This window comes from Gymnodraco acuticeps, unplaced genomic scaffold, assembly GCF_902827175.1.
Source record: "Gymnodraco acuticeps unplaced genomic scaffold, fGymAcu1.1, whole genome shotgun sequence".
NCBI lineage: Eukaryota > Metazoa > Chordata > Actinopteri > Perciformes > Bathydraconidae > Gymnodraco > Gymnodraco acuticeps.
In genome coordinates this window covers 378,967-504,572 of record NW_022990999.1, presented here as the reverse complement: position 1 = coordinate 504,572, position 125,606 = coordinate 378,967, and the positions used below count along the sequence as shown (strand labels likewise).

The 125,606-nt window shown below is 41.9% G+C and overlaps 3 protein-coding genes and 1 long non-coding RNA gene across 13 annotated transcripts; 3 read left to right on the top strand and 1 right to left on the bottom strand.

Annotated features, from left to right (window-relative positions):
- Nucleotides 1-19,490: 19,490 nt before the first annotated feature.
- On the top strand, nt 19,491-24,227 carry LOC117559268 (natriuretic peptides A-like). The gene is made up of 3 exons (XM_034235952.1): nt 19,491-19,605; nt 20,740-21,043; nt 23,945-24,227. Exons 1-3 carry the CDS (start codon nt 19,495-19,497, stop codon nt 23,947-23,949), a joined length of 420 nt encoding a protein of 139 aa, XP_034091843.1. The 5' UTR covers nt 19,491-19,494; the 3' UTR covers nt 23,950-24,227.
- Nucleotides 24,228-30,033: 5,806 nt separating this feature from the next.
- On the top strand, nt 30,034-30,485 carry LOC117559254. Its single transcript, XR_004570948.1, has 2 exons — nt 30,034-30,218; nt 30,422-30,485. It is a non-coding gene; the product is annotated as an uncharacterized LOC117559254 (long non-coding RNA).
- A 14,659-nt stretch (nt 30,486-45,144) lies between these two features.
- Nucleotides 45,145-121,127, top strand: LOC117559260 (rho guanine nucleotide exchange factor 10-like protein). Of its 10 annotated transcripts, none has more exons than XM_034235941.1 (26): nt 45,145-45,300; nt 45,391-45,421; nt 47,065-47,138; nt 48,545-48,728; nt 48,864-48,991; nt 57,987-58,095; nt 59,388-59,491; nt 65,977-66,054; nt 66,527-66,625; nt 73,772-73,888; nt 76,661-76,753; nt 77,537-77,707; nt 78,387-78,532; nt 79,529-79,677; nt 79,971-80,086; nt 90,711-90,838; nt 90,916-91,016; nt 91,190-91,311; nt 92,057-92,137; nt 92,322-92,384; nt 101,721-101,935; nt 106,534-106,691; nt 106,783-106,925; nt 118,700-118,871; nt 119,249-119,365; nt 119,850-121,127. In XM_034235941.1, the coding sequence occupies exons 4-26, from the start codon at nt 48,575-48,577 to the stop codon at nt 120,428-120,430; spliced, it is 3,345 nt and encodes a 1,114-aa protein (XP_034091832.1). In that variant the 5' UTR covers nt 45,145-45,300; nt 45,391-45,421; nt 47,065-47,138; nt 48,545-48,574; the 3' UTR covers nt 120,431-121,127. The 10 variants fall into 10 exon arrangements, with proteins under 10 accessions (XP_034091832.1, XP_034091833.1, XP_034091828.1 ...); XM_034235942.1 differs by lacking the exon at nt 66,527-66,625 and adding an exon at nt 66,446-66,499; XM_034235937.1 differs by having other exon boundaries at nt 66,446-66,625.
- LOC117559263 (zinc finger protein 862-like) lies at nt 96,826-98,786 on the bottom strand. The gene is made up of 2 exons (XM_034235947.1): nt 97,839-98,786; nt 96,826-97,286 (listed from the first exon to the last, which is right to left on the bottom strand). The coding sequence occupies exon 1, from the start codon at nt 98,581-98,583 to the stop codon at nt 97,840-97,842; it is 744 nt and encodes a 247-aa protein (XP_034091838.1). The 5' UTR covers nt 98,584-98,786; the 3' UTR covers nt 96,826-97,286; nt 97,839.
- Nucleotides 121,128-125,606: the final 4,479 nt, after the last annotated feature.

Here is a 125,606-nt window from a genome sequence, read left to right as displayed (position 1 = left end):
TAAAACAGCATTTAAACTAAAGGTATGTTTAATGGTACATTATGCTATCAAAACATTGATTTTAATTTCTAACACTATCTGGAAATGTCTCCTGGTACAGCTGCTTGGCCTTTGACTCATTGGCAGAGCTATAGGTTGTTGCAGTAGCAGTGAAGGGCTTGGGCTAATATGTGGACTGTATGAAGGCATCTGAAATGTTCTTTCTCTTTACTATTGTGCCAAATTCTGATGCAGTCAGCCTGCCCTCTCGCTCCTTGTGCCACAGTGGGCATGCAGCCTGTCCCGTGGTTTGCAGTTGTAGTATTCTTGCTTCCTCCAGATCAAAGCTCTGCTTGTGCTGTGGTGTTGGTATGGCTATGTCTGGAGAGAGGGGCATGGGGATGGTCTTGGTCAGAGATGGGGTCGTTACTAAAAAAAAGTAATATATTACACTACTTCGTTACTCTCTACATAAAGTAACGCGTTACTTTACTTGTTACTTTACTCGCAGGGCCGGCCCGCCCCTCCCTACAGGCAGATCACGCAGACTGCTGCGCACCTACAGTGTAAGCGCGCCACAGTTTTGCCTCTGCGAGACTCCACTTGCACCCCCAATTACTATTGCATTAAGGAAGACATAACACAAGTCTTTCTTTATGATACCAGCCTACCACAACAAGCTAACAGTCTGTGAAACGTCAAGACACTAATTAATGAAACCAGTTCAAGACGCATTATTCTTATCATTCTTTATGAGCGCAGTAACGGTAAGGTATCTAATTACTTATTTATTTAGTATTCCATAACTTAGTAACAGAGATGGTCAAACTAAAGTGGTAGAGACATGGCAGAATTCCTACAATGAAGCGGGACATTGAACTGTTCACCCGTGAGAGGGCGATCAACAAAAGAGAGCGAGCGGCCCCGTTGAGGGAGTTTACAGATGAAAAGACTCAGCCATGTTTATGCAGCACTGCACGTGGAGATGTGGTCTCGCAAGTCGCGCAGATTACATAGGCCTACATGTATATAAACCATAGACTGTAAACCTGCGGCGGAAACCCCTCTTGTCTGTCAGTGAGTGTGATTATTTTATAAAAGTAACGAAGTAACGCGTGGCGGGGCAATGTTAGTAACTGTAGTGTAATTACTAAATTATAAAAGTAACGCGTTACACCCAACTCTGGTCTTGGTACAGGAAGAGGATACAGGCAGGGATGTTGCTGGGTTGGTCTGTGGGAGCTGCAACAGTGGAAGCTGCAGCGAGAGAAAAAATTAGAAACATCAAGGAGTCATTTGTCTCTTCTTATCCCTCTCTCCTCTCATTCCTTTCTCCCCTCATTCACCTCTCCCTCTCTCCTCATTCACCTCTCCCCCTCATCCCTCTCCCCTTATCCATCACCACTCTCTCCTTATCCATCACCCCTCTCTCCTCCCCTCTTACTCCTCTCTCTTCTCTAAGAAGGTCAGGGTGTGGAGGAGCCTCCAGATGAGGAGCGCCGGCCTGTGGAGCAGCCTCCCCCAATGGAAGGTGGACAAGAGGAGCGAGATGAAAGATTGAGAAATCAACAAGCACAAATCGAATCACTGACGAGTATAAATACTGTTCTGAGACATAATCATGTACCAAATAGATGAACACCAGAGGTCTTGCAGCACAGCCGTGTACCAGCCTATTTCAAATATGCCACTGGATTCACTTATGATCAATTCAACAATCTATGTACTGTGTTTAGTATACCTAGCAATGAAACAGCACAGCAAACTTCAGTCCCATTGACATATAGCAGAACTGATTGGCAAATTAACACAATGCCCCTGCGTGTGCAGCTCTTGCTTGTTCTTATGAAACTGAGACAAAATCATGATTTAAAAGATTTGGCATTTAGATTTATGATTGATGAACATAGTGTTGGTACTTTGTTCAACGCATGGGTGGACTACATGTTCACAGTTCTAGGGGAACTACCCGCATGGCCTCATAGAGACATAATAATGGCACAAATGCCAGGAAAGTACAGAGAGGAATTTCCTACAACGATGGCAATATTAGACTGTACAGAGTTAAAAATTCAAACCCCAACTTCACTTGTATTGCAGAGCCAAAGCTACTCAACCTACAAGTCTGCAAACACATTGAAATCCCTCATAGCATGTGATCCACGAGGTTCTGTAATATTTTGTTCAACTCTTTTCACTGGATCTATGTCTGACAAAGAAATAGTTAGGCAGAGCAACTTTATTGAGCTAATGACAAATCTGCTTAAACATGGAAGGAAGGGGATGGGCTTATGGTAGATAAAGGATTTTTAATTGAAAATGACCTACACGAAATTGGAATTGAAATAAACATCCCACCCTTCGTCAGAGGAAAAAGGCAGATGCCCTCTACAGATGTCTGCCTGACAAAAAAGTGGCTGCACACAGGATACGTGTTGAACGTGCTATATCAAAGATAAAGACATTTAAAATTGTGTCAGAGAGGATCCCTAACATAAGGTTGAGAAACATCAACCAGATCTGGTATGTTGTGAGTATGCTGTCTAACTTCCAGCCTTGCATCCACAAGAATACCATTACCTGATAGCTCAAGCAACAACCAATGGGGTAGTCCTTTCCACCTACTGCTACCCATCCCAGTCTCACGGCATTTCGTGTTCACCAACACGATTTGTAATCTATTGATTCGTGTTCACCAACACGATTTGCCCCTTTTTTTCGTGTTGCACAGCACGATTTTAAAAGCAATGTATTTCTACTGCCTGCAGCACGTCTTTTTCTCCGGTCGGGTCGTGGAAGACCGGAAGCTGTGTGGTTCATAAAAACATGTTCTTACTCAATATCAAGCCACAATTATTGCTTTTATTTGAAATCGTATAATTTCGGACTTTTGTTGCCGTCTGTAAGGAAAATAAATGGGGCTCAGAGCCTCAGAATACGGAAATCTGTATTTTTAAATATTTGTTTCCTTCTAATTCGTTATTCTTTTCAAAATAACACACTGTTATTTACTCACCAATAACACACAATTATCCTTGCTTTTATTTATTGGTTTAATTCCATAATCTCGGGCTTTTTTGGCGTCCGTCAGGAACAGATTTTCAAAATAAAAATAACCGGAAACAGACGTAGGCCTATAAGGGACATTTCGAGCATCATTAGGCGCATTCACACTGCGGTACTTTTCCCACAAAGGTTCATGTGAACTTAGTTAATGTGAACTCTTTTATCGCGTTCACACCAAAAAGAGCCGGTACTAAAATTAGTTCATGTGAACCTTTTTACCCCCACGAAAGTCCCTGCTAGAGAGCAGGGACTTTCGTGCGGCTCTCTTGTGAGAAAAGAGCTATATGTCTGATTGGCTGGGCGGATTGCAAACCACGCCCCGTAAAACTCCCAAAAAGTTTTGTGAAGCCGCCATTTTATTATCCTCGCATTAGCATTATTAGCATTAGCATTAGCCCAGCGCAGAAACGCAGAGAGACTAACTTATGGCAACACAAAATAAAACATGGGAGCGGTGGAGATGAGGAGGTGTCGGCGTTCTGGCGATTTACTCGGAAGGCTTCAGTAGAAGCTGCTGGGAGTCCCAGCAGCTTCTACTGAAGCCAGTCCCCAACTCCGGGGACTTCCGGCCGGGGACTTTGGGCGGCAGTTTACGCCGTGAAGTGGTTTGCGGCCTGCCAGTAAACCCAAAGCAGAAGAAGAACAAGTGACGTCAGCGGCTTCATTTGCCTAAACCACCCCCAGGGACTTTTTCCAGTGTGAACGCGATCTGTACTTAGTTCATGCGAACTAAAGAGTTCACATGAACTAAGTTCACATGAACCTTTGTGGGAAAAGTACCGCAGTGTGAATGCGCCTATAGCGATTGTCAACATTTCTGAGTTTAGGATGGCCGAAGACACTACACTACCCATAATCCCCAGCTATCGTTTAGGACTACAGTCCCCGTAAGGTTACGCAGAGCGTCAAACAGCTGTGTGAAATGGAACGAAACCACGCCAGACTATCCAAAACTGGAATCGAACGCCCCCCCAGAACTACACATGCTGGCTATTGTGTTTCGCAAAATGTTCTATGGGACGTCTCTACTGAACGTTTTCGTTTTTCCCACAATTAGAAGTTGCCAGTATTAAACACATTGGTGTTATCAAATGTAAAACATATAATTAATAAATGGGTGAAAATCGCTTGTGTCCATAATGCGCAGCATTAATACCCACATGACAGCTCATTGTTACTTTGTAATTCTACTCCACTACAATTCAGAGGTTAACCTGGTATTTTTACTCCACTGCATTTATTTGAGTTACTTTGCAGATTCTGATTAATTATGTGAAATATAAACAACCCTTAAATCAGACTTTAGTTACACCTGAGTAAAATTCAGGTAAGGTGATTGTCAAGTGCCAACAATCAGGAGAGATATTTGATAGTTGGTGCTTGAGAAGACTAAACATGTATCTGCAATTGACATGAATGGAAACGAGTAATAAAGTATATTCATTACTCGTTATTCTCTACTAATAGTTAATTAAAGACTGTATATTATGGCTATTTTGCACATCCCTTTCAAGATTTTCAAAGGTTTATTGACATATCATATACACAACTACGGTGTAGTTATGCAATGAATGAAACACTTGGGTCACAGGTTCCTCAATAGTGCATTACAAGACATCTATCAATATGTGTGTACCTCCACCTTTAAACTGTCATATTCTGCACATTTCTTATTCTATCTACATACATAAGAGTATAATTCATGTATAATATCAGTTAAAATAAGTGCTTCAACATAGTTAACATTGCAGGAAAGCAATATATTAGACGTTAAGTACTTTGTCAGGCTTAATATTTATCTGTAGATAGATACCCCCAAAGTTTTTTTCTTATTTAAAAGAAGACCTTAATCTGTTATTTAATGTTTAAATAAAGGTTAATTCGTTTTTCTGTTTTGCACCTCCTCCTATTAATATCTTTGTACATTCTGCACTAAACTGTTTTATTGTAGAGATCACTTATAGTATCTTCTTGCTTTTTTATATTCTATATGTATACTTTCCCCCTATGAAAGTATGTACTCTTAATATTTTTTAATCAAATAAAACACAATAATTCAATAACGTGCTTTAACCACTAGGAGGTGCACACAAGGTACACACAGCCATAATAACTTTGTATTATTATGTTATGACCTGGCTCAAAAGGCCACAACAAAAAGGAGACACACCATGTCAACGGTTATCAAAATATGTTTATTTAAAGGAAACAATCCAAATTAGCCAAATTAAATGAAGTGCAACAATAAGTAAGGCATGAGGTGTGGACGTCAGTGGTATCAGTAGTGTAAATGCAGGGTGAGGGTTGCATGAATGTGTATGTGTGAGAGTGTTGAGGTGCACAAAGTAAAGCAACTAAAGTAACAACAACATATACTCAACAAAACCGGGGGCCTGTAGGGAAAAGTAGAGAGACCACAGAGAGGAGCAGAGAGGCTCTAAATAGCTGGGCAGGACACCAAACCCAGGTGCCCTGAGTTACTGTAATCAAGGTAATCACTGGAGCCATTGCAGCACAGACAGAACAGCCACACCCTATCTACTGATGCACCCACAGGGGCATCACAAGGACACTTATGTTTTCGTACAACATCTGAAGATGTGTAGTTTTATGCATGCTTTCACATAATTTTACAGCATATTGCTATACTATTTCAGACTCAGTATTTACATTCTTACATTCAAAGAAAATCAGTAATATCTTTAAAAACTACAGTCCTTTTATATCAGCTGTGCACCGTTATGGTGTAAATATAACCTATCTGTGAATTAGATCAAATGTAAAAGTCAGCCGAATTAGTGTTGATACTGCAAGGAGACGTATTGTGTGAAGAGAAATTGAAGATGTTGTTTAATTGTTGAATATATTTATGATCCACGTCAAGTATTCAGTTTCGGCGGCATTTTCTTAGTTTTTCCAAAGGTCTTCTCATCAGGGCTCTATAAATAAAGAACTACGGCAGATCTGTAATATACAATGCAGCCGAACCGTGTATTACAATGCCGTTATGTGATGACTTTCAAAGAGAAAAGCAAGAGCGCTCGGAATTAAGTATTATTTTATTTTTTTTAAATGTTTTCCGGATTTCATATCATATAAACACCAAATCCCAGCATGCATTGCGGCTAAAACATCCAATAAGCGAGCTTAAAACCATAGCTGAGGATCTTGGGTAATCGCTCGAAATGCCTACGTCAGTTTCCGGTTATTTTTATTTTGAAATTCAGTTCCTGACGGAAGCCAAAAAAGCCAGAGATTATGGAATTAAACCAATGAATAAAAGCAAGGATAATTGTGTGTTATTGGTGAGTAAATAACAGTGTGTTATTTTGAAAAGAATAACAAATTAGAAGGAAAAAAAGATTTAAAAAATACAGATTTCAGTATCCTGAGGCTCTGAGCCCCATTTATTTTCCTCACAGACGGCAACAAAAGTCCGAAATTATACGATTTCAAATAAAAGCAATAACTGTGGCTTGATATTGAGTAAGAACATGTTTTTATGAACCACACAGCTTCCGGTCTTCCACGACCCGACCGGAGAAAAATACGTGCTGCAGGCAGTAGAAATACATTGCTTTTAAAATCGTGCTGTGCAACACGAAAAAAAAGGGGCAAATCGTGTTGGTGAACACGAATCAATAGATTAAAAATCGTGTTGGTGAACACGAAATGCCGTGAGACTGGGTTGGCTACCTGTATAGGGGTCTGGTTAACGATGTAGCTTATAGGTGTGTGTTACGGACGACAGTCCTCTGCTCTGTTAACTGGGTGTGTGTGTATGCAAATGAGCTGCGAAGCTCCTTAGGTGACATTGGCTGTCCCGCCCCCGGACTGAAGAGCCGATTGGATTGACGTCCTCCAATCCCTCTTCAGCGTTCGGCGCACCTTCCGGAGGAGGACCTTAAAGTCAGCGGCCACACTTCATTCGGGAGGGTCTGCTGTGTAGAGCAGACGCCTCAACTGGGTAACCGTGACTTTGTAGCGCTACGAGCTAACTGTGTTCCTGACTGCTGTCAGGGTGTAGATTAGTGTGTTAGTTTAGTGTGTAGATTAGTGTTAGTTTAGTGTGTAGATTAGTGTGTTAGTTTAGTGTGTATATTCAGTGTGTTCTGTGTGTATTAGGTTGTACTCTGCTGAGCCCGCATATGCTCCGGAAGCTGTTTTTGGAACAGCTCCTCTTTAATTTGCGTTGTTGTAAAACTCCCCTTTTATACATAGTCAGGCTCCGGTTTGTTAGAGTCCTCCTTTTGTTTAGTCCTTTGTTGGACTTGCGCCGTTTTGGCTTTTGTTTATAGGTGGCCGTGTGCTCGCACCTCATATTGTTTACAGTGAAAATAAACCTCCTATAATTATTTACCAAATCCAACTGGTGTGTGCGTCGTTCCTCTCCTCCCCCTTGAGAGGGCGTAACATACGTGGGGTCTCGTCCGGGATATAATTATTAACGTTCTTGGGGTTACAGGTGGTTAAAAATAGCTGTAAGCATTTTGGTAGAGTGTGGGCAGTGTACCTAAGTATGGCACTTTTCGACTTGGAGTCATTTTTAGTCTGTCCGACACAGGAGCAGGTGGACCGGTGTCGTAAGGACGATTTAAGGGAAATAGCACAACATTTCAGTCTCACGGCCGGGCGGAATTTGTTAAAGAAAGAGTTGAAGGCTGTGGTAGTGGATGAGTTGGTGAGAAAGGGATTAGTGGTACTGGCTGTACCTGCTGAGCTTACTGTGTCCAATGTCCTAACTAAAGAGTTGTTAAACCCGAGGCATGAGACAGAGCTAACCTTTAAAAACGGAGAGAGGAGGAATGGCGAGGAGGGCAGGTCGTGTGAAGCACTGCTCACGTCTCCTCGTCCTAATCCACAGTCTCCTGACAGTCCAGACTCCCGGGAAGGGAGTAAGCTCAAAGTCCGTCTCGCACGACTTCGGTTGGAGGCAAAAGACAGGGAGCAGGATAAGCAGTATCAGTTTCAGTTGGAGGTAAAGAAAATTGAAGCCAATCAGGAAGTCAGAATCCGGATACGGGAGCTGGAGTTAGACTCCGAGCGGCGCGCATCTGGGGATTCTAGATTTTCAACCCCTTCTCATCCACCCGCCTTTAATGTAGGGAAACACATTTCATTGGTGCCGACCTTCCGAGAGACTGAAGTGGACGCTTATTTTGGTGCTTTCGAGCGCATTGCAGCGGCACTACAGTGGCCGGCTGAAGCCTGGGCTCTATTAGTCCAGTGCAAACTCCACGGGAGAGCTCAAGAGGCAGTAGCTGCCCTTACGTTAGAGGACAGTTTAGACTATGACTTGGTGAAGGCTGCCATACTTAGGGTGTACGAGTTAGTTCCTGAAGCTTACCGGAAAAGATTTAGGAGTCACCGGAAAGGGGCTACTCAGACACATGTTGATTTTGCTAGGGAGAAAGGAATGCTATTTACAAAGTGGATTGAATCATGTAAAGCGGGGGAATATTCTGCTCTGAAGGAGTTAATTCTCATAGAGGAGTTCAAAAGGGGATTGTCTGAACGTATTGTGGTGTATATCAATGAGCAAAAAGTACAATCACTTTCCGCTGCTGCTGTGCTGGCTGATGAGTACGTGTTAACGCATAAGTCAGTGTTTTCTCCGACAGTTGCTGAGAAACACCGCCGTATGAGCGATGCACCTGCTGGTCAGCCAGTGAAGGCAAGTACAATGAACAAGGAGGAAAGACAGTGCTACTATTGTCACCAGCCTGGACATGTTATTTCGAACTGTGTTGTGTTGAAACGTAAAGAGCAGTCACAAAACATGACCCGGCCAAAAGGTATTGGACTCATTAACACTGAGACACCCACTACCTCCGCCGCTAACAATGACGACGAGATAGATCCCTGTTTTGGGCCCTTTGTGTTTGAGGGGTTAATATCACTGACAGGTGAGACGAACGATCAGAGATCCATCCGCATTCTACGGGACACTGGAGGCTCACAGTCAGTGATTGTGGCATCTGCTTTGCCATTTTCCGATAAGTCAGCCTGTGGTTATGGTTTTACCCTGTGTGGCATTGAGATGGGTTGCGTGCCACGACCCGTACACATGGTGCATGTACAGTCCAAATTAATCACTGGATTTTTCCCTGTCGCTGTGTGCCCAGCGTTACCTATACGGGGTATAGTTTTCCTAATGGGAAACGACATCGCCGGTGGAAAGGTAACCCCTGCGTTAGAGATATTAGATTCCCCTCAGCCTTTATTGCCGGAAGTAGCCAGTGCTCACATTTTCCCCATTTGTGCGGTCACTCGCGCGCAAGCGCGTAAAAGTGACGGGAAGGTGACACTAACTGATACTGTGTTTGGGAAAATATTTTCAGAGGGAGAAGTACCGGAGGAGAAACCGAAAATTGTGGTTTCCACTTCCACTGACATGGCTGCTGAGCCAGCGCAACCTGCCAGCCCAGCTGTTGACAGTCCAACACTCCCGGTAACCCGAGAGCGTTTACTCGCTGCGCAGAGGGCGGATCCGACGCTTGTGAAGTGTTTCGAGCGGATGGTGAGTAATGACAAGGCAAGGATTGAAAAAGTAGCTTATGTACAGGATAACGAGATATTGGTGCGTAAATGGTCCCTCACTGGCACTGCTGAAACTGATTGGAGTGTAGTGCATCAGGTAGTTGTACCGACACCATACAGACAACATGTACTATCCGTAGCTCATGAAAGTAAATGGTCAGGACACCTAGGCGTGACAAAGATGTACCAACTCATCCTAAAACATTTCTTCTGGCCAGGTTTAAAGAAGGATGTGTCTACATTTTGCCGTTGCTGTCATGTGTGTCAGATTGTAGGGAAGCCAATCAGACCCGGCGGCAGACATACGTCTCTGGGCGGGCATTTGATTTACCTGGGCGGGCCCACCCCCCGACCACCAGGCCCCACCCCATTTTAACGTAACATATGTGCATATATAGTTGCAGACAGATTTAGGCGTTATGTTTGTGCACGCAATGAAACCTTTTGAGCATAGGAAATGTACACATGTGCTCAGGATAGAGGCACAAAAATAACGCTACTTCAGCACCATGGATGGATTACCTATGAGTAATTTAAAACATTGAATTACATTACAGAAAAAAGCTGTGAGAATGTTGCATAATGTACTAAGAAAAAACAATGTATTGAGTCAAGGCTGTTAACATTTAAAGATTTAATAGAATATCAGACGGCTTTAGTTATGCAGCAAAAAACAGAATACTGCCAGAAAATATACAAATATAATATGCAAATGTATTTTAATTTCAGAGGATGAGCATCAGGAGGAAATTACATGTTAAACATCAGTTTGCACGAACTACTTTAAAGCAGAGGTGTGTCTCTTGGCGTAAAGAAGTGGAATTAAACAAATAACAAATAACAAATATATTGGCAAACATACAGTGAAAAGAACACACTGAAAAATACCCAATATTTTGTTCACATTAAAGCTTGAAAACAACGGCTTAGTCTACATCGTGATATGATTGTTTGCTACTTACACGATGTACTCAGGGTGGGCCTAATAAAGCTGTAGCCGACGTTTCCCAGATGAATGGAACCTCCTCAGCAACATCTCTTTCCACTCATTCTTGCATTTTTTTGTCAGGTCCTTCTCGAAACCAAGTTGGATTAAATTTGCTTTCCGAGTGTGAGACATGCTCCTTCGGTGCTCACTGAAAACGTTTTTCAGTGTGGAAAAAGAGTTCTCACATAAAGCTGTCGAAGCTCCAAAGGTAAGTGAAACCTTAAATGCGGTGAGAACACTTGGCATTGCCTCAAGCGTCGTGTGGAGATGACCAAGTATGTTTTTCAATGTCCATTTCCCATCCTCTGGTGGTGTGATGCTGTCCACGTGTTTCAGAATCAGCTTTTTGGCCACAATGAACTCAGCATCAACGAGCGTGGTTCCAGTCAGTTTAAGCAAAGGTTCCACTTTTTCGGGCTCCAGGAAGAAGCTGCTTTCCGGGTTGAGTGAAGCAATAGCCTCCATGAATGCGCTGTTTCGCTCTCCAAAGCGGCGCGCAATTTCTCCCGTAACTGCATCAATGCAGCTGTAAAACAGCCGCCGTTTTCTGTCATCTGGTGGTTTTCTTGTGTTCCCACTCCCACTGTCTCTTCAACAACATAATCCTCCAAAGTTGTGTTAAGAGTTCGCTTTCTCTTGGTGGGACCGGGATGGATAGTATCATCCGCTCTCTCCTGTGCGCACTCACTCCACATCTCCGTGAACACCTTTTCGGTGCGCAGGGCCTCAACACACTCTTTGGCAGTGTTGACAAGCTGTACTGCCGTTTGAAGGTCCATTTCCTCTGACTGCATCATCCTGTTAGCTGGCTCAAGCAGGGACAATATCTTGCATATTATCTGGGTGTGGAATTTAAAGCTTGGCTTTAAAATTCTGCTCAGCAAGCCTGCTGCCTCCATCCTCAAGTCAGCTGGAAATGATGCAGAGTTTTCAACGTGTCGTAGTAGTTCCACTATATCCTGAAAATATTTCAGAATAATCTGAACAGTGGCCAGGTGCCCTGTCCAGCGCTGTTCGAGTAAACGCTTCAGCGTGTTTCCCTGGTAATGTGCAGCAATGGTGGGCTTTCGTGTGAACTTGTAGAGGACATTACAGATGTTGAATAAATCCTCAATGGCTCTCTCACCGGACATGGCGTGAACAACGACCAAGTGCAGCTGGTGGTTGAAGCAGTGCACATATGGGATTTCTCTGCCCAGTTCATCTTGAAGGAGTCTTTGAACCCCACCGTGTCTCCCCGACATAAGACTTGCTCCATCGTATACCTGGCTGAGAATTTTGTCTGTGCTCAGGCCAGCTTTGCGTATTTCATCAATGAGTGTCTGTGTGAGGGTTTTTGCATCACCTGCAACTGCTGTGGCGATTGTCAAGAGCCTCTCTTTTATGACATAGTTCTCATCAACAAAACGCAGTACAATTGAAATGTTTTCACAGCCTGTTGGGTCTCGGGTTCCATCCATTTTGACAGTGTAAAAGGAGTCGCCTATTTCCTCAACAATATGCTCCGTTACAACTTTGCTCATCAGGTCAATTATTTCGTTTTGTATATCATGGCTTATGTAGGTAGCATTTTTGGGAATGGTGGGGGCAATTTTCGCGAGTTCTGGGTCCTTTTCGATGGTATACTCAAACAATGACAAAAATAACCCACTGCCAGACTTGGACATACACTCTAAAGAGTCGTGGTCACCTCGGAAAGGAAGATTGCTGGTAGAGAGAAAAGTCACAATGTCAATAATGGAGCCCACGTAATATTTGTTACGAGCCAGCTGATCTTTGTTGACAAGAGTTGTGATTTCCTGACCAGTCTCGATGCGCATTTGTTTTTCTCTCCACAATTTCTCACAGACTAAATGTTCCTTGGAAGAGCTGTGTTTGCTAAGACCCGTGCCCTTTTGTAAGGCATGCTTCCAGTCTTTGAAGCCTTTTATGGTGAACGATGTGTCATGATGATGAGCCTTAAACTTTCTGCATGGGAAACAGTACGCAGCATCGCCTTTTACGGAGTATTCAAGCCAGGGTCGGTTTTGGTACCATGAGCTGGCAAAACTACGTTTTTTCCCGGAGAAGAGCCGAGAGGGGAAACTATCCAGGACTACCTGTTTTGGTGTATCCACGCCAAGGTCCTCTGGAACTAGAAAACTAAAATCTCCAAGATCACGAGCGTTTAGAATGGGAGCTGGGCCTGGGCTGCTAAAGGTTGAACTGCTGCTCCTGCCCGGCCCCGAAGAGGCTTCGTCTGACAACGTTGACTCGGGACCTGGTGGAGGAGAAGGAATAGGTGGCGGGAGACACGTCAAGTTGCCAGCATCTGGTGCTGAGTTGTCAGTGCCACAATCCTTTTGTGAGCTCTTATTGTTCGTGAACCACTTCCTAATATCCATTGTTGCCGATACATATAAAAAAGGATAATAGCCTAGCCAAACTAACCGCCACAGTAAACTGACAGGCTGCTGTGACGCGTCTCATTTAAAAAAAAAAACACACACAACTCAACCCCGCGAAAAACCAGTCTCGCGCACAGAGATTCATTCAGAATTTCATAGCAAAATAAAAAAATTATATTATACTAATGTTTCAACATAGTTTAATACAAAAATAAATGGTATGACAAAGCCCTACAAATAACAACAATAAACATAATAATACAAACATTTAAAAAATATTTTTATATAATTTTTTTTAATCAGCCCTGATTTCTCATGGGCGGGCCCAAATCCTGGATGGGCGGGCCCGGCCCCATGGGGCCCGCCCATGACGCCGGCCCTGAAGCCAAATCAGAAGATTCCTCGGGCTCCGTTACATCCTATACCGGCGATGGGTGAGCCGTTTGACAGGGTGTTGATAGACTGTGTGGGTCCTTTACCGCGTACAAAAAGTGGTCAAGAATATTTACTTACCATAATGTGTACAGCCACTCGTTTCCCCGAAGCTATTCCGCTACGCAGCATTACCTCCGCCGCCGTGGTTAAGGCTTTAACAAAGTTCTTTTCCACATTTGGAATTCCGCGTATAATCCAGAGTGATCAGGGGACAAACTTTACATCCAAGTTGTTCAAACAGGTACTGCAAACTCTGCAGGTGAAACATGTGATATCCAGTGTCTACCACCCGGAGTCACAGGGTGCGTTAGAACGGTGGCATCAAACCTTGAAAAGTATGCTGCGAAAGTATTGCCAGGAAACAGGGAAAAACTGGGATGAGGGAATCCCATTCGTCTTATTTGCAGCTCGTGAAGCTGTTCAGGAATCGTTAGGATTCAGTCCCGCGGAGCTTGTTTTCGGCCACACGCCCCGCGGTCCACTTAAAATTCTACATGACGAGTTCCTCTCAGTTGACTCTTCTCTAGAGAAGAATGTGTTAGACTATGTTGGTCAGTTCCGTGAGCGTTTGCACCGGGCAAACTCACTCGCCAGAGAGTCGCTCTCCGCTTCTCAAACAGTTATGAAGCGGAATTATGACCGTGCCGCTGTTCCGAGGCACTTCGAAATAGGTGAAAAGGTTCTCGCACTATTGCCTATTCCTGGCGCTGCGCTCTCTGCTAAATTCCTCGGTCCGTATGAAATTCACGACTGTCTCAGTGACACGGATTATGTCATACGTACTCCAGAAAGACGGCGTAAGACGCGCGTCTGCCATGTTAACATGTTAAAACGTTATCATTCTGCTGATAGTCAGATGACAGGGTTGACTAATCAAAGAGTCGCGGGTTCCGCGTTGATAGTAACAGATAGTTCTGGACCATCTGATGACGGTTTGGTGATGCGTTCACATCACCGGCCGAGTGCCGGATTATGCAACTCCGAGATGATAGAGGCGCTACCCACTACGTTAAGTCATCTGTCAGAGGGGCAACAGCAGGACATAATTCAGTTATAGGTGGCCGTGTGCTCGCACCTCATATTGTTTACAGTGAAAATAAACCTCCTATAATTATTTACCAAATCCAACTGGTGTGTGCGTCGTTCCTCTCCTCCCACTTGAGAGGGCGTAACAGTGTGCCTCTCATTCCTCTCAGTGTCTCATATATTTCCTCAGATTCCTGACTCCTAAAGGCAGAAAGATACATGTTACTGTTAACTGTGTTATGCATAGTATTAACTATTCACTGTAGAAATGTATCTGATGTTGTGCCTAGGCTATTATTCTTTCACATCAAACTGCATGACGGTGCAAACTTTTTTTTTCAATAAACTGAAGGAGCACCATTTTGCCTTTATTACCAAATGTATCTGTGTTTTTATTGTGCTTTGAAACTACCTGTCAGGAGTGTAGGTGGGGATCACTGGTCTCCGTTTGCGGTTCAGTTTGGCTTTTGCCACCACTGCAGAGGATATACGCTGGCCTGCTACCTTCTTCCCTCTGGGTTTATGCCACTGCTGTGGCCGACTTGTACAGGAGGCAGTGTCTTCATTTTGGGCACGAGAAATGTCTAAACTGTACATGAGCCCAATGATGTGCGAACAGTAACCTGGTGCCCTATGGTTTCAACAGCAATGAGAAAGGGAGAAAAGAAATAGGCTACTGTTTGAGAACACTGCTCGTATTAGCTGCTACTTGTATATAGCTCCCCAGTGCAGTGGGACTAGGCTACTCATTGAACCTGGTGCAACCGTATACTTTAATGTAGCCTGCCTGTCACTAACGTTTCAGCAATAGTAGTAATCATGGATTATCGTCATAGTTCTTGTAATCTTCAATCAAATCAACTGTAAGTAATGTTTGAGAGTAGCTAGCTAATGTTATCTATAGCTAATGCTTGCATCACCATGGAGGTCTAAGGTAATAATGTGTTAGAAATTACTTACCCTGCAATACACGAACAACACTGCTCCATGATGGTGTTGTCATCAGCAACATTGATACAGAGCCTGTGGGGTTTCTCACTTTTCAGTTGCGAGTGGTAGCATTTGGCCTCGATTCTAATGGTTTCTTTTCTGTAAATTTTCCCAAAAGCCATCATTGCTCTTAACACCTGAAATCATACCTCTTAATCATCATAAATGTGACTGTACATATATACATATATATCATTATTATTATTATTATTATTATAAATACATACTATTATTAGGCTATTATTATTATTTATTACATTACAGATTTTATTTGTATACTCCTGGAAATAACTACTGCACTTTATTCCTTATTCCTAAGTATGTATGCTGCATGTATTTGTTGTCTTATGTTGTGATGTTTTTTGTTTTGATGGCACCCTTGAAATGGAGAAGTATTTATTATCTCATTGTACATGTATAATGACATTAAACGATTCTATTCTATTCTTCACCTGCGAGTGACTTTTTTCTTTTCTTTGATTTGTATCCATGTTTTTTCATTCTTCCTGTCTGCGCGGCGTCTAATCCCTTCTCTTCGTGTGGCCGGTCTTTTTTCTTCTTCGTGTGTGATTATTTGACAGATAAGAACCACACAACTGCATTAGCGGCCGCTGTCGCTCTCTGTCGGCCATCAGCGCAACTTAAATTATGACGTTAAACAATTTGTTTTAAAGGGCCGGCCGTCAACGGCCCTTGACGACCGGCCGTTCTGTGGTTCTCCAGATTCTACAGATGGCCAGTCCGCCCATGATAGAGTCCAACCCCTATCCAGAAGTAAGGTTCCAGAGCCGACGCTGTGCGTAGAGGTGAGTCCAACCAGATCCAACTGGTAACGCTCCACTTCCCGCACAAGCTCCTTCCCCCCCAGAGAGGTGACGTTCCACGTCCCCAAAGCCAGCTTCTGCCGCCCGGGTCTGGTCCATCGAGACCCTCTGCTTTCACTGCCACCCTTCTGGCAGCGCACCCGACCCCATCGCTGTTTCCCGTAGGTGGTGGGCCCCGGGACGGAGAAGTGGAGGTGTTGCCCACGTTGCCTTTTCGGGCTGTGCCCGGCCGGGCTCCGTGGCAAGCCCGGCCACCAGATGCTCACCGACGAGTCCTCCTTCTGGGCCTGGCTCCAGAAGGGGACCCCTGGCTTCCTCCGGGCCGGGTATCCTCACTTCCTGTGTCGTCTTTCATGAGGTCTTTTGAACCAATCTTAGTCTGGCCCCTTGCCTGAGACCAATTTGCCATGGGAGACCCAACCAGGAACACAAGGTTCCAGACAACACAGCCCCCAGATTCATCAGGGCACACAAACCTCTCCACCACGGTAAGGTGCTGGTTCTTCAGAGATGAACTTCTGAAAAAACTACGGGTGATTGTATATATATTTTAACTGTCCTTTTTTCCAAAAGTCGTAAATAAAGCAAGTGAAGTTTATAAACCTGGTTAAAGAGTAACCTCCCTTATGGTATGCTCTAATAAGTAAAGTGAACGCGCCCGCAAGGAGAAAATACTTCACCTGGCCTCCTATTGGTTGAGGGATTTTGACAGGGTTGTTGCACAAAAAAATTCAAGAGCAGAAATCTGAGAGCAGACATTTGACGAGCGCACAGAAGCAGCCTGAGTGCGAGGAGAAGGTTTTAAACTGGAAAACAGGAAATCTGTGCAAGCAGCAATATATCTGAGTGCAAGCGTACAGTTTGAGCAGAAGCAGAGCAAATCTAAGTGCAAGCAGGCGCTATTTGAGTGCGAGGACAGGGTTTGAGGGAAAGAAATACAAAATATGAACGTGAAATCAATAAATGATGCTCTCAAATTGAAAGAACATGCTCTTGAATAAAGGTAGGGAATAATCTCCATGCACACGTAGACCGGGTATGCCGGGCCGAGCGGGCTACGAAATGAGACGGTCTAGCCTACGGAGCACTTCGTATTTACGTTACGTGATACACGCTGTTCTGTTGTGCTGCCCCATTAGCCTGCAAGCAAATTAGCTCACAAGCTAACTCAGCTGAAAAGGATCCAGAAACTTTACTTTAACCATTTTTTGGAGATCACCGTCGGCGATGAATTAAAGAGGACCATGGCCAGGTAAATAAGATTAAGCTGTTCCTTTAGCCCCCAGTAATGTCACATTAGTAAGTTAACAAGTGAATTATGTATAGCTCATGTCATTTAATCATATTATTTCATTTTTAAAATAAGTCTTAATTGTTCTGTACTAATAAAATAATATGTTTTTTTTAAATGAACAAAAGCATGTTGTATAGATTGATTCTTAACAATATTAGTTTTCTAATCTTAATATATAGCTGTGGTTTATAACATTTTATATTCTCCTTCTTCCCCTAAACCAGCCCAGATGATGTCCTACCTACACCAGGTCAGCACTTCCAGGTCCAGCACCACCGTGACCCCCTGCTCTGCTGAAATACACAATTAAAAGCAATGTAATAAGTATATGCAAAATGACAAGTACTATAAGGCACACAGCTGTGATTTGTTAATTTGAAGTAAAATTATGTAAGGCTAAAGCGACAGCAGTGATGATCTCTACAGTTCTACACTCATACGTCTGTAGGACGGCAGTAAGCAGAGGTTTGGGTGGATGATGTCCCTGACCGCCGTTTTGCTTTCTCCAGCACCTTGGGGTTTCCAGGTCGATGGAAGCTCTGTCCTGCTGATTTGTCGTGCACTTTTCAGATTAGGGGTCCTTCCCCAGCAGATCCATTTCTCTAGAATTGTCCTAATCACAGAGAAAAACAAAACAAAAGTGAATTAATCATATTAAACACAGGGTTGCAAAAGTATTATTGCAACATTTAACTCAAAGCATTTCATAAAAACAATCCCTAAAGGATTATTTAAAATGATGTAATGTTTTGGGTTTTATTTTTTAAAATAAAGAGAAGAAATGACAGTCAGACTTGCATCTCTTTGACAGCACTGCAAAACAAAAATACAGCAAAAGGCTGCTGTCCATTTTATATTGTGTTATGGGATTAGGATGAATTAAATAAACTTTAACCTAAATAAAAGATGATAAAATCTGGTGGAAATATTTCAAATAGGCTTTTTTTTTAGCCCTACCTCAAAGCAGCATGAGCTAAACAAAAAGGTTGTAATGTTGTCCCAAAGTTTAATAAACAGTAAAACATTGCAAAATGTCAGAGAAATACATAAAGCAAACGGCAGCTACACGTCAGGGTACCATTTTATAAATCGCACCATACTGTAGGATATACAGGTCTAAATGTTTTCACTTAGGTCTATTTATAGATGTAATATAAAGTATAACTTATCTATAACAGAGCAAAGACTGTATGCTATTTTAAAAACATCTAAACTATTCCAAACCCTACATAACAGACTGCTCAACAGACATGTCATCAGTTCATCGTATGATAAATAGTGTTAACTAATATCTTGAATTGATGGTGACATCTCTCCTTCCTCTCCTAATTTAACCTCCCTGCAACCCAGGAGCATCTGTTTTAACCTACTATGGTATTTTCAGGCTCAGGAGTGCAGACAGTGTTAAGTATTTGCATGGTGAATGCTGCATTCCCATCAATACACACCACGTCTGAGCTCAGAGCTCCATCATGGCACTTGATGTCATGCCACTGCATGCTGGTAAGCGTGATGATAGCCAGACACACACACACACACACACACACACACACACACACACACACACACACACACACACACACACACACACACACACACACACACAGCATCACCTACCACTGAGCGACACTTAAAGGGACATCTGACCAGCTGTCTTATCATGCAGAGGTGTCAGAATGCACTTGAGGCGATATTCAAAATGATGAGCCACTGACTGTCTGGTGCATGGTGTGTGTGTGTGTGTGTGTGTGTGTGTGTGTGTGTGTGTGTGTGTGTGTGTGTGTGTGTGTGTGTGTGTGTGTGTGTGTGTGTGTGTGTGTGTGTGTGTGTGTGTGTGTGTGTGTGTGTGTGTGTGTGTGTGTGTGTGTGTGTGTGTGTGTGTGTGTGTGTGTGTGTGTGTGTGTGTTGGCATGTATATAAGGGTTGCGGTGCAGGCTGTGTCAGTAGTCGCAGCAGCAGGATATCATGAGGACGGGGGTCCTGTGGGGCCTGCTAGCCCTGCTGTGTCAGCACACACTGGTCAGTGCTCATACACTGGGGAGGTCGTCTTCCAACAGTGACCTGGTTCAGCTCAAGGTAAGAACCCTCCCCACACCCATTAACTTATCACTAAAGACTGAGTGTGTCTGTTCTGTTCGATGCAACAAATAACACTACTGCCAATGTTAACAATAAATACATTACTATAATGGGAACGGTATCACGGCAAGACGTGAACATGTGACGATTTACCATGCTGGGAGACGTGAAGATGTCAAGATTTCGTCCCTTCAAACGTGACAGTTACACAGTATTGTTAACATGGCCCAAATACCTGGAAATGCCAAGCAAATGCTCTACCACGACGGTCGGTTGTTATTGTCAATATTAATATAATAATGATTTATTTTTTAATAGTCACACTCGATTACACCGATTTTCTTGTTGCCCCAGCTGGTCGACACCTCTTTGAGCAGAAACAAAGGCTACATTAATGTATTAAATCGATGTTAATCCATGTGTGCGGTTGTGGAATTAACGGACGTGACGTTGTGCGATTGCGTTGCCAGGCAACAACTTGGCTTCATGTTAATTTACAAACTCTTCAACTAGAACCGTAGTTATATTTAAAAACATTTTAGAAGGCCTCACGAAATACTTTAATGTAAATGTAAATTTAAATATGAAGGACTGTGTGTATAACAAAATACATCCGTCATAAACAATACCGGAAACAGACGTAGGCAAGATCCTCAGCTCGATGATTGGATGGTTTAGCCGCAATGCATGCTGGGATTTGGTGTTTATGCGATGTGAAATCCGAAAAATTTAAAAGAAATAAAATAATACTTTATTCCGAGTGTGCTTGCTTTTCTCTTTGAAAGTCATTACATAACGGCATTGTAATACACGGTTCGGCTGCATTAAATATTACATATCTGCCGAAGCCCTGATGAGAAGACTTCTAGACAAACATGAGGAACTGCCGCCAAAACTGAAAACGTGACGTGGATCATAAATATATCAGCAATTAAACAACATCTTACATTTATTTTCACACAATACGTTTCCTTGCAGTATCAACACTAATTCGGCTGACTTTTATATTTGATCCAATTGGTAGATAGGCTGTATTTACACCGTAACGGTGCACAGCTGATAGAAAGGGACACCTAGTGGTTAAAGCATGCATGTGTAACTTTAACATAAAGAGACTGTTCCACCCCCCAGTCTTTGCTGCAGCGCTTTGAGGAGACGCTGGCTGAAGCAGACCAGGCTGACTATGAAGACACCAACCAGCAGCCTGACAACAGCCAGGCCCCCCGGGGATGGAACCTGGACCAGGAGGGGCCCCAACAACCTTTGACATCAGAGAGATCCCAAGTGCCAGCGGAGGGCCCAAGCAGGGGCCAGAGTGAGCGGAGCCGTCTGCTGGACCTGCTGATCGGCTCCAGGAAGCGGTCCTCGAGCTGCTTCGGAGCCAGGATGGACCGGATAGGAAACGCCAGCGGTCTGGGCTGCAACAACGGAAGAGGTGAGGCTGCAGTGAGGAGAGGGAATTAAACATATAGAAGATATAGTGCATTGTAGCATGGGGGCTGCCTGACACTTGAGCTGGTTAGGGGGTCAGAGTTTGGAAGTCAGATTTGCATATGGCAATACATTATTTACCCTAAAATAATAATGTCATGGTTGGAATATTTTTCATCAGAGATAACATTGCAACATAAATATCAGAGGTGGGAGAAGTACTCAGATATTGTACTTGAGTAAAAGTAGAAGTACCAAAAGTCCTGCATTCAAAATGTTACTCAAGTAAAAGTTGAAAAGTATTAGCATCAAAATATAGTTAAAGTAGCAAAATTAAAAGTAGTCATTGTGGCGATCCATTCAGGTCCATTTCAGAATAATATATATGATGTGTTTTATAATGATTGATCATGAAAGTGTTCTCAAAGCTGGTGAAGGTGCAGCTAGTTTGAATGACTTTGTATACTGCAGGGTAGCTTGTGGATTTACTCCAGGTGTAACTAAAGTCTGATTTAAGAGTTTATTAAAGTTCACATCATTAATCAAAATATGCAAAGTAACTAAAGGTATTAAATAAATGTAGTTGAGTAAAAGTACACCATTTACCTCTGAATTGTAGTCGAGTAGAAAATACTAAAGTAAAGTACAAGGATCTCAAATGTGTACTTAAGTACAGTACAGAGTATAGAGTAAATGTACGTAGTTACCTACCACCTCTGATAAATATTGAGTTATGCAATTTATAGAAGTCTGGTTAATGATGGGCCGCAGAGGATGATTTCTGTTTTTTGTTCACATTTCTGATTAGCTTTAACCACGTCCTGACTCCATGTCTGAACACTGAACAATATCCATCTGAACATCTCAGCCTGTAGTCCTACACACACCAGAGGCCTGTACTACGAAGCAGGATTTTCGCTTAGCCGGCTAACTTCAGGGAAAACTCTGGGTTTCCGGTCCTACGACGCTGGTTCTCTTTTTAGCAGGCTAGATCTCCATGGTAACTTATGCTGAGCGGCTAACCTGCTCCGGAGCAGGTTAGGTTGCAGGCTAAGAGCTCAACTCAGTGAAAGCACTGCCTGCTGACCAATCAGAGCTCAGTGTGCGGAGTTTAAAGCGATCAAGTCATATTACAGGAGAAAGGAAATACAGAAAAGCTGCCGTCGCAGGAAAGACGGCCGGCAAAAATCACCGACTGTGTGAACGTGAACATTAATAGAATATCAGCTCCATCTTCAGAGCAATCTGACTATTATAACATTAGCGTTAAGAAAGCTTACTTAAATATCTGCCACAACATAAGTAACCGGATCAAAGTAACATTAAATACAGTCCGCTGCATATCACATCACAATGTATCATATATTTCCTTATCTGAGTCAACTTCTTGAGCCGTATCTGGCCGTGCAACACTCACAGTGTCACATAGGCCTACTGTGTGCAGAAGTATTATTTTAAACAACACATTAAGTTGACGAAACACTCAAGTCAAATGTAATTCAAGTCAGATCCACTCGTGTCTTAGACGGGGCAGTGATATCATAAACCTGTTACGCATTCAAACACTTTTTCTTTTACCAGCTGTATTCACCTTGCAGGTGCAGCTATGTGGGTGTTATCCAGACCCAGCGGGGGGGGGGGGGGGGGGGGGGGGGGGGGTTGTTAGACGCTCGAGATTTGTCAACGGGGGGGGTTTTTAGGTTGCCATAAGGCTGTTGACGGTCTTATTATTGGTTGGTTTTGTGGCGCATTTGTAACGCTGTGCCAACTTGGGCAAGCACACAGGCAAACTTGAGGAGCGCACACAGGGTGGAGAGGTGGAGTGAGGTTGAGAGATAGAGAGAAAGGGAGAGAGAGAGATTGAGCGAGGCAGAGAGCGTGTGCAGCGGTCTGCTTGCGCACAGAGCAGTTTGAGTCAATTTCTCTTCAAAATATAATTGATTGCCAGCCTCCCTTGTCCCTGGTTGGCTTGCTAGCTCGTTGGTAACGTAACTGATTTCTTCTAATGTGCCTGCATCTGGCGCTGAGTTGTCATATTCCTTTCGTGAACCACTTCCTGATATCCATTGTTGCAGATAAATATAAATGATAATAGCCAAACTAACCTAGCAAGAGTAAACTGACAGGCTGCTGTGCCGCATCTCACTCAAAAACCCACACGACTCAACCCAGCGAAAAACAAGTCCTCATTCAGAATTTCATAGCAAAATAAAAAAATGATATTAAACTAATCTTTCAACATAGTTTAAAACAAAAATAAATATTAGGACAAAGCCCTACAAATAACAACAATAAGCATAATAATAAAACAATTAAAATGTTGTATTCAGCCCTGATTAAAACAGCGGGCCCAAATCCTGGACGCCGGGTCTGCTTTTATCCTGGATAAAGTGTTTAAGTCATGGATGTTTAAAGTTTAACTTCTTCATATTTGTCTAATTATAGTTCACTTTTCATTCAGGAAGTATGACGCTGCGCTGTCAGTACGCTTCTCCATGTTTGTGATTGGTCGAATGCTCCAAATACCACCCCTTTCATGTGAACGCGTACCTAAATAGATACGGCTGGCTTGAGCGATCCACTTGATAACCAGCGTCGTAGTACAGTTTAGCGAGAGCGCGTATGTTTTGGATTAGGCCAACCGGCTAACTCAAACATATCCAGGTTAGGTTGAACCAGATTCGTAGTACAGGCCTCTGGACTCCTGCATCATACCAAATAATCAATTCTATAAACGATCAAGCATAACACCTCACTAAGTTGTGTGTAATGTGCATTTTGCGGGATGTAAAAAACTCTGAACCATCTTTAAGCGTCTTAAATTAAATAAATATGTATATGTGTATAATCTACACTGCCGTACAGTTATTTATAACAAATTATTTTCGTGTCATTTTCCATTCAGGCTAGTTTGACAGCCTCCTGGGACACATGTTGGATTATAGTTTGGTCTCCAGCCAAGGACATCTCCATAGAATGCATTTGTATGATTTTGCATTAGTCACAGTTCATCTTGTATGTATTTCTCTGTTTGAATGGCACAAGGGCAACTTGTCAATATGTAACAAACTGTTTACTGTTTATTAAATATTAGCTGCATAACAGTAAGGCCCTAAAGGAAACGATGATACTACTAAAGTGCAGGTGTGTTGCTAACAGATAAATAAAATCTTTTTTCATATGAAAAATGATGTTGTGTTTTCAGTCATGCAATAAAACCATAGACTGTATGTATATATAAATGGACGTAGTGTCCTTGACGTCACCCATAGGATTCTGCAGAGTTGCAGAGAAGCCTAAAGTAGGCGGTGTTGGCCACTAACGTCTTGACAGTGACGTCAGAGTCTAACTCCCGCCTGATCCAAATCAGGGCAAAGAGGTGGAGCCGAGGCGGGACCTGCTGACACCGAAGTTCCAGACCTAGCTGAGGCTACCAAGCTAAGCTAACATGCTCAGCAGGGCTGCTCTGTGATGCTAGCCGGCTAACCTACGTCTGTTGCTCCTGAGGTCCTTCTCAGGTCGATTATTTTCATTTCCTCGCTTCTCGGTTTCGGTATCACCGGAAGTTGATTTGTCTGCGCCATCTTGAGTACCGTCCCATGGCGCTTATTTCTGCCGGAGGACCGAGGATCGAGGAGCGATAATGGAGGAGCGATAATGGAGGAATCACCAGACCATCCTCTGATGAAATCCACGGATACTCGCACGCCCCCTTACTGTGTATCGCTCACTGATTGGACGATGCAGTGCATGCACTGATCTGATGCTTCTTGACATGAGAGCAGTTTCCCAGCGAAGTGAAGAAAATACATGAACCTCACGGGAGTCACTCCTCAGTCTATACCGTGTTTTGTTTCAATTTATGGATCATTTAGTTACAAATATGTGATATATCTGAACAACAAAGTGGTCAAAAAATGTTTTATTCATTTATTGGAAACATTTTCATGATCGCTTTTTTCGTTTATACATTTTAAGAATGGCGTTTATCTTTTTTGAGAATGAGTTCTTATTTTATTTAATGTATTTGGATCTACAACAGATGATACAAATGTTTGTGTCAGTAAATGTGTACTAACAGAGGCGGGGGTGTTTGTGAAAATAACGGGGACAGAGCTGGCTGCTGTCAGACGAACAGCTGTGCGGCGTCATCACAAACCGGAAAAAATGACATCCCATTGCTCTTAAAACTAATTTCCCTGCTTCTCGTGGTTTCCTTGCGTCTCTCCATGCTTCCCTGGTGGGAGGGACTAGTCGCAGGGAAACGACGTAAGTGAGGGACGCATTCAATTTAATCGACCTGAGAAGGACCCCTGGTCTGCACATTTTACGTTGCTTAAGGTAAGTGAACATGAAACTATTCAGCAAAACTTTCAATAATAATCTAAGGCAGGGGTTCCCAACCTTTTTTCCCAAGAGCCCCCCCAAAGGACTCCTGTTGGAAGTTGCGCAACAGCGGTAATTCAAGTTTAAAAGTCTCAAAAATGCTACAACTACTGTCACAAACTGGATGAATGTGAAGTATTTTGTTAAAGGAGGATGAAAGCGTAATTAAGGAGCACTATTGGAGTGACTTTGATGGTTATTGGACTCAGTATTAATTCATTTGGATTCCCGCTGTATGAAGAAATTAAAGGACGGAAAACAATGGAAGTGGAAACAATTCACGAAGGGATTAAACTGTTTAAAACACATGCTCAAAGTAAGCCGGATTTTGCCGATGTGTTTATGTGGATTCAAAAGTCGTAAATAATCTACAAAATGGAGGAGACCGATCTGATCGGAGCAACTGTGACAAATCATCCAACTGAAACCGGCATGGACAATGACAATTTTTTAAAAATGCGCTTATCCAGACAAGCCTGGTTTGGACACTTTATGGGCAGAAGAAACATTTCTATTAAAGAAATAATTATAAATGTCTTTCTTTTTATGCTTTTAATACTAACTTGAATTGTTATTAAAATTAATGAATCAATTTTTTATATTTTATTGTAATGTAGAGAAGAGGCTTTTAGTGACAATCATGTATTGCCTTACAATTATATGTAAGAAAAAGAAAAAAAAAGTCTAAATATGATATTTGGCCTCAAATCATCTGAGGCCCAGGTTGGGAACCACTGATCTAAGGTATTGAGTTTTTGGGATAATACTTGCATACAAATCTTAAAATGCCTTCAGGTTTCTAAAATATATATTTTGTGGTAAATTCAACAGTGAATCCAGCAAAGATTCAAATATTTGCATGATTTTAGTTATTGATTTTTTGCTGTTACTTGATTATACTTTTAATAAATTCAAGTCAAGCTTAGTTACATGTGATGGTAGCTAGTTAGTGCTCTTACCTGTGTGCCTCCTCCACAACCAGACTGTATTAAAACTCTTAAGTACCTGTTATATCTACTTTACTTTAAACAATTAAAAAGACAAAATCAACTAAATGTATTGAAATAACAACCTTCATTTTAGGTGCCTCTTCTTCTTTTAAATTAAAATTTAATTTAATTTCAGACTTGAGATATTGAAATATAGTAATAGTATTGTTTATTTAAAAAAACTGAGCCACTCCTTACTGTTAACTTCAGATTTCTTATTGTCTAAAGCATTTATTACACACATTTTCCCCTCTCATATTCACAGTGTGGATCAATTGAGACAACGTGGAGTCCAGAGAGCTGCAGAGACTTTGGGAGAAACCTCAGTGTGACGGATGTCCTGTCTGTGGGTTTGGCTGGAGAGGACTGAGGTGGAGCAGTCTTTCTCTGGGAGGAGGACCAGGCCTGATGAAGAAACCAACTAACTGCATCTATACTGCCTATACTGGGCACAGCTGTCACAAACTAATTATGATCCTGTTTGATTCAGTGTGCAGATATTTGTGTTCAAAATAAAAGTGTAGTTTCTTAGTGAATGTCCTGTATTGGTCTTTAATCTCATATCAGCTTTTCATTTTCTTCTTGCCCCTCGGAGAAAACGGTGAGGCAGTTGTGTCCTTCAGGTATGTCCTTTCCTAACAGAAATGACAAGAAACATGACATTATTGCAGAGTAAGTGTGTTATTTATGAAAGAGGTGCGTTAGAGGGCTGTAGAAATAAATACATAATTATTTGAATGTGTTTTTGAAATTCATCACTTTGTACTACAAAGATAATCAGATTATAAATGAACAGTCTGCAGTTAATCAACATTAAAATATATGTAATTATTAAAATAATATTCAACTGTTATCAGAACTTAGTGCAACTGTAGTGTCATGCTGTTCGGTTGTTTCACTGCAAGAACCACTTTTACCACGTTTTTACAGACAATATGTAGAGACAAAGTAAAATATGAATTGCCTTAAATACATTGACATGTGAAAGGTGACAAAAAAATCATGTTGCTTGGTAAAATCTAAATGTAACTTTTTGCAAGGAAGGAACACTCAATTTCCCTGATGTGTCAGTATTTAGTCATGTTTAATGGAATGTATATCAGTGTATTATAGTTGTTACATTATCTATTTAAACCAGAACGTTTCTCGATTCTAGTATTCTATATTTCGAGTATGAAAGGGGTCTTTGTACCTTTGAGTCAGTGGCGAGCCGTCAGGGCCCTCTAGGCCCTCTGTGATCTGTGTCTCTAAGATATTCTAAAAAATAATATTTGAAAACATTAAAATAAATAAAATGTTTTTTTTTTGTTAAATGTTTCATTAGTTTTACCTACATAACTTGATTTAATTGTATTTAAAATAACATTTCCAAAGAAATAAATACTTCGAATCTGCCTGTTCAGTTTCTGTTGGAATGTGAAGGGTTAAATGCCGTCTCTGCGAGTTACTGTGAAGACGGGAGAGCTTGTTGGTCCCTCTGTAGATTCACAGAGGGCCAGCTATAGGCTCTGTGCACAAGATGGCGTCTATCAACTTCTGGCGGCTGGGTGTGCGGCCGAGTACTTCCGGTTTGAGTACAGAGTTTTGACAGCTTGACAGTTTGACAGTTTGTTATCACCAAGAGCAAGAATGAGCGGATTTCGGGGTAAAGAAAAGCGATTGGCCTTCCAGCGTGTAAGAAAGTCGGCACTACATTACTCAGGGTTGCCAACTTTGGGTACCTGGCTGGTGTGAGATTTTGATATCATGGGTTTAATTACACATATGCACACTAAATGACTGCTATTGTGTCAGCAGCGGGACCTTAGCATATAGGATATATATACAATATATACAAATACACAATATTGGACACAGACTATAAAGGGCACAAAGTTTCATTCACTAATGAAAGTCAAACACATGTTTGTTTCCACTGTTTTATTGTGTGCCGGTCGCAATAAGCAATTAATTGACTTATCGTACGATAAATAAAAATGAACTCGATAAATTGCCATTTACATGAGGATGTGACTAGCAGTTTGAAAGGATGTACTTGAATTATTATTATATATTATCTAGGGCCGGGACTTTAACGCGTTAATTAAGATTAATTAATTACACAAAAATGAACGCGGTAAAAAAATTAACGCATTTTAATCGCACTTATTTTTGCACCGCGGAACGTTTCTCACTGGATGAGTTTCAGGTGTACCGATTATACTGGAGCACCAACTAACGTTGACTAACATGACTTCAGACAACAACAAACCACAGTGAACAATAGTCAAACATGAACGAAGAAGCTGATGAGACCGCTTTGGTTGGCCCCGTGGATGGGATATTTTGTTTTAAAAAACGGACGGATGGAAGCGTCGATAAGAGCACGGTTGTGTGCAAATTATGCTAAAAGGAATTTGCATATCACCGCAGCACATCAAGCCTCAAGTATCACCTCAATGCAAAACATATAGCAGCTAGCGTGGACGTTAGCCCGACTCTGAGTACAAAGACCCACACCCAACCCACACTCAACCAGATGACTGGTTTCAGGGCCAGGATAACTAAGTCCACGTCTGAAAAAATAACCAGCTCACTGGATTGCACTCGACTGTAGACCACTTGGAGTGGTAGAAGATAAGGGGCTGCAAAAGGTACTCCAGATTGCATCGTCTGACACAACATGAGCTGCCATGCAGAAAGACAGTGACAAAAAGAATCCAGCAACTTTATGACAATGAAAAGGAAGATAAAGAGAATTTATTGGAGAAAGCCGAATGTGTTGCCCTGACTGGGGATCATTGGACCTCGGTAAGCAATTCAAATGACCTCGGTGTGACGGCACACTTTATTGACATCAAGTGGCGTCTTCACTCATTTGCCTTGACCATCCAGAAGACCACCACTAGGCACTTTGCTGAAAACGTGGCAGAAGATTTTGAGTCTGTGGCAGAGGCCTGGGAAGTCACACAAAAAGTCACCACAATCGGAACAGACAGTGCCCGAACCATGACCACTGCAATGAGACTGCTCACATTCCAGCACATGCCGTGTGTTGCTCACGTGTTGCAAAGGACCACCACAGTTTGCCTTGCTGACAGCGGGTTCACAGGCACATTGGCAAGATGTCGTAAGATAGTGGGGCATTTTAAACACAGCCCCTCAAACACAGAGGAACTGCACAAGGAGCAAACAGAACTAGAACAAGACAAAGAGCCACTGATACAGGATGTTTCCACAAGGTGGAATTCAACACTGTTTATGATCTCTCGTCTGCTGAAGAACCAAGAGGCTGTGAAGGCTACTCTAGCCAAACAGAAGCACAAGCTCACCATGTTGACTACAGCAGAGTGGGACAGACTGCAGAGGTTCGAGACCCTCCTTAAACCATGCAGGTAAACACCCACCAACTGTTTTATTAATGGGATTCATTCATCATTGCTGTCCCTTGAAAAACGTTGTGAATTGACTGATAGTGCAGTATAAATTAAATTGCTTTTCCAAAATGTATTGTACTGAATATCAATATCACTATGACTATAGTATAAAGTTGCTACTGTTTTTAATCTACTATTAATTGGTACAATAATAAATCACTTTCCTAAACTATCCACTGCAGATATGTGACTGAGCTCCTTGGGGGTCTCGTGCTCTGTTGTGTTACCTGCTCTCCGCCACCTGACCCGCACCATGGAGGTCTCAGATGACGACCCAGCCTATGTGGTGAGGTTCAAGGCTGCCTTTAAAAAGGACCTGTCTCAACGCCAAGATGCACTCAACCATGGATGGCTCAGGGTGGCTACAGCACTCGACCCGCGCTTTAAGGTAACATGTGTAATGGTCTTCTTTGTTTTTCTCTTTTCTTGCTTTTTGACCTCCTTTTCCCTCCCCCCCCCCTCTTCTTCCCTCCCCCCTCTTTCTTTCTATGGAATAACAATATGATGAGAACCATGTACGAAAATGAATTTCACCCACCTTTTTACTCTGTAAATCTGTGATGTGACAATAAACCTGATTCTGATTCTAAGGACCTAAAGTGTCTACCAAGAGGAGAGCGAGGAGGGGTGTGGACCAGCGTTGAGGCACTGCTGCGAAAATAACCAGACAGAGCCACTCCAGAACCCACTGAGGAGCCAGCAAGGAAGAGGAGCCTCCTGCTGTTTAATTCAGACTCTGCATCAGAGGATGATGAGGGGCCCAACGGGGCTCTGGGCCACTACAGGGCAGAGCCCACCATCAGTGAGACAGACTGCCCATTGCAGTGGTGGTCCACTCATGAGGGGGCCCATCCACAGCTTTCTGCCCTGGCCCGCAAGTATCTGGGCAGCCCTGCCACTTCTGTCCCTTGCGAGAGACTTTTCTCACTGGCAGGTAACATAGTTCAAAAGAAGAGGGCAGCCTTGAGCTCTGAAAATGTGAACAGGCTAGTTTGTCTCAGCAACTGGCTGGAAGAAGCATAATAAGTAGTCTTAGAGGTATCCTGAGGCCAATGGGCTTGTTATTGAAATGTTGATCAAACAGTGGCCTATGCAACAGAGAGATTTTATTTTTCATCAGGATATTGGAAGAATAGGAGGGATTGAGGTCAATCACTGGCACTTTTTTTATTTTATTTTAAATGGTACACTTTATGTTGAACTATTTATTATGTTGTTGGTGCAACTGGCACTTTATGTTGAACTGTTTATTGTTTTGGCCAAGGTTATTGAGAGAGTTGGACTGAAATTGATTAGATTTTTTAAATCAACTGTTGGTAAATCAACAAAGTCTGTTTTGGCCTCTGAAGCAACAGAGAGATGTTTTCTAATAGTCAGGGTTTCCAATGTTCTGAATGTACTTGAAAGTATTGTGTTTTACTTAAAAAACAAAGTGTTATAGTTTACAGAAGGTCTACAGTACCTACCTATAGGCTACCTGAATCTCTGAAATGTACTATATTCCTAAATATGCTATTGCTACACTTTTTGGCAAAAATTGCACTTTTCTGTTGGTCTTGGTTAAGTACCACCTTGAAAAAAAAATAAACAATGTTTTGTTACTTAAGCTTATGTATTCAGTCATTATTCAATGGTATACTAAAATCCATGTGAAAAAAAAATTGCTTCTCACTGTTCTCAGGTCAAATATTTATATGTGATTAAAAATGCGATTAATTTCGATTAATTAATTACAAAGTCTCTAATTAATTAGATTAATTTTTTTAATCGAGTCCCGGCCCTAATATATATACTTATAATAATAAGTAATATTAACTTTATTTAATACAACATTTACGGTACAAGATTTAATCATACAGCCCATGTGGTATGATAATGAATTATAGCAAACATGTGCAATATATCCATTATTACAGCTCCGTGGGGTGGCAGTAAGGCGATATGGGTCCGTTCTTATTGTGCGTCCATGGGTAAAGATAAACGCAACTCACATTGGTTTCTCAAACAGCATCTCTGTAAACTACGTGTATTGTATTCACTGAATTTCACTCTCTGCCTTTAACGGCTCGTTGTAGCTCCAATAGCTCCAGCCCCCACCCTTCCTGTGAGCACAGTGTGCTCTGATTGGTCGGGACATGTAACATGAACGTGCCGGGCGGCGCGGTCCCGTGGGTTAGATGCGCGTTCATAATGCAGAGGGAAATAACTCTCAGAATAACGTTATTAGCACATTATTACAACTTGAGGAATGAATGTTTTTAATAAGGGCTATACAAGTGTTCATACTGGGTAGTTTATTTAGTTTAAAAAAAATTATTCAACGATTTACAGACCACTCTTTCCCCATGTAAGTCAATGGGAAAAAGTGTTTCCGGGCCTGGCAACCAAACGGATGTGTAGTACCGCCAACACGAATATTTTCATCTGAGTCCGGCGCACTTCCTGGGGGCTTGGTCCCAACACTGGTAAACACACACCTGATCACCTGAGAGCTGCTGTTTAAAAAAAAACAACGGTCTGATTTTAACAACTCAATGTGTGATTGTTATAGCAGTAATATTAGACACTAATAATACAGTAAACTATTAACACTGTACATATTATTGTTTGCCCGTGGGATTAGGATTATCGGTAGTGAGAGCCGTGCTGCATTTTCCTCCGGTCGGATGTGATATAAAAACAAAGCGATTATTTTTGTTGTTGTAAACTCACGTGGATTAAACTACATGTATTAGTGCATTCATTTCAATTTGCGAACATATGATACATTAAATGATCGTGAGGATGATGATTGAAAATCGTTTGTTTGAGCCGGGCTGCATTTCCTGATGAAAAAACATAGCGATGGTTTTGTACTTACACCTACGTGAATTAAACAACATTATTTTGTTAAATAAAAACATGGTGATGTTTTGTAAATGATTACATGTCTCTTATTTAGCACAGAATATGATCCTATCCGTGACATATGGATCTTAACCATACATCTTAACAAATATCCGATCAGATACCTGTAGATCTATCAGCTGTTTATTTCACATGAGTTCCAGTGTGGCAGCTTTTCACGGCTCCCCCTGGTGGATCCATGATCCATTGCAGCTGGTTTCATTAAAATTACATTTATTTATCAAGGGGGCGTATCAAGTCCTGCGGGGGCTTTTTCCTTTTCAGCAGGGGCCCACCCCGTGCAGATCACGGACCCGCACGGGTAGGCGTCTGAAATGAAGCGCTACATCTGTAGTTGGTGTGTGGTCCCAATAAATGTTTAGTCCCTTGTCCACTTCCATGTCGATGTCCTCAATATCCGACTCGTAACACGCCTCACGGAGAACCTTTAAGTTGTAATCGTGGTCGGTCATGCTAACAGGCACTTTATGTCAAAAGTGGTGGTAACTGGAGAATTAAAGTAAAATGTGACTATTTAAGCTTCTATAATAACTTAAAGTGTATCATGAATAAGCTATTGCTTTTCAGTTTTACAGTCAAGGACTAAAATCTAAACTTTTTCTACGAACCTGCAACGTTGTTACTTCTCACTCTGCCATCTTGCCCAGCCACGTCTCATGCAGTCGAGCCTCCAGAGCAAGTCGGACAAAATTACTAACCATAATGCAACACACTAGCAAGACGGCAGTGGCAATTGTGCAGGTCTACGTCAGTCTCGCTCATCTCAAACTAGCCTAATATGATTGGCGGCGATTTCATTTGAACGGGACGGCGTAAAACGAGAAGCATTCGGACCCAAGTAGATGGAAGGAATGAGGTATTTGCGGTCTACATGACAGAGAAGAGACTGTCAAGTTTTGCTGTACTCAGCATTTAATCAAAATGCACTAAAGCTTTGGATCTCAATCAGTTTGTGAGGCGTTTTGCTGAACAACATGGTAATCGCCTCATTCAGCTGTTATAGGCATGCCAACTTGATGCTCTGCTCACGGATGTTCATAAAAAACTGTTAAGATGATGACCTTGTATGTGTGTATATATATATTTCTTTGTGGGGTCTGCCCCCAAAAAACAGTTTTAAGTCCTGAGGAAGTCAAATAAGACGGTGTGTAAAACTACACTGCCCAGCCAAAAAAAAGTAACCACTTTGATTTAACTAGGCCAGTAGTTAAGGGCATTCCACTGGATAATTACTACAGTGATGTATATGCTTTAGCTGAATACACGTTGTTTAACCTTAACTGATGCACTTCGTTAATGTTTGTTCTTTCTGATGTAAAGTCAAGGTTGTAACTGTTTGCAATAAAGTTGTGGGGCGCTGAACTGTTCTTTTGATTCTTCTGCATTTTGATACATGATAGTCATTCAACTTTGAAGGACGGTGAGCAAGCATCTTCAGGAAAATTCATCATTAACTCCAAAAACTCCAAAAACTATAGTTTATTTAATAATAACACTGAATATGTGAATCCTAACAGTGATTGACAGCTGATAAGAATAATATGATTGTTAATAGTATCATATTAATTCAGACAAACATCGATGAGACAGTTAATTAATGTACTTATTGCAGCAGTACATTTGGTACCCCTGCCGGTCTTTTATTTGTTATTGTTCAGTTAAAATTCATTAAATTATGTCTGCCACCTTATATATTTCTATGTAAGGCTTTACTGATGTGCCACAAAAATGTCACCTATGTTATTGAGTTAAAATATCAAAAGTGTGGCTTTCCAAGTTAACATTGATTGATATGACTGCGATTAAATCAGCATATATTTCTGCCAGGGGATGCCACCCCTCAAAATCTCCTTCCACCCCATGAATATTTTTCTAGATCCGCCCCTGTGAAGGAGGTCAGCCAGATAGGTGAGGGCCAGGTTGTGGAGGGCTTTGTGAGTGAGCAGGAGGTGTTTGTATTCAATTTAGGATTGAACAGGGAGCCAAAGCAGTTGGATGAGGATGGGGGGATGTTGTCTGAGGACTTGGTGCGGGTGATGATCCTGGCAGCAGAGTTCTGAATGATATGGAGTTTATTGGGGAGTTTGATGGGAAGGCCAGAGAGGACAACATTACAGTAGTCGAGATGGGATGTGACGAAAGCGTGAACCAGAACTTCTGTACTAGATTGAGAAATGGATTGGCGGAGCCTGGAGATGGAGACTAATCAAAAGTAGGATGACATAAAAGGTCTTACCAGAAAATGTGGCAGATGTATTGGAGACAGAGGAGGTGGCAGCCGCCCCAATTTTTGATAGATAGATACAGTACTTAATTACATGATACATTGTTACAAAAAATAACTAATATATTTGATGTCAGTTTAACAACTTAAAGGTCTCCGATCATGCTATTTTTAGGCATATATTAGAGGTCTCAGATATATAAAAAACATGTCTCTGAAGTGTTTTGCTCAAAATACCAAACAGATCACCCATTCTAGCCATGCCTCATAGCCCTTTATTTCAGCCCTGTTACTAAAGTGCCAATTCTGGGTATTTAAAAGCTTTAAACAACTTTGTTTCTATAGGTAAATACAAATCTGAGTTGACAAATATGACATGTGGGGTTCCTCAAGGCTCCATCTTGGGGCCTCTTCTCTTTAACATCTACATACTACCACTGGCTCAGATAATGAAAAACAACAAAATAAGTTACCATATCTATGTTGATGACACACACATTTACATAACCATTTCGCCAGGAGACTATTCTCCAGTTAAAACACTGAGTAAGTGCATTGAACAAATCAATGACTGGATGTGTCAGAACTTTCTCCAATTAAACAAAGACAAAACTGAGGTAATGGTCTTTGGAGCCAAGGCAGAACATATAAAAGTTAGCGCTGAGCTTCAGCCTGCAATGTTCAAAACAACAGATAAAGCCAGAAATCTAGGTGTAGTCATGGACTCTGACCTGAGTTTCAACAGTCACATTAAAACAGTTACTAAATCAGCCTGCTATCACCTAAAGAACATATCTAGGATTAAAAGACTAATGTCACAGCAGGATTTGGAAAAACTTGTCCATGCTTTTATCTTCAGTAGACTGAACTACTGTAATGGTGTCTTCACAGGTCTCACTAAAAAATCTATTAGGAAGCTGCAGCTGATTCAGAACGCTGCTGCTCGAGTCCTCACTAACACTAAGAAAGTGGATCACATCACTCCAGTTCTGAAGTCTTTACACTGGCTTCCTGTGTGTCAAAGAATAGATTTCAAAATACTGCTGCTGGTTTATAAAGCACTGAATGGTTTAGGCCCAAAATACATTTCTGACCTCCTGCTAAATGATGAACCATCCAGATCTCTCAGGTCTTCAGGGACTGGTCAGCTTTCTGTCCCCAAAGTCAGAACTAAACATGATAAAGCAGCGTTTAGTTATTATGCTCCAAATATCTGGAACAAACTCCCAGAAACCTGCAGGTCCGCTGCAACTCTAACTACTTTTAAATCCAGGCTGAAGACTTTTCTTTTTGCCGCTGCTTTTAATTGAAACTGAGCTGTTGTGTTCATCAGTAAAGTGGAACTTTTGTGTGAACTATTCATATCTTAAACTGCACTGTAACTTTTTATTCATGTACTTTTTATTCATGTATTTTTTCTTTTAATGTTTCTTTTATTATCTTTTACTGTTTTTAAATGCCTTTGTCTGAATGTCTTTCATTTTTGTAAAGCACCTTGAATTGCCTTGTGTTGAAAGTTGCTATATAAATAAACTTGCCTTAAAAAAATAAATAAAGAAGAGGGGGCGGAGCTTATTCCTGCTCATGTGGGAAAATTCTACCCAGATACAGCTAATCGCTGCCTTGATTAAACACCATATCATGTTCAAAACCACATCACAGATTTTTTCTGAAACAGTATGGAGCTCAAATGCTTTTTATCTTGCTAGTTTATCACAAGGTGAGTTCCTTTTTATAACCTGCTTTTTTATACTTTCTCCAGTACAGGTTAGCAGTGTTAGGATGCTTGTAAATAAAGACCATATTACTTCCAAAACACGTCCTAAAGCTTCTAAAGCCAGCCCACATTTCCGATATTACGTCATTACGACAGCAAATCTAGATCAGCTCTGTTGCACCCCCGTTTTTTTAGATTTGGGTACGGAGGAAAAGAAAGAGGGTTTAGTTTTCTGTGAGTTCCCTGACACACCGGGGACACATTTAGGTATAAAAGACATCAAAAGGTGCATTTTGCATGATAGGAGACCTTTAAATACATTTTCCCTATCTTCAGTGTCAGTGTGCTATGACATAATCAGCATCACTTGGCTACAGTTAAGCAGCCAACGTCGACCTCTGCTGTTCGTTCTCAGTACTGAAACCGGCTTTACACTACTATACCTATAAATGCTGCTCTAATCCACAGCCTGCATGTTGGGCTGAGCTGGGAGAAGTACTCAGATCTTGTACTTGAGTAAAAGTAGAAGTACCAGAGTGTGGAATACTCTGTTACAGTAAAAGTCCTGCATTCAAATATTTTCTCAATTAAAAGTAGAAAAGTATTAGCATCAAAATATAGTTAAAGTATCGACAGTAAAAGTAGTCGTTGTGCAGATTGGTCCATTTCAGAATAATATATATGATATGTTTTATAATGATTGATCATGAAAGTGTTCTCAAAGCTGGTAAAGGAGCAGCTAGTTTGAATGACTTTGTATACTGCAGGGTAGCTTGTGGATTTACTCCAGGTGGAACTAAAGTCTGATTCAACACTTGATTAGATTTCACATCATTCATCCACATCTGTAAAGTAACTAAAGGTATTAAATACATGTAGTGGAGTATAAGTACACCATTTACCTCTGAACTGTAATGGAGTAGAAGTACACAGTAATATACAATACAAACATTTAAAAAGTACCTCAAAAGTGTACTTAAGTACAGTATTTGAGTAAATATACTTAGTTACTTCGAATCTCTGACTGAGGGGAATGCACAGACATAATTGTGTCTCTCAGAGGATAGTCTGCCAGTGGGTGGGGGGGATTCAGCAGGATGGTGGCCCCGCCCACACGGTGACGCTCACCGGCACCACTCCAGCAGAGAGAGCAGTGTTAGCGTGGGACAGAGAGGAAGAGGAGGAGGAGGAGGACGAAGAGGAGGAGGAGGGAAACAACAGGAACACCAGAGAAGAGTTCCTCGGGGAAGCCCGTGAGAAACCCCAGCCATGTTTGTGGAGCAGAGAGGGAGGACAGCTGAGGTGAGCATAACCTTCTACCTCTCAGCAACAACTCTGGTCAGTCTGAGAGCATTAATACGCTCGCTGATGGTGGACCCCTGACAGCAGGCAGTGACTGTCAGGAAGCTACATGGAGTCCATCTGCATGTGTAGGTGGGAGGAGTGTATAGAACTGTGAAGGACTCAGTGTTTGGTACAATCAGCAGTATTGTCATCAGATTGGAAGGGGACGATAACAAATAAGATAAATTGATTTCACAAGTAATGAAATAAAAGCAATGAGATGATTATGCAATAGAAATGTTCAAAGGTGTGTGAGTAGAACATGAGAATGAAAGCTGCTGAGCACCCAGGTTTATGGGAGCATGTGACAGTCAGGAGAGCACGGTAATGTCCAGGTGTGTCTGCAGCTCTGTCTGCTCTGAGATCAGCTGGACACCTGCAGGGCAATGTCCACTCAGCTGATAACACTTGACTGTTACTGTTTACTGCTTAACAATTGAACCTTGTGTAGCAGCTGTTAACATATGGCGTTAGCCTGACTGACTCACATTGTTTAACTTTGACCTGCTGCTGCAGCGCTCTCATCTGGTAGAACACAACTCATCAGTTTTCAGTGAGAGATTATGCAAGAATGTGCCTTCATGTTGTCTGTGTGTGCACTGACTCTGTCCTCTCAGTGGGAGACAGCAGATGTGGACAATCAGTGGCTGTTTCCTCATCCCCCTCTGGTACTGCCCACTCAACTGCCGGGCCGCGGTATCTTCTGCACAATTTATTCATTAGCCTGTTCCATTATTCATCTATTGTTGTCTTTATTCATCTTGCACAAGAGATTGTTCTTCGCATGGTCTTTCATTTGACACTAATACTGTAACTTCTAATACTGAAAGATCAGTGTTGATTTTGGCCAGAGGGTCCTGGCCTTAGTTAGGACAACTTTCTTTCTGTGTAAAACGTCGTTTTTATGTGTAGTCACCTAATTTTGAGAATAATAGAAGCCAAGGTGTGATGTTGATGTGGTTTGTAGTGGCATGTCATTGAGTAAGAGTCTGGTAAAGAACACGTATGGATTTGCTGTAAAGGAATGTAACAAGCTCAGGTTGCCTCTGGCAGAATGCAGCAAAATACAACTATAACCACATGATAAACACAGGCTCCTCCCCCGGCTCTTCATTAGACCTGTCACCACATCATAATGTGTGTGTGTCATCTGACTTTTCCACAAGGGTGCAGTGAGGCACTACAGGTACATCAGACTAAACATATCAACTAATAAATCAATTCATTTAATTTTTCAAATTGCACGTTTTCTAAAGTTAAAAACAAGACAGATAAAACAAACAAAAGCTCAAATTAATTATATAAATAAAATGTATATAAAATGAATAAATGAGAATTGTATCTGTGTTGTTGATCTGTAATATTACAGTGTTATGTTGATTTGTTTGTCCTTCTCGGACCATGCACCACACATTTCAGTGGTTTTGTGTTAGAAAAGAAAGCAACCAATCAGATCTTGTTCTGGGTCTCTGGGTAGAATATCCTTCAACCAAGGTATTCTACATCCTTGATAGAATGCCCTGGCCGTTGCACTGAATGAGAGCGTACGTTTGGATTGACAATGTCGGTTCGCCACTGGTGTTCAAATATGCAAATCAAATCAAGTTTTATTTATATAGCACATTTTTAAACGATTTTTGGTCGAGCCAAAGTGCTGTACATATAATAAAAATAGCCTACAGTAGAGACACTTTACAGCAAATACAACAGCACAGATTGTTCAGAATATCAGTATGAGAAAAAACGACACCCTCTGTCCTTAGATCGTACAAGGAAAAACTTCCAGAGAAAACCCACAGTTTAAAGGGGAACATGGGAGAAACCTCAGGGAGAGCAACAGAGGAGGGATTCCTCTCCCAGGACGGACAGACGTGCAACAGATGCCGTGTGTAAATCGAAGAGATAATACATTTTACAGCATATAGACCGAATGTTAGGAAATGCATGTGTCTGTAATAAGAAGATGAATCCACGAGGATGTCAGCTATAATCCTGAGGAAGCCATCAGGGAAGCAGCATGACGAGACCCAAGGCAGGACCGCAGAGACAGGTTCAGCCACGACCCGAAGTCCACGACTTAATCCAGAACTCAGGATAGAGGATCCAAGACACAGGACTACAGCAAGAGGATCAGCCTCGACTCCGGATCCCGGCGTAGATATAGATACAAAACAAGAAAAAAGATTTGGCTGGGTTAATCGGAACAAGAGAATACACAGACACAGACAGAGAGGGATACAAGTTATTCTTGATAACCCTCTAGAAAGATCTCATGAACTTCCCCACTCAATCTATCAAGACCCGAGCAGTTCTATTAGATATAGGATAAGAAACAGAGATAGGGAGCACAACAAATGAGGCATGATCTTGTAAGATGATATGTCCTAATGTGCATACATTTCAAGATAACAAATGTGGACAACCCAGGCTTTCTGTTAGAGTTAAAGGTTTTTGCTGATGGGGATTTTGGATAGCTCTTTGTATTACTGCATACATCTGAAAATACTGTCATATCTACATGTTCTTAGTAATAAAGTGTGTATAGCGCTACACCCCAGCCAGAGCTTTAAGGTCGGCTGACCAGCTGCTGCTGGTAGTGCCCAAGACCTGGCTCAAAACCCGAGGGCACCGAGCCTTCGCAGCAGCTGGCCCCAGGCTCTGGAACACTCTGCCCCTCCATGTCAGGTCGGCCCAGAGTCTAGGGGTTTTCAAATCTACACTAAAGATTCACTTTTTCTCCCTGGCCTTCTAGTCAGAGCGGAGCATGACTCCTGACAAGTGCTTTATAAATAAACTTTGATTTGATTTGATATAGATGAGGCTGTGAATGATGCGTGAACTGTTGTAAACACACTCACATGGATTGCATGTATCTTCAGGCTCAGAGCTGACTTCACTGTGTTGATGTGTGTGTTGACAGGAGCCAGTGTGACCTTTGAGGATGACTTCTCCACGTCCCTCTGGTGAGTAATTGAGCCCAGCACAGACAGTGTGTTTTGGTTAAATAATACAGATGACTTTTAAACATTTTTTACATCACAACATTTAACTTTTAAACATCACAACATTTAACCTTTGACAATAAAAGCCTTTGCAGCAGGTTTTGAACATATATTTATGGGAACATGAAGCACTGAGATGCTGTGATTCAAAGGGTTACCCCATATTATGTATTGAACTTTCTTTAAGTTTGAAGTAATTACTTTTAGTCCTTAGTACGGGTCAGGTTTTTAAAAAAAAAAAATGTGGGGTTTCCCAAGGGAAACTTTGAAAAGTGTCTGCTCTAAACTGAGCATGTGCAGCAGGTGAAGCCCCCCTCATTATCCCCTGCTGTCCTGGGGAGAGGGCCTCCTGGCCCACTGACCATCTGCTAGCTGCTGCAGGCCATAAGCTCTTGACACAGCCTTGTCTATAAACAAACTAACTTGACGGGAAAATGTGCAGTCCTCCACGCAAACTCTAACCCATGCGTACGCACTAAGCACAAAAACGGGAGAGACGAGAAACTGCGACACCGTTGGCAGAAGGAAGAATGGAGAGAAATATGTGGAAATAATACCATAAATAAAACGTTACCTCTCATTCATCATATATGAAGAATTCATTTTCAAACATTGATTAAAGCCAATCTTAAAATGATTAAACAAACGCCTGTTTGCGACTCCTCAGTGCACACAAAAACATAACTTAAAACCACCTCGAATATGTTGTGTTAATGTTATGAAATGTTTTCTCATAAATGATGCGGTAAGCAGGAGGACAGAATTACGTCTAAACTGACGCCGTTTTGCATTTCTATAGGTTGTAGATACGAGCATGGTTTTATATACCATCACGTTTAATCGTGTTTTATGCCGTTTGACAAGACTTGATAAGTCGCTCGTAAAACACAGGAGGTATGGAAACTAAGAACACCATAGGGTAAATTGTACAGCTAATATAACACAACACATTGGTTGTATTTCCTTTAACTGGTGCATTATGGATATATAGTTGCTGATCGACAGCTGGAACACAAACCACCAAATACGAAAACATAATTCAGATCCAGTCGTCATGACTCCACTCCGGGGGGATTCCCCGATCATTTCTTACAGTTTCTCATCAAGGTGGGGTCTCCTGTCCCCGGTACAAACACACTGCCTAAGGAAGGCTATGTGTATTGTTTTTGTCATGAACCTTTTTCGGACCACTTATTTATTTATTTTGGTGACGATCCGACCTCCATGCTGCTACTCTGGTTCAAACTGCATCCACCAAACAATATGATTTATCTCCACCTCCCCAAAAGAACCAGAATCTGACACGGTGTGAGATGTCTTTTTTAGCTGTTCTGTCGTCATTTCCTGCGATCTTCTTCACAAAGTCAGTCAAAATGAATGAATGGGCGTTTCTTTTACTATTTATAGGCAAATATGGGCGTTACGTGAAGCCCGCAAAAGCTGCACGCATTTCGAGTCGGTTGTGATTTATAAAGAGAAACCGGCGTAGGACGTGCTGTACGCACTTTCCTCGCCGGTACGCAATGTTTTGTGAATCGGAAAATGTCGGAACATTTCTGTACCTATTTTTTTGCTTTGTACTACGTAAGCAACCTTCCCACGTGAATCCTACGCACAGCGTTAGAAATGAGGCCCCTGAACAGGACATCGCACGCTCACTGCTTGATAACGCGCGAAGGTCCGTTTACGCCGGTTGTTAAACAACATCGTTATGGGGAAATGCAAGTTTGCGTCCAAATGGTTGGAAGATAAGGAGGAAGGACAATCAATACTGTACTGTATGTAGTCAATGTGAGGTAAAGTGTGTCGCCAATGTAACTAGTTAAAACTCAAAGTGGCGATGAGGTATTAAAATGTATGGAAAGGGTCTTAAAAAGGTCTTAAAAGGTCTTACATCTGACTTCAGGATTCCTGCATATACCCTGATCTATAGCACAGGCACATAGCATAAACACTCTGAAATGCTCTCTTTGAACTATTTAATGGAGATACTGTTTTTCAACTACATTTAAAAAGAATAACAATTACAGAATCCATTTGGTTGTATATTGGAATGTCACACTGTTCCCGAGCTGTGTAGGGAGCTGCAGCTCTTTTGACCCTGGCAGCTTTCTGCGGAGCTTTTGTTTTTGAGGCTGAGTGATGAAGCCCAAAGTGAAAAGTGGACAGAATGTACACATAAGAGGTTTCTCAATACTCAAATTTCCCCTCCTCGACTCCTATCCTCGACTCCCCTCCTCGAGACTTGGTGCCGCCCACAGGAGATGCGAGCGGAGGACTGAGGAGGGGAACCGAAGAGAGAGGAGTGGAAGCAGCAGGCGGTTAGAGAAATGAGAACTCCTCTCCTCTGAGCGGTCATTTTAAAGAGACGTCCATTAATGATGACAGGAGGCACAGTAGCCCTCTGTCTGATGGACAGATGTGTTCATGACGACTTATATATTTACTTTTAATTCATTCACAGTGCGGTATAATGAGACAATAACAGGCTACAGATGCGGACATATACACACATATATTTATATAAATATATACAATTTCAGAATCAAACAAGTATGAGAGCACTCTCATAATAACGTAACACAATCAGAGACTGGATATATCCCCCCCCCACCCCTCTCTCTGGTCGCTGAAATGGAGAATTGAAATTACGGGCCAAAAGTTGTACAAGTATTAAAAGTAAGCATAGGACACCAAACCAACTGAGACCTGTCTGTCCACCGCATCTACGCACTGTACAACACACACCTACAGTACACACTGTACCACACACACACCTACACACTGTACCACACACACACCTACACACTGTACCACACACACCTCTGCTCCTAAAGCATAATCAGGCTACAGCCGTTGTGTATTTTATTATGTGAAGCACTAAATGGTCTTAGAAAAATATCGACTCTTTGTTTGTAGATATCTACTAAACTACAGCATACAAATACAGAGAGTAATGTAGGCCTGTTATACTGAGTGATATATATTTTACACACTGCTCTGCTTTCTGCACGGACCTCACAGCTGTTCTCGCGTTGGATGAAAGCAGTTACTAATATAATATCCAAGGGATGCATGCAGAGCTGTCATTGGCTGAGATAAGTCCGGCCGTGCGTCACGCCTCCACCGTTCCCGGAAATGGAGCCGTGGAGGACCCATCAGTGTCTCCTCGGTTAGAGCTCCTCCAGAGAGCCTCCTCGATGCTCGGTCCTCGAAGTGCATTTAGAGAAATGAGATGTCCTTCAACATGGCGCGCTGAAATTCATTTCCGAGTCACTACCGGAGGACCGAGGAGTCGAGGAGGGGAAATTTGAGTATTGAGAAACCTCTATAGTGAACCTGAAGCAGTTGGGGTCCCAAGGGGCTTATTGCCCAGAGGCTTGTTGTTGCCTGGATGTGTTTGTCTAAGTGGTGGTGCAAAGGAGGAGTGACTGGTGAAGGGTTAGGACTTAAAAGCCATATGTCCAGAGTGTAATCCTGCGATTACTCCTATGTTTACGTGGCTCTGTATCAGCAGACCCCTGGCAGCATACTGTCCAACATGTTGCATCATGTTCAGAGACTCAGGGGACAGACTTCACAGGGGACCCAGGGGAATGCTTAAGGATCTAAAGGATTCCTAAACAATCAGTCCTACTGTGTTTGGGCTTCCATCTTTTAGTACGGGGACACCTGCACTCCACTGCTCCTCACAAAACATTAGCCAGGTTATATAAACCAACTGAACATCAAACAAGTCCCGCTCGGTCCGAAGTTACAAAATACACAAAGCCGCTGTATGGCTCAGTTGGTAGAGCTGGCAGCCCATGTACCGCAGGACCCGGGTCCGAATCTGGCCTGGGACCATCATGCTGCGTGTCATCGCCTCTTTCCCCTCCTTTAATAGCTGTCACTTGAAAAATCTTTTAAAAATAATAAATACATGAGGCCATTGTAGGTAAAAATGTTTAGAAATTCACAGAGGTTGATATTTAGAGATATACTCCAAGATTCGAGAAAAACCGGACAGGTTTATATAAAACAATTCGGAAAAACAAGCCAAAGGGCTGCCTCTGCTCTTGGCTTTAGGAGTGGACCCTTTCTGGACACACAAGCACTACATCACATTCTTCCTCCTCAGAGTCTGCAGCTGATGTGGCGCCAGGCAAAGAGGAAGATGATGATGAAGAGGAGCAGGGGGAGGAGTTTGAGTTTGATGACAGCGATGACAGGGGCCCTCCTGAGAGGCAGAGGGACTGGCCCTCAGGCCACAGCGCCTCACTGCTACACTGCTCAGGTACACAATAGATGTGGATATACTAGAATACAAGTCTTATGCTTGTAGATGCCATCATCATGTTCTTCTCTGTATGCATTTTCCCTGTAGGAGACATGGCGGTCAGGAAGTCACCAGAGGGGTGAGTTGCTGTACACCAGGCAACATCACAACAACCAATAATGAAACTGAATTTAAAATCACTGTAGTGTTTAATATAACAGGCCTAGAAAAACCATTTTGGCACATTCATTTAATGTCTAGTTTATATTTTTTAAAACTGTGTACTTTAAACTGTAAACCAAAATGAAAAAAGAAGGCTCGACCAATACCTTTGGTTTGTTTATTAATTCTGTAAAGATATTTAAGTTGGCAAACATTTACCAAACCTGTTGTAATAGCTATTTTAATGATGGTCATATTTTGGTTGAGGTTTCACCATTGTGTGTTCTGTGTGTGCCATGGAGTGTCACTCATCGATTCCCTATGGCACAGGTATTTAAGGTGTGTTTTGTCACAGGATTGGGTGTGTCTGACCCCGGAAGGGCAACAGGTTTTTGACCGCATTACCGCGAGTGTGAATACTGCAAAGGATGTTTGTTAAGGAAATAAATAGATTGCATTACCCCGCACCTGAATACAAGCCTACCTATTCATCATTGAACACAACAACACAAACGGTATCTATAAATACAGTAAACGAGTCAGTCAAGTCATCCCTGGGAGTTAAACCAACACATAGAAGCTTTAGTATTGGGCTAAAGCTCCTACACCTATCGTTAACAGAATAACACAAACCTGTGACTAACTCTGGAGTTAGGACCTGTGTCCACATAGCGCAATTTTTCTACGTCTTTTTTGAGTGGCTGCTCGGAGCACTTTGAGTTGAAAATATTTAAACTTTTCATAAGACGCCGGTGACGGCCGTGTTGTTCAGACAGAACAAAGACTGAGAAGCATGTTTGTTGGAGCAGATCGGCCGGGGAACACCAGGTGTTAGCTGCTAGTGAGTGAGGGTCTGTTATCCTCCTCCTCGCTCAACGCTTGTCAGACTGAGCAGTGAAGCTCATTCAGACAAAAGGTGAGAGCAAGATCCTTCTGTTAAAATGACACTTTTGTCTGTGCTCATAGTGAAAAAACAATGTCCTACAAACATGATGAAATTCATGCTAACCTGTCTTACAAAAGTTGTTGTTTAGATATCTTCATGGAAACAGTGACAAAGCGCTATGACCTTTTTCTGCTGAAAGGAATGGAGCAGCTTTCTGGCAGAAAAAGGCGCTATGTGGACAGAGGCCCATAAAGTGATCCACATTATTGACTTCATCTCACCCGGTACTTTTTTGTCATTTGGTAGGACTTATTACTACCATAAATGCCATGTTGTATGTGACAGAGGTTCATGGTTTCAGTCTGGGATTGATCTACCTGCCACTGGGCGATTCTCCCATTATTAACCCAAAGTTTAGCTGAGCATGAAAATCTGGATCCTTTGTTGTAGCTTTACAAACAACTACAAGATAGAAAAGAAAAATCAACTCACCACAAGATTCACTTATCAGAAGGGTTACTGTCTTGCTCAAATACATCGCCAGCTTTTTTCAAGTCTTAAAGTTCAATCTTTGGTCACGTTACCTCAATTTGACTTTTTTGGGCAAACAGGTTTTGGAATTATTTGTTAGGAAGTTTTGGAGTGCAATAAATCTCAAGAATACAAGAGAAATAACCGCAAAGATAAATGTGAAGAGCTCTTTAATGACGTTCAGACTAAAATGCTTGTTGCAGATGTTCCACCTCCTCGGATGTGGCAGCGACAGAAGAGCCGGAGAATTTCTGGAAAGCAAACAGTGTTTATGAAGGTGAGAATCAGAGGAACATCAGTATCTGAAGTCTAGTTCTCCAGATCTGTGTCTATGTGCCACCAAAGTGAGGATGTTTTGTGTTTGATTGCATCCAAACAGCACACGCATCACATCAAGCTACGGAGTGGCTCAGTGTGGTTTCAGAGCTCACAGTGCGATTAAACAAAGGTACAGAACCTTCCTCTAGTGTTAGCTTGCTTTGGTAGTAGCTAGCTCCTAGCAAAGGTAAGATATACAAATAGCATTAGCATTAGCTAGTTATCCCCTGCATCAGACCCCTGTAGTGTGTGCTTAAAGTGGCTCATTTGAACAGTAGTGAATATGGTAGTGAGGTTTTTGTTTGAGCAGATATTAGTATTGTGTTGACAGGTGTGTGTGTGTGTGTGTGTGTGTGTGTGTGTGTGTGTGTGTGTGTGTGTGTGTGTGTGTGTGTGTGTGTGTGTGTGTGTGTGTGTGTGTGTGTGTGTGTGTGTGTGTGTACGCTGAAAGGTTGACTTTACTTAAATGTATTATGTCAACACATTTCGCATTACTGTAATGAAAAATGAAGTTGAACCTAATATGTTTTATTTCAACTTTATATTATTGATTTCATTCAACCTAATACAGTTATGTGAAATCCGTTCATATAATACCTTTAATTAAAGTCAACATTTCAGTTTTTTCAGTGCTTAAATGATTTGTCAGATCATCAGCACATCAACTACAATGGCATTGCTTGCTGCCGATCAATCATTCAAATGGCACATGTTGAAACAAGCTACCCTTGATATGCTGTATGGCCTCTTTTGTTTAAGAGTTTAGAGTTTTTGTTTACTATTTTTCTTTGAATAAATGGACGGCAATGGATCACTAATGTGGATTTGCGTAGATTTTCTATTTGCTAATACAACATATCATTAAAAAGAAATGGGGATTTTAAAGAAATGTCAGCATACGACAGCCACTGTCCCGAGACCCTCGCAGCGAACAGGGCAGAACTGCAGCAGAGACCACAGGGACACAGAGGAGGGAGGCATCTGCCAGGGCGGGCAAAAGAATAAACTACATAGTAAAATTACAACAGAGACAATCCATATAACAATATGATTATTTGAACATACATGGAAAAGATGGATACTGAAAATGGATGTGAACATTTCTCTTATTTGTATTCTATAGGGGAATGTTCTAATAATATTGAAGAAAGTGCAGGTTTTACTGCGTTCTACTACAACTGGTACATCTGAAGTCATTTATGGGGTTACAACTTCCTTTTTTTTGTCACCCAATGATTTTTTTTTTTAAATGTCTGCATGAGAATTATAATAATTATTATTATTCTGCCAATGAAGTTATTGATAAGTCGACTAATGTTAGTAGCTCTGCTCCTTTAACACTGGCTCAATGGTTTTATGTTGTAGGAAAGTCTTCTATAATGACAGGAGGGGGTAATGAGGACGCTGCTGAGGAACAGGTGTTGTCTTCAGCCAATCTTCTCACTGAGCACCACACTGCAGGGGGGCCGCCCCCCCCACAGTGTGCTCAGACACCCACAGGCCATCTATGATGATGTGCCTGCTGAACATATACAGCACCCAGTGGGAGGTGAGTGTTGTTTTCACATCATTGACCACCACGCTTTATTCTACACTGTGGGCTGCACAGATTTATTTGACAGACTCAAACAGAATAGGCTACATGAGCAGCACATGTTTTTCATCTGTGGTTTTCTATGTGTAGATGTTGATGACATCTACGAGGACATCCAGAGAACGGATCAGTGCGGCTCCAGTGGCTGGAGCTCCAGTGAATTTGAGAGTTATGATGAGCTTTCAGACAGTGAGGCTGCTCCGGCACACAGCAGCAAGGTGCCTCCCTCATACACTTTATTTTACTGTCAATAAGATTAGCAAGTCCTCGTTATAGTTCTCTGGTCTCTGGTATGACATTCCTAGTCCACAGAAAGAATGCTTCTTTTCACTCATATTTCCATTTAGTACAGTTGCACTTGTGTAATTGTTCCCTGAAAGTTACCATTTACATCATATGTTAGTTGTGTATTATATAATTCATACAATGTATTATAGAGAACACTAAAACATGATGGCAAAATAACAGTTCAAAACGTATTTACGTGCAATACTTTTCTTGGACACTTGGGGTCAGCAGAACATGCTGACAACACATCAATGACATATCATCCCATTCTGTGTTAATAGTATGGCGGATTATGACCCGATTTGAGAAGGATGGGGACACGCCAGATAAAAGCACCAGATTGTTTCCATGTGTTCTACATCTCCATAGCTTTACATTTTTGGGGGGGAGCCACTTCATCAAGATGGCGGATGGTGGCCATCTTGGATTTCCAAGATGAGCCGCCATGCAAAAGCTATAAGTGCCAATATCTCGGCTTCCAAGCCACTTATGGCGCGTTTCCACTGCAGGCCTCGCTCGGCCTCACTCGGTTTGGTTAGGCCTTATTAGGCCTGGCTCACTTTAATGCTGCGCTTCCATTACAGTTTAGGAACTGGGGTAGTTACTATAGTAAGCAGTGTAGGCGGAGCCGTGACGTCATCTTCAATGAGAGCCCCAGAAAAACAACACCGCCGTTAGCTCTTAGCACTCAGCGCTCACAGCTCTTCATATCTGTTCAGAAACTAGACAAAAGTTAAACAAGTACAAACCACAGACTGCCTGTGTCATGGCGAATACAGTCGCTGGTTTATTTATGTCTGTATAGGCCGTTGTTGTGAGTGTGGACGGTTGGAGCATATATAACGTTAGCTTAGCCAAGCTCCATTTAGAAAACACGTCTGTCTGCAGACTTGTCAAAGCATTAATTCATGGTTTTTACTAACCGGTATCAGTATGTTGTTACTTCGGCATCATTTTGAAACGTGTATTACAATTAAATCACGGTCAAATATGTTCATCTTGTTGTAGTTGTAGCCCCCTTGCCAGCGATTCTCTCTCTAGTTTAGCATACTCAGCCCGACTCAGCCTGGTTGTTCCTGGCCCTAGAACCACGATTTAGTCGGGCCAGAAAAAAGGTGAAAAATTAGCCCCGGGCCAAAACTAGGCCAAGTGGAAACGCAACCAAAAACGGGCCCCGCACGGCTCGGCACGCTTAAAGCGAGCTACCCGCTGCAGTGGAAATGCGACATTAGAAGGTCAATCTTGGTGTCAAAGTATACATCTTCTAGGTCAAGCAATGCATTAAAGCTATTGAGAATATCACTAGATGATTATTTGTACCGAGATCAAATAAATATGGTAATACTGGCAATGTATTCACATAATGTTTTACTTGGTTCCTAAGCGGCTTGACTACAGGTCATATGTACATTAATATAAGTCATATACATGTACATTGATAAATGGACAATATGCACGAATTTAACTTTATTTGCTTCCTTTTTTAACATAAAGCATTTTTACATCCAGGCTATAATTACATTATTTGTCACATTTACAACTTCAAAGCTCTGTGCATTTCCAGTGTGCCTTCTTGCATGAGCACCTTGCACCACAGACACTTGCACTTTTACAACCACACTTGACCAGTTCAGTGCCGATGAGGATAACGACAACATCCGTATCCACAGTGCGTACCAAGTAGAAGAGCCATGCTCCAGGGCATCAAGCAGATGAATCATAATCCTGGTGTCAGCCTCTTCATGGTTACATGGCAGCATGAAGTGGCTGGTGTCTGTGCCAACTTGTTACGCTCTCCGAACGCTTACAGGAGTGAACCCACAATACTGAACACTTACGAGAGGAGACTGAAGTTATGTAGCAAAAGGGTTTAGTATCCAAAAACAGGCAGGGACAGAACTGAAGAGGGAATAGTGAATCCAAAAAAGGCCAGGGCCAGGGAATGTTTCCAGAGCTGGAGCGGAGGTCAGAAGCCAGGGATCTTGGGTGACGAGAGAGAGAGAGCAGACTGGACCAGGAGAGCGGTGAAGCATGGAGGAACACAGCTGGAGGGAAGGTAGCTGGACGCGGCAGGCAGAGGAGCAGGTAGATGGACTGGACAGAGAGAGTACAAGGTAAGGAAAACAAGAACACTAGAGATAAAGGTTTAGCAATAAGCTAAGAGACCAAGACGTATTACCACTGTGGTTAGACGACGAACTGGTGAATACTGGATGAGGGAAGCGGGTATATATGCAGGTGTAGGTGAGTAGTAGTAATCAGGGTGACGAGCAGCAGCTGAGGAGGTGAGTTGGCGGGAATCCAGAAGTGGGTCAGCCACGCCCAGCCAGGAAGACAGACACACAGACAGACAAAAACAAACACAGAAGGGAAAAATAAGGAGGCAGAACTGTGGATCCTCACACAACTACCCTGGCCGGCCAGGCAGTGGATGAAATTGTACTGGAGAGGAAGGTGAAGAGTTCCTGCTTTTCCTGGGATCACGCAAGAAATCTGGCCAGTTCCTTGGCAGCTTGTTCTGACCAGCAACATTTCATGCTTAAAGAAGGTGCTCATATCCCCCTCTCTGTGTTGCATGGCTATACATAATTGGGAAAAGAGTGTCACATCATCCCTCAACATTGAGATCTGCCCTGCCTGCTTGGTCTTTGTCCTGGGTGTTGGCCATCTAAAGAGAGGCAGTGAATTCTTTTTGATGGGCTCATGAATGGAGTGTGCGGTCCCTGATCACTCTCTTATGGTACTTGTTGTACTGATCTCTGCCCACTGATTCCACTGTGTTAACAAGAGACTCATCAATGATATTCCGTGTGTCGGGGTATCATCTAGGAACGGATTGCTCATCCCACTGATGGTGTGCACCTTTGAATGTCTTCTGTGTAGACATTCCTTCTTCGGTGGTGTTGTTTATTGCCTTTTTCTAAAATATACTCCTGCTCAAACTCTTTTAGGGGTCGTGCTTGTTCAGGCCCTGCGATCATCCACTTTTTGAAGGCTGAGGGATTCTCGGTGAGCAGCCCCAGAACCCTTCACCAGATCATTATTCTGCTCATGAGCCTGGTCTATCGGTATGCTTGAGAATCTGTTTCTGGGTTTGGGAACAACCCAATGACCGTGTTCTTCAAATTCCTTGTGAATGGACGTGGGAAAGCTTTTCATGTCCCGGATGTGGACAGGAATCCATTGTGCATAGTTCTGGTGATCAAGGGTGAATAACCATGGGACGAGGGCCTTCAGTGACTCCACATAGAGGGGGAAATCTTGTTCTCTGTGGGCCTGCACAAATATCAGACCCAGATTTTCCATGTTGAGGATGGTCAGAATCAGAACCAGAATACCTTTATTAGTCCCACAGAGGGGACATTTACGTAGATAGAGCAGAAAAAAAGCCATTCCAATGCCAGGCAAGATTAATAGTACCCGCCCACTAATCAGCTATGTGAGTTGTGTCAGTGGCAGTGGGTAGAGATGAAAAGGGAGTCGGAATTTAGAAAATATATTTGTTCAATCTCAGTAATTTATTCATTGAAATTGGGTCCTAATGAAGGGGTCTACAATAAGTCAAATTGAATTGATATCAGTGTTTCCGCCAGACCTGGGCTGAGAGGGCGTCCACCCCGAGAGCGGGGGGGGGGGGTGTTTTGAATTTTGACTTGAGCCGTCCCTTATAGATACTGTCTTTTACATTAGTGGGACGGATCATTTGACTCGGCTCTCTTAAAGCGCCGGCTGTTTCGGCTCCCAAACGGCTCTTCATGTTACCACAGTTTACCACGGAGCCTCAGTTTCGCCGCTGCGAGGCTCCGGCGCTCGCAGCTCACGCGCGTGCTCCACTAAAACCCCCCCGCTCATCGCGTCCAAATCGCGCACGTTCCGTGTTGTCCTGTAGCAGGCACCTTCGATGTCGGGGAAACTATCTTCAATACTCCGAAAAGAATCCCACCAGACTCCTTTGCCCCTCCAACAGAGGGATGTCCTTGTCCTTTTTCCCTTTCGTAATTTCAAGCGATAAAAACGCTCGATCTTCTCTCGAATTATTAATATTTTTGGACGCCCTCGGCTCGCGTTCAGGGCGTCCCGAGCTGAATAAGGGCGTCAAATGACGGCAAGACGCCCCCCTGGCGGAAACGCTGATTGATATATTGCCCGAATGGACCAAATAATTAAATATTGGCAAACAATAGTCACATTATGATATTCTCAATAGCTTTAATGCATTCTCTGACCCAGAAAATGTATATTTTGACACCAAGATTGACCTTCTAAGTGGCTTGGAAGCCGAGATATTGGCACTTATAGCTTTTGCATGGCGGGTCAGCTTGGAAATCCAACATGGCTGCCATCCGCCATCTTGATGAAGTGGCTCCCCCCCCAAATTTAAAGCTATGGTGATGTAGAACACATGGAAGAAATATGGTGCTTTTATCTGGCGTGTCCCCCCATAATTTTGCTAAACTGCCGCACTATAACATGACTGTGGTTAGTTACGGGGTGTGTGTGTTTGTGTCCACCTAACTAGTGTGAGAGCATTAGTCTCTCACCGTTAGCTCTAGTTTTGGTCTCCATATGTGTCTGTTTTGTTGTTTAATGTTCCACAATGTCTATGTACTCCTATGTTTCCCCCCTGACAACATGGTCCCAAACATTTTATAAGCAATAACACAGACGATCAAGACGTTAAAGATCAGTTGGGCACAGTTTAGCCCAGTCTTCTTTCAAATCAATGAACAGTGTAAACGAAACCTGAAAAGGGGAAGCAAATTATTTGTGTCAGTCCCTGGCCTCGCTCTGTCAGCACATGTGTGTTCTGCTTCTGTTAGTATGTGTGACTGCTCGGGTGGACTTTCCCCTCTCAGCTCATGTGTTGCTGTTTGAGAAGGACACAGTGCAACTCCAGAAAGCAGCAGAGTGTGTAGATGTTATCACATTCACAATAAGAAGTTGATCATCTGGCTTTAAACTCAGAGGATGTCTCTCTGTCTTGGATAAGACATCAGACTTTTGAAGGAGAAAACATGTTCTAAATGCAAGAGATTCATTGATACACAGTGTGAGGTATGTGTCCTGTTTTCTACGGCTTTAATCAAATATTACCAAGCATTGGACTGTCACCTGCCTGACAGTTGACAATATAGTGAGTGATGATCAGTTTCTTAATCTTGTTGACTTTTTTTTTTTTTTGACCGGATTTTAAATCTTACTTTCAAACGTTTATACTACATAGGAAGAGTCGTGAACTTTTGAACAGGCTATATCAGTTCCTAAAACACCTTTCAATTTTATAACTTATGTAAATTAAACAGTGTGTGGATATAATTGAATATGAGTTAGAACATCCAGTATGTTAGAGTTGCTGCTTCTTGAAACACAATAAACCTGTGTCGATGTTAGTCAGGTATGATGTCATATTTAGAGGGCTCACCTCAGATGTTAGTGTCAGCAGTAGCATTTTCTGCACATGTCAATAGCAGTTTCAACTATCTTTTTTTGGAAATTAAAATACTATATAAATATATACATAGGTACACATGTACTTGGCAAATGAATAATAATAATATATGCATAATTGCATATAAACATTGTGAACACTTATTTTCAAGTGACTTTTTTTACAATATGTTCACGCTGTGGTTTGGAACTGCTTTTGAATGTTATTAGGCATTTTGTTATGGAAACTGTTGTGCATAATCAGTACTGTTTTAAGCTGTACTATCTCAACACATTCACCGTAATACTTTTTTTTGGGATGTTATTACTTTTTGTAGATTTGTTGAGTACGTGTTTCCCCATATTTCGGAGCAGTAGTAAAGGTAAGGGAGAAATAGACTGTTATAAAGAGTATCTTTCTTCAAGAATGTTCTTAGTATGATACAAAATACCTATTGTTTTTGACAGTTTAGTCTGTACATAATTTATATGGTGCTTCCAATTGAGTTTTTCGTCAACAAGCAGTCCTAAAAATGTACATGCACCAACTTTTTCTATCTCTGTATTGAAAATCCATATAATGCAGTCATTTCTACTCTCAGACTTTGTATTGAATAACATGTCATTTGTTTTGGCCACATTAAGGGATAATTTATTAACTGGAAACCAGTTACATAGTATTTTTAATTCTGCATTCACAATTTTAACAAGATCGCCAAGATTATGATGGGAGCAGAGAATTCAAAGTTCAGGTTCAGCCTCAATATACACTGAACAAAAATATAAACGCAACACTTTTGCTCCCATTTTTCATGAGATTAACTCAAAGATCTAAAACATTTTCTACATACACAAAATAACCATTTCTCTCAAATATTGTTCACAAATCTGAAAAAATCTGTGATAGTGAGCACTTCTCCTTTGCCGAGATAATCCATCCCACCTCACAGGTGTGGCATATCAAGATGCTGATTAGACAGCATGATTATTGCACAGGTGTGCCTTAGGCTGGCCACAATAAAAGGCCACTCTAAAATGTTCAGTTTTATCACACAGCACAATGCCACAGATGTCGCAAGTTTTGAGGGAGCGTGCAATTGGCATGCTGACAGCAGGAATGTCCACCAGAGCTGTTGCCCGTGAATTGAATGTTCATTTCTCTACCATAAGCCGTCTCCAAAGGCGTTTCAGAGAATTTGGCAGTACAACCAACCGGCCTCACAACCGCAGACCACGTGTAACCACACCAGCCCAGGACCTCCACATCCAGCATGTTCACCTCCAAGATCGTCTGAGACCAGCCACTCGAATTTCTGCACAAACTTTCAGAAACCGTCTCATAGGGGTCTCGACCTGACTCCGGTTCGGCGTCGTAACCGACTTGAGTGGGTAAATGCTCACATTCGATGGCGTGTGGCACGTTGGAGAGGTGTTCTCTTCACGGATGAATCCCGGTTTTCACTGTTCAGGGCAGATGGCAGACAGCGTGTGTGGCGTCGTGTGGGTGAGCGGTTTTCTGATGTCAATGTTGTGAATCGAGTGGCCCATGGTGGTGGTGGGGTTATGGTATGGGCAGGCGTATGTTATGGACGACGAACACAGGTGCATTTTATTGATGGCATTGTGAATGCACAGAGATACTGTGACGAGATCCTGAGGCCCATTGTTGTGCCATTCATCCACGACCATCACCTCATGTTGCAGCATGATAATGCACGGCCCCATGTAGCAAGGATCTGTACACAATTCCTGGAGGCTGAAAACATCCCAGTTCTTGCATGGCCAGCATACTCACCGGACATGTCACCCATTGAGCATGTTTGGGATGCTCTGGATCGGCGTATACGACAGCGTGTTCCGGTTCCTGCCAATATCCAGCAACTTCGCACAGCCATTGAAGAGGAGTGGACCAACATTCCACCGGCCACAATCAACAACCTGATCAACTCTATGCGAAGGAGATTTGTTGCACTGCGTGAGGCAAATGGTGGTCATACTGACCCCGCCAGACCCCCCCAATAAAGCAAAACTGCACGTTTCAGAGTGGCCTTTTATTGTGGCCACCCTAAGGCACACCTGTGCAATATTCATGCTGTCTAATCAGCATCTTGATATGCCACACCTGTGAGGTGGGATGGATTATCCCGGCAAAGGAGAAGTGCTCACTATCACAGATTTTTTCAGATTTGTGAACAATATTTGAGATAAATGATTATTTTGTGTATAGAAAATGTTTTAGATCTTTGAGTTCATCTCATGAAAAATGGTAGCAAAAACAAAAGTGTTGCATTTATATTTTTGTTCAGTGTATTTGGGGAGAATTAAAATGAGCCGTCTTTATTTGTAGACAGCCAAGCCCCCTCCTGTGTTCGCAGTGGCGTTTTATATGTACAAAAGTGGTGGGGCACAAAAAACGTAGATGTCTATATATAAGCTTCTGCAGTGAGGTTCATGGCTGGTGAGGCACTGGCTCTGACTCTTCAGGTTTACAAATATTATATTTGGACCTAAATCAAAATATAATATTATTTTCAAAAGCTTTTTTTGTCTGATGCTTCGATTAATTTTAAACAGACAGTTCAACAAAAGGATACCCAAAAAATGTAATTTTATCATTTAAATATTGAATTGTTCTCTCTTAGTAAGATCCCATTTTCAATACAATTGCGGTCTTACCTTGACTTGAAGATTAAGTTAATTTGCCTATCCTTCTGGACAAAAATCTCTATTACTTTTTTGTAAAAGTTCTCCTTATCTTCTTGTAGTTTCAAAAGTCTATCATAAATCTAATCGATAGATTTATGATTAGAAAATTATAAAAGTAGGGTAGACATGTGGATATTATCCGGCTGAACAAAACGTGCATTTATCTAACAGGTTTGTTTCCCACAGATCTTATTTTGAGCTATTTTCTAAAATCCTATGGAGAAATCTCATTGCTTTTTTGTGGAGGGAAGCCATGCGCAGCTTACTTCCTGGTTTTAGGACGCGTCTCTCTCCTCCTCTTCACCTGCTCTTCACACACCACACTTTTCGCGGCACACGTACTTACAGCCAATCAGCTCTGAATTATGTGAGATGACGTATGGTGGGGATGGCAGCACTATGCCCCTATGGTCATTATTTTTTGCCACACACATTAAATAGGAAAATACTCTGAGCATGCGCAGTGTAGTTTTTACAGTCACCGTTCATTTAGACAGTGAGAGGGAGGGGCAGGATCGGGTTTTGTCCCACATGGCTCTAAACAGCTCAATAGGCACACACTGTAGACACTAATTAGAAGAACACAGACTAAAACAGCAATGTACAGACGAATCAGATGATTAAACATGATCTTAAAATATATTTTTTGCATTTTGTTGTAATCATTATTTTTATACTTTCTGCTGACACTAGGTGGGGCTGTGCCCCACCTGCCCCTAATGACCAGTCGCCACTGTTTGTTACATGTCTGTTTCAGATGTGTTCCATGTCTGTTTTTACATTGTGTTTCAGGTGCAGCAGCTGATGAAAGCAGCGAAAAATGGTACCATGGACGGGTTAGAGAAGACAAAGTTAGCCATGTTTCGTAAAGTGTCATTCCTGCAGAGAAAAGATTCCACAGGTGGGTCATTCTACAGAAAAGGTGGAAGTGCTGTCACTTACTTTTGCAGACACCAAAATACATGACGTTGACCTAATACTCACATTCATTATATATGTTGAATAAATAGAGATTGTCTTTGCAATGGTACTAAATAAAAAATAAATAAAAAATGGTTTTATACGTAAATTGCAATTTATTTAAAATGCCAAGTTCAAGGAACTGCTTTGTCACTTTGATCATACATGAAAGTGGAGCCTATAGTTTTAATTTAAAAGTTTTTTTTTCAATAAATACATCTAATTTATATTTACATAACATTACAAGCATTAAATATAACACTGAAATGGTAAAAAAAAACGCAAATTATTATTAATAATATCAAATAAATGTCAGTCACCCAAATGTACGTCATTGGTGTTATACTGCTACACAAAACGCTTTTATTTTTGAAGTAATGTACTGTCTCTGAAGTGCCTCCTGTAACAAGAGATCATTTGAGGCAGTGTAGTGGACAAAGACATAAGGAAAGTCAGATACTTCTTACTTTGTTTGTTAAAGGTGTAATTTTATCTTCAAATTTTATGCGTCTTTCAAGTCTGTCATTAATGTTACTCATTGCATAGCCCTAGGGGTGAACATTTGAATGGGAAAATGTATTTTATTGAAGAGTTAAACGATTTTGATATTGACTGAAGCCATATTTGGTCTGACACATTGCAGCCATTTTGTTAAAATGGTAGTGTTTTCTCCAAATTGTCACTGGTGTTACCGTCACTGGTGTTACTCTTCTTCCTGGTAACACGTAACACCAGTGACGTTCCTATACAAATAAGCTTTGTCTAAAGTATACCAATAATTTAAAAAAGTAAAAATACTTTAAGCTCTACTTGTTGTGGATTCATCAAGTTAAGAGTTAGTTATTGCTATTTAACAGGTTTTAGATGTTTTTAGAAGGAATATATTTCAGCAGATTTGTATCACCCAGATTCCACCTTTTCTGTAGAATGACCCAGGTACAGAAACTGGAACTGGGAGAAACACGTTCACCTCGTTCACGTTCACCTCACATGGGGGCAGTCACTTCACTATCAGGATCCTAGTGGCCTGAGGGTAGCACCAAGAAAACCAAATGTATCCATTTGATCTGGTGCATACATAACATCTCTGGAGTTAGACTTTGTAGGTGTGGATCATAATTACATGAATGGACACGCGAAATGGCAGTTATACATGTTTGTAACACGGGAACCAGAACAGATTCATGTGTTCTTTCCTCTGAGTGCATAAAGTAATTGTGTTTGAATTTGCAGGCGAGGGAAAGGATGATGCAGGTTACGTAGATGTGTCTGTGTGTGAGTTAAAGCACCCCCCACCAGAGCTGTCCCCCACACCAGAGGGACTCAGCAGTCAGCAGGTGTGTATGTAAACCAGTGTGTACTCGCACAAATGTAGGACAAAGACTATGATTACGTGGGACAATGTGGAACGTGTTACTAAGATGCTGAGAGGTACTTTAGACTTCAATATTATATCCATTTATCCCTAAAATGTAAACATTTATATTAAACATGTGTTTAAAGTCTTGCATGCAGTGTGTTGCTCTAGAATCTAGATCATATTCACCTCCATGTGCGATTGAAACAACTCTGATAAATGTCGCAAAAAACTCTGTGTGTGAATTGCCCTCCACTGGCTTCACACAGAGTAAATACTTTCCCGGGCTTTTTGTACCTGCAGCTCCTTTTCTTGGTCGCAGTTTCAGTTATATTCCGCCTAAGTGCATCTCGGTAGCTTGTGCTGTTTAGTGTGTGTGAATACAGCTTTTTCTCTATGCAGAGGCAGAGGGGTGTAAATCAATACAGTTTGGCCCGTCATTATACATTAGTGTGTAAAATACACAGCTCTCAGTCCATCAGAACAACCAACCCAGTCTCAAAAAAACGTGTAATAACTACGTTGGTCCACAACTTGGGACGTAGTATTTCTACAAAAACGCCTCTGAAATTGTGTGATCCCTACGTTTTTTTTCACCATTCATTTCCAATGGCTGGCGTATATGTCACGTGATCTTCAAATTTCTCCCTGCAGAAAAAAAAAAACATGGCCGACTTCTCGGTGTAAAATGCCTATTTTAAGGTTAGTTTGGCCATTAAAATGCGTTTTGATGTCATTTGATGCGAGAAATATGAGTTGTTATTTCAGAATATGTGTGCAGTGGATGTACATGATCTTTAGTTTGCTAGTTATTACGAAGATTACTTCAGGAAATTGTGTCTATACAACGTTTTCATTGTTACCAAGGTGGTTGCTAGGGACGCTGCTTTCGATATTATTTCTGTTATGTTGTGTAACTGTTTAATGGTGTTATCTTTATTGCTACCTCCTTCCCCGTCAATTTATAGTGTTGGCCCAAGGCGCAAACGTATTAGTTTAACAAAATACGCATCTAAAATTGTGGCATAGATACGTTATTTTCCCCTGTGCAATTCTCCATTTACTCAACAATAACACATAATTATCCTTGTGTTTATTTATTTGTTTGATTAATAAACACAAGTTGGAGTCCGTCAGGACCAAGGGTCGGAGCAGCTCATTTGCTTTAGAGAATATTACACCCGGAAGTATTCTCTCCGCTTCGCTTGACAAACCCCGTGATAGTCCTCAAGCTCTGTGATTGGAGAGTGTGCTCCGAGGGTTACGCCAAGCGTCGAACAGCACTTGAAATGGGATGGAACCACGGCAGACTGTCCAAAACTGGATTTGAACGGGTCCACCGCGTCCCTCCCTCCCCCACCCCGTCCCCAGAACTACACATGCTGGCTATTGTGTTTCGCAACATGTTCTCTATCTATGGCACGTCTCTACTGGGAGTTGTAGTTTTAAAAGACGTTTTCGTATTTCCCATAATAAGAAGTTGCCAGTATTAAACTGTGTACATCCCTGGAGGTTTAGGGGATAGGAAACACTCACATTTAAAACATATAATTAATAAATGGGTGAAAATTGCTTGTGCCCATAATGGGCAGCATTAATATATACCCACATGACAGCTAAGGTCTGAAGAGCTTTATTTAACAGCTGGTCTTATGTCTGTGACCCCTCCTGTTGTTAATTGATAAGCCTGAAACATGCACTTGTCAAGGTTCAGAGGCACATTTTGCAAATCATAAGATAAGATATACTTTATTGATCCCAAGTTGGAAACATTTGCGTTACATCAGCATGTGTAACAGTTGTAAATATGCAGTGGTGTTTATTTGTAAATCATTTAGTATAATCACACAAATTCTGTGTTTTATATTTAATAATTCTGTGTTCTTTATTTATTGATTGTTCAATACCTGACAAGGCCGGAGATGGAAAACTTTGGTCGCAGGTTCCTCAACAGTGCATTACAAGACATCTATCAATATGTTTGTGTACCACTGTCGTATTCTGCACATTTCTTATACTATCTACATACATCTTATATAAGAATATAATACATATATATAATATCAGTTAAAATAAGTGCTTCAACATAGGTAACATTGCTGGAGGTATGCACAAATATTGATAGAGGTCTTGTAATGCACTGTTGAGGAACCTGCGACCCAAGTTGTTCATTCATTGCATAACTACACCGTTTGTGAATATGATAAGTCAATAAACCTTTGAAAATCTTGAAATCTTGAAAGGGATGTGCAAACCCTAACCCTCTTTAAGGCACGACAGGCAAAAACATCGTTTTTCAAGTACTGGTCAATTTTGAGATTTTGTGCTATTTTGATTCCATAACATGTTTTCTTTCAGGCTTTTGGAACGAAAACGTACAAAATACACATTTAAGTGTTTATTTTACTATAGTTTGTCTATTTGCGTCTGTAGATTTCTCCTAAATTCACCAAAAGTTAGCATTCTAACGTAACATAAAGTACCGCGACCGCTGTGTGCACCATGTCAACAGAGGTATCGCTGGAAAGCTGTGTCTCTCCTGCACAATCTCATCGGATCCAAATATGGTAATTTCCTTTGTATCAGCAACCAATCGTGAAAGCACAAAGGGGTCTTAAACCAATAAACGAAATCTCATTGGCTGGTGTCAATTTCTGACAACGTGATTCGTTCAGATGCGTCACGTGGTGTGCTAAAACACTTCCTGGTTAGCTTTCAGCTAGAAATTGAAATCTCAAAATGCCAAAAGAACGGCGAAAAAAACGTTCACAGAGAAGACGACAACAATTGTCACTTGCACGAAGCAAGGTTATAAAAAAAAAAAATGACCCTGAACATGAAATACCTTCACGGAGTGCGTCGTTGCGCAAGCTATCATCCAAAGAACAGGAGGGTTTAGCTAGCGCCTCACTGCAATCTTTAAAGGTCGTTTTCTCAAATTGAGTTTTTTCTCCTACTCTGAGTTCGAAATTTCAATTTTAGTAGCACGTACATACACCAAACCTTCCAGTTATATTCCTATCAATATTATGAAGGCTTTTACAGAAGGGTTTGTTCATATATAATTCATAGCCTGAATTATACAACATTGTATACCTAAAAACATGGCGAAAATGGATATTTTAGGGCTGTTGACAGTATTTTCTGATTTATGGAGTGATAAAAAGATATATCCAATATCCCTTCTGTAAAAGCCTTAGATACTAATATGACTACAAAATGAAACAAGAATTTTGAATCTGGCTATATCCAAAGTTCAGATTTCGATTCCTGAAATGTGTTAAAATATGTGCATATTTAATGAGATAATGGATAATTTGCATGTTTAAACATGCTATTTCAGAAAACTTGTAATACAAAAGACAATTGCCTTATTGTAAGTAATTAACTGGAGAAATTTCTAGCTGATACCTTTAAGTTAAAAAAATTACCCTATTCACCTGGGGTGTCTCGCCTTAATTAACTATTAGTAGAGCATAAAGAGTAATGAATATACTTTAGGAATCCTATTAATATCTAATAATAAAAATAATAAAATTCAATAACATGCTTTAACCACTAGGCGTCCCTTTCTACCAGCTGTGCACCATTATGGTGTAAATACAGCCTATCTACCAATTGGATCAAATATAAAAGTCAGCCGAATTAGTGTTGATACTGCAAGGAGACGTATTGTGTGAAAAGAAATGTAAGATGTTGTTTAATTGCTGATATATTTATGATCCACGTCACGTTTTCAGTTCCTCATGTTTGTCTAGAAGTCTTCTCATCAGGGCTCTATAAATAAAGAACTACAGCAGATATGTAATATTTAATGCAGCCGAACCGTGTATTACAATGCCGTTATGTGATGACTTTCAAAGAGAAAAGCAAGCACACTCGGAATAAAGTATTATTTTATTATTAAAAAATGGTTTCGGTCTGTTTCCGGTATTTGTTTATAACGATGTGCTGTGAGATGTGAGACTGGGTTGGAGAATTGCACAGGGGAAAATAACGTATCTATGCCACAATTTTAGATAAGGATTTTGTTAAACTAATACGTTTGCGCTGTGGACCAACACTATACATTGACGGGGAAGGGGGTAGCAATAAAGATAACACCATTAAACAGTTACACAACATAACAGAAATATCGATATCGATAGCAGCGTCCCTAGCAACCACCTTGGTAACAATGAAAACGTTGAATGGACACAATTTCCTGAAGTAATCTTCGTAATAACTAGCAAACTGAAGATCATGTACATCCACTGCACACATAATCTGAAATGTGACCTGCTCTATCGAAATCAGTCGCATTGACCCGAAGACACATTTTGAGTTGTATACACTGTTGGAAAGAGGATATTCCTAGCTTTCTAATGATATCAGGATTGTTTTTGTACTCCAAATATTAAGCGAAATATATCCCATTATATAATGACTGTCACCGAGTCATCATTTAGAGAAAAAGGCCTTCAAAGTTTCCTCTTCTCTGGAATCCATCGATCTGATTGATTATTAGCGGAGCATCCATCCATCCATCTTCTTCCGCTTATCCGTGGTCGGGTCGCGGGGGTAGCAGTTCCAGCAGAGAGCCCCAAACTTTCTTTTCCCTGGCGACATCAACCAGCTCTGACTGGGGGATCCCAAGGCGCTCCCAGGCCAGCGAAGAGATATAATCCCTCCACCTGGTCCTAGGTCTACCCCTTGGTCTCTTCCCAGCTGGACGTGCCTGGAACACCTCCCTAGGGAGGCGCCCAGGTGGCATCCTAACTAGGTGCCCGAACCACCTCAACTGGCTCCTTTCGACGCGAAGGAGGAGCGGCTCAACTCCGAGTCCCTCCCTGATGACCGAACTTCTCACCTTATCCCTAAGGGAGACACCAGCCACCCTGCGGAGAAAACCCATCTCGGCCGCTTGTATCCGCGATCTCGTTCTTTCGGTCATGACCCATCCTTCATGACCATAGGTGAGGGTAGGAACGAAAATGGCCCGGTAGACAGAGAGCTTTGCCTTCTGGCTCAGCTCCCTTTTCGTCACAACGGTTATATTAGCGGAGCAAATGATCAAAATACTACGGAGGGAAGATATTTTCGTTTGGAGGGGAAGCTCGCAAGTGTGAGTGTATACGTGTGTGTGTGTGTGCGTGTGTGTGTGTGTGTGTGTGTGCGTGTGTGTGTGTGTGTGTGTTTGTGTAATTTTGCGTTTGTGTGTATTGTGTTTGTTTCCCGGGGAAAACACTCACGAGAAACACCGGCTGTTGTTATGCCTGCTGTGACGTTAAGTTACTCCGTTCTCCGCTTGTAATTATGCCGTCACAAGCTTCAACGTTGTATTTATCATCTGAATTTGCCGAAACAAGTTTAATATTCTGAAAGCCAAGACTTTGTTTAATTGAAATCAGATGAAAACAAACTGTAACGGACCCTGCCGTGTTATCTATGATTACTATACTCTTACATTCATAATTTCAGCCGGAGGGAGGGGGGGCGGCGCTGCGGAAGAGCAGATTGCGAGTGAGAGGTGCCTCTCTTCGTCCCTTTACAAGCTTCAAAAATGTATTTATCGTGTGATTTTGGAAATAAAAGTTTCATATTCTGAAAGCCAAGACTTTGTTTGTTTAAAATCAAACAAAACACCCGAACCCCGAATAAATAGTTTTTTACGTAATTCCACGTTTATGTTGAAATGAGCCGTTGCGACTTCCGACTGATTTCGAGCGGGACACAAATAACAACTCATATTTCTCGCATCAAATGACATCAAAACGCATTTTAATGGCCAAACTAACATTAAAATAGGCATTTTCCACAGAGAATAAAACGAATGTCGGCCATGTTTTTTTTTTCTGCAGGGAGACATTTGAAGATCACGTGACATAGACGCCAGCCATTGGAATGAATGGTGAAAAAAAACGTAGGGATCCTACAATTTCAGAGGCGTTTTTGTAGAAATACTACGTCCCAAGTTGTGGACACGTTACACGTTAACGTTACACGTTTTTTTGTGAGACTGGGTTGGAACAACAACACGTCATGTCATGCTCCAGCTTTCTCTTTGTCACTCTCATGCTGTTTTCATTCTCTAATTAATGGCTTCTTTATTTCTGTTTTCAACTGTCAGCAGAACTCAACACTTCCTGCAGATGTTTCAAAATAAAAGCCTTACTCCTTCCTTATAAATTAAATACTTTCTATAGAAAATTGTTCATTTCTAATATTAAGCTTAAAATAAAACAGAAGAAAGTTGAATGCATATGTGACTGAAAACAATTCAGTTTGTGTTGAAAAGTGAAAGTGAGAGCAGCAGAGTGATTCACGATGTGAGCCATTACAGGACATTTGACCAGGCCTTAATCAGTGACCCACTTTTATCACAACACTGCCATTTAATATCAGATTTGATTAGAACATTTACAGGATGTAATGTTATATAATGGTATAACTCAGAAATAGTACCTGCATTTCTCTCCTCCTCAGGTTGTCAGACGTCTCATCCTCAGCTCCATCGTCCAGAGTGAGTGCAGCTACCTGGACTCTCTGAAGAGAATTCTGCAGGTGAGTCTCATCTCTCACATGTAGCAGCCGGTCCGTGTGGAGAGCTTTGTGTCTTTGACAGACAGTAGGGATGGAATCGGGCTGCTATTTTTTTTAACTCACTCCAAAGGTGAGGTTCTTAAGCTCTTGTATGGAAAACCAAAAGAAAAACGGTAGTGATGATGGAGCTATACACAGTGGTTCCTTTTGATTCATGGTGATCATAATATTTTACCCACAAATTCTGACAATTGACATTTTTGGTCATTATTAATCTCTCAAGACATTAGAAACGTTTAAAAAAAGTCAATTTGCAAAGTACACAATTTGATCTCCAGAGATTCTTTGTATGCTAAAGGAAATGTAAGCACAGATCAACAGGATGTCCAACCGACCTTTCTCTGTGTATCAGGAGTACCAACAGCCTTTGTTGGAGCCACAGAACTTGGTCCTAAACCCCAAGAAGGTTCGTCAAATCTTTTACCGTCTGCAGGAGATCCATCAGTGCCACTCCATGTTCCAGATTGCCCTGGCATCCCGAGTGGCCGAGTGGGATCACAGCGAGAAGATCGGAGACCTGTTCGTGGCCTCGGTCAGTCCACGACCTTTCATCTACTCAGTCCTTTTCTGTCTGTCCTCCTGACCTACTATAGACAAAAGTATTGGGCCACCTACACATTACACCTACAGGAGCTTTTATGACATCCCATTCCTAATTCTTAGGCATTAATATGAAGTTGGTCCCCCCTTTGCAGCTATAACAGATTCCACTCTTCTGGGAAGGCTTTCTACAAGATGTTGGAGTGTGCCTGTGGGACGCCCATTCATCCAGAAGAGCATTTGTGAAGTCAGACACTGAGTTTGGACAGAGGGCCTGGCTCTCCATTGTAGTTCATCCCAAAGGTGTCCAATGGGGTTGAGGTCAGGGCTCTTTGCGGGCCAGTCAAGTTCTTCCACACCAAACTCATCCAACTAGGCCTTTATAGACCTTGCTTTGTGGGGCACAGTGATGCTGGAACAGAAAGGGCCTTCCCCAAACTGTTTCCACAAAGTTGGAAGCATAGAATTGTCCAAAATGACTTGTTCAGATGAAGCATTAAGAATCCACTTCACTGGAACAAAGGGGCCCAGGCCACCCCCAGAAAAGCAACCCATAGCATTATCCCTCCTCCACCAAACTGTACAGTTGGCACAATGCAGTCAGGCAGGTAACGTTCTCCTGGCATTCGCCAAACCCAGACTCGTCCATCAGACTGCCAGATAGAAGTGTGATTGGTCACTCCACAGAACACGTTTCCACTGCTCCAGATTCCAGTGGCTGAGTAGCCAATGGGGACGCACCTCTGAAAGTCCCGCCCACCTGGGACGTTTGTGTCAGAATCGGAAACAAAAAATGAGGGAGCGCAAACGAGAGAGCTGCAGCGAGAGCAAAAGTCTGATCATTGAGAAAGAAGCAACAAGAACTGCAAACAAAAACCTATGTTAAAATAAAGAAAAAATACTTAAAGTTTACATGATTACACAAATGATTTGTTTGCAACTCATAGTTTTATTTTTTTAATTAATTTTATTTTGCTTGACTCAGTTTTTTTTCTCTCTTAAACTCTTAGTTTTGCTTGATTCTGAGAAAGTGTTGCTTTATCTTTATGACACAAAACTAAACCCATACTTTACACCCCTCCACCTGGCGCTTGGCATTGTGCTTGGTGATGTAAGGCTTGATGCAGCTGCTCAGCCATGAAAACCCATGGAGCTTCCACAGTTTTGGTCTGATATTAATGCCACTTTTACGCAATATGCGCCTCAGCACTCCACGCCCCCCGCTCTGTAACTTTACATGGTCTGCCACTTCGTGGCTGAGTTGCTGTGGTTTCTAAACGTTTCCACTTTGCAATAATACCACTTACAGTACAGTTGATCGTGGAATATCTAGGAGAGAAGAAATGTCACCAACTGACATGGCTAGGTGCTTGATTCTATACATCTGTGGCAATGGGACTGAATGAAACACCTGAATTAAATGATTAAGAGGAGTGTCCCAATAATTTTGTCTATATAGTGTACATCAGCACATCACTCAGGTGTGTTTCAGTTCCACACCACCTGTTGGTCTCTGTAGTCACTAATCCTCTCTAGTCGTGTTTCCTCAGCATGGTACAGCCCCACCCGCCTCGCTGCATAGAATTACCTCCACCCCAGTGTAGAACGGGGACCAGCTGTTTGCCGTACGATGTGGCGGGAACTTCTGATTAAACATGAGACAAGTGGCGGCGCTAGGGGGTGGCTACTTGGGCTCAAGCACCGGATGCTTCACTTAAAACGTCTCGTGAGTAATGTGCAGTACCGGAGTCCAACAGAGAGGCAGCAGCTGCGGGACAGTAGCCTACGTACTGTGTAGCCTTCCCTGCCCTGAAGAAGAAGTGATCCTTCCTGATCAGTGCCTGACTAAAGTTAAAGCCAAAGTTATGGATATTAGAAAGTTATTTCCATCAAAGCAGGCACCACAAGCTGCTGCTGCAGCAGCAGCAGTATCAGCAGCTGAGAACAATGACATCACCAGCGGTGAAGAAATGGATGATGTTTCAGGTTTTTGTCCGCTTTAAGGTGGTGGTAGATTCTGATACGAAACTATGGTCACAAAAAGTTCCAAATGTGCCTTTTTGGCCAGAGGGAAGTCTCTCAGAACTTTCCGCTTTATTTAAACACTTGAAGAAAGAAGCGTCATCCAGCTGGGACTACACACAGTTCTCTCTCTGAAGCTTTCATCTGCACTTCCTCCATTCAAAGGCGAAGTTAAGGCATTAACATTCAGCCATTTGTTTTCAATCTGTGTTCAGTGAAAAAACTGGAATTGCAATTTATTGTTGCCGCGTTCCCTTTAATTAAATCAGATCCTGTAATAATTTGATTCAGTAATGCTGGGATTTGCATGCAGTAATGAGATCATGTGATTATGTGATCCTGTCTTGTATCTATCCTTAAGTAGTTAAATGGACAAAACATGTGTTGTTACTCTGTCTCCCACTGACTCAGTGTCAGCTTCCAGATTCTTTGTGGCTGCTCCATTCCATCAATCAATCAATCAATGTTTATTTATATAGCCCAATATCACAAATGTTACATTTGTCTCAGTGGACTTCACAGTTTGTACAGAGTATCAGTATGACAATACGACACCATCTGTCCTTGGACCCTCACATCGTAAAAGGAAAAACTTCCGAAGAAAACCCACAGTTTAAAGGGGCAAATGGGAGAAACCTCAGGGAGAGCAACAGAGGAGGGATCCCTCTCCCAGGACGGACAGACGTGCAATAGATGCCGTGTGTAAATTGAAAAGATAATACATTTGCAACATAGGTAGTCCAAATGTTTGGAAATGCATGTGTGTATAATAGGAAGATGAAACCACGAGGATATCCATCCAGGACCTATGATCCAGGATCACAGCCACGACTCAAGATCCAGGGCTCGCGATCCAGGACTCAGGACCACAGCAACAGGATCAGCCACGACTCAGGATCCCGGCGTATATAGACACCAAAAAGACATTTGGGGAAGTTGGGTTAATCGGAACATGAGAGTACACAGGTATAGACAGAGAGAAGGAAGAAGTAAGATGTCCCCCGACAAACTAAGCCTATATCAGCAAAACTAGGGGCTGAATCTAATCAGCCCTAACTATAAGCTTTATCAAACAGGAAGGTCTTAAGCGCACTCTTAAAAACGGATAGGATGTCTGCCGCCCGAACACAAACTGGAAGCTGATTCCACAAATGTGGAGCTTGATAAGAAAAGGCTCTGGCTCCCATTGTACTTTTAGAGACTCTAGGAACAACCAACAACCCTGCATTCTTGGAACGCAATGCCCTAGTAGGACAGTAGGGTATAATGAGTTCTTTAAGGTAAGATGGCGCCTGCCCATTAAGGGCTTTGTAGGCGAGAAGAAGAATTTTAAATTCTATCCTGTGTTCTATAGAGAGCCAGTGTAAGGCAGCCAGAACAGGAGTAATGTGGTCCATTTTCCTAACTCTGATTAGTACACAAGCTGCAGCATTTTTAATCAGCTGAAGCGACTTGACTGACTTCTTGGTACACCCTGATAATAAGGAGTTACAATAATCCAGCCTTGAAGTAACAAATGCTAGTTTCTCTGCATTGTTTTGAGGCAAGATATGCCTGATTTTTGCAATGTTACGTAGATGGAAGTGGGCGGTCCTTGAAATTGATTTTATGTGGGCGCTAAAGGATAAATCCTGATCAAATATAACACCAAGATTCCTTACAGTCTCACTGGAGGCCAAATTAATGCCATCCATAGTTAGTATATCTTTAGATAATTTGTTTCGTAGATTATTTGGGCCGAGTACAATAACTTCAGTTTTGGTTGTGTTTAACATCAAAAAGTTTAAGGTCATCCACGTTTTTAAGTCCTTGAGGCAGTCTTGAATTTTATTTAGATGATTAATTTCATCAGGCTTGATTGATAAATATAGTTGAGTATCATCCGCATAACAATGAAAGTTTACAGAATGATTCCTTATAATATTGCCTAGCGGAAGCATATATAATGTGAACAAAATAGGTCCAAGCAGTGAGCCCTGTGGCACTCCATGGCTAACTTTGGTTGCATGGAAGATTCATCGTTGACACACACAAACTGAGAGCGTTCCGATAGATAGGACCTAAACCAGCCTAAAGCAGTTCCCTTTATGCCAACTAAGTGCTCTAGTCTTTGCAATAAGATATCATGGTCGATAGTATCAAATGCAGCACTGAGATCGAGCAAGACAAGAATAGAGACAAGTCCCTTGTCTGAGGCTATTAGAATGTAATTTGTGACTTTAACCAGAGCTGTCTCTGTGCTATGATGTGTTCTAAAGCCAGACTGAAAATCTTCAAATAAATCATTGTTTTTTAAGTAATCACACAGCTGTTTTGCGACTGCTTTCTCAAGAATTTTTGAGAGGAACGGAAGATTAGAAATAGGTCTATAGTTGGCTAAAACCTCTGGATCGAGGTTGTGCTTTTTCACGAGCGGTTTTATCACTGCTACTTTGAATGATTGTGGAACATAGCCTGATAATAAAGACATATTCATAATATTTAATAAAGAAGTGTTCATTCATGGAAAAACTTCCTTCAACAGCTTAGTTGGAATCGGGTCTAAGATACACGTTGATGGTTTGGATTAGAAGAAAGAATCATTGAATTCAATTGTTCAAGGTTTATGGCTGAAAAGCATTCTAGTTTACTATCTAGTGTAATATTAGAACTTACGTTTCCGGGAGCTGTTGATAACACTATACTGGTCAAAGGCAAGAGGTCATTGATTTTGTTTCTAAGAGTAACAATTGTATCGTTAAAAAAGCACATAAAATCATTACTACTGAGTGCTATGGGAATAGAAGGCTCAATCGAGCTGTGGCTCTCTGTCAGCCTGGCTACAGTGCTGAAAAGAAATCTTGCATTATTCTTATGCTCATCTATTAATGAAGAGTAGTAGGCTGCTTTCGCTTTACGCAGTGCTTTCTTATATTCATTGAGAGTAATATGCCAAATTAAACGAGATTCTTCAAGTTTAGTGGAACGCCATATCCTTTCAAATTGTCTCGACTTTTGCTTTATTTTGCGGGTTTCGGCATTATGCCGATAAATAAAACAACAATCTATGTTGTTTTATTTTCTTCTTTTTCAAAGGAGCAACAGAGTCTAATTTTATTCGCAGCGCATCTGTAGCACTATCAACAACATGATCAATTTGGGGTGGTGTACATTTTGTATAAGTTTCCTCCCCTCCATGCAGACATGCTATCGAGTTAAGGATTGGTGGAATCTCTTCCTTAAATTTGGCTATAGCACTAACAGATAGGTTTCTGCTGCAGGAGCTTTTGACTAATGCTTTGTAGTCTCGTAACAGTACTTCAAAAGTTACTAAGAAATGGTCGGATAAAGCAGGATTATGCGGTTCGACTATTAGTTTCTCAATTTCAATACCATAAATCAGAACAAGGTAGAGAGTGTGATTATATTAGTGGGTTGGTTTATTTACACTCTGACAGAAACCAACATAATCTAATATAGAGTTAAATGCAACAGTAAGGCTATTTTTATCATCGTCAACATGAATATTAAAGTCACGTATGATAATTACTTTATCTGTTTTAAGCAGGGGCGGACTGGCCATCTGCAGAATCTGGAGAACCACAGAACAGCCAGTCGTCAAGGGCCGTTGACGGCCGGCCCTTTAAAAAAATAATAGTTTAAGCGCTGACGGCCGACAGAGGGCGACAGCGGCCACTAATGCAGTTGTGTGGTTCTTATCTGTCAAATAATAACACACGAAGAAGAAAAAAGACCGGCCACACGAAGAGAAGGGATTAGACGCCGCGGCAGACAGGGAGATGAAAAAACATGGATACAAATCAAAGAAAACGAAAAGAAAAAGGTGGGGCCGAGAAGGCAAGAGAAAAAAAGGTGAAGTCACTCGCATGTGAAGCATATAAATGTCGCAAATTAACAGACCTTTTTGGCAGCAGCGCTGCTACAAGCACTATCAGCAGCAGCTTAAAACAAGTGCAAGATGATGAAGAGAATGATGAGGGCGCGAGTTCAGATATACAGCCAGATCCTGCGTTCATGATGAGGGACAGAGTTGAGCTGGTGGAAGAACCAGCTCAACTGGCACATACAAGTGCAGGGCAAGAGTAAGAGGTGGCTGAGAATTATCCCTTGAACTCAGTGGCGTTTTCTCCTGGAGGCCAAGGGAAGCCAGGCTTCCCCTGTTTTTTTGGATTGTAGTTATAATATTAATAAATAAAAAAAACTTTGTTTAGTTTCAGTAATTATTCTGCCGGCCCATTTATAGTATTTTACAAAGAGTGAAACAGCGCCCCTCTAGATGTTATGGTGAAACAGTAGATTGCATTCTCTATTGCGAGAGGAGGCTTGCCGAAATTGGCTTCCCTTGGTGAAAAAAATGGAGGGATTGACCAATCAGATGAGGCTCACGTCATGCCTCACAATCCAATCAAATCGCATCAACTTCAGTTCGTACTGTAACTGTCATCACCGCCCTTAGAAAGTAGCAAGCAACTGAAGCAAGTGCAATTATGGAGGGTGGAGATTTGGAGTATTTCATCAAACATCATTTTACTAAACTTCCGCTACAGCAGCAACTAAAAATTAAATCTGATGACAGGCCAATGATCAAACTGGAGCTGTGTACAGAGAGGAAAAAAGGAGCGAATCGGACGTAAAACTTTAAATAATAAACAGCGGATTTCTAACATTTGACATTTCATGTGGCCGGACTGGGTCAGTTTCCAGGGCTGAATTTTAGTCCCAGTCCGCCCCTGGTTTTAAGAACCAAAGTTGATAAAAACTCAGAGAATTCTGATAAGAATTCTGAATAAGGACCTGGTGCACGGTACATTGTAACAAATAAGATTGGCTGCAAAGTTTTCCAGGTCGGATGCGTAAGACTAAAAACAAGACTTTCAAAGGAGGTATAATTTAATTTTGGTTTAGTATTGATGAGTACATTTGAGTCAAAGATGGCTGCAACTCCACAACTCGCAATTCCATCAGATCAAAATCTTCTAGATGTCTCATATTTCTGTCCGAGGCCTGTTAGTAATGTTTGGATCTAACAGTTCTTCCTTGTTACTTTAAAGTTGAAATGTAAACTGGCAGTGGATCATAGTGATCAAGTCCTGAGGTCACACTCTTTCCTCCACAGTTTTCCAAGTCCATGGTGCTGAACGTGTACAGTGAGTACATCAACAACTTAACCAACGCCATGGCTCTCATCAAGAAGGCCTGCATGTCTAAACCTGCTTTCCTGGACTTCCTGAAGGTGCTTACTTTTAATCATGTCTCTTGTGACTCATTGATTGGATGGGGAGGCTGGGGCTCAGGGGGTAGTGTTCATATTGAATGGTGAGTGGTTCGATCCCAAGCACTATAATGTTCTATAATGTTCATGTGTCCTTAGCAGTGGTGGAAGAAGTCCTCTGATTTGTTACTTAAGTTACTTACTAAAGGTCCTGCATTCAAACTCGTACTTTGTACATCAAAATATACTTAAAGTACCAAAAACAAAAGTACTCCTTGTGCGTAATGTCCCGTTTCAGAATTGTATATATATTGAGTTACTGGGTTACTGTTATGAACAGAGTTGGGTGTAACGCGTTACTGTAATAATATTACTTTTGTCGGTAACGGAGTAGTGTAACGCGCTACTTTTATAATTCAGTAATCACACTACAGTTACTAACATTGCCCCGACACACGTTACTTCGTTACTTACTAAAATCAGTCATAATCAAACCTCAACAAGCACCTGCAAAGAACACATGCTAAGGTGAAGCTAACGCACAGCTATTTGTTGTTTGTTGATATCACGCAGTCTGTTCTTCTGCTCTGTTTTCCGGTTGATGACGAATACACACTACCGCCGCCTGCTGGTAAGGAGAGTTATTGCCACTCACGCATGCGCAGTTCGTACGTGCTCGGCTGAAGTCTTTGCGGTGTCTGGTTCCAGTGCAACACATGGCCAACACTCAGGAGAACACGCCGACGCAACAGCGTGAGCAGAGATAGACTGCGCAAAATATACAGATAGCAGGAGACAGAGGACAGCCACGGTCAGATAGGAGAACATTCAGGAGCTATCTGGATCAGTCTTATGCGACAATGGAAACTGAACTAAAGAGAACATTTGAAACTTTAGCAGTCTGCGTGATCTGCCTGCAGGGAGGGGTGGGCCGGCCCTGCGAGTAAAGTAACGAGTTACTTTATGTAGAGAGTAACGAAGTAGTGTAATATATTAGTTTTTTTTAAAAGTAATATGTAATATATTACTTTTTTTTAGTAATGACCCCATCTCTGGTTATGAATATTGATATAGTGTTTTTATCACAGCTGGGTAATTAAGTGCTAATTTTAATAACTAACTATATAACTAACTATATAAATATATGTCAAAGTGTATTTAATAATTAATTTAGATTTTGTAGTAGCCTATAATCTAACCATAAAAGTAATTATTAACAAAAGTTGTCAAATAAATGTAGTGGGGTAAAAAGTACTATATTTGCTTCTGAAATGTAGTGGCGTAGAAGTATAAGCAGTGGCGAGCCGTGACTTTTATACCTAGGCCCTCTGAACCTCCCCCCTTCCCTCGAAAAAAAGAAGAGTTATTACGTCACAGCGTATGCTTCAGCGGGAATATCAAAACAGCGGCCCGGGGTGCAAAACGCATCAATGACAGCAACCCTCTACCACACAAAACAACACCATTTATATAAACACCTATCATGACAGGGCACCCACAGCCAAGTAACAATTAAACATGAATGAAGTCGGCACGGCGGCCCACATTGAAAATGACTCAGGCCTACCTGCATGCAGCTGATCCTTTGCCACTCCAAATTATCATTGTAACTCAATCTTGAAAATGACTCTGTTAATAATTTCGCAACAATCTCATCACTATCACTGACATGAGCCATCATTACATGACATTACATGTCACTTGTTAGACGCTTTTATCCAAAGTGACTAACATACTCAATACTGTGGGCAATCCCCACAGGAGCAATTTGGGGTGAAGTGTCTTGCCCAGGGACACAACGACATGCTGACTGCAGTGGGGTTTGAACCCTGACCCCCTGATCCCAACACCAAGGCTCTACCCACTGCGCCACACGCCTCCCACATGAACAAACTTATGCTAATTAGATACTTCCGCTAGCTTGACCCGTTGTTATAACACACATGCATAAACTTCACAGCGGGCGGAACTTGTCATAAAGGCCACGAAAATAAAGCCCACCCATTTAGAGGGAAGATATGATTGGTCAATTATTGTACTGTCATTTGACATTACTCTCTCGTTGAGTTACCCTAGCTGGCCCTTTGTGAATTTATAGCTGGACCACCGATCACCTCCTATCTTCAGAGTAACTCGCAGGGACGGCAAAAGGAGCTTCTTTCATTTAACCCTTCACATTCCAACAGAAACTGAACTGGCAGATTCAAAGGATTTATTTCTTTGGAAATGTTATTTTAAATACAATTAAATCAAGTTATTTTGGTAAAACTAATACAAAATATAACAAAATAAATATTTTTAAAAAAAAATATTTTTTATGTTTTCAAATATTATTATTTGTAATATCTTAGGCCTCAGAGAGGGGCTAGAGGGCCCTGACGGCTCGCCACTGAGTATAAGGTAGCATAAACTGAGAATACTCAGGTGAAGTACAAGTAACTCCAAATTGTACTTAAGTACAGTATTAAGTGCTTTGTTACTATCCATCACTGGTCCATGGAGATCTGTAATTGCTCCGGCTGTGTGTCAGTCTCCTGAGCAACTACACCTTGTATCTGTATGGATGTGTGTCAATGGCTGAAGGCTGACAGTTAACTTGGTTCTCTTCCGGATGGGACCGAACCATCTTTTAATGTTAAGACTTAACAGCAGCAGCACAGAGCGGTTCAAACCTTTCAACACCATACAGATTATACACACAGCTGATAAATACTGTTTAACTGCAGAATAACTATGCTAAAGAACCTTTTCTAGACAGAGACTGACACAGTGTCCTCTCCCTGTGACATTCAGAAGAAGCAGGCCTCCAGTCCAGACAGGATCACTCTGTACGGCCTGATGGTCCGACCCATCCAGCGCTTCCCTCAGTTCATCCTGCTGCTGCAGGTCAGCCACACACATCACACACATCACACACATCACACACATCATACACATCATACACACAGAGCCCGCAGTGTGGCCACACTGATGATATGCACGGTGAACAGTAGTTCTGACAGAAGAAGAGAGACCAAAACATGCTCTCTAGTCACTGTCATATGTATTCCTGTTCCAACACAGTTGATGGGTTTGTTGGGATGGTAGATTTTTTAGATATGTATGAAAATTAAGCATTTTCATGGATGTGTCATTGTCATTATGTCTTATAACCATCCACACCTAAATATACTGTACAGATAGTGGAGTTATGTTGCTCACCAGTAAATCACTAATGTTGGCAGGAAACAGGAAGTGTAAATCTCTCAAGTGGCAGCACGTGGTGTTTGGTATCTCTACAAGCTCAGAAACATTTGCACTGAGACTTTGTGTTGGGGTTTCGGACAAAAAGGAAGTGAAAGCCAGTCACTCCTGAGTTTGCTGAAGCGCATCGTAATCAATCCCCCCCAACACCTTCTCTTAACAAGTATTACTGCACGTGTTCGTGTTGTTCCCTTATTCTGACATCTTGAAACTGAAACTGTTAGGAAGATGAAGTTAAGATATTTATTGATGAACATCAAGCCCATAAACACCATGAATGCCAAACATCATCATAATTTGGCCCAAAAATATATTCAGATTGAATTCACTTAAGAACATTTTGTTGACGATTATTACATCACATGTGTGCGTTACTGTGTTCCCTGTGAGCTTCAGGGTGACTGTCGTGTGTTGTTGTGTGATCAGGACATGTTGAAGAACACCCCCCAGTGGCACGTGGACCGGCTACCACTGCAGCTGGCTCTCACCGAGCTGGAGACTCTGGCCGAGAAGCTGAACGAGCAGAAGCGCCTGTCTGAGCAGGAGGCGGAGCTCCAGCTGCTCGCTCACAGCGGGGGCGACCGCACCCTCAGCAAGGTGACATCATGAGGACACAATGAGCTGTTCAGCTGGTTTATGTTTTGTATGTGATGTTACATTCACTTTGATCTATTCAGTTGATGATGGTTTGGACCCATGGGCAGGATGGACCATAACAGAAAAATATGCAAGGTTCAAAAGATTTACTGCAAACAGCCCGGAACTCTCCCATATGTACAAATCAAATATCCAACAAACACCGACAGAAAAACAGAACTTAAATACATGCAAGACTAATCACGAGGACAAGACACAGCTGGGAAGGCAAAACACAAAGGTTATCAAACAGGAGGGAACACAGAGACATGAAGTAAAAACAGCCGTGAGACAGGGGGCGAACACTGTTCAAAATAAAACAGGAAACACAGACAAAGCGTGCAAATAGGTGAGAGAACGTGCAATCAAAACTGAATTCCATCCCATCCGGCCCGCAGTCACTAAAATACAGTACCTTAAGATGGACCCAAAGCCACGGAAAGTCAAGCTTTTGACATCCAAACCAAAGTCATCTCTATTCCTTTTGCAGCCTTTGTCTTGTCAACAAGTCATTTGTATTGCATGAGCTTCGGATTAGAACAATCCAAAAGAAACAACACAACAAATGAATTTCAGCAAAAAGCAGGCTGTAAATGTTAATATACTCATGTGTGTTTGTGGATGTGCTTTCTGCCTACAGCTGCTGCGGGCAGGGGGGAGGCAGCTGCTGCACTGTGAACTGCTCACTGAGAGGGTGTACGGAGACAAAGGGCAAGTCCTCAAGTCCAAAGAGAGGAAGCTGTTCCTGCTCAACGACATCCTGATCTGTGCCAACCTCAACCTGAAGTAAGGACATCTCCAGGACACTTTTTATTATCTTTTACATATTGCATTGTTTTTCTTTTGATAATTACAATATGAATGTGGAAATAAAACCTTGCAGTTGGCATTATATTTGTATGTGATACCACAGCCTTCTTTGGCAAATAAAGTTGCGATGTTCACTCTAACTGAAGAATGCATCTTCATGCTCCAGCATTAGAAGCGTCTGTTGACTAACACCACCAGAGTTTCAGCTGTGCGATGCTAACTAAATCCCAGGTGATGTCACAGGGGTGGGGGGCAGAAGTGGGAGAAGTATTCAGATCTTGTACTTCAGTAAAAGTAGAAGTACCAGATTGTAGGAATACTCTGTTACAGTAAAAGTCCTGCATTCAAAATGTTCCTCAAGTAATAGTATAAAAGTATTCTCATCAAAATATAGTGAAAGTAGCTAAGACAGTAAAAGTAGTCATTGTGCAGATTGGTCCATTTCAGAATAATATATATGATATGTTTTATAATGATTGATCATGAAAGTGTTCTCAAAGCTGGTAAAGGTGCAGCTAGTTTGAATGACTTTGTATACTGCAGGGTAGCTGGTGGATTTACTCCAGGTGGAACTACAGTCTGATTCAACACTTGGTTAGATTTCACATCATTCATCCACATCTGTAAAGTAACTAAAGGGATTAAATACATGTAGTGGAGTAGAAGTACACCATATTTTGTGGCGGGAGCAGCGCCACTTACAGGCCCGGCATATGTACTATAGTGTTTCCAGCGTGTCCAGCGGTCTCGTGTGAACGGACACGTTAATTGAGCCGAATGCGTGTGAACAAAGACTTTTTTGAAAACACATAGGTGCGTAAATGCAAACGTTCCCGTGTAAATGGGGTCTTAGCTCCTTAACACCATTGGTGGGGGGTGGGGACGGCCACTGTGATTCAGACGGAAGAGACCTCAGAGCGACAGACAGAGTGACTGCACTTTACTGAACGTTAAAATATGTCTGTCCACCAGGGGGCCCTCGGACATCAGCAGCCTGGTTCCTGTTGGTCCTAAATACACGGTGAAGTGGTGCTGTCCCCTGCAGCACACCCAGGTGGTGGAGGTGGGACAGGACAGTGTCCTCACAGCCAGACGCCCCAGCTCCGGCTCCAGCTACATGGGTACACATCAGATCTCTGGTGGCTAATTGGGTACCCTGAAAGAACTGAAACTTTGATTTTAATTAAATGTATTATTTCAAAAGATTTTACGTAACTGTATAGGTTAGTTGAAAGCAATAATATTGGGTTAAACCTAATATTGTTTTATTTAAACTGAATTGTATTTCTTTCAACTAGCCTAATACAGTTATGTGAAATCTGATGACATTATACATGTAATAAAAGTCAAGGTTTCAGTTTTTTCAGTGCAGTATGTGTTTAGATGAAGCTCAGTATGGCTCCCTGTGTTCCAGGGAAAGTGTTCCTGGGCCCCCCCCGACTGTACCATGAGCTGGAGCAACTGCAGCACGACCTGGCTGTGGTGGAGGAGGTGTCCCTGCTGGTGGCTACGCTCCATGGACCCTACCAGGTAACAAAGTGCTGAGTTCTCTGTTAACTCAATGTGTTCACCCTGCATCTCTGCCCCCTGACCACAGCAGGATTCACTGACTGAATCACCTGTGTCTTTAAGGGAAGCCTTTTCCATTATTCAGTCAACTGATAACCCTGAATAAGTGAGATATTTAATGTATATTCCTTATGCTATTATATGAATAACTGTACAGAATGACTGATAAACTGAATGGCTAACCCAAAAACAAGCCATTTGGATGATAAGCAGATTATTTTTCACAAACGATCAATCAGACTCTGGTCATCTCAGCATCCTCATCCTCACTGCAGCTTTTGACACCATCAACCACACCGTTCTCCTCTCCCGTCAAAACCTCCCTCAATTTCACTGGCACTGCACTCTCCTGGCTACAGTCATACCTCACAAACCAACAGCAATTCATCAATATCAACAACTGCACCTCCCCCCGCTCCCCTGCCCCAAGGCGTCCCCCAGGGTACGGTGCTTGGTGCTCTCCTCTTCATCCTCTACCTCCTCCCCCTTGGTGACATCATACAACGCCATGGCCTCCACTGCCATGCCGACGATGTGCAACTCTACTTTTTAACGAAATCCATCATCACCCTCTAACTCTCACCAACTGCCTCACTGAAATTAAATCCTGGATGCAAAACAACTTCCTCAAACTGAACTGTGATAATTCTGACATGGTCATCATCGGTCCAAAAACTGCTTTCTTCAACCTCAAAAATATATCCCTTCTCTGCCCATACTCTCCTTTTCTGCTGCAGAAACCCTCATCAATGCCTTCATCTCATCCAGACTAGACTACTGCAACAATCGATAAAGTACCTCTTATCTTATTAACAGCATCCTCTATGGCAGGGGTTTTCAAAGTGTGGGAAGGTGAGCCTCCCCCAGAGAACATAAGAACAGCCGCGCCGCCCCTCCCAATTATTATTGCTATTATTAGGGCCCGAGCACGAGAGTGCTAGGACCCAACGGCGTCCTAGCACGAAGTGCAAGGATACCTATTGTTATTCGTGGTATTATTATTATTATTCCATATTTCAATGCTTATTTTCAGGCCTTTAGGATGCTGACAAAGTTGTATAATTTTGCATGGACGCCAGGACCGGTGAAAAATTTGATATTCTGGAGTCAATGTGTTCAAATTGTCCAACATGCTCTCTAGCGCCACCTATGGCCATTTCCGTTTTTGGAAAGATGTACAAAGTCGCACCGTAACTCCAAATGACCTGACATTTTTCACACTTACTCGGGTGGACCTGCTCTACATATAATGTCCAAGTACCCTTAAGCTCCGCCTACTTTTTTTTTTTTTAAATTAGCATAATTTTAAAAACAGTTAAATATTCACTTAAATTTCAAATTTTGGTTTTTCAACACCAAACTCAGTATACAGTATCGCCGGACGGTCAGACACATTATCGTAGGAAATGAGCATGTTCAGTCGATAAATGTGGCCCTCATTACTAGGGTTGGGAACCGAAACTCGGTTCCAGATGAGAACCGATAAGAAAATGCCGGGTACCGGGTACCCATACAAAATACACAATTTCGGTTCTGCTTAACGGTTCCTAAACGCGGTAGACCCTGTATTCCAGCGGGTCCGTCTGCACCGCGGTGCTGCGGTGACCCGGTGGAATACAGGGCGGACCTGGAGAATCACAGAACGGCCGGTCGTCAGCGGGCCGTTGACGGCCGGCTCGGTACGCTGACGGCCGGCACCGCCCTTCATTTTTTTAAACAGCATCATATAAATTGCGCTGACAGGCGACAGAGGTCCACAGTTGCCCCGCAGCGATGCTCCCCCGCCCTCCCGTAGACATTTCACGAGCTCAGTCACTTCATAACACCAAAGATAGGTCGCGGTAAACTCTCTGAAGTGAGGCTCCACTACACTAAAAAAGAAAAAGAAAAGGCAAAGTGTAATGCCTGTTAATAGCTTGCCACAGGCATAGCTCAGTTAAAATAAAGCACAGCTATTGTGCAATACATTTGTATTGCATGTATATTTTTTAGTAACAATTTCAGTTAAAGCTTTTAAGAATAAATATATTTTTGTTATCTAAACGTTTGACCTCTTTATTTTACAATTTTGGAATCGAAACGGGGAATCGATAAGAACCGGAATCGATAAGCAGAACCGGAATCGAAATCGGAATCGATAAATTTCAAACGATACCCATCCCTACTCATTACTCTAAACGTGTTCGCAAAAAGGCGGGGCTTAGATAGAAATGAACATAACTCATCAACAATGTACAAAAAAAACACACATTTTGGTGGTAAGGTTCATTCTGTATTGGGGAATAGGCACAAAAAGTAATTTTCATTTTGGACTATAGGGGGCGCCAAAAACATGACAAATGTATAACTCATGAACTGATGGACGAAATCTTTTTATTTTATTTTAGACATACTCTGGTGATAAGTATGCACTTATATTGAAAGTGTCACAACGAATGACAAATGTGGGCGTGGCCTGTACTTTTTTTTTTATGACGATGTGCTAAAATGTGTTTCGGTACGCAAAACTTGGTACACACGTCACAGCCCACGACCTTTTCAAGAATGTAAAAAAAAACGTAATTTTTCAAAAAAACTGCTCACTAGCGCCCCCTATTGTGTGGTAGTCTCATAGTTTCTCAGAACTTCACGAATTTTGGCACAGACATTCCTCATGGAATTGAAGACATATTTGTACATACATTCCATTAGCCCCGCCCCCCAAAAAGTCGACCATTTTGAAATATGTGCGTTTTTTATGCATTTTAAGCACATTCTTGCGCACTCCTCCTAGGGGAATGATCGGAAAAATTCCAATGCAGGACACTTTTAGCCCCTATCCAATATGATACTTAATTGAGGAGCACATTTTTGAAAAATTACTCGTGGAGGTCGTAAGCTAACAGCGAATATACCATTTTTGACGATTTACATGTCGCAAATTACTCCAAACTACTCGGATATAGTTATTCCGATATTCACGAAACGCTGTATACATATTGCTATTATGATTGCACACATATTTCACATTGCCTTCCATTAGCCCCGCCCCCCAAAAAGTCGGCCATTTTGAAATATGTGCGTTTTTCAGCCATTTTAAGCACGTTCTTGCACACTCCTCCTAGGGGAATGATCGGAAAAATTCCAATGCAGGACAGGTTTAGCCCCTATCCAATATGATACTTAATTGAGGAGCACATTTTTGAAAAATTACTCGTGGAGGTCGTAAGCTAACAGCGAATACACCATTTTTGACGATTTACATGTCGCTAATTACTCCAAACTGCTCGGATATAGTTATTCACGAAACGCTGTATACATATTGCTATTATGATTGCACACATATTTCAAATTGCCTTCCATTAGCCCCGCCCACCAGAAAGTCGGCCATTTTGAAAAATGGCCGTTTTTCATGCATTTTAAGGACATTTCTCCAAACTCCTCATAGGGGAATGATCGGAACAATTCCAATCCAGGACAACTTCAGCGCATATCCAATGTCATGCTACTTTGAGAAGGAATAGTCCTTCGCTCAAACGGGGAGCTCGTAGGCTAACGGAGAATGTACCATTTTTGACCAATTATATGTCAGATAAGCTACTGAGGCCTGCCTGTTTGCCTGGCACATCAACACACACACACACACACACACACACACACACACACACACACACACACACACACACACACACACACACACACACACACACACACACACACACACACACACACACACACACACACACACACACACACACACACACACACACACACACACACACACACACACACACACACCTACTGTTAGTCCAACAACACCCTTTGCTGGCGGCATATTCATTACAACAGACACCTATACACTCGCTAACCCTAACCCTAATGTTTATTTGTAGATATCTCCTAAAGCCTACAAATAAAGTGTGACATGTAGGCCTGTTACATTTGTTATTGAGCCATATATATTATACACACTGTTCTGCTTTCTGCACTGACCTCAGCAGCTGTTCTCACTGTAACATCACCTAACATCCAGGGGACATGTGATTAGTGAGTAAACAAACGGTAAAGGGCAGAAAGTCTGATGCACATTTGATCATCTCAAATAACTTATAATCACAACGGGAACAGTTTGCAGAGCTGTGCTTCGTTGACAGAAGTCCAGCCATGCATCACGCCTCTTTTAAACATCACTGTTGGCTGAAATCGTCTCAGGAGAATACTTCAGTGTACCCTCGGTTATAGCTCCTCCAGAGACACTCCTCTCTCCTCTAAATCAGTGTATCCTCGGTTACGGCTCCTCCAGACAGCCTCCTCGATAATCGATCCTCGACGAGCCTTTAGAGAAATTTGTTTTCCTTCGAGACGGCGCGCCGAAATCCGTTTCCGGGTCGCTGCCGGAGGACCTGGGAGTCTGGGACGCGAAAATTATAGAAATGAGAAACGGCTCATTTCCCAGGACTCGCGCGCGTCTGCTTGACGCCGGGACGACCTGCCGCCCTCCCCGACAGGCGCACGGACGCGAGGGCCCGCTCATCACTGCGCGCACAAGTGCGACCGCAGTTTTAATTATTATTGTTGCTATAATGCAGGGGTATTATTATCCAGTGGAAAGTCCTTACCTACTGGCCTAGTTAAATCAAAGTGGTTACTTTCTTTTGGCTGGGCAGTGTAGTTTTACACACCGTCTTATTTGACTTTCTCAGAACCTTAAAAACAGTTTTTTGGGGGCAGACCCCCACAAAGAAAAAAATATATTTACACAGGTAAGGTCATCATCTTAACAGTTTTTTATGCTCATCGAGTCATCCGTGAGCAGGGGCCTCATTTATAACGCCGTGCATAGGATTCACGTGGGAAGGTTGCTTACGTAGTAGAAATCCAAAAAATAGGTACAGAAATTTTCCGACATTTTCCGATTCACCAAACATTGCGTTTCCCTTTATAAATCACAACCGACTCGAAATGCGGTGCAGCTTTTGCGGGCTTCACGTAACGCCCATATTTGCCTATAAATAGTCAAAGAAACGCCCATTCATTCATTCTGACTGACTTTATGAAGAAGATCGCAGGAAATGACGACAGAACAGCTAAAAAAGACATCTCACATCGTGTCAGATTTGGGTTATTTTGGGGAGGTTGAGATAAATCATATTGTTTGGTGGATGCCGTTTGAACCAGAGTAGCAGCATGGAGGTCGGATCGTCACCAAAATAAATAAATAAGTGGTCTGAAAAAGGTTCATGGCAAAAACAATACACATAGCCTTCCTCAGGCAGTGTGTTTGTACCGGGGACAGGAGACCCCCCTTGATGAGAGACTGTAAGAAATGAACGGGGAATCCCCCCGGAGTGGAGTCATGACGACTGGATCTGAATTATGTTTTCGTATTTGGTGGTTTGTGTCCCAGCTGTCGATCAGCTGTGCGCAGCGTCTCTGCTGCAGCAACTCTATATCCACCAGTTAAAGGAAATACAACTAATGTGTTGTGTTATATTAGCTGTACAATTTACCACATATGGTTTTCTTAGTTTCCATACCTCCTGTGTTTTATGAGCGACTTATCAAGTCTTAGCAAACGGCATAAAACGTGTTTAAACATGCTCGTACAACCTAGAAATGCAAAACCGCATCATTTGAGGAAACATTTCATAACATTAACACAACATATTCGAGGTGGTTTTAAATAACATATCCGTATTTATTTATTTCTCCAAGTTATGTTTTTGTGTGCACTGAGGAGTCTCAAACAGGCGTTTGTTTCATCATTTTAAGATCAGCTTTAATCAATGTTTGAAAATGAATTCTTCATATAATAAATGAGGTAACATTTTGTTTATGGTTTTATTTCCACATATTTCTCTCCATTCTTCCTTCTGCCAACGGTGTCACAGTTTCTCGTCTCTCCCGTTTTTGTGCTTAGTGCGTACGCATGGGTTAGAGTTTGCGTGGAGGACCGCACGTTTTCCCGTCAAGTTAGTATTTTATAAATCGCAAACATTGCGTAGAAACTGGCGTACGCCATTTTTTGAGCGTATATCCCTTTATAAATGAGGCCCCAGAGCATCAAGTTGGCATGCCTATAACAGCTGAATGCGGCGATTACCATCTTGTTCAGCAAAACGCCTCACAAACTTATTAAGATCAACAGCTTTAGTGCGTTTTGATTATAGCCAAACTTGACAGTCTCTTCTCTGCAGTGGCGGTTCTAGAACATTTTACATGGGGTGGCAAAGGGGGGGCAAGAGGTCATGCCAGGGTGGCATGGGAGGGCGGACAGTACGTGGTATTTTACACTATAACCTATTTATTGTTAATTCATGCCCTAACACAAGTGTTCTTAATGCACAAGAGAAACAAGGTGTTCAGACAAACAATCGGGTGCCCTTTGAGTCCCCCAAGCTTACCTCAACCATTTTAAATGAAAGGAAAACTACAAAATGTATTTTAAAGCAATTAATTAATGGAACAGGTTGTTTTGCATTACAAAAATGTGTTGTCTTAGTATTAGACAGACATATTTGCATGTGCTCACTAAGCATTATTACATATTAATTTAATATTAAACAAATCAAAATGGCCAATTATTCCAAAATGTTGCTGCTAATATAATCATATGCTTGTCAACTTTAACTGATCAAAAATAAATTCTGAAAAAATACTTGAATTATCTATGAAATTGCAATATTGACACACGTCTCTCAGTTTGTTTCAACCCTGTCACGCCATACCATTTACCCTCCTATTAAAATAATGGATCAGTCCATGTGTGATCTGCATTGAGGGAATTACATCACAAAAGTGTCAGTTTCTTCTCTTACCTATATTTCAGTTTTTGTATTTTCAGATTAAGATTGACATGCTCAACATTTCAACTTTGTTATATGAATTAATAATAGTAAATAATTGTTTATTACAAAATAAACAATAGTTTTGCAAAATATTACAATTTTGGAATGTCCTTGACTTCCATGTGGTGCCATATCTTAGCTAAACAAGGTCTCATGCCTACTTTTTGTCAAAAACTTCAACCCTGTTACATTTTTTCAAGTAAATTCCTAGTAATTATTTATATGTTGTGCCTGAGGTGGGAAAATGTAAGTAGTCCACTACCAGATGTTATGACCAAACATGTTTCATTTTTCAAAGATATAAAGACCCAAAAGGCACCCGATTCAGAGAATACTCTAATTCTGCATACTGTAAGTACTTAGTTATAATTAAGTACACAAATGACATCACCCATCTCTTCAGAGAGCTAAAGGTGACCTGTGCAGCAACACATTTCAATCAATAATTGTCAATACTAAGAGCTGCTAGATTGTGCTGCTGTAATGGAATATATAAGGAGAATAAGAACATACCATGTGGTCCAGCTGGAGTTTCATCTGCCTCCTGATCCCTGCCTCTGGTCCCTCTTTCTGATACTTCATCTTTATTCCTCACATATATTTCTTCTTCACTAATGTCTTCATCTCCTCCTGCTCTGACCCTCCTGGTCTCTTCAGTGAACTCTCTTTTCCTTTTCCTCTTTCTGTTCGTCCTGATCTCTTCTCAGATATGTCTTTTTGTTGTTGTTGAATCACTCCTATACTCTGGCCTGCAAGAGTCTACTTGTGAAAAGCACTGGTACAAATGCAGTGGTGAGCCGTGACTTTTATACCTAGGCCCTCTGACCCCCCCTTCCCTCGAAAGAAGAGATATTACGTCTCAACGTAGACTTCAGCGGAATATCAAAACAGTGGTCCGGGGTGCAAAACGCATCAATGACAGCCACCCGCATTGAAAATGACTTAGGCCTACCTTTGATGATCAAATCACTGAAACAAAGTCCATCCTCCTGTCCTTTTGGATGAAGCACTTAATGGCGGGTCATGCAGCTGATCCTTTGCCACTCCAGTTTATCATTGTTAACTCAATCTTGAAAATGACTCGGTTAATAATTTCGCAACGATGTCATCACTATCACTGAAGTGAGCCATCATGAACGAACTTATGCTAATCATAAATCTATCGATTAGATTTATGATTCAAAAATAATAAAAGTAGGATAGACATGTGGATATTATCCGGCTGAACAAAACGTGCATTTATCTAACAGGTTAGTTTTCCACAGACCTTATTTCGAGCTATTTACCAAAATCCTATGGAGAAATCTCACTGCTCTCTGTCGAGGGAATCCGAGCGAAGCTTACTTCCGGGTTTTAGGACGCGTCACTGCACCACTTGCATAGACCTCACAGCGGGCGGAACCTGTCATAAAGTCCGCGAAAATAAAGCCCGCCCATTTAGAGGGAAGATATGATTGGTCAATTGTACTGTCATTTGACATTACTCTCTCGTTGAGTTACTATAGCTGGCCCTCTGTGAATGTAGAGAGGGACCAACAAGCTCTCCCGTCTTCACAGAACTCGTAGAGACGGCATTTAACCCTTCACATTCCAACAGAAACTGAACAGGCAGATTCGAAGGATTTATTTCTTTGGAAATATTATTTTAAATACAATTAAATCAAGTTATTTTGGTAAAATTAATGAAAAATGTAATAACAAAAAAATATTTTAAAAAATATTACATTTTTTTTTTTTTTTTGTAATGTTTTCAATATTATTTTTTAGAATATGTAAAGGAGGGGGAGGGGTAATAATTTAAGGAGGGAAAGGGTTCTTTTAAATCAGGTGGAGAGCAAAACTGGGTAATCAAGGAGCCAACTACTAAGTTTAAAACACAATGATTTATTCAGTAGAACATAACATCTTTACTAAGAAAACTAAAATCAGAGCTGTCTAAAATATAATCTCAGTAAAAAGATAGTCTAAAACTATGTTAAAATACAATTAAACGTAGTTAAAACAATACAAAGAATTCGAATGTTAAAAGGGTTTAAAAGTATTTTCTCAAAACCAGTCTTTCCAGGGCTGTAAAGGTGCTCCGTCGACCCTCTCTCGGACTGCCGTGTCTTTTAATCCCTTTATTGCGTGTGCCTCTGCTCCTGGTGCGTTCTGCTTCTGCTGTCTCCTTCAGTCTCAGTCTCAGTCTCAGTCCCAGTTTCCGTCTCTGCTCCTCGTGCGCTCCGCCTCTGCTGTGCCCTTCAGCCTCTCTCAGTTTCCGTCTGTCCTCTGCTGCTCTTCTCCTTCCCTTTATAGGTGTGCAAATTGGCTCCAGGTGTGGTCACTCATTGTCAATCAGCATGGCAAGGCCAATCCAAACAATTCAAAAATAAAAGCATGCAGCAGGAAGTTAAAACCAGTTAAAAAGGCAAACACATTTCAGAGTAAAATCACACAATAAAAAGGTATAAAACACACTACACTTAAAGCCATGCAATAATGAATAATTAAAATACATTGCCATGTGACAAATATCTTAGGCCCTCACAGAGGGCCTAGAGGGCCCTGACGGCTCGCCACTGTACAAATGCTTGTATAACTTTACACGTTAGGGCCATGTAGCCTAGCTAATAAGTAGCATATCATCAGAAAGTATTTATCAAATGCACACAGGCAGCTGTGTTTGGATCCAGTTTTTACGGTAAAGGATGTATCCTGGTTTCATTGATCTGGCCTCATTGCTGTGATGTGTAGTTTACGTGGATTTAATAGTAGGCTACCGCATAGTTTAGCAAAGTGATCGATCTCCCAGCTAACGCTGTCTGCGTAGTATTTTGTAACGTAACGCCCCAAACAGCGCCCATCTGTTAAACGCTATCGATTCAAACGGCAGCATTTTATTAATATTTAGTTTCAAGCTCTCGTCCTTAGTAAAAACAAAACTAGTGGAAAGGGAAATGCTCCCAGGGGAAGCTGACCCATCGGCGCTGGGACAGCTCGCTCCCTCTCTGCAGCTCTGTGAGGTCTGTGTGCAGGTCTGTGTGAACGCCGCTCCGCAGTTTAATGCAGGGCCGTAGCTGCGTTTTTAACAGGCCTAAAATGATATTTAAAATGATTCACTTTTAACTAATGTAATGCTTGTTTTGTTGCTTGAGAAGCTTGTGGAAATAGTGTAGGTTTGTTTTAGTACAGTTTTAGGGAAACAAAAGTTAGGGGGGCAGCTGGGGGGGCAAGGCTCTACAGTGGGGGGGCAGCTGCCCCCTTGCCCCCCCGTAGATCCGCCCCTGCTTCTCTGTCATTGTAGACTGCAAATACCTCATTCCGTCCGTCTACTTGGGTCCGAATGCGCCGTCCCGTTCAAATGAATTTTGAACGCCAGGAGGGAGGGAAGGGAGGGAAAAAGAGGAGGGAGGGGTTACAAGGCTTGCGTCTGGTGCTGCATTCACTTGCACTCGGACATTAGGGATTTTCTCTCATAAATGTCCGATGAGGCACAACTTTTATTTCTCACATTGCACCTCCCCTGAAGCTCTCTGGTGCCCCCCAGGGGAGGCGCGCCTCACACTTTGAAAACCGCTGCTCTATGGTACACCATCCAAACTCTTCAATAAACTCCAGTATATTCAGAACTCTGCTCTCGCTGTGTTTTCCTCACGTCCGCTTCTCTTCCTTAACTGATGAGCCAAAAGTAGCAGAGTGAGATATAAGTTGTATTAATGCAGAATCTTCATTATGAGACAGTTAAGGATTTAATAAAGTCACTGCTGTGTGGCTGTCAGAATCTCAACAGCCTGGTGTCTCAGGACTGGAGTCTGGCTCTGCAGAGGCTGGTGCGTCTGAAGGAGGAGGAGATCCAGAACGCCAACAGGTGCCGCCTGCGGCTGTCTGTCCCCGGGAAGCCTGACAGGTGAGGATCTCTGCAGGACGCTGATGCAGCTGCCCTACAGGAGCAGAGTGTAGCTCATCATGTGATCATGTCCACAGGTGTGGTCGTCCAGTGAGCATCATTCTGGTCTTCAACACCCCAAGCCCCCTCAGTAAGATCTCTTGGGTCAACCGGATGCACCTCGCCAAGATAGCTCAGAGTAAGTGTGTGTGTGTGTGTTTGTGAGTGTTTGTTTGTCTGTCTGTCTGTCTGATCATCATACGTCACGACTCACATTGCAACTTACTGTATTTGTATTGAGCACACTCTTCAAAACTGTCACTGAATTAGTCTCTAAAAGTGTGTGCGTGCATTGGTTGTGTGTGTGCTCAGGACAGGAGAACACTCCGGGCTGGGAATGTGATGAAGAAGATGGGAAGACGAAGGCTGCATTCAGCTGTCCACTGCTGACCTGCAGACTTCCTGTCTTCTCCTCCAGAACACACACACTGAAGGTGAGAGCTGCAACTAATTATTGATATATGTTCTAAAAGGTATATTATTATTATTATCATTATTATTATTAGGGGTGTTTCCTAGTTAATGTAGGTCACTGAGCAGCAGTATCTTCTGGCTAAGCTGTGAACTGATATTAACATCAGACTGAGGAGGTTTGCAGCATTCAAGATATAAATAAATTGTAGAAATACAAACTGTGAAATAGCATTAGGACGTGATGAAACTGAGCCCATCACAAATCTTAATAAACACATTTATTTTCAAAACATTTCTTCTGGATTATCATTTTCTGTGTTTTGTTTGTGGATCCCTCTAAAGCCAGTGATGACGTGGGTTGTGCCCATGTCTTTATACATGTCAGAATTGAATATATTCAATAATAAACCTAATTAAATTAAATTGAACAAATAAATACATGTTGTAATCTATCTAGGCACAATATTATATGTGGTCATACTTATTTTCAGATTAAATGTCAACATTTATTTATTCCACCAGCTTTGACGTGAAAAAGGTCTTACTGTGTGTGTGTGTGTGTGTGTGTGTGTGTGTGTGTGTGTGTGTGTGTGTGTGTGTGTGTGTGTGTGGTGTGTGTGTGTGTGTGTGTGTGTGTGTGTGTGTGTGTGTGTGTGTGTGTGTGTGTGTGTGTGTGTGTGTGTGTGTGTGTGTGTGTGTGTGTGTGTGTGTGTGTGTGTGTGTGTGTGTGTGTGTGTGTGTGTGTGTGTGTGTGTGTGTCTGCAGGCAGCTCTCCACAGCCCGGCTCGGTGCAGCCTGCTGGGCTCCTGCTCCTCCAGCACCTCCTTACCTCAGGGTTACCTCTGGGTGGGTACGCTGCGTTAGCACAGATATATAAAGAGATACTAGACATTATATATGATTGTGTAATGTGTTTTAGGGTTTCAGGATTCTTTTAGTTTTTTTTGTATTGTATTTTGCTTTGTTGTGTTTTTCTTTACTTCTAACATATTGCTACCAACATTTTTAACTTTTACATAATATCCTTTAGATACTTTTGTTTCTAAGACTGATGACCACAGACCAAAATTGTATCAATCAACAGTTGATAAAGGTGTGTAAGGTGATGTTACTATATATCTGTTCATACATCTGTAGGTCTGTTGGCTTTCAATCTGGATCGCTTGTTTTCTGTCCCCAGAACCAACACACTCTCACTCCCTAAGCGTCCAGGAGCGACGGTTGGTCAGGGTCCCGTGGCGTGCGGTTGGGACGTGCCGAGGCTCCTTCAGCTTCATAAACGGACTTAAAGAGCTTTCAACTGATTGGCGGTATTTGACGCTCAGGGAAGCACCGCATCCATTTTTGTCGGCGGCTCTTAGAGGCAATGTGAGCGTCCATTCCCATTGGATAATGGAGAATTGTACACCCGGAAGTAAGTATTCTCCTTACTGTCGATTGATTTGACAGTGATATCTCCACTACTCATCAACTCAAAAACACCAGATTACCTTTGTTAATCAAACGACATTGATAGGTTTAAATTGTGTACAATGCTTTTGTGTTTTTCCCCTTCAATTCTGAGAAACAACTTGTTTTCTCTGAAATGTGGAGCGCCAAAGAGACTACACTACCCACAACCTCCAGCTATTGTTGTGACGACGCCTGTCCGCTTTGCGACAAACCTCGTGATGAGTCACAAGCTCTGTGATTGGATGAAACATAGATTCATACAAAAAAAATCCAACCGTGTCTCCTAAAAATTACGTTCCCACAGAACTAAACTGCATTCTCAATTACGTTTAGCTAGAAACGGATTTTCTCCCACGTTACGTTTGTTATGAACGTATCTTAAATACGTTTATTTTCTACATATCTTTGCCATTTATTGTCTTGCTTATAATAATGATAATAGTCATTTATAAATATCATTTTAGAGCACACATTTGAAATCGAGAATCGGGCTCGATATATGGTTAAATTAAATTAGTAGGCGAGGCTGTAATTTCGCCAGCTGTTACTCTCATGAGCGAGGCGGAAAGTAATAGTTTTAACATGCCAAAAAGCTGCTTTGTCGTTTATTGCACCTCAAACATTAAAACAAATCCAGAGTTACGTGTTTCTGTACTTCCTCTAAGAAGAAAGGACAGTAACAGAAGAGCTCTGTGGCTTCAGGCTTGATCGCCGTTCAAATGACAGCGTTGGTTTCCCCAAAAGTGGGCGGGGCTGTAAAGTGACGTCGATTTTACTCTCATCTATTATTCAAAACCATTCTATTTATTCTAACGTAAATTACATGCCAGTGTTTTATCTTTTTATTTAGCGATTTGTTTTTGCATGTTTAACTGGGAATGTTTTCATGTTCGCTGATTGGATGTTTTAGCCGCAATTCACGCAATGCACGTCCCCACATATTCTCCAGGATGTGGTGTTGTTAATGCGATATGATATCCGAAAAAAACATCCGAAGACATTACGCTACCCATAATCCCCAGCTATCGTTTGGGACTACAGTCCCGTTGACAAACCCCGTGATTAATCTTCAAGCTCTGGGATTGGATGTTGGAGTGGCATTGCGCCAAGGTTACGCCGAGCGTCAAGCTCTTTGAAATGGAACGAAACCACGGCAGACTATTCAAAACTGGACTCGAACGCCTCCCCAGAACTACACATGCTGGCTATTGTGTTTCGCAACATGCTCTCTATGGCACGTCTCTACTGGGAATTGTAGTTTTAAAAGACGTTTTCGTTTTTCCAAAAATTAGAAGTTGACAGTATTAAACTGTGTGCAGCCCTGGAGGTTTAGGGGATAGGAAACAAATTGGTGTGTACAAATTTAAAACATGTAATTACTAAATGGGTGAAAATCGCTTGTATCCATAATGGGCAGCATTAATATATACCCACATGACAGCTCATTGTTACTTTGTAATTCTACTCCACTACAATTCAGAGGTTAACCTGGTATTTTTACTCCACTACATTTATTTTAGTTACTTTGCAGATTCTGATTAATGATGTGAAATATAAACAACCCTTAAATCAGACTTTAGTTACACCTGAGTAAAATTCAGTGTAGGTGATTGTCAAGTGCCAACAATCAGGAGAGATATTTGATAGTTGGTGCTTGAGAAGACTAAATATTTATCTGCAGATCTCTATAAAGTATATTCATTAATTGTTATCTCTCATCGGAATCTGCAAAGTAACTAAAATAAATGTAGTGGAGTAAAAATACCAGGTTAACCTCTGAATTGTAGTGGAGTATAATAAATATAAGGATTATTATTATTATTATTCTAGTAGAATTACAAAGTTTGAGATTGTAGAGATCACTTACAGTATCTTCTTGATTTTGTATATTCTATATTTCTATCATTGACCTTCTACTTTCCCTCTATGAAAGTATGTACTCTTAATATTTTTTTCATCAAATAACATTATTCAACAAAAATAACATTATTCAACAAAAATAATTCAATAACGTGCTTTAACCACTAGGCGGTGCACACAAGGTACACACATCATACTAATAATAACTTTGTATTATTAGTGTAGGACACTTATGTATGTATAACATCTGAAGATGTGTAGTTTTATTCATGTTTTTACATAATTTTACAGGATATTGCGATAGTATTTCTCATGTTTTACTTCTACACATTAATATCTGATTTGTAAAACATCACAGACAGAAAGGCATATCCGTCATTTAATGGTAAGCTATTGAAATTGTGATTCTATAGATGTGTCTCCCATCACCCAAATCCCCTGACTATTCTCTCAACTCCTTTTCTATCAGTTGTGCACCGTTATGGTGTAAATATAACCTATCTACCAATTGGATCAAATATAAAAGTCAGCCGAATTACTATTGATACTGCAAGGAGACGTATTTTGTGAAAATAAATGTAAGATGTTGTTTAATTGTTGATATATTTATGATCCACGTCATGTATTCAGTTTTGGCGGCAGTTCTTCCTGTTTGTCCAGAAGTCTTCTCATCAAGGCTCTATAAATAAAGAACTAAGGCAGATGTGTAATATGTAATGCAGCCGAACCGTGTATTACAATGCCGTTATGTAATGACTTCCAAAGAGAAAAGCAAGAAAACTCGGAATAAAGTATTATTTAATTTAAAAAAAAAATGTTTTCGGATTTCACATCGCATAAACACAGGCTTCCCAAACGTGCATTGCGGCTAAAACATCCAGCGAGCTGAGGATCTTTCCTACGTCTGTTTCTGGTATTGTTCCTGTAAAAAGAGTTCACATTTATGCTACATTGAAGGGTGAAATTGACTACACATCTTCAGAAACATAATTTGCTTCAGATATAACTCATAGTAAATAAAGTATACAAATATAAGTAATAAAAAGATAAAACACTGGCATGTCATTTAGGTTAGAATAAATAGAATGGTTTCGAATAATAGATGAGAGTCAAATCTACGTCACTTTACAGCCCCGCCCACTTTTGGGGAAACCAATGCTGTCATTTGAGCGGCGATCAAGCCTGAAGCCACAGAGCTCTTCTGTTACTGTCCTTTGTTCTTAGAGGAAGTACAGAAACACGTAACTCTGGATTTGTTTTAATGTTTGAGGTGCAATAAACGACACAGCAGCTTTTTGGCATGTTAAAACTATTATTTTCTGCCTCGCTCATGAGAGTAACAGCTGGCGAAATTACAGCCTCGCCTACTAATTTAATTTAACCATATATCGAGCCCGATTCTCGATTTCAAATGTGTGCTCTAAAATGATATTTATAAATGACTATTATCATTATTATAAGCAAGACAATAAATGGCAAAGATATGTAGAAAATAAACGTATTTAAGATACGTTCATAACAAACGTAACGTGGGAGAAAATATGTTTCTAGAAGATATGTAGAAAATAAACGTATTTGAGATACGTTCATAACAAATGTAACGTGGGAGAAAATACGTTTCTAGCTAAACGTAATTGAGAATGCAGTTTAGTTCTGTGGGAACGTAATTTTTAGGAGACAGGGTTGGATTTTTTTGTATGAATTTATGTTTCATCCAATCACAGAGCTTGTTGACTAATCACAAGGTTTGTCGCAAAGCGGACAGGCGTAGTCACAACAATAGCTGGGGATTGTGGGTAGTGTAGTCTCTTTGGCGCTCCACATTTCAGAGAAAACAAGTTGTTTCTCAGAATTGAAGGGGAAAAACACAAAAGCATTGTACACAATTTAAACCTATCAATATTGTTTCATTAACAAAGGTAATCTGGTGTTTTTGAGTTGATGAGTAGAGATATCACTGTCAAATCAATCGACAGTAAGGAGAATACTTACTTCCGGGTGTACAATTCTCCGTTATCCAATGAGAATGGACACTCACATTGCCTTTAACAGCCGCCGACATAAACGGATGCGGTGCTTCCATAAGCGTCAAATACCGCCGCAGATGGGAATACATTGCAATCAGTTGAAAGCTCTTTGCGTCCGTTTATGAAGCTGAAGGAGCCTCGGCGCGTCACAACTGCACGCCAAAGGACCCTGACCAGTGTTCGAATTACCCATTTGCTTTCGGGGGAGCCCTATTTTTTTGTGCACATCCTGCTACTAAATATGTCACACGCACGCTCTGTTGACTGGCGGAGCAGCGCGGATGCGATCAATTGCTATAAAAACACTCTGCTACTACTATAGACGGTATTACTGCCAAGGCACAATAACATTTCAGAGAGAATAAATAACAACATGAGGCTACTGTTTCAAAACCAATTGATAGCCATTAGCCAACATTTATTCAATTGCAACAAACAAAACAAAGCAACGACATCAGCTGCTGTTGGGGACACATGGCAGCGTTTTTCAGTGTAAAGGCTATATAACATAGGCACGGCGGCCTCAGAATTTAAATTAGTTGAACTTTTTTTCAGCTGAAGGGGAAGGAATTGGGGCTTCTTTAGGACCAGCCTGGAATAGGCCTACAGTATTGTCCCTATCGCTTCTTCCCTGTCACTCCCCTGTGGGTGGATTGCTATGGAGGGAAAACGGACGAGAAGTTACAAACATGCAAGCAGGCTATGAAACCTGTGTGTGTGTGTGTGTGTGTGTGTGTGTGTGTGTGTGTGTGTGTGTGTGTGTGTGTGTGTGTGTGTGTGTGTGTGTGTGTGTGTGTGTGTGTGTGTGGTGTGTGTGTGTGTGTGTGTGTGTGTGTGTGTGTGTGTGTGTGTGTGTGTGTGTGTGTGTGTGTGTGTGTGTGTGTGTGTGTGTGTGTGTGTGTGTGTGTGTGTGTGTGTGTGTGTGTGTGTGTGTGTGTGTGTGTGTGTGTGTGTGTGTGTGTGTGTGTGTGTGTGTGTGTGTGTGTGTGTGTGTGTGTGTGTGTGTGTGTGTGTGTGTGTGTGTGTGTGTGTGTGTGTGTGTGTGTGTGTTGCTGCAAGCGCAACGCCTATAGATTGATTAGACTATATGCAAGTCAATCAGTCTGATAAAAACCTAATAAATCCCACAACCAAAAATGATATCAACAGTAGGACTGGGGCCAGTCCAAACAAACAAAAAGCTCAAACAGTAAAATATACTCTCTTACCTTACTGTAAAAGCGACCACAGGGACCTGGGCGGCTTCTTCTTCGCTTTCGGTCCCGGAAGCCAGGATGTGGAGGGTTTGTGGCCAGCTTTGATCCAAGACCGTGCAAATGGCTGAGGGTCGAATTGCTCCAGGGGGGGGCCATTGATGTCTACGAAGAGAAGTGAGAAGAGGCTCTTCTCCCGCAACTTGTTGCGTTTGTCGGTGTCGGTCAAATTGACGGCAGAAAACCCCCTCTCACACTCAGCTGATGTAGGCAAAAAGGTCTTGCTCGCTGTCTGCAGTTTTTGCAGGGCTTTCCCTGGAGATTTATTCTCTAATTTGTAGTCCCGAAACTCCTCAATGGCCTCTCGGGCCGGTTCCCCCAGTACTTTTGCCAGTGCGCGTACTTCATTCTCCCCATAGAGGATCAGGGCGCTCCGTTGTTCGGGCCAAAAGCGCTTGTCCAGTGGTTTCAGCATGCGGACCAGGTCCGGTTCAGGCAGTCGCTTCTTCAAACTGTCTATTATAGACTGGTAAAACTGCAGACGGTTTATCTTGGGCCTGCTCTCTGAGAGCTCAACATCCTTGAACATGCCAGTAGCAATGCCTTCTTCCACTTTTTGTGTGGACTTTCCGCCACTGGTTTTCATAGCTGTCAACACATCGATGGTCTGCTGAATGTAGCAACTTGCATCTACCAAAGATGTTTCTCTGCGTTGCAGTTTTAGCGACAGGCTTTTAAGTTCTCGAAGAACATCCTTCATTGTTGCCAAATCAGCCAGAAATCCAGTGCTCGTGAGGAGTTTGTGCAGTCCCCTGAATTTCTGTCTCTCTGTGTCACTGCGAGATGATGTGTCGTCTGTTGCTGTTTTGAATTGGCGTGCCAGTGCGGGATAATCTTTCCAGACAAAAACTACTAGCCACCCAACGAATAGTGAAGATTTGGCCTATTTTCAATATTTGCACGTTTAATTCTGCTGCTGCTTCTTGGAGCAAACGGGCATTTCTTGTTGACTGGTGATAGAGAGCATATCGTTTTGCAACAAAAAACTCAAATTGATTACACCCAGCTACTTCTTTAAGGCAATCCTTGACAGCCAATAGACCTATCGCTAAGCCACGCCCCCTTTGAAAACTCGGACAAACAAAGCCGACCGTGAATGACTGTTGACAATGGCCGCGGGGGGAGTTCAAGTCAATGTTAGCAGTGGTGGTCACTACATTAAATCTATAACTATAACTGTCCTTGTTGGTCATCATTTTCACTGTTATGCACCTGGCTGACTGTTACGTTACCTTTTTTTGGTTGAGGGTCTGTGTCTTTTCGGAGCAGCACACACGAGAGCCCGGATGGGATCTGGATATTCCAGAGTTGGCTTCCCATCTCTGAAGTGCTTTGAGGTGAAAAGACAGTTAGCTAAAAACACCAGCTAACTAGCGAGGACAAAAAGTCAGACAGCAAACGTTGATGTTGATAACACTGTAGCTAGTTAGCTGGCTAACAAGTTGGCAGCTAACGTTAGTTAGCTGGGCTGGATATACGCTAGCTAGTTGGCAGTCAAAGTCAATCGTTAGCAAACTAATAGTTTGGTCTACGTTTCTAATACATGCCGTCAAATATTATGTCTTTATGAATTGACCTTACCTTTGAGCAATAATAAGTGTCCTTGGTAATTGTCTTCACATTCAGTTGTGTATGTGCTATGTGGTCGACGACACAGCATAATCCACCGCTTGCATTTGTTGAGTTTTCTTTTGGGCTTCGGAAAAGGTACGAAATATACTCCTCCATCCAGTCTTTTAGGGTACCTGGTGTCCGAATTACAGGTACCCCACGCACAGCGTTTCACCATCAGATATTAGATAGATAATAAACATAGAAACTGAACTCTTCACAGTGGTTTCGATCACAGACGTCTGGTTTTGGTTTGATGCGCCCCACAAACGGCTTTTCTGGTGATGTCCGAGTTTTCTGCCAGGAGGGATTTTTGCTGTGATATGATTGGACAAATTCTATTTGGGGCGTGGTTTAGCGATAGGTCTATTCTAGTCGGTGGGATAGACAGTGAATAGACTGCACTTTGGGGAAATCCTGTTTGAGTTTTGTCACAAGTCCCCCAACTCTGCCTGTGAGTACTGCTGCTCCATCCGTTGCTATTGAGATGAGATTTTTCCCCAAGAACTCGTCATCCAATCCAGCTTGTTTTAAGCTTTTCCTCAAACTGCTGTACAGCGAGTTAGCATCTGTACCTTCTGAAAGCTCAACAATATCCCAAAAAACATTGTCCACTTCCCCTTTTCCTGTCATGTCACATCGCACGTAAATAATCATGTAGGCCCGCCCATGAACTGTGCTCTCATCTATTGTGATACTAATTAGTGGGCCCATGTCTTTTATGTTGGAAACGAATTTAGCTCTCATTTCCTCTGCGATATGCCTGATTATTTCAGCACAGGCATGGTCCGATTTGTGCACAGTCCCTACCGTAGCACCATTGAGTTGTTGTAGGAACATTACAGCAAGTAGCTTTCTGTATGACATTTCTTCTTTGGCAATCATATACGCAGATCTGAACGATGTATATGTCTCCTGCATTAGATCAGCATTGATTGCTAATACCTTGTTTGGCAGGACATCTTTCTTTCTCATCTCCGAAATTGCGATTGCCTTTTCATGTGCCTGGCTCTTATCGTGCTTATAAATCTTTTTTCGCAGGTTATTTTGTTGATCACAGCTGACCTGTCCCTGAATCCATTCTGGTGAAAGGTGCACTCCGGTGGATTTCTCTCCGAGCGGCAAGGAGATCAATATTGTTTTTGCGTCTTTGCAAATCTCACATCCACATTTTTTATTTTTGATGAAAAGCCATGGATACTTTTCTTTCCACTCACTACATCTTTTCAGTGTCCAGTTAAAAGGCAGGCCATCATGGGCATCGTCAGCGTCAGGTTCGCTAGTGCAGGTCGAACCGGCGGCTGTGGCCGTTGTTGAAGCCTCTTCTGAAGCCTCTTCTGGCTCCGCATCGGCAGGCCTTTCCCTCTGAGTGGAGCTGTCAAAATCGACCCTACAGCCGCTAACAGCTGGCGAACTAAAAGTTGTCCGGTTGACATCTTCATTTTTCGACTCCTTTGCTTCTTTAGTCGTGAAAACCAAAAGCTGCGAGGCTTGGCTGTTTTCGTTTCGCCATTTTCTTTATTATTTAGTAAACAACATCAATATGAACATTTCAAATCCCGCGCCGGCGCCACCGTAACCATAGCAACGTAAGTAGCGTAAACAATGCAGCACCGCCACGTACAGAGCAACACACAGAAATATTCACAAATGTAAAACGAATATTCAGAAACTGTAATGAACAATGCCTATAATTTATTTCAAGAACTTTTATTTACAGAAACTCAACATTTCTAATCTGTGTGACACAAATATGCACGATTTTTTTGGGCTCCCCCTATTTATCTCAAAGTCGGCCTTCGGGGGAGCTCCCTCCCTCTTCGGGGGAGCCAAGCTCCCCCTGGCTCCCCCCCATTTCGAACACTGACCCTGACCAAGCGTCGCTCCTGGACGTTTAGGGAGTGAGAGTGTGTTGCCAGAACACATTCTATGTTCAGTGTACGGCACCAATATTCATCAGATATGTGGGGCTACCTAACCTTCTTAGGAAGTTATTCCTATTCCACTTCATTATTATTACTATTACTATTATCAAGAGCTTGTTACCCTTTTGAAAATAAATTGTCATTACATTGTATTCATGATGTTTAATGATTTCTAGAAGAAGCCCAAGTTTGATTTGTGTATTGTTTATTTTATCATGATTGTTTGCTAATGTGGTAAACTCCTTGTCTTTCTTATTGTTTTTGAATGAGTAGACATGTTTCTGTTTCTGATGGAGTTCAGGTTGCGGGTGGAGGAGGCGGCTTGGACCACGGCCAGGTGGAGATCTTCTCCCTGAACCGCGCATCTCCTCGCCTGGTTAAGAGCGTCCCGCTGAGGTCCCCGGTCCTCTGCCTGGAGTACGTGAAGGAGCCGTGTCTCAGCTCAGAGGGCTGTGTGGGGCCCCCCCCTGCTGCCCCCACAGAGAACATCATCTGTGTGGGCCTGCAGGACGGCAGGTCAGTTGGCTCAGAGCCCAGATACTTTCCTCTGGTCTGCTCAGGTTTCACAGACCTGGTATTAATATTATCTCCACAACATAATTGGCAGCCAAACGGGATTTATTCTATACTTATACTCAGTACAGGTCATCAATACAAATCCTCTCTCTGTGTGTTCTGGGGCCTCATTTATAAAGCCTTGCGTAGGATTCACGTGGGAAGATTTCTTACGTAGGACAAAGCAAATAAATACGCACAGACATCAGTGTTTCCCCTATATACACATAGTGGCGGCGCAGCACCACTGCTGAAATATGCGCACCGATGCTAGGGGGCGCTAGCCAGGTACCAGGTATTTTTTTATTAAAATAATAATAAGTGGCGACCCTTTTTCATTTTTGATTGTTTGTTATGTGGATTTGTAGTATTTGTGTTACTGTATGTTCAATAAAGGTGTATTTTTGCTAAATGTTGAGACACAGGGCCGATTTTTGGCATAGGCGACACAGGCGGTCGCCGAGAGCGCCAGATCTGGGGGGCGCTGCGCTGGTAGCTCTGGGAGGGAAAAAACATTTTTGACCTTTGGCGCTCATCCAAATGTTCGGCCTTGATGTAGCAGCATTCATAATTAAGTAAATATAACACCCTTTTCATCCCCCCCCGGTTACACCTTTCATTTGCCCTGTACGATGGGCGCTGTAAGTGATGAAAGTGGGGGATGATGGCTTATCAGGCGCCCGCAGCTCACAGCCAAAGTGCGAGCGAGAGAGCGAGCGAGGGAGAGGGCGCACCGGTACCGGCGCTGTTGTTATTAGAATCTGGTGCTAGCAGCGCTAACGGATATAAGAAGTAGATGTTTCTACAACCACTGTGGAGGAGAGCTCTCCTGTCAGACTGAGAGGCTCAGTGAGGTAAATAACTCTCTTACCTCATTCACACCAACGGTGTTTCAGGGCCGGTTCGGAGCTGGAGTTTGAAAAGCACCGGGTTTTCCTGTTCACACCGCAGCGGAGCAGCCTCTTAGCTCCGGAATCCGGTTCGTTTCAAGCACCAAAAAATTGTCCGGCTAGACAAAAGCACCGCATACGTCACGCTTACGTGGAGGCGGGGGCAGGGGCGGGATCAACTCCTGAACAACAACAAAAAGCTGGCGTTGTATCCAGTTTGTACACAACGATGGAGAAACTTAACAAGCAGCAGTGGTCCACGGAAGAGACCAGCTACCTACTGGGAATCTGGTCTTCCGAAGACGTACAGAGGAAGCTGGAGCACAATCGGCCATTGTTGTTGTTGTCGGTGTCAGCTGTGAGGGGTTTCCGCGCGGTTTGGCTTTATGAAGCAGGCAAGCAAACGGTTACGTCATGATGCAAACGATGACGCAATGACGCAGCACCAGTCGGACTCTGGGCGACTCAAACGTTTTGACCACAAATTATGTAAACACATATTTCCAAGGCACTCCTTTATAATTATTAGGATAAATAAAAACAGGTTTGAAATCATTCCAATGTATACTATAGGACAGTAATCCAAAAATATTGTTTAAAGTTGGAGAGATACAAAAATATGCATAAATAAATAAATGTTAACTAGATCAAATAAGATATGAATGAACAACAAAAATAAAATAAACTACATTTATTTGTTATTGGCTATGGTAGGTTATTGGTTATGTTCATAGACTTATTTGATTATTAAAATGTAAACCGATCTTTTTCATATGGGTGTTTAGAGTTGTACCCCCTAGATCAGGTCTCTAGTAATTCTGCTCAAAATGCACCATATTGAAGCATTTCACTTTAAAATGTTCAAAACAATCTTCCCGGGGGGGCATACCCCCGGACCCCCCTAGAGGATGTGACGTCCATCCCCCAATTCAAACATTTTCACACAATAATGAATACATTTGAAGCCATTTTTACATATATTACCTATGTCAATAATTTTCAGTTTTTGTAGTGTATTTGCCTTTTGTAGAGATTTTTCATTTATTCTTTACATATAAAATCTCGCCTAGGGCAGCAAATTGGCTAGAACCGGCCCTGGTACTAGGCCTCAAGAGCCTTTCACGTGCCTTAGCACCCCCGTCAGCACCCACCCCCTATGCCTCCATCCTAGGGGAAACACTGGACATTTTCCGATTTATGAAACACACGGCGCAGCTTTTGCGGGCTTCACGTAACGCCCATATTGCCTATAAATAGTCAAAGAAATGCCCCATATTAATATTCATTCAGACTGACTGCATGAAGAAGATCGCAGGAAATGACGACAGATCAGCTAAAAAAGACATTTCACATCGTGTCAGATTTTGGTTCTTTTGGGGAGGTGGAGACAAATCACATTGTTTGGTAGATGCAGTTTGAACCAGAGTAGCGGCATGGAGGTCGGATCGTCACCAAAATAAATAAATAAGTGGTCCGAAAAAAGTTAATGACAAAATACACATAACGTTCCTCAGGCAGTGTGTTTGTGCCGGAGACAGGAGACCCCCCTTGATGAGAAACTGTAAGTGGAGTCAATTAATGTTTATTTTTTTATTTGGTGGTTTGTGTTCCAGCTGTCAATCAGCTGTGCGCAGCGGTCTCCACTGCAGCCTGTGTGTCTCAACTGCCCCCCCCCGCAGCAACTCTATCCACCACTTAAATGAAATAAAACAAATCTGTTGTGTAATATCAGCTGCCAAATCTACCAAATATATAGTGTTCTTAGTTTCCATACCTCCTGTGTTTTATGAGCAGTGTTGTGCTAGTTACTGAAAACCAGTAACTAGTTACCATTACTAGTTACTTCATGTCAAAAGTAACTCAGTTACTTTACTAGTTACTTACACCAAAAAGTAATGCGTTACTGTGAACTGTAATGCATTAGTTACTTACAAAAAAGGGCTCCCATTAATGCTCCTTCATTTCAGTACTGTTATTGCATTGGAGAATAATACAATCTGTTGATCAACTTGACATGCATTATATGCAATCTGGATTGCATCGATATTAGCTGGCTTTCCATTTTTGTATATTCTTTCTCCAGGTAGTTGGAAAAAGTTTTCCGTCTCATATGCCGTGTGCCGCCCGGACATGGTATCATGCTAACTAGCTCCCTGAAAGCGGGTGACTCCACTGTAGCAATAGCCTGCATGTGTTCTACAACATACCGTGCAATGGCTTTATCGACTTTTCCCTGGCTAGCAGTCCCTTGGTTAAAATCCAGCCGCTGTTGCTTAGGTGGAGGTGGAGTGGCGTTGGATGAGTCTGGGTCTGTGCCGGTCTTAGTTACTAGCTTCGTCCCAGCATGTTGTTTTTGCAGATGTTTTAAGAGATTTGAATTACTGGTTTGGGCAGTAGATAGGCTCTTTGACCCGCCAGGACATAACTTACATTTAACAGAAACGTTATTTTCTTTGTGCTCGACAAAAGTGAAATAGTGAGAATATCTCCAGGTGGAGAAACTAGACTTGAGCTCCGCCGCCGCCATGATAGTCTTGTTAGTAAACAACACAAACACGCCCACAGCCCGTCTCCGCATGTGACACAGGAAGTATCTAAGTACATTTACTCAAGTACTCTGTTCGCCTGGATGTTGACTATATAAAAAAACTAATGCAGTAACGGAGTAACGCAGTAACGGAGTAACGCAGTAACGGAGTAACGGTAACTGAGTTACTGAATTTAAAAAGTAATGCGTTAGAGTACTAGTTACTACCAAAAATAACTTTGTAATGTGTTAGTCCCAACACTGTTTATGAGCCACTAATCAAGTCTTAGCAAACGGCATAAAACATGATTAAACGTGATGGTATATAAAACCATGCTCGTGTCTACAACCTATAGAAATGCAAAACGGCGTCAGTGTAGATGTAATTCTGTCCTTCTGCTTACCGCATCATTTATGAGAAAACATTTCTTGACAAGAGAACATAATCGAGGGGTGATCAATAACATTTCCGTATTTATTTATTTCTCCAAGTTATGTTTTTGTGTGCACTGAGGAGTCTCAAACAGGTGTTTGTTAAAACTTTTTCAGATTGGCTTTAATCAATTTGTGAAAATGAATTCTTCATATATGATAAATGAGAGGTAACATTTTGTTCATGGTATTATTTCCACATATTTCTCTCCATTCTTCCTTCTGCCAACGGTGTCGCAGTTTCTCATCTCTCCCGTTTTTGTGCCTAGTGCGTACGCATGGGTCAGAGTTTGCGTGGAGGACCGCACATTTTCCCGTCATGTTTGTTTTCTATAAATCGCAAACATTGCGTAGAAACTGGCGTACGCCATCTTTTGAGCTTACGCACCGTTTATAAATGAAGCCCCTGCTCTTCTTTTATAGACTCATATTAGCCATATTTATATTCCATTTCTTCACATGGTATCTGCACCACAGTGACATGTTCCTACTTTAATCTTACAGTCTGTGTTGTTGGGCAGTGTGAGTAATCTTTCTCAATACCTTTGACATCTGCTATTAATACACAATTACTTATTTGATTCTACTACAACCTCAAGAGGTGAACACAGACATGAGGCCGGTATCTCAGACGGAAGCTTCCTTTTAGCCTGTCTTTCATTCTGTGTCGTTTTTGACTCTTCAGTGGAGTGTGCACCATGTCTCTGCAGCGTCTCGGTGTACAGCAGCGTGGACACAGCGGTGCAGTGGCTGCTGACCTTAATCACCCCAGACCGCTGTCCCGTCCTCTGCCTCACACACACGCCGGATCTCCTCCTCGCCGGACTGGCTAGTGGCAGGGTGGCAGTGTACCGCAGGAACCAGGGGGGTGGGTGCATCCTGATGCTGCTGCACATCACACCACTGCAGAACCTGAGCACAGAGCTGTGGACGGGTTCTAAATCTTTGTTCCCCTTTAGAGAGACTGTGGGATGTGGACTCGTGCCGGCTGCTGTCTCTGGGCGGCCCCCCCGTCTGCACCCTGCTCACACTGGAAGACACGGTTTGGGCCAGCTGTGCCAACCAGGTCTCCGTGATCCAGGGAACCAGCCTCCACACACAGGTAGGTCCAGGGGCTCTTCGTCCACATGGAAATACGATTTTAGAAGTATTTTAAATGAGTGTTTGTCTTGGATCATTGGTGTTTCACTTTGGTCAACGTAAATACTGAAAAGACTTTGGGAAATATTACTTCCGGGAGTGCAATTAAAAGTGATATCCCTTTATAGCCAGTATGAATAGGGGAATGGATAGAGCATGTAAAACAGTTGGAGCTATCCTTTAAAGTCCCAGAGCAGCCTGTGTGTCCTGTAGCTGGGTAGCTCGGCCACATACAGTATGTGATGTGTGTGTAGATTAGAATCTGATCTGGCTGCACCCCTTCAACCCCTGTTTACACGACGACGATACGGGTTGTGTCCGCATAGTTTCTCTTGCGTATAGCCCTTTTGTGTACACGAGGCCATAACAAAACGATAGAAACGAACCCCGCAAACGATAACGGGTCCCAAGGTGGTGTTGAGATCTTCATATTAGGATAAATAATTAAAACGAAAGTTGGTTATAATCAAATATGGTCAATTATATTGTTGTATAACCCACAATGAAAATGCTTCATATTTTATGATTTTCTATATTTACAGTATAAGCAAAACACAAGTGGTTTGTTAAATTGAGTGTGTGAGGCCTGTTGTGGTCACTGATAAGAGAGGAGAGACAGTTTCTTCCCTCTTCCCTCACAGCAGTACACACGGAGGGGGGCTCCTGACTTAAGGAGAAATACATTGAGGCCCCAAAAAGGTGGTTATGTCATAGCCGAGAATAATATTTTGCAAGTCCTGCACACTCGAGGTCATGAACTTTTGTTACATAAGCCTGGGAAGGTGTGTCTTATGCCATAGCCATAGAATAGGTCTGGTCATGTCCTGTACATCAGAGGCCATGCCCAGTTTCCACAAATATGGGTATGGAGGAGGTATCTTTAGGTTTTTCTATCCTGTTTTTTTAGCATAAAGACACTGGCGGAGAGGGAGCAAACTAGAGAGAGAGGGGGGGTTCCCCTGGTATACTCTCTCCCGGTAAAGCTCTCTCCCTGGAGAGCTGGGTTTTCGCCTCGGTAAGGTTCTCTCAAACTTGGTAACTATTGCTTAAATCTCTGTGGATTGAATGCTGAGTGAATGAATGACAGTTTTTTAAAACCTTCGATCCATGAGGAAATCCCTTTGGGTTCTGTCGGAATTCAATCTGAACATTTTGAGGAACTGACCTCTTACATGTGTCGGGCCATAGTGTGTGGATGATTAACCCCGTCAATCTGTGAGGAAACTCCCTTTGGATTTGGTCGGAAGACTTTTAGATGTATGAGTTATGAATTGTGAATGTTAGAACCTTCGATCCATGAGGTGATCCCTCTGGATTCTGTCGGAATTCAAACTGATCATTCTGAGGAGCGACCTCTTAAATGTGTCAGGCTATAGGTTGTGAATGTTAGAACCTTCGAACCATGAGGTGATCCCTCTGGATTCTGTCGGAATTCAAACTTATAATTTTAAGGGGATTTCAAACTGACCATTCTGGGGAAGCTGACCTCTTAAATGTGTCAGGCTATAGGTTGTGAATGTTAAAACCTTTGATCCATGAGGAAATCCCTTTGGGTTCTGTCGGAATTCAATCTGAACATTTTGAGGAACTGACCTCTTACATGTGTCGGGGTGTGTGGATGATTAACCCCGTCGATCTGTGAGGAAACTCCTTTTGGATTTGGTCGGAAGACTTTTAAATGTATGAACTATGAATTAAGGTTTTAGATTAGAAAATAACCCCAGCATGATATGTTTAGTATGATTATAATATTGTAAAGAGAGAGAAGGTAAAACCCCTGTATACGTTTGGACCTATTTTTCTTCAAATAAACTGATCCCACCTTTTGGACTGGGACAACTTAAAAGACAAACTACCCTTGGATAAGGTAAGGTAGACTAAAAGCTTTAGGAATCCAAAGTACAACATATAATAAGTACCCTGTATCAAGATTGATGCCAAAACAAGTGACATTTGACCTTTTTAGAGAGGTTTAGCAAAAAAAAACTCCACCTCTGAGGTGATTTGGGTGGAAATGGGGGTTTTACCGTTTCTCTGGAACCCATTGGTCGATTTTGGTGATTTACATCTCTTTCTGACCGTTAGAGCCAATAGAATCGAAGGGGAATCTCCCCACTCACACACATACTAAAACAAAAAGGTGGGGGCTTCATGCACACAGTTTTGCACTAGAGTGAAGCTGTTTCTAGCTCTGACATCTGGAAACCGAAAAGCAGGTTTATTGCTTATGGATTATCATAAATCATTTCAAAGGGACACAGACACATTGGATTAACCTATGGATTAACTTCAGCAACGTTTTTATCGTTTTAATGCCATTGAAGACCACTTTTGACCAGACTACGACACAGGTGAGCCATGTTAGCGTTTTTAGCTACCTAGCGCCACATGTTTTGATGTCTGTTCTTGTTATTATCTCCGCGAGTTCGTATCATTGAGTGATAATGTATGCACCCATCGATTCTGTGTCATCTCACGATGTGAAACGATGTGTTGGATGTGCAGCAAAGATAAATAATAAGGTTTTGTGAGTGAATTTCGGTGCAGTAATCTGTTAGCATTTTTCGCTCGTTGCTAATTCAGAGGCTCAGCGTTAGCATTGTGGGGTTTTTTATTTATTTATTTTTTTAAATGATCAGTTAGATGAGTTTCTTCCCGTTGCATGGAAATAAAACATTCATAGTTTATTAAATGAACATGCCCTCAGACACTGTTTCCTGCAAGATGTTGCGGGAGGGCTTAACAGGTTAAACAGATTAAAAGGGTTGTCTGAATTGAAACAGCAGTTAATTGAACCTGGTTCTTCAGGAGTTAATAGAGGTGAGATCTTGCTGACGTTGGTGGATCTGAGCCAAGCAGTAAACTTACATAGACTCAATAACTTCTGGGAATTAGTAGGTCTGAGTAATTTTCCGGAATAAATTATCAGCTCCTCCCGACTCCTACAGTGGATAGATCTGCAAACGGGACGCTCTGGGGGGTAAAACGGCTCTGTGTGTAGTTCTCTGATAAAGATGAAATAGCCCCGCCTCCCTCTCCCCATGTCTCCCTCTCCCCTTGTCTCCTGCTCAGAGATCAGCTGCTGGGCTGTCAGAAGAGGGGGAGGAAAAGAGAGGCTCAGTTTATTATTCTTATATTATTATATAGAGTCGTTATCGATTTGTTTTAAATCTCAATAAATAACAAAGAAGACCTCTGACCGGCACTTTTCTAATTTTGTCCGGAAGATTTAAACTTTAAAGGACATGTTGACCGGCGAATTTTTTAACGGAAACTCTGGAAAGTCCTGTCGGAGTGAAACTGCGAATGGCCTTAAAAACAGATGTGTTCGTCATGAACACATCTGTCCATCAGACAGAGGACTGCTGTGCCTCCTGTCATCATTAATGGACGTCTCTTTAAAATGACCGCTCAGAGGAGAGGAGTTCTCATTTCTCTAACCACCTGCTGCTTCCACTCCTCTCTCCTCGGTTCCCCTCCTCCACTCCTCCGCTTGCATCTCCTGTGGGCGGGACTAAGTCTTGAGGATAGGAGTCGAGGAGGGGAATTAGAGAGGCCCACTGTGATTGGCTTAGGAAGACCATGAGCTGTGCTACATTTAAAAGCAAACCACTGTTAGCAAAATAGCGCAGCGGTGAGGCATCTAATGAAGAAGCCCCCAGGATTCCAAATGAAGAACACAGCTTTATGTTGGACTGAACAAACAGTCCTCATGCTTCACAGGCGACATGATTGGTTATCAAATATTCCAAGCAACTGTAACAGCAGCGTTGTATCCATCCCACTGTATGAAGGTAGATATGGTGCAAAATGCGAGAGCGTGTAAAACCTGATGTGAGCACTTGCAGAAAAAAAATCTGAGCTTGTGTGCATACATTTACACTTGTATAACATATCCACATAACTGTGAACCAAATGTACACTTGTATACAATATCCACGTAACTGAACCAAATTTACACTTGTATAAAATATCCACGTATCTGTGAACCAAATTTGAAGTCACAGAAGAAAAAAAAAAGTTTTGTAGCTTGTAGAAAAAAAATGAACTTAGTGATGAAATGTTCAGCCCAAGACAATTGTTATATATTAAGGATATATATATATTATAAAACTTGTCATTATTTCAGTACAGTTCAATTGGTTTTATTTTCATAAACGGTTATCAAACGTTAGTGCCAAAGCAGTAGGCTATAATATATTAATTACTGTTGTAGACTACAACCACTACTTGTTTAGCTAGCATAAACTCAACAAAGCTAGCGTTAGCTGGCTAACTGACGTTATTTTGCCGCTAAACTGCACTAGTTTTAAATTCGTCAAATATTTTTTAATTTAGTTTTAGTCTTAGTCCTGTGTTAAATTTTCTTTTTAGTTTTAGTCATATTTAGTCACCTTCATCCTGTTTTTATTTAGTCAAGTTTTAGTCGACTAAAAGTCTGAGCATTTTAGTCTTATTTAGTCGACTAAAAGTCTGAGCATTTTAGTCTTATTTTAGTCGACTAAAACAGTAAAGATTTTAGTCAAGATTTAGTCGACTAAACGTCTGAGCATTTTAGTCTTATATTAGTCAAAGAAAACTAATTATTTGAGTCTACTTGTTGTCAATGAAAACTGTTGAGTCTTTTTTAGTCATCAGATGATATAGAACATTTCAGTCAAACTAGTCTAGCCAAAACCAATAATTTGTCATTTTAGTATATATAAATAAATAAGATTATATCTTGTCCTTATTTGATGAAAAACACAGGTTGAATGATTAAGAATGCAGCTTTGCAGAGAGTATCTGGTGAGGTTTGTGGTGTTTTTACCAGCTGTGTTATGGCCACATTGCTTCCCTTCTGATAAAACAATGCATTCGCTTTTTTTCTCCGCCTCATTGGAGCAAAAATGGGCCCAAATATCACATTGTTTCTTTCTCCCAAGCAGTGGTGGCTTTAGACTTTTTCGTTGTCAGTCATTTTGACGGACAGGATCGTAACATTTCCGTCATAATCCATTATTATCCGTCGAGTGCACAATTTATCACTCACTCGCGCTGACGGGGGGTTATTCGGTTAACGCGAGTGCGACCACTGCTCCCAAGCCCTGTTGTTGCCATTTTATTTTCTGTTGAATAAGGTTAGTTAGACCATGAGTTAGAACCGAGTCTTCCTGATAGTTCACAGTGTGCCACTGCCCGGTGTAATTCAAATCTCCCACCGCGCGCAGCACAGACACACAGCTGCTGCCCAGCCGCAGCACCGGAAATGGAACTGCTGGGAGAAAAACTGACTATCAGAGATGTAACGTTATCTTTGATAATATTTAGTCTCCTCATTTTTCATCGACGAAAGTAAAGAGAGATTTTGGCTTAGTTTTATTTAGCAAACTACATTTTCGTCTCGTCACTTTTCGTCAACGATATTGCATGATGATTTCGTTACAGTTATTGTTTGCTGCCGTCGGTGCCGTCGCGTCATCGTCTCGTTTTCGTCATGGAAAAAAAGGTCGTTGACGAACATATTTCGTCATAGTTTTAGTCAATGAAATTAACACTAAACTGCACGATATAAAATGGTGGTCTTCAAAGCGGATTTAATCCTCAATCACAATAATAATATTCAAAGTAATACTGGGCAAGTAATGGGCAAAACTTACCGTTGATTGACGCGCCATGTCAGCGGACTGGTAGCGACACGAACCGTTAGCCCCGCAGTCATCCGGTTCGACGTGACTATGGCTGTGACTGTGTGACTGAACCGAGCCTCGTTGTTCTGATAGCTCCGCCCCTTCGCTACAACCCCCCTCCCTCCCCCCACATCTACAGGTGAAAATTACTTTTGCGACACATTTATCGCAAGAAGTGTATCAAAAGTCAAGACCGCAGATTCGTCGATTTATACTGCCACAGAGCAGATTCGTCAAGTTGTAATGACTGATTTGAGAGGTTGTAATAACCAAGTTGCAGTTGTAATGGAAAATATATTTAAAAAATATGTATTTTTCTGCAAGTGAACAATTTATCACTAACTTCATTTTTTTTCTACAAGCTACAAAACTTTTTTTTTTCTTCTGTGACTTCAAATTTGGTTCACAGTTACGTGGATATTTTATACAAGTGTAAATTTGGTTCAGTTACGTGGATATTTTATACAAGTGTACATTTGGTTCACAGTTACGTGGATATTTTATACAAGTGTAAATGTATGCACACAAACTCAGATTTTTTTTCTGCAAGTGCTCACATCAGGTTTTACACGCTCTCGCATTTTGCACCATATCTACCTTCATACTAGTGATGGGAATTCCGGCTCTTCCGGCTCCCAAACGGCTCTTCAGTTTACCACTTATTATACCTTTTAATTAAATCAAATGTAGCCCTGTTTTGACTAATGATTTATATGTGTACACATATATCACTTAAATTATTCAATACATCCTTTGTACTGAAGTATTCAAAAGTAAAAATTACATGTTTAATATAAATGATTTGCTGTGGCCAATTGTTTTCATTGCATTTACAGACCCGTGCAACTCTCTGATACCACCCAATGAATGCATTGACTTGCTTGTAGAACCACGCTACATAAAACAGATAGCAACACCTATAAAAACTATTTTAAAAAAGGGGCTACTGTATCGACCTATATAAAGTATATAAATATAGTTTTTTTTTCAAAATACCAAAAATATCCTGCATTTTAGCCATACCTCATTTCGCTCTATTTGCTCTTTCCAGCGCTGTTTTTGCAGGGGGCTGATTCTGTGTGCTGCAGCTGACCACGCCCCTCTGCAGGAGAGGGGAGCGTGCTGTGAGATCAGCTGCTGGGCTGTCAGAAGAGGGGGAGAAAAAGAGATCTCCGTCCTCCGTGTTTTATTCTTATAGAAGTAAGAAGAGAAGTAATGGGGCAGAAACCCTCCTTTTTACGCAGCGGTCCAGACATAGACATCAAACGGCGACACATATTCAGTTGCCAGTTACTTTGGCATTAGGGCAGGGATATCTAGATACTTTCCAAGGTTTGACATCATGAATTGTGCTACTTTTAAAGCAAGCAACGATGTTTTCAAATCTGTAATCAAAAAGCTCCTCAAAAACACTATCGACGCAGTTCCTGCCGTTGCTACGTTAGTTCAAACAGTAACAACGGACTACTTTTCTTAGCGGATGCATGTCAATTTAAATCAATACATAAAACTATTCTTTAAATCAATAAAATCATTTTCTAAATCCATAAAAGCATTTCCATTAATATTGGGAGTCATATTGTTACTTTGTTGAGAATGTGGCCATGTGTAATAAGCGGGATAATGTGCACATTGCATAATGTGCCTTCATGCCGATCTCTCCGCAAAAATGGCTCGTTTGCGGGCGAGAGCCGGCTCCGGTCGTTCACTTAAAAGAGCCGGCTCTTTGAGCCGGCTCGTTCGCGACCGACACATCACTACTTCATACCACTGAATGCCACATGTTATACAGTAGTACACAGCCTGCATCAGCCGGCCCTCACAAGCTGTGTCTCTGATGCCGCAGTGCCGGGCAGTGTTTGTGACACTGCTAAAATACAGGTTTACTCCTAGACAGCTAACTGTAGAAGCTGTGGAGTGGATGAACACGAAGAAAGGCAGAAATCTCCTCTGGACTGAGTGACTGTAGTTATTGTTAAGCTGTCCCGTTCTTTCAAATATACCATGTTGTTAAAATGCTCATTTAAATGATGCCACCATTGGCAGAGTCACTACATCTTCAAATGGTTTGCTTAAGAAATGTTTCACCTCTGCTCTGTTGCACAGGTTCATGTTAAAAAGCTTTTTCTAAAACTAGGCCGACCTAAGGCACATGGTGCGAGGCACTGCAGCAGCTGAAAGCTTAACTTCAGCATTACTTAGTCATGTTTGCTCTCAGATAAACAGTTTATGTGCCTCATCCTAGCTAGTGGAGTGACTCTTCAGTTTCTATTTGTTGCCAATTTTTTACATTGGCTTTAGATCAGGGTTGCCAACTCTCACGCATCTGGCGTGTGACACACGCTTTCACTCTCAATCTCACGCTCTCACGCTGCCCAAACTATTCTCACGCCAAAAACAAGAATACCGAAGACTAGAAATGGTTTTGAAAACTTTTGTTACGTAGTGATCGACTTCTTAATAGAACATCTTTGATAATGTCTTCTGGCCAATCAGAATCAAGATAACGGCATGGTGTTGTTGCAGGAAGTCCCGACGGAGAATACTTTTGCTGTAGTACATCTCTATATACATCGATACAACATTACGTGTTGATAGAAACCAACACGTAATGAAATAAGACTCCACGGTTTGATGATTGATAGGTGTGTGGGCTGTCTTCCATTTTAGCACACAGAACAATGGGGGCTATCCACCCTTATCCACAATGTAAAGTCATTCACAGCCTCTCCCCTCTTCTCTCTGTGAGGAGCAGCAGGTTCAGCTTTCAGAACAAAGTAACAACAAACTAAAATGGCATTCATTTTTTTTTTAAATGTGTATAATAGATTTATTTATTTCTCTTCTCAAGAGAGTACCAGAATGTGTATTTTATGTTAGTATTTCAAAAAATCTCCTGGGGGAGAATCCCCCCAGACCCCCCTGCAGGGGTTGGGTTTTCAGCACGTCAACTCTTTCACTTGTGGGGAAATTGCAGGATTGGCTCCAGGTCGTCCTTTTTATTTACTACAAGACAAATGTGCCTTTTTATTTCATACAGTTCAATTTGGATTGAGACAGGGAAATAATCTAAACCTCCCGCGTGGCGTTTCACTGTCAAGGGGGCGGGTATGTAATTAGGCTACATTGCAAATACTGACTTGAGCCCCACCACTGTATGGGTTAGCCCTACCATAGAAGACCCAACAAAAATACTGCCGACCCTAAGATCCGGTAGAAATGATAAAAAGTAAAGTCTGCTGCTTATTGTTCTACTAGGCCAAAATAGAGTCAGAGTATGAGAGTGAGAGTGTGTTAATTAATATATTTGGCAGTTTGGAGTAAGTCTGTAGATTTGTGTGTGTGTGTTTTATGTATAGGCCTCTCACGATAATTAATTTTGTTGGATACATTTTCCAGGAAATTATTGCGATAAACGATAATATTGTCGGCACCGTTGTATGGCCATTTTAGACCACTGACATAATGATAATATATAACAGTAATTCAAGAAGGCTAGTCACTGTGACCTTTTTACCTGTGCTGGACTATGGTGATTTGTTGTATATGAATGCACCTGCCAATTACCTGAGCAAATTGGATGCTGCGTATCACAGTGCTCTGAGATTTGTCACAAATTATAAAGCACTGTACCCTGTATACCAAGGCAGGTTTACCATCACTCTCTGTACGGAGGCTCAGTCACTGGTACACTTTTATTTATAAAGCTATGTTGGGTAAACTCCCGTATTACATCTGTTCTCTGGTAAAGCAGAAAGTTGCAAGCAGCTATTGTCTGAGATCGCAGGATGTAGTCTTGTTAGATGTACCAAGAGTAAGGACTGTCTAAGACTCTTAGGTAAGACAGCTTTTATGTGCGCAGCTCCACTTGCTTGGAACAGCCTACAGTCCAAATTGAAATTGAGCAATTTTATTTCTCTGAATGTTTTTAAGGCACGTCTGCACGAGATGCTTTCTGACACTATGGGTGTTTGTAAGTGTTGGTGAATATGATGTCCTCTATTGTTTGTTTTTATGTTGTTTTTATATTTCATGTGGAACTAAATTGATGTAGGTCTCCCTTGTAAAAGAGATCCATGATCTCAAGGGACCTATCTGTCTAAATAAAGGTTTGAAATGAAATGAAATGAAATGAAATGAAGTACATCCTTTCAAACTGCTAGTCACATCCTCATGTAAATGGCAATGTATCGAGTTCATTTCTATTTATCGTACGATAAGTCAATGAATTGCTTATCGCGACAGGCACACAATAAAACGGTGGAAACAAACATGTGTTTGACTTTCATTAGTGAATGAGACTTTGTGCCCTTTATAGTCTGTGTCCAATATTGTGTATTTGTATATATTGTATATGTATCCTATATGCTAAGGTCCCGCTACTGACACGATAGCAGTCATTTCGTGCGCATATGTGTAATCAAACCCATGATATCAAAATCTCACTCCAGCCAGGAACCCCAAAGTTGGCAACCCTGCTTTAGATCCTCTTCATTGTGGATTTAATGATTATTCAAAATGATCCCAGTCAGGCAACTTATGAAATAGTAACAACAGGCTTTCAGTTTGATAAAGAACATTCGGTACCACTTTACAATAAGACTACCCTTATAAGGGATTCATAAAGGGTTTATAATTAGGTTATTAATTAGGTTGTAAACACTTTATTAATCATTAAGAACCATTTATAAACCAGTTCTAACATAGTTTTCATACATCAACACAGGCGCACTATTTGGCAAGATGACTAAGCCTTATATTGGCACTAGCTTACTTCGTCTTCTTCATCAGCCAGCATCCTTAGGCGCATTCACACCGCAGTACTTTTCCCACAAAGGTTCATGAGAACTTAGTTCATGAGAACTCTTTAGTTCTCATGAACTAAGTACAGATCGCGTTCACACATAAGTCCCTGTGGGTGGATTAGGCAAATGAGCCGCTGACGTCACTTCTTCTTCTTCTGCTTTGGGTTTACTGGCAGGCCGCAAACAACTTCACGGCGTATACTGCCGCCCAAAGTCCCCGGCCGGAAGTCCCCGGAGTTGGGGACTGGCTTCAGTAGAAGCTGCTGGGACTCCGAGCAGCTTCTACTGAAGCCTTCCGAGTAAATCGCCAGAACGCCGAGACCTCCTCATCTCCACCGCTCCCATGTTTTATTTTGTGTTGCCATAAGTTAGTCTCTCTGCGTTTCTGCGCTGGGCTAATGCTAATGCTAATAATGCTAATGCGAGGATAATAAAATGGCGGCTTCACAAAACTTTTTGGGAGTTTTACGGGGCGTGGTTTGCATTCCGCCCAGCCAGTCAGAAATAGGAACCTTTTTCTCCCACGAAAGTCCCTGCTCTCTAGCAGGGACGTAAAAGGGGGTGGAAAGGTTCTCATGAACTAATTTTAGTACCGGCTCTTTTTGGTGTGAACGCGACAAAAGAGTTCTCATGAACTAAGTTCTCATGAACCTTTGTGGGAAAAGTACTGCGGTGTGAATGCGCCTCTTAGTATCTGTTGTTCACTGAGTAGATTCCCCCCTTCCATCTTGATGTTTCTTGGCATCTCTTTATGACCATTTATTTACGAGTTACTAACATTTATAACTGCCAAAAGGGAGCTTTATTGTAAAGTGTAAAACACATTCCCATTTATTAATGAGTTACTACCATTTCTAATAAGGCTTAGCAGTACAGATAAATGTGGGCTCACTATTTGGCAAGCAACCGGTCACCGTTGCCCTGTTTATCTCATGTCTTATAAAAGCTTATTAATGATTTATAAAGTGTTCACAACCTAATTAATACATTAATTACAAACTATTCGTAAACCATTTATAAGGGTAGTCTTATTGTAAAGTGGTACCGAACATTCTAACTAACCAACAACATGATGAACAGAAGTGTACAAAACAATAACATTCTGCCACATGTGTCTTCAAAGCAATGGGTGTGATTAAATGGTCTGCCTTTGTGGATAATAACCATATATACAGTCTATGATAATAACACATAAACATGGCACACAAATTATTCCACATGGGTTTGTGTGATATTTGAGCACCTCTCTTCTCTTCTCTCAGAGTTTCAGAGCCCATTCTGATCCAGGACGCAGTGTCAGCCATATGACTCGCTCAGGCGGGGGGGTGTGGATGGCCTTCACCCAGGGATCCTCTATCCACCTGTTTCACACAGAGACCCTGGAACATCTACAGGAAGTCAACATCTCCACCCGCACCGCCCATCTGACAACAGGCAAGGCCAGGACGCTGGTTAACATCCACGCGGACAGACACGGTTACCGTATCACACACATTTAATCTCATGCTTAGAACTAAAATAAATCCTAATTGCATGCTGCAGCTCAGCATTAGAGCCATGAGCTTTATAGAGGTAAATAATCTGATAAATCATTTTTTGTGACTTTTGTACACTGTCATGTCGTCCTGTTCACAGATCCGTTGGCATCTCTCACTGCAGTAATAAAAAAAGACATTTATAAGTAAAAGCATTGATAAAAGCAGAGGTAGCAGCCATGACAATGCAGTGGTTCCTGGATGAAAGGACTGTATCGTTGCTGTGTCAACAGTAATGATTGTAATGTTATTGGGCGATGTGTGTTTATATTCCAGGTGAAATGTGTGTCTCCAGCTTGCTGATCTGCCAGGGCCTGCTGTGGGTGGGGACAAGTCAGGGTGTCATCCTCACCTTCCCTGTGCCCACCCTGGAGGGCATCCCCAAGATCACAGGTCAGTGCAACACACACACACACACACACACACACACACACACACACACACACACACACACACACACACACACACACACACACACACACACACACACACACACACACACACACACACACACACACACACACACACACACACACACACACACACACACACAAACTCTATGTGGAACATCCAGGGTATACATTATTTTACATGAATTTAAAGAGAGCACACAAAATGGAGACATTATTATCCTCCAAGAGACCTGTTGTAGATCTGATTGCAACATCCACTGTCCCACAAATTACAAACAAATCTTATACTTATATTTTATATACCCAACTTATACCTGTGTTGACTAATGTACTCACTGCCAGATAGACAGCACTAACAGGGAGTAGAACAGACAGATTACAGATTCACACACAAATTCATACACTGCGGAAACTACTATACAGGCTGCCCCCCCAGGTAACATTCAGAACTGTTGAACCCCCAGGTAAGGGGATGATGTCTCTGAACGCTCACTGTGGTCCGGTGGACGTCCTGGTGGCTACGTCCAGCACTCTGGCCCCCGACCTGCTCAGGCGGAACTCCATCCTCAACGGTTGCGAGGAGGGTGTCAACGGAGAAGTGGGGTGGGATAAAGTGGATGGGGGAGGGGATGAAGGGGGGCAAAGGTTGCATCAGGGCAGCTCTTCAAAGGACGCAGAAGCTCCTTCACCCAGGGAGAAGCCCCGCCTCCTACTGCAGTACCGCCTCCACTCCACCCGACAGCTGCCCGGCAGGCTGCTGACAGCACAGCCTGACCAGGGGAACCCCCAGCCCCTCCCAGACTCCTCAGAGCACAGCCCAGAGGATGGCTCTATCTATGAGGTTAGTGAGGACCCTGATGTGTGGGTAAGGGGGCGGCCCATGGAGCGGGGGAAGGAGCGGGAGGCCAGGCGCGGCAAAGTCACCTCCACAGCCATCTTCTCCGGGGGCAAAGGGTCCCGCAGGATGGGACCTGGGGCCCCCCCCTGCTCAGACACTGAGAACACTCTGCTGCTGTGGCAGCTCCCGCTCACTCTCGGCCAATGAAAGAGCACACCCAGTCACAAAGTCATTCAAACTAGCTGCACCTTTACCAGCTTTGATAACACTTTGATGATCAATAATTATAAAACATATCATATATATTATTCTGAAATGGACCAATCTGCACAATGACTACTTTTATTCTATTATATTACTATATTCTGAAGCTAATACAGTGCAGGACTTTTACTGCAACAGAGTATTCCTACACTCTGGTACATCTACTTTTACTTAAGTAGAAGATCTGAATACTTCTAAAACCTCTGGTGTGCAGCTACCTGAGGTCTTTGATGATTTTGTTGACTTGCAGCACAATCCCTGAACTATGGCAGGAGAGTGGAAAATAATAAGGAAGTAATGTACAGTGGATGGAAAATTATTAAACATGAAATGTTATGAACATTAGTCAGATGTATGTCTCATAGTCTTTATAAGTTATAAGGTAAAACCATAGGATGTTCCCTCTGCTGCACTGCCCCCCCTCCTGCAGTCCTTCTCTCTACAGATCTGTCTCTGTATGTCCACCATCACACACTGTATCTAGCACTATAATGGCGCGTTTCCACTGCAGCGGGTAGCTCGCGTTTTTGGTTGTGTTTCCACTTGGCCTAGTACCGGCTAGCGGGTCCTAATTCACAGTTTTTCTGGCCCCATAAAATCGTGGTTCTAGGGCCAGGAACAACCAGGCTGAGTCGGGCTGAATATGCTAAACTAGAGAGAGAATCGCTGGCAAGGGGGCTACAACTACTACAAGATGAACATATTTGACCGTGATTTAATTGTAATACACGTTTCAAAATGATGCCGAAGTAACAACATACTGATACCGGTTAGTGAAAACCATGAATTAACGCTTTGACAAGTCTGCGGACAGACGGCAGGCGAAAAACCCTTTTAAAATGCGTGTTTTCTAAATGGAGCTTGGCTAAGCTAACGTTATATATGCTCCGACCGTCCACACTCACAACAACGGCCTATACAGACATAAATAAACCAGCGACTGTATTCTCCATGACACAGACGGTCTGTGGTTTGTACTTGTTTAACTTTTGTCTAGTTTCTGAACAGATATGAAGAGCTGTGAGCTCTGAGTGCTAAGAGCTAACGGCTGTGTTGCAATTCTGGGGCGCTCATTGAAGATGACGTCACAGCTCCGCCTACACTGCGTTACTATAGTAACTACCCCAGTTCCTAAACTGTAATGGAAGCGCAGCATTAAAGTGAGCCGGGCCTAATAAGGCCTAACCAAACCGAGCGAGGCCTGCAGTGGAAACGCGCCATAAGAAGCCCCTGTGTTTTAACTCTCAATGCCCGCAAAGGTGTGTTCACTGGTTCAGCTGTAGTGAGTAAATAGTAATGAACATTCCATATTTAGTATACCTCTGTAAATAGGCTGCAGGATGTTCTGTGCACATACCCAGTTCTGAGGTCCATTCCTGGTATAATGGGCCTTTCCACTCTCTTGTGATCTATACCTATCATAATACCTGTCTGGTGGAATATGCATTATGATGTGTTCAAGCTCTATTCAGTTAATTGGGTGAAGGTTAATTATAACGTTATCATTATATGTTTGTCATATATTGTTAAAATTCATTTGAGTAAAACTTGAATATGTCTGTTAATTGTGTGTGTTCTTTTTTTTAAATGAAGATAAGAAAGTAACTGGTAATAATTATAATCTAATATTATTATTACTGTAATGCAGTGGTGAGCCGTGACTTTTATACCTAGGCCCTCTGACCCCCCCCCCCCCCCCCCCCCCCCCCCCGGAAATAAGCTGCGCTCGGATTCCCTCGACACAAAAGCAATGGGATTTCTCCATAGGATTATGGAAAATAGCTCGAAATAAGATCTGTGGAAAACGAACCTGTTAGATTAATGCACGTTTTGTTCAGCCGGATAATATCCACATGTCTACCCTACTTTTATAATTTTCTAATCGATAGATTTATGATTAGCATAAGTTCGTTCATGATGGCTCACTTCGTGATAGTGAGGACATCGTTGCGAAATTATTAACCGAGTTATTTTCAAGAGTGAGTTACAATGATAAACTGGAGTGGCAAAGGATCAGCTGCATGACCCGCCATCAAGTGCTTCATCCAAAAGGACAGGAGGATGGACTTTGTGCTTCAGTGATTTGATCATCAAAGGTAGGCCTAAGTCATTTTCAATGTGGGCCGCCGTGCCGACTTAATTCATTTTTAAGGTTGCAGAGGCTGCCCTGATGCCCCCCCCCCCCCCCCCTCCCTCGAAAAAAAAGAAGAGTTATTACGTCACAGTGTATACTTCAGTGGAATATCAAAACAGCGGCCCAGGGTGCAAAACGCATCAATGACAGCGACCCTCTACCACACAAAACAACATTCACAGAAGTTGATGTAATCCGTGATGCAGTCTGTAAGGCTGTTGATGTCCTCCCCGTGAGAGTCAGTGAACACATCCCACGCAGTAGAGTCAAAACAGTCTTTCAGGGCCTCTTCAGGCTCCTCAGACCACTTCTTCACGGTGCGTGTGGGCACCGGCTGTCTGTAGACCAGAGGTTGATACACAGGCTGGAGGTGAACCAGGTTGTGATCAGAATTGCCCAGGGGAGGAAGGGGGGATGAGCTGTATGCATCCTTGGCATGGCCGTATCCACCATTGAGGTCCGGACCTCGGTAATATTTTCCGAGCTGTGTATATAACTAAACTTGTAAAATAACTGCACTAAAAGGGGTTATTTGTAGTACTTCCATTTCCTGCCGATGGGGGTGCTGCATAACTACGTAGCCTCGATTAAAGCAAACAGAAGAAGACGACATGTATCAACAGTCTATGGCAGTGGTTCCCAAACGGTGTGCCGTGAGGCAAGTCCGGGTGTGCCGTGGGATTTTGTGACAACCATACGTTATTATTGCAATATACAACTACACATAAATAATACTTTTTTTATTTACTATAATATCAGTACTTTGTAGGTTTATATGTACGTAATCTGCGCGACTTGTGCGTCCACATCTCCACGTGCAGTGCTGCATAAACATGGCTGAGTCAGCGATAACTCTCGAGGGGGTGGAGGTATGCCCATTATTTTGAGTTCGTCTGAAGAATAGACAGGAATGTGACGGTGAGGTGCAAAACTGTGTCCAGGCCAGAAGCTATTATCCACTGCTGTAAACACCACGTCAAACCTCAACAAACACCTGCAAAGAACACATGCTAAGGTGAAGCTACCGCACAGCTATTTGTTGTTTGTTTATATCACGTCGTCTGTTCTTCTTCTCTGTTTTCCGGTTGTTGCCTGTTTTGAATGACAAATACACACTACCGCCGCCTGCTGGTAAGGACCCCATCTCTGGAGTTGGCATTCTCTACTCTGATTTACATGAAGAACAACAGGAGGTCACGGGACTCACGGCTCTCTGTTGAACAGGACTTGCGAGTGGCCCTCTCCTCAGTGCCACCAAGGATTAAAAAATTCTGCGCGCCCCGACAGGCACATGTATCTCAATCATTTGTAAGTCGGCAAAAATATTTACAATAGCACATGTTTCAATGCTGATTGCTGAAATGTTAATTTTGTGACCTGTCTGGTTTAAATGAGTGTGTTGCTGCTTTGATGAAACCTAATTTGATAAAGTTTCAAATACATTTCTGAAATATTTCATTAATAAATATTTCATGAGTAATATAGTTGTCTTTGTCACATTTTATTTGGCATTAGTAAATAATTATGCACATTTACAGATATTTTACATGATATGAGTGATAACACGTGTTATAAGGGCTATTTTGCACAATAGGTGTGCCTTGAGATTTTTACTTGTCCTTTGGTGTGCCTTGGGCACAAAAAGTTTGGGAACCACTGGTCTATGGTATCAACAAACCACCGCAGCCCGGACTTGTACCGGAGCAGCGGAGGAGTGATGAGGTATAGATCTGAGTCCAGCGGGCTGCTTGTGTTTCTGTTCATCAGGACATCATATGACCGGCAGATACTTTGTAAACGCTCTACGTTAGTCAGTGGACGTCCGACAACATGCACACTAACTTATATTGCAGCTATAGGCTATACTTTGGTTTAAATTGCGTGAATAAACTAGCTAGAGAGCCAAAGTTAATTACATTCATCCAATGTCAGAAGGATTACATTTTAACAAACGTTGTAATGCTTTTCTTTCATTTCAATTTGAGTAAAACATTGAAGATATAACATTGTATTGTTTTCTTTTTACACTGACTCAGATATAATGAAAAGACTTCGTCAGTTGAAGCTCAGCTTTGGTAAGGAAGAGACAGGACAGGCAGAGGGAAAGAGAGAGAGAGAAAGTAATGGAAGTCAGGGAGGAACTGCAGGTACAGTCACCAGTGGCGTTTCTATATGTACAAAAGTGATGGGGCACAACAAACTTAGATGTCTATATATAAGCTTCTGCAGTGAGGTTCATGGCTGGTGAGGCACTGGCAAATACACTCAGGTTTACAAATATTATATTTTGACCTAAATCAAAATATAATACTATTTCAAAAGCTTTTTTTGTCTGATGCTTCAATTAATTTTAAACAGACAGTTCAACAGAAGGATACCCAAAAAATGTAATTTTATCATTTAAATATTGAATTGTTCTCTCTTAGTAAGATCCCATTTTCAATAAAATTGTGGTCTTACCTTGACTTGAAGATGAAGTCCATTTGCCTATCCTTCTGGACAAAAATCTCTTACTTTTTTATAAAAGTCCTCCTTATCTTCTTAGTTTTAGGACGCGTCTCTCTCCTCCTCTTCACCTGCTCTTCACACACCACACTTTTCGCGGCACACGTACTTACAGCCAATCAGCTCTGAATTATGTGAGATGACGTATGGTGGGGATGGCAGCTCTATGCCCCTATGGTCATTATTTTTTGCTACACACATTAAATAGGAAAATACTCTGAGCAGTGTAGTTGTTACAGTCACCGTTCACTTAGACAGTGAGAGGGAGGGGCAGGATCGGGTTTTGTCCCACATGGCTCTAAACAGCTCAATAGGCACACACTGTAGACACTAATTAGAAGAACACATACTAAAACAGCAATGTACAGACGAATCAGATGATTAAACATGATCTTAAAATATATTTAAAACAAAAAAAATTCTGTTATGTGCTAAGTGCGTTTTTCGCTTAGTGCTAATTCAGAGAGTTAGACTTGTGTT

Excerpts from the sequence above, each read along its gene's own strand:
- LOC117559268 (XM_034235952.1), top strand. The coding sequence starts at position 19,495 with ATGAGGACGGGGGTCCTGTGGGGCCTGCTAGCCCTGCTGTGTCAGCAC. Across the intron at positions 19,606-20,739 it reads GTGACCTGGTTCAGCTCAAG|TCTTTGCTGCAGCGCTTTGA; the intron begins GTAAGAACCCTC and ends TCCACCCCCCAG.
- LOC117559260 (XM_034235937.1), top strand. The coding sequence starts at position 48,575 with ATGAGGACGCTGCTGAGGAACAGGTGTTGTCTTCAGCCAATCTTCTCA. Across the intron at positions 48,729-48,863 it reads TATACAGCACCCAGTGGGAG|ATGTTGATGACATCTACGAG; the intron begins GTGAGTGTTGTT and ends TTCTATGTGTAG. Across the intron at positions 78,533-79,528 it reads TGTGCCAACCTCAACCTGAA|GGGGCCCTCGGACATCAGCA; the intron begins GTAAGGACATCT and ends TCTGTCCACCAG.
- LOC117559263 (XM_034235947.1), bottom strand. The coding sequence starts at position 98,583 with ATGAAGGATGTTCTTCGAGAACTTAAAAGCCTGTCGCTAAAACTGCAA.